Source organism: Orbicella franksi, chromosome 11 (assembly GCF_964199315.1).
Source record: "Orbicella franksi chromosome 11, jaOrbFran1.1, whole genome shotgun sequence".
Lineage (NCBI taxonomy): Eukaryota > Metazoa > Cnidaria > Anthozoa > Scleractinia > Merulinidae > Orbicella > Orbicella franksi.
In genome coordinates, this window is record NC_138155.1 from 6697835 (window position 1) to 6842013 (window position 144179).

The following is a 144179-nucleotide window of genomic DNA, read 5'->3' on the forward strand; positions in this document are numbered from 1 at the left end:
GAGAGCAGTTAGATCAATTTGATGCTAAAGTTGGCGCCTTTGTCTCTACGATGCCGAACGATTTGAGCTCACGAACTCTCAGTCTGATCATTGTAGAAGTCAGCTCCCTCATAACCTTGAATCTTTCTTGTTGACTGTATGCTTCGATACTTACGTTAATCTGAGTAGAACAAACGCTTTCAGAACGAAACATCGCCATTTGCTATCTCTGGTGGTGTTACGTTAATCTCATATCATTCTGCTTTCGCGACCTTTCCCGAAACTCGCGCTTGGAAATATTAGCCTGCGTCGCAGACGGAAATTTACCCGTAAATAAGTAACCCGCGGTAGGTTGCGTCTGCGACGCAGGCTAGGAAACACTTGTGTCCAATGTCTGCTTTCGATACTCATGATAGTCTGCATAGAACAAACGCTTTTAGAACGAAACATTGCAGTTTGTTGACTCTTGTGGTGTTACGTTAATCTCATATCACTCTGCTGTCGTGTCCTTTCCCGAAACTCGCTTGTAGGGAAGATTAGGAGAGTTTTAGAACAAGGTTAATAAGTCACGTGTTTGTGGAATGGAATATTTTCCTCCCGTTTTATCTTCCCAAAGACACGTAAGCTTAAACATCGCTGTGTGCATTTTAGATCGTTTTGAATACGAAGCACCCTTTTAGAACGTAGACCAGATACTCAGTCAACAAGAAACGCTTATCTCATGTTATATTTGTTATGTTGTACCGGTGTTGTGTTAATTTCATATCATTCTGCTCACTTCCCCATAGCCTGCTTTACAATACTCGGTCAACAACAAGCGCTTTAAGAACGAGAGAAAAATACAACTAGTTATCTTTTTTTGTGTTACATGTGTGCGGTAATAGCATATTTTCATCCCGTTTTATCGTCCCAGAGAGAACAGGAAGATGCTTGTCATCTTTAGCGGTCTTTTTGTCTTATGTTAATAGCGAAATATCGCAAATTTTGTAAAATCTGCAAGCTGGCTGAGGTGTGGTTAGCATTACAAAGATGTGTAAAAAATCGCAAATTTCGCAATGACTTAACGAAAAATCCTGAAGTTAGCGAAAAATCGCAAATTTTGTAAAATTCTCAACTCGGCGCTTGCTGGTCGCTGTATATTTGTACTGTCATTTGGACGGTATTCGCTACAGTTTCGAAGAAATGTTGAGCTCCTCTGCATGTTTCTTGTTTACCGTCTCGAACACAATTAACCCGTTCATATACGCAGGAGTGAATCCTGTATTCAAGAGGTAATTTCGTAAAATTCCGTTTTGCATAAGAAAACGAAAAGTTTGTGTCGTGTCTGGAATTGAAACGCCCCTTGTCTTTACACAAAGTGAAGACGTCGAAATTCATAGCGCAGATTTACAACTAAGCCGAGAGTGGAAAGAAAACGCATTAGTTTTGATGAACAGTCCTCTTTCTGAAGGGAGCGAAATTTATCTGCAGGGACAACTGGGAGTGTTCACACGAAGCAAGCTTCCGATTACTGCTCATGAAGACAAATGTGATCCCACTGGAATACAATCAAAGGCGTTTGTTCACATTAAATAGTTTCTCAAACAATTGATAAATAAGGAATATGATATACTAGCTCTTTCTTATATAAGAGCTTCCTTTTCCCGGGCTGAGGCGGAGGGCACGTTTTGCTGGAAGATTGAAGATGGAGAGTCTACCGTTTTGCACGCGAAATTCTACATCTCTAAAACGCTGAAAGGTACGCGGAAATGAAAATGAAGCCTGGAGGATGCTGTATGGAGTCCAAATCTGTCTATTTGGGAAACTTAGCGAATCTAGAACATTCGCTGGTCGATGAAACAGGAATCAAAACTACTTAGCGGGTGTAGACTCGAGTAATCTCTCAAATTCTCAAAAAAAATTACTCTCGCGAGACACAGCCGAAGTTTCGAAAGTACAGACTGTAAGAAATGTCGTCAACAATATGCTAACGAATATGTAAATTTGGAAATTGGATGGACAATTGACATCTCCACTGGTGAAAGCGAAATACTGGGATTAAAATGTGACGCCGGTAGCTGAAAGCTAGCTAAAACCAAAATGACAAACCTTTGCTGAGGCTTTGTAGCAAACCCTTGAGCAGTTAGATCAATTTGATGCGCCTATGTCGCTATGATGCCGGACGATTTGAGCTCACGAAGTCTCAGTTTGATCGTTATAGAAGTCAGCTTCCTCATAACCTTGAACGTTTTGGCTCTAATTGGAAACACCTTGGTTTGTATTTCGGTTTGCAAGAATACTCGTCTCCGAACGACGACAAACTTGTACATTATCGCTTTGGCTGTAAGCGATTTGCTCTCTGCTGTGTTTGTGATGCCCATAAGTGCGAGCGTATTGATAGCAGGCAACTGGATTGTCGGCGGAACGCTCTGCCAACTTCACGCCTTCTTCAGCCTGTTTGTTATCTACGTTTCTCCTGTGACCATGGGCTTAACAGCTGTAAATCGTTATGTGAGGATATGCAAGTCGGATCAGCAGTACAAGAGACTGTTTTCCGCGAGAAAGTCGCGCGCTTTGCTTGCCTCTGTGTGGAGTTTCGTTGCATGTTACGCGGTGGTTCCTCGATTGCTCGGTCTTCAAGCGTACGAATTTGTCCCAGGCTACGCCCAGTGCTCTATCGCACACCTCAGCGAAACAGGCAAATCTATTAACTACGGCATCGTCCTTACGTTTTTCTTTTTAACACCGTTGATATCAACTACATTCAGCTATACAAAAGTCGCGCAGATGATCCGACAGCACAATGCGTCTGCAGCTACGACGATTCAAAGACGAGAAAGCGCTCGGGAAAGAAGCCGTAAATGGCGAAAAAGCAAGGGTATCACCAATCATGAAATCAAACTCAGCAAGTCTCTATTCGCAGTCGTCTTCGCCTTCATGATCTGCTGGGTACCGTTCTGGATCATCGTTATTCTCCGTCGCTTTCGTCTTGTCGCGATAATGCCTCGAAACGTTGAGCTCTTTTGCATGTTTCTCTTTTATTTGTCGAATACAATTAACCCTTTCATATATGCTGGGATGAATCCCGCATTTCGAAGAGAATTCCGTAAGATTGTCCTCTGTAAACACTGGCATGAAGTTGAGGTAACTGATGACAGAAGAGCAAAGAATGAGGATACAGCTGAGACTCCAAACATGGAATTGTTTCGGCGCGTGCGCCGACCGAATTTGCATGATGATACTTCTTTGGTCAGTCTTTCTGTCGAAATGGGTGAAATTTGTCGAATAAGGTCGGTAGATCTTGGACTTGCATCGCCCAAATCAGAAAATACTTGTTTATAGAGGCGAATGATCAACTGGTTTATTTCAAAAGTTATGCTAGTATTGATCCTGCTGTTCTTGGTCTTCATCGATAGAATGAAACATGTTTGCACGCATGAATAAAATCAAGAATCAAAATAGGTGAACGGCAGGTAAAGAGAAACATTTAAGAGCAATTTAGGCTCAATCAGTAGTGGTCAGAAGAAAGTTTTAGGGAAAACGATGTTCAGAAAATTACAAGACTTAATATGGATCCGCCATGTTGGTGTCCCTCCAAAGGACACCAACATGGCCGCCATGGAAGTAGGTTAAGCAATAAACTAAACAAGCAATCAGTGTTCCTAATGTTGTTTCAGGATTGTTGACTTCAGCACTGGTTATGACTCTCACTAACTTGAAAAAATGTACGTTTCTCAAAATTGAGAAATAAATAACGAACTAATCAATACTTAAACAAAATTAAAAATCGCCACGATTAAAAAACCTTTTCCGGCATAGTATACCGCGTGGCATAACATTTTCCAAGGAGTTTAGCTTCACGAATTGCTCAGGTTTTGTCAGTTTTGCGGAAACAAATTGAAGCGAACTGGAATTCATATTTTCTCTCCTGTATTTGAATTTTACTTCATTACAAAACTGGTATGCTAGAGCAGCCAGGCATGTAGTTTTGTCTAGTACAGTTTATTGGCTCAGCACGCCACCTTATGAAATGGGTCAATTTGGCGCGGCGAATTAACAAGGCTTAGTATCAAGGCAAATAGGTGAACACGCCTTACAAATGTCAATACAAAGGGAAGTACACGGGGATTAAACTAATATAACATGTAACCGATGTGGAAGTGCATATTAGGGGATATCAACCCATGCTCAAGTGACCAATTGTTAAACAAGTTACTTTGATTGCCAGACCCCTTTATAGAACACTGAAATAAATTCAGTTTAACTTAACTTAACTTGGGCTGGCTGGAATTTACGAGGCTTTTGTAACTTTGTCCAATAAACTGAATTGGGGCTCAAATATTGTCTTTCAGCAATTGTTCCTAAGCCCTTGTCGCTCCTCGTAGGGGTATAAACCCAGCAGTCTTATACCTGTGGGTCTTCTGTGACCAGTAAGGCTTTTGAAAGTGGTTAGCGCATTACCCGACGATCCTGGCGACCACAACTTTTTTTTCAGGATTTCCCTGAAAACCACTCCGGTGATCGGAGCCTCCTGGCCAAATATCATCATCATCATCATCATTATTATTATTATTATTACAGTGTATTTTTAAAGTAGAGTTTTTTGCCATTTAAATGTGTAGAGTATTGTTTACTATTCTTATTTAAATTTTTTCGACAAATGACAATAGACAAATTTATAAGGGCTGTAAAGAATGAGTGTAATTTTGTAATTCGTGTGTAAGTTAGTATTTGCCTGACATATATACTGTCCTAAGAATTTTTACAGTTGTAATTTTTTATAAGCCACTAATAAACATTATTATTATTATTAAAAAAAAAAAATTAAAAAATTATTATTATTATTATTATTGTTAGTATTATTATTTTTGTTGTTGTTGTTGTTATTTTTATTATTATTATTCTCCGTGAGTTTTTTTTTTTTGTTTGTTTTTCTATGTAAGCTTCAAGTTTTACTTGTGGATGTGATGGAACAGGGCCAACGGCTTCGTTACTGTCCAACGGCGCGATCAACGCACTGAAAAATTCTACATAGGTCTCTATAGTTAATAATCTTGGAAAGCCAACGTACAAAATCTTAAAAACAAATTTGATTTAACCAGCTGCCATTACGAGAAATATTTCAGTTATGCACAAAACTTGCACTCTGCACAACCCGGGGCTTGCTTTTCAACATTTTGTTGTGATTGAGATCGATAACTAACTTGAGATTATTCACTCTCTGGGCTGTCAGACGCAACTAATGATCCAAGGTGATCAGAACTGTAGAAAGGGCAGCCTTTCAAGTTGAATTAATTTCTTGAGCATTCTGCATATATCACATTCCACATAATTTTGCCATTACGCAAGTCATGCCAAATGCCATTTCACAAACTCCTTCCGCCTTATACCCTCACTAGTTGGGACGGTACTTTTATAGAATTTTTATTTATTGGCAAAACTTGCGAGCCCTTCCCATGTTAAACAATAAATAAATGTAGCCTGGCGTGCATTTTAACGGAAGAGGAGTAAATGAGTTTCACTTTTTTGGTGGTTTCGGGAAACGGAGGCTTTCGAAAGCACTGACGTCAGTCACATCCCGTGCAAATCAGTGAATCATAGTTATTTTTTTTTCCTCATAACGTGTCAGCGTTTTTGAGCGTTCTGAGTGTGGACAGTGATAACCCTGCGAAGGCGGTAGTGCGGATGTAAAGTGCGAGTTTAAATCAGTGCTTCTCATAATAAACACAGCACGATCTAGAAACCTTCTTTTACTTCATATACTTGGTTATATCTTACAGCTCTATCTTACATGGCTAAGGCCATTTTGCAAAGTAAAAACTGCCATCAAACAAACCTATTATAAAACAAATAAAAGGAACAAGAATGGTTCAGGTCTGGAAAGATTGAAACGAATTACGAACAAAGGGCTTCAATCCTGAAACTCAAAATCCGACATAAATCTGGATGGAGGTGATTAAATCTCACTATCAGCTAAATTTTTGGAGATTTCTCAGCTATCGGTTAAAAGTTAAGCCCGTTTTATTTGTCAGCTGCCAGTAAATTTTGCGGATCCCAGATCTCAGCTGCCAGTTCAATAAAAACGTGTCATCTCTCAGCTGACCATTTTCATCTTTTCTCAGCTCACGACCCTCACGTCTAATTGTTATTCGTTCGCTCGCACTGCTAGGTGTCTAGTTAATGATTAACAAGGATCTAAACAACAACAATGTTGGCTGGAGAACTAAAGCGCAAACATGTATTCTCTCTTTTCTAGCGCCGAGACATGGCGGATGGGGCCGATGGCAGCCAGTTAGCTGGCAGGAAACCCAGTGCTCAAATGGATATAAAACCAGATACCGCTATTGCAACGATCCTTCCCCAGCTCACGGTGGGCATGGCTGCAGCGGAAGTAGTAGCAAGCGGATAGACTGCAATGAATGTGACTACGGCAACGGAGGATGCGAACATATATGCGTAAACTATGTTGGTAGTCACAGCTGTAGATGCTATCCTGGTTACGAGCTTTACTCGGGAAAGAGATGCAGACGTACGTGATTTCGGCTTTTTTGGGGAAGTGTTGGTTAACAACATTTAGACAGTTAAACGCGCAGTAAATGCTCCTTGATCACATTAAAATGTATTCCATCATTTAGCTACAAACAGGTGCTACATTAAGGGTGGTTCTCACCAACGCAAAACATTATTATATTTAAGCACCGTTAACTTACAGTCATTTTTGTTGACCAAAGACGCATCTTATTACACATCTTATTACGTCGCACGTGTGCTGCCGCCAGCGGTAAATTCTCCGCTACCCATTTATACATAGTGCTGACCCGGATGTTCAATCTAGATCTTGGCGCCCTTACTATTTGGCCACCGCGCCTCCTTCTACGATGCGAAAAGAAACGATCTTTTCAAATTAGTTTGCACGTTTTGAAAACAAGGCGTTGATGGTTTTGCTTACGTTTTTTAGGAATCTCTTGTCACACAAGCGATTGGCCGCCGCCAAGTAATGGACAGATATCGTCACCTTGTAACAGTAATTCACAGGTGCACTCTGGCACTTATTGCACGGTCACTTGTAATAATGGATATAAATTAGACGGACCTTCAAGCTCTGTTTGTGGCAGCGACGGCGAGTGGGATCCAAGATCAACTCCAAACTGTCGAGGTAAAAGGAATGTTTTTGGGCAGTTTGGGCTCGGGTTCTTGACAAAAGAAAAGAAATAATTACGATGCATGGGACTAAGCAAAGACAAAGCCGCCAGAGACATTGCATTTTCAGTCACATGTGACCAAATGCTTTACTGCCTTGCGCTCTAGGTGAAATCAAATATCAGAACTAGAAAAATCATGTTTCCGGTTTGATTACACACATGCGTCAAATTTCGTTTATGGCTTTCAAAAATGCAACGCAAACCCGAACGCTGTGATTAAAATTGACTCATCTTCCGATCAGGTGTCGATTCTATGTGCTGAACAAAACGATCGAGGCTTTTGGCGGAAGGATTTAATTAAGATTTTCATGCACGACAATTGTGTTTGACAACAGAAGTTTACAATAAGATAACTTAGTCTTAAAGGGCTGCTGATCCGCTTTGGCGAATATTCTATAAAAATTACTTACGGATGGTCCTTTTTTCAGTGTTCGAGTGTCAAGCCCTAAGTGCCCCGGACCATGGTCAGATCACTCCTGATATTTGTAAAACAAAACCTCTCCATGGTCAAGTATGTTCTTACGAATGTAGCGCAGGCTACGCACGCACTGGGCCTAGTTCGAACACGTGTAACAATGGCTTCTGGACACAAGGAGGATTTCACTGTCAGGGTAAATCTTTACATCATACGTAGAGCTTTGTTAATTGCAAAGTACTGGTTGATGCTGCATAGTTACGCATAAACAGCACCAGACGAAAGAAAATGCAGTTAGAGGGTCTGAGTGACTGAGTTATTGAGTGACAGAGCTTCTGGGCGACTAAGCGACTAAGCGACTGAGGGACTGAGTGACTGAGCGGCTGAGCGGCTGAGCGGCTGAGCGGCTGAGCGGCTGAGCGGCTGAGCGGCTGAGCGGCTGAGCGGCTGAGCGGCTGAGCGGCTGAGCGGCTGAGTGGCTGAGTGGCTGAGCGGCTGAGCGGCTGAGCGGCTGAGTGGCTGAGTGGCTGAGTGGCTGAGTGGCTGAGTGGCTGAGTGGCTGAATGGCTGAATGGCTGAGTGGCTGAATGGCTGAGTGGCTGAGTGACTGATCATGAGTGACTGATCATGAGTGACTGATCATGAGTGACTGATCATGAGTGACTGATCATGAGAGACTGATCATGAGAGACTGAGTGACTGAGTGACTGAATGCCTTGCTATATCTATATGCGTCAATAGCTGCAAGTCAGGTAACATGCAATTAAATCCAATATTGTTTTTTTCTGTTTAAAGACAATGAATCACCTTCATTTGGCGAAACCTGTCCATCTGCACAAAGTGTTTTCGCGGATGAAGGAAAATCTTCAGCCACAGTGAGCTGGGGACCAGTTACAGCTACAGATAACGATCAAGCTAGCGTTACTGTGTCCCCTCAAGTGACGTCACCACACGTTTTTTCTGAGGGAAGCCATACCGTGGTCTACACTGCTACAGATCCGTCGGGAAACACGAAACTCTGCTACTTTCGAATTACTGTTCAAGGTAAGAATGTTTTGGCGTATATGAAAACAACAACAACAACAACAACAATTAATCAACCAATCAAGGCATGCATGCTAATAATCTAATTGTGGGAAAATGGCTCTCGTTCCTTTGAATTTATTTAAATAAATGAACGGTTTTTTCATGTGAAACATATAGTTGAAAAAAAAAAAAACGTTAAAAAGAAGAGTTAGCATTATATAATTGAGAACAGAAAAAATAATACTGCCTATCAAAAGGTATATCTTAAAATGAAGGCCATTTTAAACAGCGTGGCTCCTTCAGGTTTATCAATAATGGGACCTGGATCTAAAAAAAATAAGGAATTAAACTTCAAAAGCAAAGTATAATGCTAAAGAAATGATTGTTGTGAAGAGATCAAGTGAACGCGCGGAGAAACAATTCAGTTTTTCGTTGAATGAAATAGTCTTCTCAGAGGTGTTAGCATTCTTTGTAGAAACTACCTTTGTTACATTCTATCCGTCAGTATCAACAAATTTGATTAGGAATAAGTCGTTGTTATTTAATAACTTCTCAAACCCAATGCCCCAGGACGGTTATTTCACCTAATCATATTTCATTTTAGCTCTTCGATGTTCTGTACTGTTCGCACCTGCAAACGGCAGACTGGAGAATGCGGCCTGTGGAAATATCTATGGAAGCTTATGCCGACTGGCATGCTACAAGGGGTATGAATTGAAAGGATCTGTTGAGAGAAAGTGCGACAAGATAGCAGGGACAAATGTGGCCCAATGGACAGGAAATACAACTTCCTGTGAAAGTAAGTATGGGCATGTTTTGTCCATTCCTTCATAATGTGTGGTAAACTAAGAAACATTCTTGACAAGATGGCTTGCATGGAACCATACTTTCTTTGATCATGCCAAAGAAGCTCTAGTTGAAATTCTTTTTTTTTTTCCTATTGTTTTGCAAAAAAAACAAAACAAAACAAAACAAAACAAAAAAAACAGATTTGAAGGAGTCTTGCTCCCCCCTGGATGAGATGCTAGTCTATCGCAGCTTTCTCCTCGGCATTCAGACAGGAATTTGCCCTGTCGTGGTTTCTCTCCATCAGTACCTCTAGTGCTTTCGAACTAATCGTTTGCTATTTATGTCTTAGCTATCCACTGTCCATCTCTAAACACTCCTGATCACGCCATTCAGTCCGGGTACGGCTGCGGTGGTCCAAGCTCTAGCTACAGCACATCCTGCTATTTCAGTTGTATGTTGGGATACGAGGCTGTAGGAGGATCACAGAAAAGAACTTGTCTGGAAACTGGACAGTGGAGTGGAACCGAACTTCAGTGCCAAGGTAAGGAAATGATATCCACGTTTATGGGAAACGGGATTGCTGTTTGTCGTCGATGTAGATTAAGAAAAAAAAATCTAAACGCAGGTAAATACAGTTTCGAAAAGAGAAAAACAAAGTGTTTTTTAACCTGTGTGAAGTAAATGACCTCCTCCCTATCTTTAATCTTCTGCGCCGGTTTTTTTAAAGACCCAGTTAACACAAACTCAGAGTTAAAAATTAACTTAAGTATTATTTTTTTCTTGTATGTTTTCTACTTCCTTTGTTTTGTTTAGTTTGAGATTACCCCATCTCAAAACTAAAGGCCAAACGATATAAGAAGAAAACTTCACCGAAATGTTGCAAAACCATTGACATCAAAATTTAGGTCAATCCTGGATTAGCTTAATCGGGCTTTGAACATCTCCGAACACAAGGTTAAGGCCCTAGTGTTGTCTCGGCAGGCAACTCTACTGGGCAGAATTACCTATCAAGACCTATTCACAAATTTTAGTTTTTTTTTTTGTTGTTTTTTGTTTTTAATAAAAATGACTTTAGATTTCTTGTCTCGTTATAAATTGTCACCAGGCTTAAAGCTTAGGTTGCGCTAAATGACGTAAGAAATGATCCATCAATAATGTTGTGTTGCCTTGCAGCGATCACCTGTCCTTCAATTACTATTACGTCGAAAGGACTGGACATCACCCCCTCATTCTGCACCAATGCAAGCGCTGTCATTCATTACGCAACAGATTGCCGGTTCACCTGCAGGAGCGGATATCAACACCATGGGCCTGGGCTTAAGACTTGTAACCAGCAGAAGACCTGGTCTCCATTAGGGAATCCATGGTGCAAGGGTGAGTTGGTAACTTTACGAAACTCAGCTTACGACATGGTAACACCTATTGTGAATCGTCATGTTTCAAATATAGATTTTTACCAAGCTAACTATGAAACCTTTAATATTAGAGAAGTGCAATAGGACAAGTAGCGCTTAAATGAAATGTGGTTTAAATTGAAAACAGAGCAGATTAAAGAAAAATAACATTGTAGATGTTGTCGTTGTTGTTCTTAACGATGGTAACGATGATGGTAAGGGGGAATATGAGGAAGATGATGAGGAAAAGTAGTAGTAGCAGGAGCAGCAGGAGGAGCAGGAGAAATATCAAAGAGAGGGAGGTGGGGAGAATGTGATGATAAGTCTTTTGCTGCTGTCTATGATGCTGTTTGGCTTTGTTAGTCTCTTCGTATAACAGTCGAGGTTCAACAATGACTTGTGTATAGTTTCGTCTTCTTGTTGTAAAGGATATATTCTTTTCGTTTATAGATGTCTCGGCACCAGTATTTTCAAACTGCCCATCAAATATTGTAGCCACCGCTGACAGAGGTACAACGTCGACACAGGTCACTTGGTCTCATCCTTCAGCTACAGACAACTCCGGCCTCATTCCCAACATAACACGCTATGGGAAACTACCTGGGGACTTATTTCCTGCTGGAGAACACAACATCCGGTACTTGGCTTTAGACAAAACAGGGAACGTTGCCGAATGCAAATTTAAAGTCTTCGTTTCAGGTAATTTGCATATGTCCCGCGCGGGAATATTTGTTTGCAGCATTTGCCTCATCAGAATAAGCGCTTGTGATCGAGCTATGAAAAATATCAGCTCTGATTGAAAGAACATGCATGGATAAAAGATTTTTCCTCTTCTACTATGCATGGAGCATGACATTATGCGTGCGTAGAGTTAAAAAAGTCAAAATTTTACAACGATTATTTAGGCACACTAAGGGCTTTTTGCACTAACATATCTCGAAGGTTTTTTTCTTTTTTTTTCTCTCTTTTTTTTAATCATTTTAGTATATACCTCATAAGTGAATAGTACCTATCACATGTTCGATCTGATTGGTTAACTCGGGGTTGACTAAAATTTTCCGACCATTTGTCGGTTTGTTGTTAGAACTAAGACACTTTTTTGGTCCATTAGTTACGTCATAGCCTGTCTGTTTCCGTAAGGGCGGCTGTGATCATGACACAGGCTAGTTACCTCAGTGTCCGTGAAAGTGGTTGCGCACTATTCACCTCCGCTTCAGTGAATAAGTGTTATTTAGTATGAGCGCACTCAGTGATCTTGGTGTTTCAAGCAATCTGATTGGTTCGCTATCTCGGGCTAATGAGTATTATTCACTTCCTAAAGAATACCTGTTAAATATGCCATGCAAAGCACGAAATCGATTCAATGTTCATCGTTCGTCATCCTCGTTTGCTAACATCCTTTAATAGATTGACAAATAGTACGTCCATGCACTCGGAAGAAATCACAATTTTGTACTACTGTTACCTTTTTAAGTGGTCCGCTGCCTGCCAAAGTTGTATTCTCCAGCTGGAGGTTCCTTACAGTGTACCAAAGACAATCAGTACGGATCTGAATGCTCCTTCTTTTGTCAGGATGGCCACACCATGAGAGGCTCTGACCGCAGAGTCTGCGAGAAAGATTCAGTTACGTCCGTGGGTGTCTAGACGGGAAATGAGACGAAATGTGAACGTATGTAAAAAAACAATATTTAAGTTCATGTCAGAGCCCCCACCCCCCCCCCCGCCACACCTAGAAAAAGAAACAACAACAACGACAACGAAACTAACAAACAAACAAACATACATAAGGTTTTCAATTTTCAGATTTACCTTATTTGCTCTTCTTACAGCCTCCGCCTAAAATCAATAGACCTTCAAAGCAATAATGAAACATTTCCACGCAAGTTAATCTTTGCCTATTTATATTTCTTTTGCCAGGTAACTTTCATTCCCAGTAAGCTGGAAGTAAAAATCGCCTTTAATTTGATGGCAGGGAAAAGGAAAGCACCATGAAAATGGTTAATAGCCTTTTGCAATCGTACTGGAAACTTCTGCACAAGTGGTTCATATTTTCTGAAAACCTTTATAGACAGAATTCTGACTGTATAAAAAAAAAAAGTGCTTCGTCGATGTTTAAAAGTCGATCTTTCTAGCTCGTAAGTCCACCAAGTGCACAAAGTAATAAGTCACGTTAATTTATCTTTCCTTAGTGGTGAAGTGTGCTCGACTCTTCCCCCCTCCTCACAGCATACAGTCTGGCTGCGGAGGCGGTTCCTTGTTCAACGTTTTTGGTGACAAATGCCTTTTATACTGCGCCCGTGGCTACCACCGGGTTAACGGCTCGACTGAGAGGGTCTGTCTAGCAAATGGCACATGGTCTGGTGAAGAACCGTACTGTCAAGGTAAGGGAAGCAGCAAAAAAGAGGAATAGTTGCGACAAGCTTTTACAAAACACATTTACGCCGATACGCAGAAGGCGAAACTTTATTGATCCTATAAAATCGGTATTCCAAGTCTGAAAATGTGGTTAGGATTAGCACGCAACCCTTTCTTTTTTGTTCAATCTTAGCAGCTAGGTATAGAGGAGAAAAGAGAGATGAGAAGAGAGATATATGTGTGAACTATTTTAGGGTCGATTTGTTAAAAGTTTATAGTTTCAGAGAAGTAAACAAATAACTTTTTGTCCGCAAGCGTTTGATGAGGAATTCTCATGTCAGCACAAAATTCCTAAAACATTTACTGAATAAGATTTTACTTGTTTTATTTTTTTGGTACAGTTGTCCGCTGTAAGGTCCTTCTACCTCCAACGGATGGTCAGGTGACACCACACTCCTGCACGACTTCTCCTGAATACGATACTACATGCCACTTTTCTTGTCCCAAAGGCTACAGGCTGCATGGAGAACCAATAGCGACATGCCTTAGCGACGGTCAGTGGTCGAAAAACACCACTTCTGTTTGCAAAGGTTGGTTTATCTTCCAAGAAGTTAATTTTTTCTGTGTCTTCGTATTACGGCCTGGTGTGGGGCAGAAAAAAAGACCTTGAAATTGTTTTATTCCGTGAGCTTTTGGGAGGCAGCATGGCCGATTAGTCTAGGGCGTCGGATTTGAAATCTGAAGGTCCCTGGTTCAAACCTCACCTTACCGTTATCTGGATTTGCTGTTCGTAGTCTCGAGTTCAAGCGCTTGACTGACTTTCGTAAATAGCTAACTGGTCAGCCTCCCACCAAGTGAGATTATTAATTATTTATGTTCTATTTGCAAGCTGTGTTTGTTTATTTGCGGAGTCCTCAATTAGCACAACAGTGTTAAATATATTTTAGAATTAAATAAAATTAATCATTGGTTGATTGATTGATTGATTGATTTTTATTTATTTATTTTAAAACCGACCGAGTGTTCTTCATCTGTGATATTGCTCGTTCAAGCTGTTGACTTCATTAATTATTCTACTGTTAATTGATATATTTAAATACTTGCAGACGTGGAAAGACCCTCCTTTGGCGTTACTTGCCCCAGTGATATCAAACGTTACGCAGACAGGGCTAACAACTATACCACAGTAAACTGGACACCAGTGGTTGCCACTGATAACTCTGACGTGGTAACGGGTGTGACCGAATATGGTGTGCCAACCGTAAATAGATTCTACCAAGGACGACACCGGATCACTTACAACGCCAGCGACGCAGCAGGGAATTACAAACTCTGCACGTTTTTCGTGACAGTCGAGGGTAAGCCATTTGCGAACGGCACTGAAAGTGCAGATTAGGTATCCTGTAAAGCAATGGCAATTGCGTATTGTTAACAAACCTCAGCATCAAATACGAAAGGCCTTTTTAAGACAGTCTCTATAGACATAGCTGACAACTCAACAGTTGTTTAAATTGAGCGCTAATTTGCAGGTCCTGCCTCTTGTAACTTAAAAAAAAAAAGATAACTGTTTTTGGCAACGTTCATTTGCAACAAATTGGTCACATAATGGTTTGAATGCATTTTTCTGTAAAAAAAAAAAAAAAAAAAAAAAAAAAAAAAAACGTGTGGTTACAATTTAATATTACGTGTCAAAATTGTGCGACATATAGACATTTAATGAATATTGATTATTTTTATTACTGTGATTATTGTATGCGCTTTCTAAGTTAGCCAGTGAATACAAAATTGATGACCGTTGCTGAATAATCGTTCTAACATGTCATATTTTCCGTTCGTCTATAGTTTTACGATGCCAAACGTTGTTTCCTCCACTGAACGGCTTTGTAGAGGGAGAATGTGATAACACCTACGGCTCCACATGTAAAATGACGTGCAACGATGGGTACAACTTGCTCGGGTCTGACATTCTTACCTGCCTTAAGAAACCGGGCCATATTACAGGATACTGGGACGAACCAGTACCAGTCTGTAAAAGTAAGTGGCAAATATGTTTGTTAACCATCATGTCACGCTGCTAGTATGCACACCCATTTGGCTTTGTATTCATTTTGAGAAAGAAAAGTTATTCAAGTTTATCAGCTATATAGGCCCTGGTCAATAACGGTGCACGATAGTTGACGATATTTGATAGCATCCTAACTATTATCGACTATCATAACGTGGTGAAACGGGGAAAAAAAAAACTATCATTGACTATCAAGAAGAGTCTGAACAAGCTCAACGTAAATGATAGTTGATGATAGTCGGAGGTAGGGTGCGGGAGTAAGTAGTCAAACGAAAGCGCGCGGTACAGCTATCATCAACTATCATCGTCTTCATTACCAGTGCTTGAAAATTCAGAGTATTCCTAGTTTCTTACTATCTGAGGACGTTTCTATATATTGCAAATACTGATTTTATTCTTGGGGAAAAAGCCTCCTTAATGTGTCTATATAGAGTCTAAATATAAGGCTGCAAAAGATCTTTAAAGGGTCAAATAGTAGCGTATACTAGGCGTTTTAGGCTTAACACTTCTCCGGTATGTGAAAAGACTTGGTTCCATCTATATCATAACGTGTATATCATTAAGCTCTATAAGTCTATAACATTAACCTATTCATATAGTTTTCGTGTACATTGTTGTAATTAGAATAGAACCACTAACATGGCTATTGTTAAAAACTAAAGACACGACACGGCTATTTACATTTAGCTATTTTCTCTATTGATTTTTTTTTTTTTCAGTACGGTCATGTTCTTCCCTAAATGCACCTCGGTATGGTTTTATTTATCCGCACATGTGTACGTCTTTCCCAGTCAGCGGAACCATCTGCTATTTCGAATGCAGACATGGTTTCCTTGGAAACGGTGGAACTACTGAGATTCTTTGTGGGAATGATGGAAAGTGGAGCAAAAATGAATCGTCAATTTTGCAATGCCTTGGTAAGGGCTTTGGAAAACACATGCCCCAAGATATGTTGTATATGTCATATAACTTAAAGTATTAATCGGGATACGATGTATAATTATCATTCTTAAATATCGTTTGTAACTGCAACTAGGTGGAGATTCATCGTATCATCTCGCCCAGGTGTAAATACATTTAGATTTTGTAACGTGTCTCTTCGGCCTCAGTAAGCTTCGTTAGAATGGTAACAACCGCCAACATGGCCAGATACACAAACAGCTTCAAGTTGTTTACAACGACAGTCTTCTCTAAAAACTAGATCATCTCAACCATTGAAATTCGGTCCAGCTCTAGACATCCTGTAGACACATATAAGTATAGTATCTATAGAAAAGAACTAGCAATGACTGTAACAGTCTTCCATCTGATTACTTATCGGACGACTCCTCCACAAAATTTGAGGCCTCTATCTCTGAACACGTTTATTTGTTGTAATTGTTTGAGCTTTCCCTATTTATTTTTGTGTTTATATTTTGTCTTGTTTAATCTTGCACTCACGTCACTATAATTGACTTTGCAAGAATCAAATGTAAATATAATTGTTTGGTTCGCTAGTACCTATTCGATTCTTGTGCAGTGTGATTATACGTATTTTGTTGTAAATGTGAAGTAGTATTATTTTAGTTATACCTGTATGGCTGTGTGGGAAGTCTATAAGAATACGTTTATCATCAGCAATACTTTATGACACTTTCCATTGGTGAAATGACCATTTATATCTAATCAAATATCTTTTTTTTTCTTTGAAATTTTGTGCAATTTCGTATGTCCATAAGAACTAGTAAAAGTTCATTGTATTATCCAGAAGCACGAATGAATGAGTGGCTTGACGTAAAAAAAAAAAAAAAAAGTGTCGCTCTCCCAAATTTTCAGGAGTATTTCTAGAGAAAAACTCCACGGGTCGAAAATGTTCCCCCATTTATTTAAAGACAGAAATGCGGCGTTTAGCCCATCAGAGTGCTTGCATTTCAACACGCGAAGATAACGCGTTAAGTGTTTAGGAAGAGCTTACGGCTCTTTGGATTTCGTTTCCCATAATATGCCTTATGTTGGTATATTCGTATAGATGTTACTGCACCAGTGTTCATGAGGTGTCCTTCAGATATTCGTGCAAACATCAATGCAAATTCTACAGCATTGGTTAACTGGACCCTACCCGTCGCGCTGGACAACAGCAATCTAGCTCCACAATTGACGGTATTTCCACCAGGGATTAGCCCCCCACAGATCTTTAACGGAACTGCTTTAGTTGTGTACACTGCTAGGGATGCAAGTGGGAACAAGAAAGAGTGCTCGTTTAGAATTATATTAGAAGGTCAGTCTTAATTAGATGTTATTAAGTGTATCGTGGATTATGTCAAATTGAGTATCCAGCCCCTGTTCAATCTTGCGAAATTACGTGGTGTCATCGTGTCCTCCTCTCTGTCTTGATAACAGGGTCTGAAATTTTAGTGCTGCAATATACTGTGTCCTCTGCCACCCACCATGCCTCGGTCCACAAGAGAAGACTCACCACCCTTTCTCCTTCTCCACGGTCATTGAGTGATTTGACATTGACAAATTTTGGCAGGTAGGACGACCTCAATCCAATAGCATATATTGACACAAGTCCTTCATTTATTTTCGTCGCAGACAATTTAGGTCCCCAGGTGGTATATTGTCCCCCAGACCAAAACATCACCGCTACGAAGACGAGAACAAGAGTAACGTGGAATGACCCTCAGTTTAAAGACAACAGCAACAGTCCATTGGTGATAACATGCAGTCATCAAAGTGGAACTGAGTTCTACTGGGGGACCTGGAATATACATTGTACAGCCTATGATAATAATCCCAACAACAAGCCTGCTGTTTGCCAGTTTTCACTAACAGTTAAACGTAAGTAGCAAGTAGATTAACTAAAGATCTTAGACCTAAACTTCAATAGTAAAAAAAAGGACAGAAACTTAAAAAAAAACATCTTTGTAAGACTTTCCGTGAGTTGTGATACCCTCCGTGCACACATAGATACAACCCATTAGCTTAAACTAATCAAACAGGTTGGTATTAAAGTTAAACTCGACTCATACGGCTGGCAGTCTGTTTTTCTCTCGAAATTCAGCAGGGGATATGAGGTAAGACACCTTAGCCTTGTCTGTGCTTCTTCTTTTGTTCTCTACTCTTCCCTACTCGGTCACGCTTAACACTCGTCTAAGTGAACTGTAAGGAGAAAAAAGAAAAAAACAACCGCTGCCAGCAGGCTAAACTCAACTACCTTTTTATTTTTTTTGGTAGGGTGGTTTTGCCTCCTTCCTTTGCTCGTACATGAGAAATTACGGTGATTTCTTCAGAATTCCATCAGTTCAACGATAATTGCCCATCTAACAACTATATTCCATGTTGCTGTGCGTCTGTTTTGTAATAGATCACAGTGCGGTCAAAGTGCGGCAAGTTCTTACCACATTTTGACGTCTTCTAAGATCCATTACTAAACAGACGCACGGGAACACGGAATTTGTTTATATGATATAGAGACAAACTGCTACAGACACAGCTTTTTTTTATTCCAAAATCTTTCAACATAACTCAAAAGCCGGCCTTTGCCCACTTTGGCAAACACAGAAAAAGCCCTTCGACGTAATCTATTGTCTAAACAAAATCAAGCAATCTCATTGGTTGCTATGCGCAGCAAAGAATTTTGATTGGTCCAGGAAAATCACGCCACTGTCAAACTTGACTCGAAAGTCGCTTCTCGTCGGAATGAAACTTACAGCGAAAGCTGAAGTGAACTACGAGATCTATAAATCTTAAAGAAAATGCTGAAAAAGTCAAGTCAGTTTTTCAAATCAGAGTAGCGCTGTGAGCCGAAAAGCTTGGAAATTGCCTTGATAAATGCAGGAGTTGAAAAAATACGCTTGGAAAACTTGCGGTTGCGGTCAACACTGGACGCCATTGGATTCGAGTTTTGAACGAAAATAGTGTTAAGGGTGACAGTGGAAGTTTGTGTCCTCTGTGGTTGGGGATTCTCAAATCAGTTTGACATAGTGTAAGATAACCATATATCTGCGATACAGTTGGCCGTGAGCTGTAGAGCTATACTTTGTTCGCTGCTGTGCCCTGAAACGGACTGGAACATTCGCGTCGGAAAGCAAGGTTATGTGGTTATTTTAATTGACGTGTCAACAATGATTTTGAGACTGAGAATTTTTTTAATAAATTAATGTCATATTTTTTTCTTTTGTTTTTACATTGGGTCTTTTAAGCAATGGTTTCTTACCTTGACCAATTTTGTGTTTGGTTTAGTCTCGCTCGACTGCCGAGGGAGACTACCTGAGTATTTTTTCTGCGTCATTTTTGCTAAAAAAGAAGCATTTTATATCTTCTTCCTGCCTCTCGTACCTGTCCAATGCCTCGTCAAGACTTTCGTGCACCTACCTTATCTTTCACCCGGTCACGTAAAATGTTATCTAAATTCTCAAAAATTTCCGCCATTTTAAAACAAAGAGGGAAAAACGTTTTAATGATGATGTCAATCGCGCGTATGTCCTCTAATAGGTCACCCGCGAGAACCAATCAAAATGCGAGAATAATTTGCGTTATTATATAAATTTGCATAATGTATAAGACATTGAGTTGCTTGCGACAATGTGATAAATTAAATGATTATGAAGTTTTCTTTTTTAACAAGAACCGTCACTAAGAGTATAATGAAACAATACCAAGTTATTAAAATTCGTAACTTTCTTTACATATGCAGCCACGGAGTGCAGTTACCTGCCTCCTCCCAAAGGAGGTGCAAGTGGTTGTGACGAGTGGATGTTTGGAAGGTTCTGTTCGCCCTTTTGCAACAACAAATCGGACTTTGCTCAACCTTTGTTTTCGAGTATGTGGGTTTGCGGAGCATCAGGAACTTGGGTGCCAACCAATCGTTTTCCAGACTGTACAAGTGAGTAATCATTGCTTGTATTTTTAACGAGTGATAGCGTATACCTATAGAGAGAGGTAATTATAGGAGTATGGAGATTTATGCGAGTAAAAACACGTCATTTTTAACTCGTAAATTGCAATAGCACATTACTAGCTGTTGGCGGTAGGCAGATTATTTCAACTAACAGTCAAATATATATTTTGACCTATTCTCTGTTGTCAGTTATGCTCCATTCAGATTCTCTGATAATGCGCGAAAGAACCAACTTGTTTTGCTCACCATACCATTTGTAGGGGTATACCGCCCCAACGATGTCAGGATGGCAATGGATCTCCATTACTACTATGGTGGCTGTTCTACACCAGAAGCCCAGGCTCAAATTAAGCAGAACTTTATCCAACTGTTGAACGAGTCTTTCTTCAAAGAGGTCTGTCAGGACCCAGCACTTAAAGACAAGTGCAAGGCAGAGAACGTGGAGGTCAGGTGCTCTGCGGTAGTTTCGGTTACCAGTAGGCGAAAGCGTTCAGCAGGTATGGCAAATTTGCAGTAAGCTCAAAATTAAGAAACGAGAAACATTCACTGTGTTTCTATTATCGAGTTACAAAAAGACAAATGGAAGTGTGTGAGAACTAGAACCGAGCCACAGGCAAGTGTTTCCACAGCCGTTTGGAGTCCTCCCAACTTTAACAATTGTTTGTATAACTCGATCGAAAAAAATAAATAATGTTCTAATTCTTTTGGAATAAAAACTGCCAGGAAAAGAAAATTCTGTTTGCTCGGGCGTTTATTAGGTCAGCAGCTCGTGCTGAATATGATGTCTATCAAGTCAAAGAAGTGCAGCTCTGAACTCGCGCCTTTGTACAAAGTTTTTCCCAATATATTTTAGTGATTTGGAGTTATTCAAACCTCTGCTACCTTAAGAACCTTCGTTTATTTGGATACTCGAATCACAGACGGACGGAAGGAAGGACAGACAGACAGACAGCCAGACAGACAGACAGACAGACAGAGAGGAATTAGTACACCAAAGCTTCTTTTTGGTTGACCACTTCTTACAGTTTCGTACACGTTCTCTCGAAAATTCAAATAAAGGTCGTATTCAAAGCTCTCCTTCTCACCGTTGTACATTAGAATTTGCACTATAGACCACTTACATGTTAAGCATAATTAGCATAACAGTACTACAAAAGCCCTGTAATTTAAATGACCAGCAGACTGTTTTTACCTTTCTACTTTTGCTTTCCAGAAAATGCAGATGGCCATAGAAGAACTCGACGATCAATTCCAAGAACCACAATTACTCTAGATATCGTTGGTAGGTTGATAGCACCTGACTCAACCTTGTCATTAAGCTTTTAAAGATGTCAGTTTGAGGTTTCAGAGCAAATGTGAAAGTTTTTTTTTTTCTTTCTTTCTTTTCTTTTTGTTTTTGTTTTTTTTCTCTTTTTTTTCTGTTTAACTCTTATAGTGGACTTCGAAGGCATTGAATCAAATGACACCAAAGAAGGCCAGGTTATGATTGGCGAGGAAGGCATGAAAATTGCCAAAAATATCAGCAGCCGGATAGAAGCTGCGGTTGAAAACGGCAATTTCAGCCTCAACGTCAGTGGCACTGTGTTCGCTACTAATAGAAAGTCGATGAATATCTCAGACCCTCAACTATTTTGCATCAAAGGGCAAACGTTCAGAGACGGATATTGCCGTAAGTACTGTTTGGTTAGCATTTGTATATTGATTTTGTTTGCCGTTCCGGTTCAAAAGACTCATAAATGAGCAACTAAACTCAGCAATGCCATGATAAGGGCTAAATAGGACTCCTTAAAGCCTTTTTCCATGAAGTACCTAGTACGTTTTCTACTTGTTAATTAGGCTTACTGCAGCGCCATTAAAACCAGATGGTATTTGAGAGGTTCACAACAGTGAGCCGACTCATTTTCCTTCTCTCTGAGATAGAACAGTTAGAAAACACGTTAGGGCACAACCAAGTGCGCTTAGAATAACTAGCGGTTGCACGAGTTCCCATAAACGGAAAGGAACATTAAAACAGTAGCTCGATCTTTAAAGAGCGAGAAAATAATCGTTTCAGTTATGTGGTAGAGTCATGCAATGGCAAAGAGTGCCAAAAAAAACTTACCGAGTACAACTTTTATAGTGTTCCTGGACCTTCGTTATAGCTGGTACATTCTATAACTCCAAAGACGTCTGTCAATCGAAAGGAACTATAAATATAGAATTGCTTATTAGTTTACCTGCATTGAGGTAAGTTGAATTTGCATATCTTACGTTCATAGAAACTTCCTAACTGCATTTTTGTTTTTGTGATCTACAGTCAACTGCACACTGGGTACTTACTTGAACAGTTCCACTGGAAAGTGCGAGGACTGTCCTATCGGATCATACCAAGAGCTCAGTGCGCAGGAAGAGTGTTCGATGTGTCCATCGGGCACTTCAACAACTGACTCCAGAACAGAGAGCAGCACTAACTGCTTAGGTAAGTGACTTCTTTAGCTAGCCTATCGAGACAGAGGTTTCTCTCTGAACAGTAGACTTCAACAACCCACGAGACGTTCCAAAAACTCAGTGACGTAATTCGACATAACCTGTGTCTCGGATTGACTGTAACTCGTGACTTGGCATTCCAGGATTTATCAATTACCTATCAGATGCAGTACACATGAATGCTTACTTACATATCCAACCAAAACTGTTCATTTTTCTTTCAAGTTACGACAAATTGCGAAAACGAAATTAGGCAAACTTTGTAAGGATGGTCATTCTACTCAGTTTGAACTTCGTACCTAGTGTTCCTTCTCTCACATCTTTTTTTTTTTGTTTTGCTTTTTTGTTTCACTGAATACTCAAGCTAATTCTGTATGATATATAGAGGCGGGGTGCCCGAATCATTCTGAACAGTTTCCAATATGGCTACCAGTTTCCAAAATGGGTACTAGTTTTTAGCGGAGAGTTTGTAAGGAACAAATTGTGCAATAATGTCACCACAGGTTGTCACTATTATCACGTTTAAGGTCAAAGTGGTCCCAATAGACTGAAGCTTGTGGCCTTTAGAATTAAGCATTCACAGCAGCCTGTCTTTATCATTTCTCCTAAAGGTCTCTGCAAACCTGGCTCGTACTCCCCAACCGGCATGGAGCCTTGCTTTCTTTGTGACAAGGGTTATTATCAGGCCATAGAAGGTCGAGAGTCGTGCTTACAATGTAGTCCGAATAAGACAACTTCTGGTGAGGGATCCAACAGCTCTGTGCAATGTGGAGGTGCGTATTTAACAACTACTTTATGTGTCTGGTATTTGCTATATCAAGCGTTTCGAATTATATTTAACCCCAAAAGAGGTGTCGGTTAGCTGGGGGAATTTTGGATTAAGATGATCGGGTTCTTCCCATAACCTGCGACGTTCATTTCCTTCCGTTGTTTGCCAAGGAAGCAAGGGAGATATGCACACAATGTGTTTCTCTACAAACGAAAGTAAATACCTGTTGGCTACTAGCAAGTTGTTAGGGCAACTTGAGAAAATAATGCCAGGGAGTGGCTTTTGACCGGCTAGCAAGTATCCCCAAGCTGAGCTCCGGACTGGTTTAAGGCTTTTGTTGTGACTGGCATGGAAATTTGGGTTCTAGCACTTCCCTACAATATGGGTAGATATGGTGCCAGTGTCGGATACGATGTTACTATAATTTTTCATCAATTTAAAATACAATTCAGCGTGGTGTTGCTGTTTCCAAATTGTTTAGAACTCTCCATTCACATTCGCTTTCGATCAACTATTTTTCACAGTTCCATGCCCAGCTGGATCATTTTCGCCAACTGGACTGGCTCCATGTTCTTTATGCGATCGACGCTCTTTTCAGCCGCGCAATGAGAGTCGAGTGTGTTTTTCGTGCCCAGGAACAACTATAACACTGAAACCCGGATCAAAGAATTCACAGGATTGCATAGGTTAGTAGTCTCTCCCGAAACACTGTGAGCTACCCTTTTGCCTTGCCAAAATAGCTCTCTAGAATTACTTTCAAAGAAAATATCTAAGGTAGATAAAAATTCAAATCTACAGATACTTGATGATTTGACCTTTACGAAATAAAGTTAATTTTGTTTACTAATTACAGGTTATTGACTAAGCCACAAGGACAACAAATTGGTAAAACTACCGAAGAGGAGCAAGTGTGCTTTGGATGTTGGAAGAATAATACGAATTCAAACGTTGAACAGAAAAAACAAAACAAAACAAAACAAACAAAAGTAGAAAACACGCTCTGAGAGATGCAAAAAAGATTGAGAATTAATTTTATGGAGTTCTTGAAGTAACCCATGCTCATGTTAAACACGCTTCGCTAAGTATATTTCACCTACTTTATTAGCTGCGTTGCCGTTTTGTTTTTTTTTTTGTTTCTTTATTGTTTTGTTATTTTTGTAATTTGTGTTTGTATGTTCGCTTTCTTCACTTTTATGGATGCTTATTTGTTCCAGAGATAAACGAGTGTGATTCTAACCCTTGCTTCAACAACTCCACGTGTACCGACCTCATCGGCGATTTCCTGTGCTCCTGTCAACCTGGCTACACCGGGAAACAGTGTGACACTGATATCGACGAGTGTCAAGATCAACCATGTTTCAACAATGGCACATGTCAAGATCTGGTCAACAACTATACCTGTTCCTGTGCAAGCGGTTTCCAAGGCTTCAATTGCGAAGAGGATATTGACGAGTGTGCTTCATTGCCGTGTTCTAACAACGCCTCTTGCAAAAATCTCCCTGGTAGTTATCAGTGCCAGTGTGAGCCCGGGTACACGGGAAAGCTGTGTGATACGGACATTGATGAATGCCTGTTATCTCCATGTCTGAATGGAGCTACTTGCAGAGATAGAATAAACAGCTACGAGTGTGTCTGTCCAGGGGGTTTCCAAGGCAACGACTGCGAAGAAAATATCGATGACTGCGCGAGTGATCCTTGTCAAAACGGGGCCAACTGTCTTGATGGCATTGACAGTTACCAATGCATTTGTCCTGCAGGTTTTAATGGAACCAACTGTGAACACAATATCAACGAATGTGCCGGCGCAAACTGCAAAAACAATGCTACATGTTTGGATCAAGTCAATGGGTTTCATTGTATCTGCGCGGCCGGATTCTCCGGGTTAGCCTGTGAGTTCAACATCGATGAATGTAACTCAAACCCCTGTCAAAATCAAGCGAACTGCGTGGATATGGTAAATAGCTATCGATGTGACTGCCGGGATGGATTTGATGGACTGCACTGCGAAAACAACATAGATGACTGTGCAGCAAGTCCTTGTTCAAACAAGGGGTCGTGCCAAGACGGTGTGAACAACTTTACCTGTTTGTGTCAGCTAGGTTTCACTGGTAGAATCTGCAATGTAGACATCGACTACTGCGCCTCGACGCCTTGCTTGAACAATGGAACATGCTTTGATGGCACCACTTCCTTTACTTGCCAGTGTCCAGATGGTTTCGAAGGAGATCAGTGCCAGATCAATATTAACGACTGTGAAAATGCTACTTGCTTAAACAACGGCAATTGCATTGACGGTATAGATGAGTATAGATGCTCTTGTGTCGAAGGTTTTCTTGGTATCAGCTGCGAAATAAACGTGGACGACTGTGAGCAGAATCCTTGCGTGAACGATGGAACTTGCGTTGATCTGATAAATGACTACCGATGCACTTGCAAGAAGGGATACACAGGAAAGAACTGTAGCATTGACATCGATGAGTGTTCTAACACTCCATGTCGCAATAATGCTACTTGTATCGACAAAGTTGGTAATTACACTTGTTCCTGTGTTGATGGATTCAGCGGACCACATTGTGAGGTTGATATCGACGACTGCGTGGTAAATTCCTGTGGTAATGGATCCACGTGCAGAGACGGAATAAACAGCTACACTTGCGACTGTGCTCCTGGGTTTTTGGGCGACGATTGTACGCTGGAAATTGATGAGTGCGCATCTTCCCCTTGTTTCTATGGCGGGACATGTAATGATCAGGTAATGTAGCAGTGATGAACAGCATGTTACTCTCATTTCCACGTCACAACAACCTGCATATAAAGATTTCCGATGCTTGGCCTCCTTTTAGCTATGGCTGCCCTGGATATTGTACTACAGTGGATTCCCGATTTCTCGAACCCTCATGTTTTAGCTATGTTTTCGAACCTCCCGATAACTCAAACCAAAATTCGTTTCCCTCTCCTCAATCGAACACTGTAATTTTATCCTGATTTATCCAACTATCCGATTTTTCGAACCAATTTTCTTTTCCCTTGGAGGTTTGAAGAATCGGGATTTCATTGTATTTCTGCTTATTATTTTTTATTTTTATTTCCAATAAGCTCGTTTAACGTGGAGGCCTTATTTTTTATATATATTTTGCAGTATTGACGGTTCTTTTACAATGCATTTAGTGTAATTGAACCTATTCTGAAATGATAAACTGATCATTCTAGTTCGCAGTCAGCTAACTTAGTGAAAGTACACAGAGTGATTCCTGACCGCTCTCCGTGGCTTATATATAGTGGTTAGAGCGCCCGACCAGTATCTGAAAAAGCATGGGTTGGAATCCCGTCAGAGACGCTATTTCCTCATTGTCCCATGCTCGAGACAATACTCATTTTATCTTTCCCGTCATTATTTGTGTTCTTTATGTTAACGGCTTCGCTTGTGTTTCTCACCATACGGACCTCCCAGCCGACCAATAACGTATATTTCTTCATTATTTTAATAGTTTCACGTAGCTTTAAGGTGTTATGTTGAACACAGTTCAAACAGTTTCTTTAAAATGCATATAGAGTGATTAAACCTGTTCTGACGTAATAAAATTTATATTCCTATCTCCCAAGTTCAACCGTTAGAGTGCGTGGCTCGTATCCAGGTGTGCATAAGTTCGAATCCCATAAAGTCTCCCAAGTTTTCGCTGTCCAAGACATTTCATCTCAATTGTCATTATTGTTATTCCACAGATTAATGGCTTCGTTTGTGTCTGCCCCGATGGATTTACAGGTTTGCAGTGCCAACAAAACGTCGATGACTGCAAATCCAATCCGTGTGAAAATAATGGCACATGCTCAGATCTGGTGTCAAATTACACCTGTTATTGTCAGGTGGGTTTCAGTGGCTATAATTGTGAAAATGCTGTTGACTACTGCAGAACAGCCAACTGCAGCCAAAATGGCGTCTGTGTCAACACTCGCACAGAATTTCACTGCAACTGTAGAAGTGGATACTTTGGGAAATACTGCGAGCTTGAAATAGACGAATGTTTGGCAAGACCTTGCTTTAACAACGCAACTTGCCATGATGCCGTCAACAATTTTACTTGCTCTTGTGCTGATGGGTATACAGGCAGGTTATGTGAGAGCAATATCGACGACTGCGTCAACAATAGCTGCTTGAACAATGCTACTTGTGTCGATCGTACTCTAGGTTACTCTTGTCGTTGCTCAGAGGGCTATAACGGAACGTACTGTCAAACAGAGATCGACGAATGTGCATCAGGCCCCTGCACTAACAACGGAACTTGCGTCGATCTGACACCGGGATACAAATGCCTTTGCCCAGACCAATTTGTTGGCGAAAACTGCGAGAACCTTACAGACTTCTGCCTTTCAACACCGTGTCAAAATGGAGGTACGTGCAAGTCTGATAACTCGACAAGGAGCTTCACTTGTTCTTGCAAAACTGGCTTCACTGGAGCCACATGTGAAGAAAACATTGATGACTGTGTCACGGGTCCTTGCATGCCAAACTCTTATTGCCAAGATCTGGAGAATGGTTACAGTTGTGAGTGCTACCCTTCTTACACTGGAGACTCCTGTGACATCTGTAAGTAGCAAAAAATATTTAATTCAATTGTTCCTCTAACCTTGTGATGCAATTATGTCAAAAATATGATATATATTATACGTTTGTCGTGAAATGAACCTTAACTAGCACAAGCTACGGTTTGTCTGATTCCATTTGGCTCCGCAGCCTAGACAGTCAGAATATCAATGAACTATTTTTTGTATAGTATCCACGTAAATACCCAGAAAGAAATCGTTATTGAACATTATCCATTCTTGTATTGCAGTTCTTGGCAGTAATTACGATCTTGTATTTGATCGTAAGACCACAGACGACATGGTTTTATTATCAGACGGCAAAGGCATTCCAAGCATGCGATATTTCACCATCGCTATGTTTCTGCGAGCAGATTCCAGATACAAAGCAGGCACACTGTTCAGCTACAGTGTTGCTGGGCAACCAGGATCAGATGACGTCATTGTTATTTCATTTACCGAGTCTCAGATTCATCTGGAGATTAAAGATGAAGTGGTTAGAGCCGATTACAAATTAGCAGACGATCATTGGCATTACTTGGGGGTCGTGTGGAACGGAATCACCGGAAATGTTTCGCTGTACATCGACAGAGAGGAAATAAAAAAGGCGAGCAATGTCAAAATCGGAGATATTATCACAGGAGGTGGATGGATTGTACTTGGCCAGCGGTATCTCGCAGAAGAGCAGACAACATCCCTTTCGACAGCCTTTGGTGGCACGTTGCATCAAGTAAGCCTCTGGGATGTGCCAGCAACTGCTGATCACATGTGGAACGCGGCCCATAACTGCACGTGGCCCATTGCCGGAAGTGTACGAGCATGGAGCAGCTTTCTGCCAGGAATCAAAGGACAAGTAGGAAAAAGGTTCATGACGCAATGCAAAGGTATTTGCTATTGCGGTAAATTGATATTCATGTAGCTCACGCAAGTGAGCAGAAACAGATGTAGAAACAAACATGGCAGTGGCATTGATATAATCTTTGATTATTCATGAACTATTATGTACGTCAAGAAAAGTGATTTTTGAACTGAGTGTTGTGTTCAAATTAAAGAAACGTGACACCATTCAAAGGAAGCCATTGCGTTTAACTTTTTTGTGGTACTGTTTGTTTTGCTGTAGTAGATGTATCTTGGAACTTTGTTTACGATATGTAGTCTACGACAATTATGTTAAAACCTACTTAGCAGTGTTTAGCTCTGTAGCAGAACAATACTTATATAGAAGTGTTATTTTATTTTGTAAGTTTGTGCTTTGTAACACGTTTTCTCGCCGCCTTTTTTTTTTTTTTTTCTTTTTTGCAGCTCTGGACATGTGTACAACTAACTGTTCGCACTTCCTTCACTGCGAGTCTCGCCAGGGACTTTATCACTGCAAATGCCAAGCCGGATTCTCAGGTCCTCACTGTGACATCAACATCGACGATTGCAGATCAAATCCCTGTATTAATGGCAGGTGTGTAGATGGCGTCAACCGATATGACTGCGAGTGCAACAAAGGATACTGGGGAACCGACTGCAAGAAGGAGATCATCAACGAAAAAGGTTGAGGCTCATGTCACGTGCACGGATAGTTTTTGTTATATATTGAGGAAATAAATAATACATTTTGCACAATAGTAGGGACCGCGAGGAACTTTTGCAGTTATTGACGGTGATTTCCAGTTCAGACAAAAATATATGTTTCCGTATTTTTTATTTCTTATTTCTTTGTTGCATACTGCATGAATTTTGTCAACTGTTACTTTTGCACTCTCATCCTAATTTGGAGTGAATGCTGCCTACGTTTGATGCTACATACCTTAAAGAAACATAAAGTGTTGAATGAAAGAAAAATGATAGTGGTATTATCGTTCCAAGTCCAAAAAAGCGCATTTTAGACATTTTAGTTAATGCAAGCTATAACAATTGCTGTCTCTGGGTTTCAACGAGGGTTGATGTTAAAGTTTTGAAACTGGAAATAATTATGTTCTTTTTATTTATTTGAACCGTCTTAATTACTTTGCCCTCGTTGTATCATTTTTGTGTTTTGTATCATTTTGCACCTCAAGAAGAAACCTGAGAGCGTTTTTTTTTTTTTTTTTTTTTTTTTTTTTCCCTCATTTCTACAGAGTGTCCCGAATTGAAAAAGCCCAGTAATGGAAAGTTATCTTGTCGGAAAGTTTCTGGTAAGCTGCTCTGTATCATGTCCTGTGACGAGGGTTACTCGTTTAATTCCGAGGCGATGACTATGTATGGCTGTGGTCCTGATACAAACTGGAAATGGAATGACATGGAGGAGCTAGTACAACCAACATGCTTAAGTGAGTAAGATGGTCTGAAGTCTCTGTTAAAGGAGTGGTTGCCTTTCCCTCTCAAGAGATGTTTGAAACTCCATCCAAAATGCTCCTCGCCGATAACTTAGACTAACGCGCGATTATTCGAAACCCAACATTACTTGTCTGGCCAGTTTACCTTCCTCTCTATTTAAAACCATCCTTGTAGTGCTATAGGTTTTTGGACGGGGCAAAACAAACACAATCCTCAACAAAATTGGCGAGGAAGGAGAAAGTCAGTAAGAGTGGCCAGCCTGACACGGATTGCAAACGACGGATTTGAAATATTTAAGCTAAATTTTTCAAAATGTGCAAACCGTGACTTAGCTCCTTCAAAACAGGAATCAATTAGATTTAACAGCGAACTCTTCTCGGGAGCATTTATTTTTCGATTTTTTATCTTTGTATTTTTTTTTTTTATATTACTCGTCTATTCAAAGGCAAAGCTGCCCCCAAAGAGATAGAACATCGCTTCAGGATAAAGTTTCCTGGTATGCAATGCAACATCATCCAAAGTCACGAGGAGTTGCACTCAGCAGTCGAGAAGGAAATTCAAGACACGCTAACCACTGTACAAGGATGCCATGCATGCCAACTGAAAGATGTCGCAACTCCTGGATGCGAGTCGACAGCCAGTAAAAGGAAGAGAAAAGCAGTGGATTATGCGATGGAAGTGCTTTTCTCAGTACTCGTAAAGGGAGGCACGGATTCGTCTTCGCCCGGAGATGATGTCGAAGAGATGAGCGAAGCGGTCTTGTTTCAGATGCGGTATGCTGTCGCTACAGGACAGTTTCAGATAGCTTTGAATGGAATGAACAGTACGGCAGATAGATCTTCATTACGACATCTCTTCTCCAATATTACTTGTGCTGCTGGCTTCGTTACGAGTGAAGATCGAAAGGGATGTGGTAAGCATTGTTTCTTTTAATTTTTTGATCGCAAAAATAATCTGTCCATTGTACCATAAATTATTGTTATCGGTGGACGACAGAAACTTTTTATTGAAGAGATGAAATTGTAGCTCGGTTTACTTGATCTCCTTCTTCGCGGTCAACATGGAAAATATGGGCCGCATAAGGAACCAATTACAAATTTTCTTTTTATAATCTTCCAGTTTATCGGACTAAGCGTGCGCCGAAAATAAAGCGTCCCTTAATAACAAAAATAAGCCGAAATTGGGAGAAATAAGCCGAACATTAGGAAAGACCTGCAATGGACTTCATTTAGAGAAAAGAATAACTCTTGCACCTCGCTTATGCTCTAGCCTCTTACTATATGTCAGCGCTTACTTTGACTTCCATTAGTGGCTTGCTTGGTTGGAACATGGCACGATCAAAAGAGTTTCAAGTGCATCCTGTGTGATAAAGGTTCTTACCAAGACAAGGAAGGACAGACCAGCTGTGCAGAATGTGGTGAAGGAAAGTCGACCGATAGCTTGGGAGCCGCGTCCAGTGAGGACTGTGTCGATGGTTAGTACATTTATTCATTGTTTAAGATCATTCTTCAACCACAAGAGGTAAATCATAGTAAATGGTCACGGCAAATCCCACTGAGCATGGTTACGCAGACAAAGTTGAAAATGTTGGTCATTTTTCTCCAAGGCGTGATTTCCATGAGGTCAACATCATCAATAATTTTGTTTGCCTTTTGAAGAAGCGTTTGTTTCTTAGAGTAAGCTAGACAGGGCCAGTGACACTGAGTGGATATATAGTGGTCAAATATTGGATGCCACCTCCATTGTTAGTATGGTTTTAAGGTGGCTCGAAAAAGTTTCATGGCGCGCGCAAACTGGGTTCTAATAGCGCGCGCGAGTTATAAAAACCCACGAAAGCCCACAAAGCAATGTAAACAATATGGCGTTCAGTTTGTAGTGTATTTTCGATTCGTTTTTGAGCGCCGCTTTAAAGCTCATGAGCAAATGCTCTTTTTTTAATGATTTGCTTCCATCTATCAGGAATTTCTCCTTCTTGGCTACTTCCTCGCTTCAGCGTTGTGTTTGCGTTATTTCCACTCGCAGGGACTGAAAAAATTCTCATAACAACGATCGTAGCTTTCCCCGTAGAGTCCCACACGGATTACGCGGCCAGCAGGAGTTGTTTATTCATCTGTTTTGGGCAGTTTTCATACAGAATGTGTTGGAAAGGAAATGCCCAGTGAAAGTAAAAAAAAAGAGAAAAACACCTAAAAACACCTAAAACGCAATTCTCAAAGTTACGTTACTCAAATGTGATATGGCGAAAAGAAAACCTTCTTTCATGAGGACAAGGAGAGAAAGACAGCACTAGCGAAGAATTAAGCGAGGCGTTTCGGTGAGATAGCTTAAGACTATATTGTTTTGTTTGCTTTTAAATTTTCAACGAACTGGTAAATTAACCGGACGTGCGAGGTTTGAAATTGAATGAAAGTATTACAAGGGCTTGTTTATACAAATAAAATGAAGATGTAAACACCATAGCTGTAGTGATGATCTAAGCAACTGCAACTTAGGCGTGGAAAAAATATTTCTGGACTTAAGTGTCCACGAATAACAAACAACATTAGTCAAGAGAACATTTCTTGTATTAGAGAGATATTGATGCGCGTTTATGCAAACTTTACCCGCCTGATTTTGTCACTTTTCTTCCAATCCATAAAAAGATTGAACTTTCCTGTTCACAAAATACAAATACTTCGCACGCACAGCTGGAAGTTGACGTCGTGTCATTCCCTTAAGCGGGCTTCTCACGGTAAACTAAAGTTGGCAAACTAGTTTTGGCAGACTCAAGTTGGTGTGTGTGAACGGCACAAATACAGTCGGCAAACACGTTGGCAAACTGTTGGCGACAAATAGAACTTGCCTCCTCTATTCTCGCCGACTTTTTCACCAACTTTTTCGTGTTGGTAAACTCGTATCTGACGTGTGAACGATTGGCAAACATGTGTCGTTAACTGTCAACCAATTAAACTGCGCGCTCTATTCACGTGATTTATTTGCGTGACACTTCACAAATGGGGGACGCAATTCAAGATGAACATGAGGCCACTTTCAAATTTATCGAAGAGGTTCACAATTGTCCGGCTGTGTGGGTCGTTTCATCTGTAGTCTACAAACATATTGAAAACAAACAAAAGGAAATGGAGGAGCTAGCCGACAAACTGGGTTTCGTCCAAACCTTTCTATTTCTCCACTGCTTTCTGTTTCTTCTCGTCTCTCCTTCTGTTTCACTGTTCTAAGTGAGTGCCACTGCACTAAGTCGGTCATGTTGCATATTACCGTGTGTTGTGATTTGACGCAGTTTGACGTGTGAAGGTACGAGTTTGCCAACTTTTTGAAGTTTGTTAACACGAATTTGGCAATTTAAGTTTGCCGTGTGAAGACCGCTTTACTTTACGGATTGTTCCGCGTTCGTGGACTCGATTGAGCGCATGAAAAACTCCGCACATGCATAAACACGGATCTTGTCGGTTCAAATTTTTTTCTCATTTTCAAATTCGCGGGTCTATATCTCCGCTTCTTGTGGGTAATGCTTTTTTTTAAATTTTTGGCGACGACTAAGAGCAATTGGCTACGTATTTGTACCGATTTTGAAAAAAATCCTGTAGGAAGGAAAAAAAAGAAAAAAAAAGAAACCAATAGTCTAAAAGTAGTTTTTTCTTTCATTTGCTCGACAGATTTTTTTAAAATTAAATTTTGAAGATCATTCCTGAAAGGCATCTAATATTGGAGTGTGAGAAGATTTGGCCGACTCATTTTCTAAATAAGACAATGGACTCTAATTTTTAGTGCACAACTGAATGTGTCATATGGTTGCCATGGTAACAGGTTGGGGGAATATTATAATGAAATGGGTCTATGATGTCTCTTTCATTTCTGTGGTAAATTTCATGCTGATATGATGAACCAAACTCTATTTAGAAGATAATTGGTAAAACTTGTTTAGGGAAATGAAAACTGTGTCGAGCCACCTTAAGCTGGCACCTTTATAGTTATGGAGAATGACTGCGGCATAAAAAACTCTTTTTTTTTTTTTTTTTTTTTAGTTGAGCCAACAGTTCCGTCAGAAGAAAAGGATACCATTGGCTACATCGTAGGACCTTCGGTCGCAGGGGTTCTCGTTATAGGCATCGTCATTGTCGGCTGCTGGTATGTATACCAAAGCTTATGAAAGTTTTGAATGGTGGTTTATGATGCTTTCTTTTGGAAATGGTAATACTCTCAATTAGCCTTTAAAGAGCATTCTGCTTGTTATCGCTTACCATGTGGCTCACCTTCAAGAGAAGACGCGGCAAAGGAAGCAGCAAAGTGAATATGAGTATTTTTGATGGACGAACACAAGGGCTAGAACGCGGCGTGGGACCATTTTCTGTTCCAATAACTGGGTCGAGGTTATGTTTTAGTAGCAGGCGTGAAGGTGGGGAGCGGGGGGTGCGGTGGATTCTACTAGCCATTGTGGAATTTATTACAATCTTAAGCACAGCTCGATCATTCAGATCAGTTAAACCGCACTACATCAATTCACACGCCTCCAATGTGGTATACTTTAAAACATGCGAGAAAAGCCTTAATTAATATTGAACAAGTAATTGGAAAGACAGAAAAACCTATATCACACCTTTTACAATATTTTCTTTGTCGCCTTGAGTTTTAACGTGGACTTTTTTTTTTTTTTTCTTATAGGTTCCACCGCTCTCACGGTTGCTTTGATAAACCAGTCTCGCAAAAGGAGTCATGCGTTTTTAAGAGTGGTCATAAAAACCTAGGTCTCGATGAAGATGATCTCGATTTGAAAAATAGAGATTCTGATTCATTGGAGGAAGGTGTGCAAAGTAGCGGCGGTAAAGAACCAGTGTATAGCGAAATACCAGAACAGAAGGAGAATGTTTACATTAACTCTAATGTTGTTGCTGCTGACATTAAGAGTCATTACCAAGAGCTAAATATTGCAAATAGGACATCGAACACTATCTATGGGAAGATTAACAGTTCAAGTCGACCCTACGAAGTTAACCTCGCTCAGTCTGAGGTATAAGTCCCGCTGCCCAGTACCCGTAAGGCGTGTTCTCACCACTTGGTCAGGAGACCACAAACGCAGAGCGTATTTACAACTCGCGCTATTTTGAGAAACTCTCTTTATTTCTTTTTTGCCTCGGACATTAAGTGCTACATTTAATAGTCTCGCTCAGGTAAACTGAGAAACCCATTTTGGTCACAAATTTGCACATTCGTTTGGAAATAGTGAGTGTAAGATCAAAGAGAGTTGCAGTTCTCGAGGTTTGGGTAACCTTCGTGTCAGTCGGAAAGTCACTCAGATCAAGATTATTAGTGTAATTAAATCGTTTCGGAGAAGTAAATCTAATCAATTGTAGTAGATTTATTATTTTTTCAACGGCAATTGTCTATCACTTTAGAATGAAAATTAGCGATATGAAAAGTGAACTTAACGACGTTTCGATGACTCCATGCCATCATTATCAAGTTCAAAATACATGATAGAATTGCATATATATATATAAAGAGTAAAAATGGTGTCAAGATATTTAGGGAATTAAAAAGATGTTAAAGTATTTAATTGTTATGTAAAGAGTTTTTATCAGTAACGTCTATCAAAAGAGCATATATTATAAGGTGTGTAAGGCAGACATTTCTGGTATAAACCATGCATATTCGCCATGTACTGCCGTAACAATTTTGTCCAAGAAATGCCGTTGACAAGAGCGAGAGAAGTGTTGTTGTATTATATACTGAGATAAAGATAAATAACGTGTTATCTAAATGTCAGTTATAATTTAGTTACTCCTCACAACCGTAGAAGTTACACTTTGCATAATAGTAGACGATTAAAGAAACTGTTATGTTACTTGTTACTTTTATGTTCACACGTGTGTACCTCCGGAAATTCAGAAAAAAAAACAAAAAAAAACAAAAAACTATTATACGGTGTACTTAGACATTTATTGGTGAAAAGCGTCTTTAATAATGGAATCTGCTGGTTTGACAGTCTCTAGTCTCTCATTTCTCAACGTTTTCCCATGGTTTGATATATTTTAAACTCTTCCCGGGAAAACGTGGGTAATGGCCTTTTCCAAGCATTTCCATAAACGTTTCCTGGGGAGGGCATGGGGGCGGAAGGAGGCGGGGTGGTGCGGGGATGTGCCTCCAATCCTCGCTAGCAGTTCGTGCCTTCGTCCACGATCAACTTTCTCTTCGGTAAGTACTGTTTTGCAGTCGCCTAAGGGGGATTGCAAGCTGTAGGGTTATGACTGAAACCTTTACAATAAATCTCAGGCGAAATAACATTTAAACTCCGAGGTTTGATAATGTCCGCGATTCCTGTTGCGCCGAAGAGAGAAATGGGTGTCTAGAACTACAAGCAGGGAATCAAATACACAATAAACTAACAATGACGTTATCTGTCTGGCTTAGGAGACAATTCGTTTCCCTCTCCACAGTCGAACAGTGTCATTTTACCCTCGATTTCTCGAGTATCCGATTTTTCGAACCAAATTTACGTTTCCCCTAGAGGTTAGAAAAATCGGGATTCCACTGCAATTATGACTTGTCGGACATGGCAGGTTCCCAGTATGCTGCCGTAATGAGAAGAAAAGCATGGAGTGCTGCCATCCTTAGCTTTATAAGAAAGGGAGGTCAATAGGACTTCTCTTTAGGAGCATTTTCGGCTTGTCAATACTGCATACTTTATATCTGCGACTAGAAGCACCCTTAACCCCCTTCAGAACGGTATTTTTGGGGCCTGATGGCAGTGGTGGGACTGGTGACCAAAACTAGTACAGAAGAAAAGTCCTGGAAAAACCCGCCCGCTTTGAAACAGTGAGCAGCGAGGTTTGAGAACGCGAGCGAAAGTTTGGGAGTGAACACGAACTTAAGGCGAGTTTTCCAAAACTTTCAAAATTATTTCTAGAAGTCAGAGGTAGCACAGACAAAATGTTTTCGATTTCTTTTAGAAAACACTGGGAGAAAGTTCATTTCGTTTGATTGTACCATCATTAGGTGGGCATCTCCTGCTGGTTCGATTCTGTTTTTCTTATAAGAAACAAAAATGGGCATGCTGGATTAAAAAAATGAAAATAAGATCCAAAAAAAAACACTCACCATCTTTATTCACTTATCAAGGTCAGATTATTTAGGATCGACCACCAGTAAATTAAATGAGATCATCACTTTTTCACGGTCAATTCAACTCGATTAACGTCAGTCAAGGGTCAATTTCCATTCAACTAAAAATTCTCAAAATTTCGAAACGGAGACAAATGGCATAGAAACTTCCTGGACAAGTCTCCAGAAAACCGGAAATTGTCAAGCCTCCGTAAAGCAAACCATTAAACCAAAGCTTTTGTAATCGATTGAACAGAAATTTCCGGTGAGAAATCTTATTGAATGTCGGTAGACCTCGCAAGGTGGTGCAGATATTCTGGAAAATGTGGTGGCAACTGCCACAATATTCCATTTCACAACACTTTAATTCATACTCAGTTGAAAAAAGGTATGGGAATAATGATTAACCAGCGGACGAAACCAAGAAGGAGCAGCTTGGCTCAGAGGAGGTCGGTTAGCGGTACGACCCAGATGAGGGTGAGAGGGTGGGCTTTTCCCTTAACCGCGTTCCGCTGGAAAACCAGGTGGAAAAGCGAACGTGAATGGAGTGAATAAGTCGTCTCGGTATTTATTGCGGAGCTATTACGTAACTCGTGCGAAGAATGCTCACCTTGTAGAGGAAACTGCACTGTTGTTACGTATTTCAATTTTGCATATTTCTGTGAGTGTTGTGAATAGGAAATTTTCGGACATTCCAATCGGAATTTTTCATCGAATGGAAAGCGCCCAGGGTAGGACTGGTTCAGAAAACGTTAACTGACGTAAGACTTAAAACTTGGAAATAAAGAAAAACGACAACAACAGATGAACTTAAAACTATATAAGCTAGTTAAAAGTGGCGTCAAAAAAGGGAACCAACCAAGTAGCTCTCCAACATTAACCTACAATGTACATGCTAAGTACATGAGTAAAATCTTCCCTGTGTTTATGGCCTGTACGATAAATTGGTCTCATCGAATCAATGGTACATGTAGTTTTTCTGAAATAAATCACTCAGGTGGTTGACGTAAAAGTGCAGAAAACCACCCTTTCATGGTATCTACACCTCTCACTTATCAAAACGAAGTTTTCCGTAACTATTTTTAGGTGCACCTTGTGCATCATCTAGTGGAAGGTAATTCAAGCTGTCGAAACAAAGACCTCCCTTCTGAAACTTCACAGTCTTCTATAGGAAATGGATCATTGGTTTAATCAGTTTCAGTACCATCGTATGCTGGATTGCTATATCCAGTAACGTCATCCGCCGGGCAAGTACGTCTTCCACAACATCGCGTTAGTCTGCCACAACTACGAAAACAAAATAACGAACAAATATAGAGGACAATATGATTGATTTGCGTTTAGCCCGCGAAGATGAAAATGATATATAAAGATGAAAGCATATAAAGTTATCCGGCAAACGGAAGCAATGCTAAAAAGGCTACGCGGTCACGCTAGGTGTAACTATTTCGGATGACTTTTTGACACACTGCAATCATGGGAAAATCCTACCCCCCCTCCCCCCCCCCCCTTGCCCTGACCGTTCAGTGCTACCGTAGAAAATCGGTACATTTAATTAACCAGATTAATGAAATTCTCGACTCATTCTGTACAAAATTAACTTTTTCGTCTGCTGGTATAGCCACCATCTCGAATTTAATTTTATGGCTTTTTGAACACAGCAGAAAACCACCAAAAATGGCAAAGAAATAGGCAAAACCGATTGAGAAAGTTGAAAATAACTTAAAATAGTAACAGTTACGGCGTTAGCTTGAAAATAATGAAGATCCTTGACCAGTGACATGTCATATCAAATTGGTTCAGATAACTTTAAGGAAAAGTCGTCAAATTTTGAGTTTACTGCTTTAGGAATTTTAAAGTTACAAGCCTTCACAGTTAGTAAGGGTCAAAAAAGTCATCCTACCACCCCTTCCCCCATCCCCGTCCTTCCTTTACTCTTCCCGCCTCCCGGTCTAAATAGAGTTAATATAAAGCTGATAATCTTAATTAAGCTAACAACATTCGAGGAAATAAAATTGTCCGAAAATAAAATTGTCTAAAAATCCAAAACCGGCTTAATTCAAAAGTGAGAAAAGGCAAAAATATGTAAAGGGGCAGTACTATTTGGGCACTACATGTCAAGAACCTTAAATTTCCTATTTAACTTAACATTATGGTACATATATAGTAAAAGAACTTACACAGAGTGCTTCCATACACAAAACACGGTGACAACAATCATACGTGTAAGTATGATAGGTGCTGCAATGGCTGAATAAAGAACCACCTTGGGGAAACCTTGTTTTTCAATATCGGACATGCCGAGAATTTCTGGGAAGAAATACGAAATATCAGCAAAACGAGAAGATGGTGGCTGGTTGCAGGATCTGATTCTTGCTCGATAAACAAACTGACTTATACCAGAAGTTTATAACGCGAGCATTATCAACTTCTAATTGCAATTAAAGATGATTTCCAGTCCGAACTGCGTACTCTCGAGGGTTTGTTCACGTTTTTTTGTTTTGTTCCATGCATGACGTCACAAAATGAGAATATTTCGAAACTACTTACATGAAGTGAATTCAAAGTTTCATGTCAACCGCCATTATGGACGCCAAGCTGTATGTTTCGTTCTTTCTCATATCACTTGATGAAACAACTTTGCAGCTGCAAAAATCAATGAAGCAGTTGGAAAAATAATTTGAAAGGCCTCAGAAATAAAGTATGTGGCTGGTAACAAAAAACATCGATTCATTAGGGTGCTGAGACTGCACAATACGGACTGGAAATCATGTCTTAAAATTGTCTTTTTGCAGTGCTTGTCCTGCCTGTCTCTCAGGACGCAAAGAAAACAAAAATAAACGGTGACAGCTCTTCAAATTGACGCAACAACATGGAGACTATGAAACATTAAATCCATAGCTTGGACAATGTAGTTACACTGAATAAAAATCCTAATTTACTCTTAACTATGACAATTTTAAATACTAGAAAAAAAAACTAGAGTAGGAAATACTCAGTTTTAATTAAGAGTTTATTTTACACTGTAGTTGTTAATGTGCCTGGAGACTAAATGAACCGTTAAGTTTTCGAGTTAGCGTGCGGCCTTGTCATGTTTATGTGTAACATGGGAGCGAAAAATAAGGAAAAATTTTTAAACTCCTCGAGGAAAGAAAATTTGAATCTCAAAATTGTTGCGATCTCTGTTCTTGTCGAAATCTGTAATAACTGCAGTCGATCCACTCAACCACTTGTTTTGTTTTGTTCTGTTGTGTTGTGTTGTGTTTTGTTTTGTTTTGTGTTGTTTTGCTTTGTTTTGCTTTGTTTTGTTTTGTTTTGTTTTGTTTTGTTTTGTTTTGTTTTGTTTTGTTTTGTTTTGTTTTGTTTTGTTTTGTTTTGTTTTGTTTTGTTTTGTTTTGTTTTGTTTTGTTTTGTTTTGTTTTGTTTTGTTTTGTTTTGTTTTGTTTTGTTTTGTTTTGTTTTGTTTTGTTTTGTTTTGTTTTGTTTTGTTTTGTTTTGTTTTGTTTTGTTTTGTTTTGTTAATCGGGGAGTCCAACATTTTAATTTCAAAAATGCTTATAGGCCCTTTGCACGATCCGGTCACATGGTACAAAATCACACATGTTGTTGAGCAAGTTCCGCAGTGGGACTTCCAAAACAAAGGCAGGTCCAGGTGGACTGGTACGAGTGGCACTGTTGTGGAAGGCCCACTGCGCAACTTGCTCACCAGCATGTGTGATTTTGTACCATGTGACCGGATCGTGCAAAGGGCCTATTGTAGGAAATAAAATATGTAACTATTATATTTTACAAAATTTATCAATGAAAACAGAAATCGAATAAAAACACAGACCAACGACGCGCGCTATAGATATATCGATATACATGGATTAAGTTTCGTGACCTTTTCAGAAAAAGACAAACAAAAATGAGTTTTTGTATACAGTGTTCGTTAGTCGTTGATTAACTTGTCACTGGTTATTTTGGCAGTTGGAACGCGCTTTAGTGGTCGTTGACGTTGTAGAGGGGTTAAAATAGGATCGAGTCAATGTGTGGACCGTAAGCTGGGACAGAAAAATGGTGGCCGTTAGCAGAGATTCGATTACATATCAATAAGCGAAAAAGTCGTGAAACAAAACAAACACGCAACAATATCATTTTCAAGTAACCTTGACAATTTTTGCGCCACTTTGATGCCGTTTGTCCAAATGTAGTTGTACCGGATGGACAGGATAAACAAGACGTCTGGGCCTCTTGATCTTGGTATTCGTCCACCGCACATGCCTGGCAACCAGTGGTGTTAAAGAAATACCCAAGCGGACAGTTAACTAACGGAAAAATAATATAAGATAGAAGACGGAAAGTGATTTGTAATTTACTTACCGTAAGTGAAACAGAAGTAAATAAAAAATGAACTTGTAGGTTTTGTTTTTCTTCTTTTGTAATCAAGAACGGCAGTATGAAAGTTAACACAGGATTACCCCCCATTGTCAATTAAGAATGGTAGTCATGTCACTTAAATATGCTTCGAATATCAAAGCCAAAATCGAGTATCAAATACAAAGTGCAAACTTGTTACCACATTTCGTCTCTCTTTGAACTTGTCCTTCACTGCAAACAAGACTGGTAAGGCGAAACACTGCTGGCTTTGATGAATCATATACTATAACAACTCCGCTGATGTTCAGATTTAGGTCTGTTTTGTTCAGTGCCTGCAGCAGGTTATTTGATATTTGTCGACTGGTCTGACTGAGGTCAAGCAAGGAGGCGTTACTCGGTAATGGAACTTTTAAAGCAAAATACACGACAAGGGAAATTTTAAAAGTTTGCTGGCCATCCGCTGCCCCTCTTCTACGACGTGCTTCAGTTTGGTTTCCGCATTCAACCCTCACGTTGTCGATCGTGCATTTCCCGTTACAGCCTCCAGCCATACCAAATGGCGAATTTCTGAAAAGGTCTATAAAGTTGCCGGCGATGACTTCGTTCATGCTCTCTCCACCGCAATTGTCAACCAGATAATGGAGATCTCCATTCACCACCGCGCCTTTAGGCATGTGAGTTTCTGAAATAATGCAAAAGTAATAACTTGTTAAACGGATTTAAGTCACCAAAGACGAAATTGTACAGGTGAAAGGTTACTAAAAACAATAAGATGGAAGTGCTTAACTGGAAGGGAAAAATCGGCAAAATGCACATAGGTCCTATTGTTTATAACAGAACGTCTAGAGGGTACGATATTCTCTTACTCGAGCAATCTGGAAGACTGGGCGTTTTCTTCCCTTGCACTTTGGCATTAAGCCAAGTCCCGTCGGGGCTACAGACATATAACGGTCGTGGTTGATTAACGAATCCGAAGCCTGTATTGCAGTGCACAGTACAAAACATTCCCGTTAACCACGTCTCGCATGCCTTGGCTCCATTTGTTGGAGCTGGTAAATCGGGACACGTATAATCTTGTACAAGGAGAAAGACAGAGTAAAATTGTTAGTAAAATTTGCTTTTCATTGAGGCGTTGTTCTAGTCGTTTTCAGGTTGCCCCAGAAATTGTGAAAGAGAAGAGTGGGGGGGGGGGGGATGGGGAGGAGTACTCTACGGGGGCCCGGAAAGGAAAGTGTGGGTAGTGGGATTCCCAACGAGGTGGTAATCTGAAGAAACAGGAAGATAGTTTGCCATACTAAGAAATATTTAATGTTAGTGTAATTTCCAGAGGAGCATATATATATGTATGTTATTTGCCGGCTGGGAGGCCTGTAAGGCGAAAAGCTGTGACCGAGGTCTTGAAAATGCTGCCCGAGGCCGCAGGCCTCGGGCAGCATTTTCAAGATCGAGGTCACAGTTTTTCACTATACGGACCAACCCTAAGCCGGCAAATAACACGTTTATTTTTTTTCTCCTGCAGTAAATTGGTTTTACAGAATACAAATGGGTTTGTTTACGCAAATCATGTCACTCAATCGGCTTCCGCGCCGTCTACGAACGATTTGTAAAAAATCTCGGCAACGAGCGAGTAACTCAGACAGTAGACAAAGAAAGATGTATTAAAGAACAGATTTTTTTCGAACTACTGTATGTTAGTTGCATTTATTTCACCAGTTCAGTCCTCCAAAATTGTTTTGGCGGTGTGAAGTTTCGTGCGAAGTTTGAAGTTTTACTACAAAAACAATTTCTGTCAGTCGTTGCTTTTAAAATCACTTGAAATCAGACTTTTCTGCCATAAATTGAATAGCAGAAAGCGAGGAGATTTGTTAAGTGTATTCCTCAGAAATTCTCCTAAATACAGCAACGATCAGAGAGGTAAACTCGACTGAAATTGACTCAAATTTTATGGCGAGAGAAACACAGGATTACGCGCCATTACAGCGCCAAGTTACAAACAACCAAACAAACTCTCACAACTTCAAAACACTCAATTGAATTTACTTACAGTGACTTTCCTTGCCATTTTAAAGTGAACAGAGCTAAACTTGCGTTGACTAATCGTCGATGGACGTGTAAAAAAGGCTAAAGATTGACAACTTTTGGGTATGATTAGCCAATCCAAATCGAGGATTAAGGAATCCGGCCCGCGCAGATGCTTGAGAAAAAAATAAATGAATTTAACATTCTGATATGTCGAAAAGCTCGGCTTATCACGGTATATTCACGTCGTTAGGTGGTTCATACAACATTTCTGAGCTTGATTACTAAGCTCGCCTACCACCTTTGTCATCTCAGTAAGTAAACATGGCGGACAGTTGCTAAATGAAACTTTTATTTATTCGAAAGACATCACTCCAAGTCTAGGATATTTGAACTGATGGAAAATTTTCAAAATGGCTGCTGTCGCTCTTGAACAAAAAATCTTTTCAGGAACTCGCATTCAAGGCAGTTTACAATCGTAAACACAGTCGTTACACTGATCGCTAGCAGGTCAGATCGATTGACCGAAATGTATTTTCCTTCAAACTAAAGGTAACCATTTATAATAACTTTGAATTAAGTGAACAACGATAAAACAAAAGTATCGGATGAATTTATTTTTCGTTATGTTTCGCTTGTTTGTTTTACTACCGAACTCCATGAGTAAATTGGTTCACAGTCGACGTACATGTAAGCTTATTGTTAAAACTGCGGCTGCATACGTGTATGCAAACGAACAATTGCGTCTGTGTTTTTTTAATGTTTAAGTCCGTTATTTTGTAGTCCTTGATATTCACCTCTGAAAATTATGCTACAACAATTATTCGCCTCAGGCTCAGTGAAGCTGAGGCGAATAATTGTTAAATATAAAATGCACCGCGAGGCGGGGACCACTAAGATAGTGGCAGAAACCGGGAGTGAAGGGTACAGGGCGAGGGAAGTTCAGATGCCCCTATCCCCTACCACAACGAAGTCCGCTGGAACCCATTTATAACACAAGGGCAATACTTACTTTCTAACTCCGGATCCCTAGAACTCAAGTTCGAAAATTTAGTCACCACATTTCAAAAAGCCAAGAGTAACGTCAAGAAGGTTTATTTCCGATTATCTGTCAGTTATTCAGTGATCACTGGTTAGAGCACAACGTAAGTGAAACATTAAAGTGCAATAACCCCTTAACTCTATTTCCCTAGCTGGAAATGATTCTTCTTACAATTACTGCCTTAAGGTGCTGCCTACTGTGTAAAATGAAGCCTGAATGACCATTTTATGTTTTCTTAGTCTTGTTAAAAAAGGAAAAAAAAAAAAAGTGACGTTGAATACCCCTTAGTTACATACCAGTTATAATAACTTGAAAATGGCACTTAGCGATATTTCCTGCTTTATCCGACGCCGTGTAAGTTACGTTGTGTTCTCCCCACGTAAAGTCGCTTCCATTTTGTCTGCTTGTTGTAAACAAGTACACGCCGACATTATCTGTGACAGTGACTCCAGGTAACAAGACCTTATTCATTTTCTTTTTTGAAGTGATGTGAATGTTATCAGGACAAGAGGAGATCTTAGGCGGCTGAAGATCTGTTTGTGAACAGGAGGAAGAGTCGTCAAAATGACATTACCATGTGACGTATGAGGAGTCTTTTATCCAACTACCGCGAGAAATAAATTAGAGATCTAAACTGGAAGAGGTATAATAAAGGTCTTATTAGCTTCGTGTTCTAGTTCCGTATTGTACGTTGAGAATCCTAGATTTATGCCCTTCGGTTCATGGCCCGTGCGCTTCGCGCTTGGGCCGCATGAATCGAGGAGGAAATAATTCGGTCCGTAACTGACCGTACGGACCTAGGATTCAGTTAGAAAGAGGTTTAAATATTCCTCTTTTCTGAAATAACGTTATTGCTCATAAAGGATGGTGACATTAAAGTGCATAATTATTCTTGGACACTTTTCTAAGAACTTGGATCGTAACGTTACAAATCTGTTGGATTTCTGCAATAAGAGCTTAAATTTGTAACGCAACAGCTTTAAACGACAGGTCCTTTTTTAGATTTTACAATTTTTAAATCGTGTGTACCTTTGACAACAACAGAAAATGTACAGTTTGTGGTTAGCCCAGCTGAATCGGTGACACTGTATGTAATGTGCTTTGTACCAACTTTCAACGCTTGTGGTGGCAGCAATCCACTGAGCCTCAAGGGCTCGTCAGAGTTGTCGGTGGGATCTGGTATCTGCCAGGTCACTCTTGCATATGGTCTGCCAGTTTCAGTGGCAACCTCCACATCAAGCGGACATTGAATGCTGGGAGGTTGGAAATCTGTTAATGAGGTGGTTTCAAATAAAAGAGCTTAGTTCAGAGAGGATGATATTAGAAAAACATACCTCTTACTAACCGAATTCGAGGTTTGTCTTGTAAGTCACGGATCGGGCTTTTCACCTTCGATTTATGGCCCAAGCGCGAAGCGCGCGGGCCATAAATTGACGGGGGAAAAAAAAACGAGGATCCGTAACTTTTATTGCGAAACGAGAGACCAGGTTAGCAAGATATTTATAAAATCGCTGCTGTGTTTCTGACGGGTTCGGTAACGATTTCTATTCACGCAGAACGGCTTCAAATTTCTTAGGGACCTTGAAAGCAAAACGAGTCAATTTAAAATCGTTAAGTCGTTAGCACGTTTTAATACACAGTTTAAAGTAAAATAAAGTTTGAAACTTTTACTTACTATAAAAGTGGACAACATTTAGTGATTCACACGAAACATTTTGGCAATAAAAACAGCTTTAAATTTTAGCTGGCCGTAAAGTGGAGTACAGCCCGCTAAATTGACCAATCGCAGCGCGCATGGTAACTGAGAGATATAATGAATGGCCGTTTTTATGCTAGAGGACGCATTATCCGTCCAGAAGGATAATTCGTCTTCGCCGCTTTTATATTAAAGACGCATTATCCGTCTGAACGAACTTGGGCAAACATTTGTGGCTGGTCTGGTTATGCGTCTTTAGTATAAAGACGGGCACAAGACGCATCATGCGTCTAGACGAACTATCTCTCGTAGTGCGTCGTTCAAGACGCATTTCGAAGGATAATTCGTCTAGACGTATAATGCCTCTTGTGACCGTCTTTATACTAAATACGCATAACCAGACCAACTACAAATGTTTGCCCAAGTTCGTCCATACGGATAATGTGTCTGTAGTATAATAACGGCCAATATGGGTTAGCGACCAAGCGAGAGGTCAAGACGGTTAGATATTGGCCAAGTTGTTTTCTTTATAGACCTCGACTACGTCTCGGCCCATAAACACGCAGAAAATGAACGAGGCCCATATCCAGCATCTGAACCGAACAAGCTTGGTTGATAAAGGATTTATTATACGGAAAAGGAAAACTATCGTTTTGCGGGACACAGTGGGTTGTCTTGAGCAGGCAAGATAGCGCCATCTCGCCCGCTCGGGTAGCCAATCACAGCGCAGGATTTGGTTTATCTTGCCCACTTACGAAGCTGGCCGTATAACAAAATGAGTTTTCAGCTGATAAGGCGTGTCAATAAACCAGCCAACGATACATGTGATGAAACCTTTTTCTTTTGGCTAATGATTTCAAGTTCAGATAAAACGACGCAGCAGGCACAATGACGATAACCAATGACATGAATTCGAAATCAGGGATTGACAAGGACGACTGACAGAATCAGAGGAAATTGCAAGACATCAAAGGGGAAAGACGCATTTAATGTTTAAGGTTTCATGGGTAAATAAATCACGCGGGATAAAAAATTCCATGCTTGTGCCTAAGGTATCGTATCTACATCCCGTTACTGTCGGGTCCCCCTTCTTTTGGGTAAAAAAGGAAAAATCACAGAAGGAAGAGCAAGCAACCCCCCCCCCCCCCCCCGCCAAACCCCTTTAGCTCAAGATCTGGATGCGCCACTGGAATGTACCGTGCTTATTCGGAGCGGTGATTTAAACTAGCCGCATTTTCGAGTAAATACGGTATCGCTATTGCCCAACAGCGCTACCTGTAAAAGCCAAGCACAATATAAATTTCTTACCTTCACATATCGTCTTGGTAATATCTGCACTCCACGATCCATTTTCACGGCAGGATACGTTTCTTGGGCCTTCCAGTCGGTAACCGACCGAGACATTGCACAAAAAAGAGCAGTGAGTTCCATAATTTACACCAGAAGCAAACTTGCATTGAGTGGGAAATATCAGTCCATGAGTCGGCGTTGTAACGGCTGGACACTTAACAACTGAAAGGAAAGAAACATAAATTCTACATCCTAGTTTTAAAAAAAATTGTTGGATTGTCGCCTTTTCCATAGAAAAATATTAATATTAATATTAAATTATTCTAATATACAGCTCAAGAAGAACGAAGAAACTGACTCCCCTACGACTCCTGCTTTTACCTTGTCCTCATCACTTTATAACAGAACAAATCACAGTCAGGCCTAATATATTTCTTGAACAAAAACACAGCAATGGAGGTATTGTTAGCTTTTTTAACATAAGTCAGTAGAAGTTTTCAGAAGTTTTCAATCACGTTTAACGGACCAGACTTATAACATCATCGACTGACAAACACTATTCATTTGACTCTGAAGATAGCTTCCGCTCAGGTTGTCGAAACGTCAGTCACCAACATCAGTTCTTTTCAGAACTACCCTCACCCAGACGATCGCACTATACAAACTACTGATACTCCTGGGTTCAAATCATTTACTATACAACGTCTTCTCTTTGTTATTTATTTATTATTTATTTTGAACGGCGTGTAAATGAAGACGTGATAAGAAACAGCAAGGGTGATTCTTCGATGAAACCTTTCGTAATCTAAATATACTTCAATATTTCGACGTTACGGGAACCGAGTCGAGTCTATACGAGTTCCTATGTCCATATTGGAGGAAACATGCAAAGTTACGGAGTGATAAACATTCAATATACCGTACTGTTAATAAACCAACAGTGCTATAAGGAATTTCAGTTTTACGTTGGTATAAAATATGATGGAAAAAAATAACTGAGTAACAGAGATCCTCACTGTTGCATAAAGTCGTATTGCCGGACCATGTCCTATCTGATCTACATGATCTTTGACGGGATCCTGTCATTTGGTATCCTTTATTACAAGAGAAGGAAGCCTGGGAACCAAAAGATGATCCACATGAAAAGGATGTTATGGCTCCGTTTACTGGTGGTTGGAGAACAGTGCAGGATTTTCCTGTAAAATTAAAGAAGTTTAGTTTTCACTTCAGAAAAAAGTTTGAGCGGTTAAAATTGATATGACAGAGTTTAGTATTTGTTTCAACAACAGTTTCACACTAAGTTAACAAAAGGCCCTTTTATATGAAAGTGAACGGTGTCGGAAGAAAAGACAGGTTGCACGCTCATAATGTTTGGCCTCGTTTGAAACCAAAATTAATATGGGTTATTGACCAAGTGTGAGGTCAAGATGGCTGGATATTGGCCAAGTTCTTTTTTTGCGAGTTTATGGACCGAGACGGAGTCGAGGTCCATCAACTCGCAAAAAAAGACAAGGCCAATATCCAGCCATCTTGGCCGAACAAGCTTGGTCAATAAATGATTTATTATATTGCTTTCGAGGAAATTTTTCTCGCGGGACACGGCGAGTAGTCCCGAACGGGCAAGATAGCTTCATCTTGCCCGCTCGGGTAGCCAATCACAGCGCAGGATTTGATTCATCTTGCCCGCTCGCGGAGCTAGCTATATAATAATATACGTTATTTGCCGGCTGCGAGGGTCGTATAGTGAAAAACTGTGACCGAGGTTTTGAAAATGCATTTTCAAGCTCGTTCGAGTTTGTTTGGTTGTTTGTAGCTCGGCGCTGTAATGGTGCGTAATGCTATGTTTCTCTCGCCGCACAATTTTAAGCCAAAAAAAAAAAAGAAGTCAATTGCAATCGATTTTACCCCTCTGATCTTTGCTGTATTTAAGAGAACTTCTGTGGAATACACTGAACGGATTTCATCGCTTTCTGCTATTTAATTTACGGTAGAAGTTTGATTTCGAGTGATTCGCAAATGCTGATAGAAATTGTTTTTGAAGTACCACTTCAAACTTTGCACGGAACTTCACACTGGTAAAACAATTTTCGAGAACCTAACTGGTGAACTAGATGCAACTAACATAAAGTAGTTCGAAATAAATCTGTTCTTTAATACAAGTCACTTTGTCTAGTATCTGAGTTACTCGCTCGTTCGCTCGTTAGATTTTTTATGATGGTTTGTAGACAGCACTTGTAAGTCAATTTACCGCAGGAAAAAAAAAAATGTTTTTTACCGGCTTAGGGTCGGTCTGTATAGTGAAAAACTGTGACCTTGAGCTTGACAATTTTCAAGACCTCAGTCACAGTTTTTCACTATACGGACGTCCCAGCCGCCAAATAACATATATTTATCTTCATAATGCGGCCATATTGTTAGCAAGCCTGAAATACTGTTCTTAGTTTGAATTGCATGTATGATATTGCATCTTCGGAGGCCCAGGAGCAGTCAGTGAGGGCGAAAGTAGGTGGAAACGATTTCACTCATTGTGGTTGGCACTGGTGTTACTTGGCTGCGTACAGACATCTCTAGTAAAACGCATTTTCTTCTACTATGCCATTACCCGGGCTACAATTGCTAACCCAGTCAGGCCCACAATCAGATAAGCGCGTTATCTGATTGGATATACAAGGGCAGCCTAACGATCGAGAGACGTTACCAATAATCAATCTTTGGAAATGGCTCCAACTTTGCGTTTTTGTAGAGTTTCTGAAATATAACAGTTTTTATTTTGTCTGATAGGTCGGTCAGTGGTTTATGACAAAATAATTTCGCCCGGCCCCTCGCTACCTATCAGTCCATAGAATCCGAGAGCGAGGCGTCTAATAACTGATTCAGTGTGAATTTTTTTTCGTTAATTTTTTTTTTTTATATATCTATTTATCATAGTTCATTTAAGACAGGAAGAATGACATACTTGCTACTTGCACAATAAAAGAACAGTTAGCTCGGTTTCCACTGCTGTCTATCGCAGAATACAGTACATTATACAGACCGATACTAAGGTTGACAGGAGGACGAATAGCAGGGTAGCTGATAGACACGTGACCAGAGTTGTCAGTAGCTAACGGCTCATTCCACGAGAGTGAAGCGCTAGATGAACATTCAGGAGTATAGAAAACCATATTGTTGGGACAGGTGTTGCTGAACGAAGGAGGTGCATTGTCTGTAAAATCGAAAACATTTCAACTTGTTAAAAAAAGTCATGTAATAATCATATATTCCTCTAACAATAACATTCTTGTGGTACAGAGTCACTCTTAAGTCGAAATAAATTTTGCAACAGTTACTTTAGTTTGTTGTCGGGATGAGAAACACTGCACCTTGCATAGACCGACATGTCAAAGGATCTGCATTTTAGGATGGTTACCATGCTGAGATATCCCATGAGATACCGAGCACATGTGTCAAACAGTGCAACGCTTGTAGCCGAACTGTAAAGTCTTGATGACTGTTAATCTGTGAATATACCTCACGAAATACCTTCATTCGTTTTCTTCATCATAGATTCAAGTGACCGAAAAACGTGTTAGCTATTAACCCGACAAATCCGGGCGACGTGATAAGCGACTGGAATGCCGAGCAAAGCAAATGGAAAGACACCACATCTTCTGTAAGAACATGAGCGACGGGAACTTCCACAAAAATGCAAAAATCTCTTGTAAAGGGAGGTAATGCAGTAATATCAGTTGTAGATAACTTTATAACTGCTCCCTAAATGCCCCCAAAATACAAAGTTGTAAAAACACAAATATCAAAGCTCAAATATCTTCTGTCCGCTTAGAAATTAATTACAACGGATATTAAGATTCTTGACATAGTGCAGCACTGTGCCCTGGAGTTTATTGAGACCCCATCTCAGCAATATAATTTACTTCAATGTAAAGGAGTCTAATATTATTTACGATGAGGTTAAGACCCTGTTACAGAAAGTGGTTATTGAAGAAGCCCTGCCCTCTGAAAATCATTGAAGGAAAAAGGTTAAAGAAGAATAACCCATATAGGATGATTGTTAATCTTAAAAGATTAAACTTTTCCATACGGACACCTCTCTAATACGGACAGTTTCCTATGTACCGACAAATTGTGATACATTTCCTCTAAAAAACCTCTATAATACGGACCCTCTCTAAACGGACAACGGACTCTTAATCTCAGTCCTAGGGAGCAAATTCATACAAATTTAACCTCTTTATTACGGACACTCGAGGACCAGGTGTCGATAATTTGCGGTATGTAGCATTTCCTGTCAGCGGTTACACAAACACTGCCACTTTATCATTCAAATTCAGAAATTCACAAGACATTCACTTCTGGGCCTGATTTTATTTACTAAACACTCTAAACTGTTCAGTGGAGACTTAAAAGTGACGTCATCATTAATACAGATACTTCGCTCTGTCCCTTCAGTGTCCGTATTACTGAGGTTCGACTGTAAAAGATTCTTTCGAATATAAGCATTTGAAAATGGAGACCCTATCCTGTACTGCTGTACAATTAACAATAAAAAAATTGTTAAATGGCCTCAATCGACTCGGCAGATGCCTACCACACAGTGCCAGTGGCATCTGAGCACAAAAAAATATTTGTGGTTCGTGTGGAGAGGCATATTATTTCAGTACGCTTACTTGCCCAATAGCTTGGCTTTAGCACCCAGATATCTTACTAAGCTCATAAAGCCAGTGTATTGTACATTACCAAGATATAAGAAAATCACTACTGACGCTTGAAAACTAGGCTGCGGAGCAGTGTGCCTTGGAGAAACTACTCAAGGCTTGTGGTCCGAATCAGAAGAATTAAGACACATAAATGAACTTGAGATATTGGCAGTTCACTTTGCAGAGAGATGTTTCCAGTCAAATATTAACCGATAGCATGTCAAAGTTAACAGTGATAATTCTAAAACTGTTTGCTATATTGATGCCATGGGAGGTATCAAGACCCCTTCTGCAATGAACCTGTTCAAGATATTTGGACCTGTTAAATGCTCACTTACCAGGTGTCCTCAATGTGGAGGCTGATAGACCATTTTAGAAAAGATGTATTTCAACAAATTTCCAAGATTTAGACTACTCTAGACATTGATGTTTTTGCCTCCAGATTGAGCTATCAATTACTTAATTGTTTCTTTAAAAACCTGACCCTGGGGCTACGCGTGCTGACGATTTCTCCATTACATCTGCTTATCTATTTCCTCCCTTTTGCATAATTTTCAGCTGCCTGCAAAAATTGGAGAACGCCGGAGCACTGGGTCTCTTTGTAGTACCCCTGTGGCCGACACAAGACCAGTGGCCACAATTGTTAAAAACTTCTCATAGCGAATCCCGTTATTCTACCCCAGTACGAAGATTTATTGACACTTTCCCACAAAGGGAAACATCTACTAAGAAACAAACTAAAGACGGTGGCATATCTGTTATCAGGGAATTCTATCAAAAATGAGGAATCCCAGCATTGGCTGCCAAACTACTCCTACCCTCCTGGAGAGGAGGTACCAAAAAGCAGTATGATGGGTACATCTAAAAATGGACAAAGTTTTGAGCTGAAAGGCAAGCTAATCAATTTTCCCCACTTGCTGTAGATATACTTGACTTCTTAATGGAGCTCTATGAGAATGAACACACTTATGGTGCAATCAATGCTGCATGCTCTGTCTTCTTTTGTTGTGTTAGATGATTGATCTAGTGTGGGTCAGAATCCACTGATTTCAAGACTGTTAGAAGGGGTTTTCCAATCAAGGGCTCCAAAACCAAATTTACCGAAGTTTGGGATGTTCAGATTGAAGTGTCTTACCTTAAGACTTTGCACCCAGTGGGCTCCTTAAGTCTGAAAGACCTCTCTTTCAAACTTGTTGCGTTGTTCTTGCTGGTTTTAGGCCAGCGATATCACGCTATCTACATGCTCGATATCAATGATATGGGTCTTACAGCCAAAAGCTTTACTTGTGTTACTGTAAATCAAGTAAGGCAAAGTAAACCTGTGAATCATAATCCTCAGGTTTAGCTTGTATTTTAAGCCTTCGTGTTTTTACAACTTGTAGGGGTAACTTAAGAGAACTAATTCTCTAGGAGGAAACCATTCTAAGCTTTTAATCAGTTATGTTAAACCTTATAAAGAAGTGAGTAGAGATACTCTTACCCGTTGGGTACGACAAGTAATGGCACATGCCGATATCGATGTTGCTACGTTTTCACTGCATAGCACTAGAGCAGCATCCGTGCCAGCTGCACATAGAGCTACCGTTAATTCAGATGACATCCTGAAAACAGCCGGTTTGTCATCGGAATGTTGTTTCGATAAATACTACAACAAGCCTATAGTGAAGGCTTCCAGCTATGCAAACTATGTGTTATCAGTTAACTGGGTTATTATGATGATCTTCTTTGCCACTGTAATAATCACTGTTCTCTTCAATGAGGTGTGTGGCTTCTCTTCATGCACGTGTTAGCTTCGAAATCTCATGGGATCTCACAGCATGATAACGAGATGGAATAAGAAAATTAAACGAGACTGACCTGTAAGTTGAAGTATGATTGAGACTCTACCGAGTCAGATAATGCTGTGAGATTACATTCCCATGCTCCCACCCACCCGTCAGTTCAATTTTTGCAGGCACGAAGGGACAACACAAACATTCAGCCCTCTAAAATTGTTTAGAGCATTCGCTTGTTCTCATGTAATCATGCAATCTCTCAGCATTATTTAAATGGGTAGAATCTCAATCAAACGTCAACTTAAAGATAAGTTTCTTAATGTTCTAATTATAAAGAGCAAAAATTGGTTAACCCTCGGACGTAAAACGGGGAGGGTGGGGGGGGGGGAGAGCGGAGAAGAGAGGGGTGGATGCCACAAGAAAAAGGCAACAAGAAGAGTAAACGTAAGTAGTGATAGTGATCTTTGGTGACCTCTATCAAGCCGAAATAATTCCGTCATTCCTCTCAATGACTGGCCAAAACTATCAGTGTATCAAAGCTCTAAAAATAGCAAACTGGTATGTAAAAGAAAACCAAACAACTAACAGGCAAACAAGAAAAACGTAACTTAATTACGTTGAGTTGCGTCACTTTACCTCTGCAATGCGTACTGTTCGGCCCAGTCCACTGTCCATCCTTGCCACACACCAGGACAGAAGTTCCCTCAAGAACATATCCGGGCCTTCCCAAGTGAATCTACATGTCTGGCTATAATTACTGCCAAATAGGCACGAAGATGGAGAAATGACACCAAACAAGGGAGGGACGAGTGGACCACAGTTGATTACTAAACAGACGAACAAAACGATCAAAGAAACAAAACGTTGGCAGAAACTTCAGATTTAAAGTTATTTTTGTATTTAGGCCATTCCTGAGAGGAAGGGTTTCCGACTTGTTGGACTGTAAACTCACCTGCACTTCTCAACATCTAGATCTGATATAAAAGTTTGATTGTTCCTTTCTATTGAAAAGCAGCTGCTGTTTCTGACAGGATTTTGCGTTCCTGTTGCTTTACATTTTGAAGCAGGGCAGACGTAAAAAGAGACGGTATATTCGCATTCTTATTCTTGCAGTTTTTGGTGTGAGGGGTTGTATCTTTTTCTAACCTTGACACTCGGACGTCTCTCCGCTCCAAGTCCCGTTTTCCACGCAACGCCTTATTGATGAACCAATCAGATTGTACCCAACAATACAAGCAAAACTGCAATGTGTATCATAAAGCTCAGATACTATGCCGCTACAGCCAGTCTTAACACCATTTGTTGGAGTAGACAGAGACGGACAACTTATAGCTGCGGATAAAGAAAAGTTCAGTATATCAATCTGCACAAGATTCTGTTTAACTTATACGTAAACACCCAGTATATTTAAATCCTAAGACAGGGTCCGCGGCTCATCCAGCTGTTATTCGTGTTTGTACGGGTGAAAAGACCAACGCACCGCACAAGAAAATATAATCAGACCTTGTATAATGTAGGGTGCTGAGTCCAACATAAGAACCATTTGGTTTCTGTGCCTTTCAATAAAAATCAAACAACTAAATAAACGTTCCTTATTTTTGACAATGTAGGTGTTCAGAGCATGATGAACATCAATATATATTAAATCGATTGACCATGTTCCCGTGCGTTTGGGAGCGTAAAAAAACAAACAAACAAACAAACAAACAAAAAAAGGATTGCCTGATTCTATACAGGCTGTCCACTGCATCATTTACCTTGACATTTAGGCAAGGGGCTGTCCCAGAATCCTGGAGGTCTGCTACTAGGGGTAACGCACGTGATTGATGACGAGCCATTCAAACGATGACCAGCCGCACAAGAAAAATTGCATTGTGCTCCATAATGATTACCACAGCTGCTTATGCGTAGTGGACCTCCCGGATTTACCACCAGCGATATGCAATTGATAACTGATGTCGTTAAAACAATAAAGGACATACAAGTTGATTAGAATTTCACTAGAGGCGTAGACCTACAGTCAACTAGCACTCTAATTGGCAAACAAAGCGAGATATGTATGAAATTTTAAAAAAGCAGCTTGAAGGCGAAACGTTTGCACAATTTTTATTACTAATGTCTGTTAAGACACTACAGCTAAGCTAAAATCAAAATGGGTAACTACAAATGAATTTAACTACACATGTAGGCTTACCTGCTACTTTAACAGTGAAGTCGAGTCTGAGTCTGAGGCGGTTGGTAATTTGACGTCACGGCAGGAGGAACTCCTGAGTTGTCAGTAGCAACCGGCTCGGTCCAGTTTACTTGAGCTGAAAATCTGCCACGTTCTGAATACGCTAGTAATGAACTTGCTGGACATGTGACACCGAATGTTGGAGAGCGAACATCTGCAATTTACGCGCAATTGACTTGATTAATTGGTGCTATAATACACACATCAAAAAAATTACACCAGACTTGCACGGTTTCAATCTCATTACATCCTCTTTATTTGAAAACTACTTGTAAACACGTTTGTCAAGGAGTGAAGTTTTGCGCAATTAAACTTGAGGTTTTTTCAACTTTACACGTGAAATGTCGCACTGCCAAAATAGTCAACTATACCCATCTTCTTCTTAGTATGGCAACAGACTAAACGCACCAATGCGTTTGTACCTGTACAGTTGATAGGATTTCCACTCCATTCCCCATTCTGCAAACACGTCCTGGTTACAATTGGGTAAGTGCTTCCATATCCACTTTGACAGCCAAATACGCAGGTTGATGCATATGTACTGCCACAGGAGACGTTGAGTAGTTGGGCCATTGGCGGGGTGCTCAAAGGCGCACAGGTAACAGCTTTAATGATGACATGAAACTGTATTAATTTAAATAACATGATATATACTAAAATTTTTAAACAGGAGTCTTTTTGCATGTACAACAACCACATTTACTCAAGTGTTTAACTCAACGTCATCGGTTCTTTTAGGTATTATTTTCCGCCTCATCTGTTCCTGATCGGCTGAGGTGTCCAATAACAGAGAGTGAAATAGTACAATTGGCGTGCCGGGAAGGTGAGAGGAACGCATTTAATTGGGCTACTACTCGTGATTGAATAAGTCTCCTTCATCTTCACAAAGCATTTTTTCAAAGATGGCCCACTTGTTGCACATTTGGCCCGGCAAAAGTTTAACAGGCTACGGTTTGTCGAAATTCCTCACTCGTCTTTTGTTGCTGCTCTGACTAACTGGCGACAAAAACTTCGTCTCGTCCACTTAATTGGGAGCGTTATTATCCTAGCGATTTCCCAAAGTAGGGGAACTTATTATTTGAATGGAATTTTTGGTTCCAATTTCCGACAAATTGAACTAGACTTTCCTCATGGAGGGAACTAGAACAGGAATGAGCTTTGCCATTTGATATTTTCCGTCGAATGAAGGTGGCCTAAGTGAAAATAAACATGGCAATACTCGCGAATATTAATGGTAGAGAAAATTCCGCTCCTTCTAGTATAATCGAGTAAACGGTAATGCCTCGGAAGGTATAACCTTTTCTCTGGAAACTTTCGTTTGGGTTAACCGCACCATTTTTTTCCCTATTAGAACAACCGTTTTTTTTTTCCATGCAAATATTAAACGCCTCAGACGTCTGCTACGGGGATGCTCCAGTTAAGCACTTCCATGATTGCAGACAAATTGGACTCCACTCAACCCTGTTCATAACAGTAACTAAATTGGAATTCACTTCAAAAAGTATTCAGATAGTAAATTGTACGTTACGAGGTTTAATTATTTATTACGCATAACAACAACAAATTTCGACGTTACGAAGTCTTTGAGAATCTCTATTGATTGGTAATGTAATTGGTATATCTTATTACTTTTGCAACAGTTAGGAAATCGCAAAAAAACAACAACAACAACAACAACCAGTTTAAGTAAAACTAACTGACTCGCGTCCGGTCCTATTCCCCACAACAGCCAGCCAGCCCTTTTGTTATAGCTATGATTCACATTAATGATTGTAGTAATAAGTTCTTGTCACCTAAGCAAAGGAAATCTTGGCCACTCCAGGTTCCGTTTTCAAGACAATTTCTTGACCAAGAGCCAAATCCGTTGAATCCATGATAACATGAAAACAGACAGATCGTGTTGTAATACTCTATCGTTGTTCCTCTGCAGATCTGTCGGATGCCATTGGACGGGACTGGTAGAGCTGAGCAAGTAGAAACTAAAACCAAATTCAAAATTTCAGTCATACACTCTATTGCAACGAGCCAGTTGCTTAAAATTCAACACCGATTTTGTCTCAAGCGCAGAAGGGGTATAGGTATTTAAGTGTTTCCATAAAGTACCATGCTTTAATTCGGAGAACTAACACTTTTTAAAGGTGAAACAATATGATCTGTGCCTGTTTGGCGTTTTCTTTGTTTTTTAGGGCAAACAGTGTTTATCTCTTTGAAATAATGAAATAGTTCTTGAAACATCAGGCCTAACCAGGTGTCACGAATTTAGAGCGAAAAAGCACAAACAGGCATAACAAACGTTGAAAAAGTTCCTTTTTACTCATTTCGTTCTCGCGATAATGTCCCTTTCCACCCGCGGTCAGCGGTCTTATTTAATGATTTGATGATCCTCACCATTACACTGAGGCTGTTTTCCAGTCCATGTCCCATTGCTGTTACATGTCCGTGTTGTTGATCCAGTTAGGGCGTATGCTCTGTCACAGGAAAATTGGCAGGTTTGTCCTGGCAAATTCGAGCACGGCGCTAACCTTGCGTGGGAAGGCGCATACAGCTGGGGACAGCGGTTCACTATTCATTCATGAAAAGAGTTAATGGATACAGATTACTGTTAAGGTGATTTATTCGAGGTATTGGATACAAGTTAGGTGATATTCAGTTTGAATAATGCTAAATAAATAGAAATTAATCCACGTTTAAACTGAAAACGCCATGGAATAGTAAATGATAACAATTCAGTGGAATGTACATAATGGTGATTGATGACTTCAGTTAAAGAAGTGGTAGCTTTTTTGTAATAGAGGAAGCCTCTCCATCATGATTTGAAACTTCAGTATAAAACAAACTAAATGGAAGTGGGCCAAAAATACCGAGAGTCGAACTTGATAGGACTGGAATGTTATAAGGAAAGTATAAGATTTTTTTTTTTCTCGGGCCCTCAATAAATAAAGCTAGCTTATTTGTCTCAGTAACAATCGAGAAATCTCTACCGTTTCTTTTTTCGTTTCATTTGTGCGTCAAAATCAAAACAAAACAAATCGCCAAACAAGGCGTCAAATGAGCCGGTACGAAAGCCTTACCTCCTTGACAAGTCAAGGGGTCACCAGGCTTCAGCTGCACTCCCTCTGGACAAAAACATTGACGACCACGTGGATTTGGAAGACAAATGTGACTACAGCCTCCATTCAACTGAGAGCAAGCGTTGGAACCTACAAGGCAAGATAGACTTTTATTATCTTTCAGAAGTGATCTACAGTCAATATAGACAATTGACTGTCGGTATTCGAAACTACGTTTTCAAGTGGGAATCAGTGTGCATGTGGGACCATAAAAGGATCGGAAAGGGTAAGCCAAAAGGATCGATCAATCGATCAATTATGTGGCATGAAAAGCATCCAAACATATTTACTTTTGAAATTTTACAGAACTTTTTGTTAATCATGAGGTTATACATGTATACTTATCTCGCCTAAATGACGCCGTATTTCAAAATGTCCTCCATCTTAGATCCACCATCTTGTGTTTCAAACAAAATGTTTCAGAAATATCAGAAAAGCCCTTTGAAAACATGAATACCATAGAAGCATCGAGTCATGTGACCAAACAATTCACCATCAGTGTTCCCTAATACATTTTAGAGAAAACCACAAAGTTTGATCTGTATGGCTTGAATATTGATTAAGTTACAAAAGTTTGAAATCCGTTAGTTGAAAACCATTCGATCAAGCAAAAGTAGGTTTTTGCTATTGAACCATTACGAAGTTGGCTGTATTTACTTCAAATATAACATTTTGGGGACAGCAGGTTAGGATCAGTGTGCTCACTCCCTTCCTCCCTTTCGGTTATGTAGAATAGGTCTAATTACGGAATCTTTTCAGACATTTTTTTTGTGTATACACCAATGTAAACGCATACCAAAAAAGGTATTCGTGTGATCATAAATAAGCAATTCCATTGGTCTTCCCAATCCACCAACCACGACCTCACGGACAGAAGACGTCATGTTGTATTGGTAGACATTTCGGCTGTTCCAGTCAGACCAGTAAAAAACATCACCAGATAGGGCGAGTCCAAATGGGTGCAGATTATCCAATGATAAATCCAGTATAAGTACTCGATTATTTCCTTGGAAGTCCACTCTTTCGATCTTATCAAGCTTCGCATCGCACCAATACAATAGTTTGCTTTGGAAATCCAGAGAAAGGGAATTCACCCACACTAATCCAGAACTAACAAGAGTTTTCCTGTTTGAACTGTCCATGTTTGCTTGTTCAATCTTAGGTGACGAACCCCAGTCGCTCCAATACATCTTACTAAAATAACAACAGATTTGTGTTCATTTCTAAGCAACACATAACTATCCATAATACATGTCATTTTATATGCTTAACTTATCAAAAGAAATAGAAAAAGCTAAGGCTTACTCTTGACTACATAGCACCATTAAAACACAATAGAAAGTTTAGGAGCATTCTTAATAAACGGGCTATTTTCTATAAATTTTCCTAAACGCCTCATTGACAAAAACTTTACAAATCTGACAGGCCACTCTGCAGCTTTGGATTACCTCTCTATAATATCAAGAATTATAGCTCTTGGCTTTTCGATGCTCGATGTCACTAGGCTTCTTCTAAATGATCCATCTAACCGTGCCACCTCAATTTTACTAGTTCCCGCATCGGTCCAGTAAAGGTTTCGTCCAACATAATCTATTGCCAACCCATCAGGAATATCCACATTATTGAACGCAATGACTTCAACTGAAGATCACTGGAAAAGTTGAAAATTTACAGAGTATGTAAATAACATGTAATTAACATGTAAATAATCAAAAAGAGACTGTAAAGAATAATTTACATGATTTTTCCCCTTTTACATGTTTTGGAGGTTTCATGTAAAAAACATGTAAATATTTTAAGTGAAACATGTAAATGATGAAGAAAACACTGTAAATGTTTCAAAGCAAAGGGCTAGGATCATGTAAATAACATGTAAACTGTTCCTGCAAATACTGTAAATAGCCTGTAAATTTCTTGTGATTCAACCTGGAAACCCGTAAACAACATGTAAATTTAATACAGGGAGGCTGCCATAATACTGTAAATAACATGTAAATAAAAAAGGGGAGGCTGTAAACAACATGTAAATAAAAAAAGGGAGGCTGTAAATAACATGGAAAATGAAAACAGGAGCCTGTAAATAATGTGTAAATCAAAAAAGGGAGCCTGTAAATAACATGTAAATCGAAAAAGGGAGCCTGTAAATAACGTGTAAATCGAAAAAGGGAGTCTGTAAATAACATGGAAATCAAATCAAAGGCCCCTGTGAGGCAGCTCATGGATGAACGTTTCCTTGTGCTTTTGTTTCACAACGATTCTTCGTGCGAAACCTGAGTTTAATTGGCATGAAAAATGAACCTGTAGGTAGAAGTCATATGAATGGTTTCGCATTTAGACTCGTTTTGACACAGAGGCAAAAGGCAACTCGGAAATGACCTATTGGATGAATGTAGAAAAGGTCGTAGAATAAAAAGAGAAGAGTGAAAAACTGGAAAATAAACATCTGTTGGTCAAATGTGATGCATAGGTGCCAATGTCCAAATATGGTTGCTTATTGACACCCTTTAGGTGGCTGAATTCGTTCCCTGGTAAAATCATTTTTAATAAATAATTATTATTACACATTTGAAAAAGATTTCAAGAGAGTTCAACAACAAAAATCAAGATGTAGTAGAAGTATAGCAAGATAACCATTTTAAGAATTGAATGAGAATTCAACAGGTATAAGCTGAAAAAGTTAGGATAGCTTATACTTGAAATAAACATTGCAAGATTTGTATTTAATTAATAGAGACAGATTAACACATTCTATTTTTGCGTTTCTTTATGATGGGGTCTAGTAGTTTCATTAAATTACAGTCCTAATATGAAGGACTGATGTTACTCTACATGTACATGTACATGTACATGTTCATGTATATGAATATTATATGGCGCTGCTAATTTTAAGTTGAAGTTGTATTTCTCTATTCCACTGTAAAGCTATAGGTTCATTTCTGAGTTCAGTTTTGACGCATGTAGTGACTTCAGGTGGATTTCACTTGTTGACATTCTTGACTTTAATCAACGTACAAGGATGAAGTTCCAAAGTGTTTCCAACTGTGTAATTATAAGTGCAGTTTGGAGAGCCATTTTATATGCTTGTAACCATGTCTTTTGCAAAGAATGAGTTTCAACAGCTCAAGTGGCAGCTAACACAAGCGTTGAAAGCAACTCTCTTTGTAAGCGGGAGTATTTTACATCCATCTGTAATTCTCAGATTAATTCCATGAAGTCTTAAGGATGACAAGTTTGTGTTGTTAAAGCCAGTTTCTATGAAGTCTTTTGAAATTATTTTTTGCAGCTGGTAAACATGTATACCACCAGTAATGGTGTTGTTAATATTAACATCTGCTTACTGTCACTTGCATATTATACTGTAGTTGTTATTGCAGTGTTCATCTGGGTTATATGCATCTGCACAATAGTACAACTTGCTTCACCTGCAATACACAATAAAGATAATAGTCACATATTTTAAAAGGGTATGAAAATGAATGCAGAAAAATGATACATGTATATCTTTAATTTGCTGCCCTTTCCCCTCCCTCCCCCCCCCCCCCCCTCCTCAACCCCCAATAAAAATAAGCTACTTACCTAAATGTGGTGTCCAAGTGATATTTCTTGCGTTTCTGGAAAGGGTTTAAGAAAGGAAAAGCCAGTTATAAATGGTATGCTTTCCTCAAGATATATTGGAGCTAAATAATATCTTTGACCTGAAAAATTTATTCTTATGTACAGAATCTGCAAATTCTGGTAGAGTTACATGACAAAATTTTGAATCTCTATGAGGACTAGGAATTTGAGAACATGAAAAGCACAGGAAATCCAAACCATTCTTTGTTTCTGCCAATAAATGTTGTGACTGTTTTCTATATGTGATTCAAATAGTTGCTTGTTACATTTAGATATTTATTTGGTATGTAAAGTTTTATATTTAGCTAAATTAAATATAATTATAATGATCTCATATGATACACATGGTGAATTTTTTTTACCAAATATTCAGACATCTTTCATTGAAATATAAATAGGCTTATGATCACTGTAGTAAGCCTCCAGGGTACCTGCTGATTGTACACATTGTGGTACATTTGTATAAACACGATCTATCTGTGTACGGTAGTCAGTAGTATTCTGGTTAATCAACTGAGTGTATCCTTTGTCTGTTGTAAGATATTTTGTTAGAGCTTTTTGTTCTGTGTTTGCCTGCATTAGATCAATATTGAAATCCCCAAGCAGTACAGTTGGAATTGTAGGTTCTATTAATACCGAGTTGTGAAGATGTGTAAGAGCATCAATTAACTGTGAAATTGTAACTTTAGTTTTTGAGCGGTAGATACCAATGACATGAATATTTGGAATTGGTTGGCTTAAAACTGTAACAGTAATTTCCAATTTATTAAAGTTACATCTGTATGGAATTTTAGTACAATTCAAATCATTCTTAATGTACACAGCAGTTCCATAGCTGTGAGTTACAAGGACAGAATATAGCAGGCCAAAAATCCAAGTAATCACATGCGTAGAGCAGTGCGTAGTGTTAAAACGAACTCGACAAGAACTTCTGACTACGATGTAAACAGAGTTTAATTGACAGAGATCAATGTTCCATACAGACTCAAATGAAACGAATCACGTGCCAAGACGAAGGTAGAATTAAACCACGTGCTGTAAGCTTAGCCGTAAGTCGATGTAAACCGTATGCCGGTTCGAACTGAAATACAATAACGAAAATAGAAGCTAACGTAACTAACATACCGAAGTATAAAGATAAAATAACATAAATGAAGAAACTATTGCTAGCATTCTCAATAACGTCCGTAACATGGAAGTGTAACATAATCGGCACTTATACTGATCGTACGGAAGGCTGGAAAACGATTAATAGGCTACACGGTGTGTAACTTGGACGGTACTTTATGGCAAAATAACCCTATATTGGAGATATGGACCTAATCAAGCGCGATTCCGAGCATACAGAACTAACAAACCGATTTAGTAACGATAAAAGGAAACTCAACCGAAACAAATAACAATAGAAAACCTAAGAACTAACCCTAAAGAACAAGGAATAGATTACTCACTTTGGTTTGCACACGCACTGAACTTGACTTGATAGAATAGACGAGTAACAGTGTATAGAGAAACTATGGCCCAATGCCGAGTAGAAGTTGACGTAGTGAAATCTGCACTTGAACTGACCTAACCGAGGAAAACCTCGTGGATATATCTAACCGGAGAACACGTACGCAAAACCTAGCGGTTATGATTATTTCCCTAACGGACATAGCAGCTGAAGGCTGGTCAACCACAGTAGATTAAGTAAGTAAGTAAGGCCTTGTTTGAAAGTGACAATTACCTGATAACATCTACGGTAAAGTAAGTTCCTGCGACAAAAAAATGAATTAACATCACGTTTCAAAACCAACATTCCGGCCCCTTAAAGGCGGTACTGCAGATAGCCTTTACAAGGAGATAGAAAAAAGGGTTTGAAACATGAGGTTGACTAAATGATAATACTATTACTTATATTAATTGGTAGATTATATTGTATTGTTCAAGAGAGTTCTGCAATCCACTGAAACTAATGGATTGTCGGTGTTCATAAGTTCCTTAATTTCTTGAAACGGCGGCTGCTTCCAGTAGCACAATCTTGTCGATTGGTCGCACGAGTTCCGATGTACTGGTCTTTAACTTGACGGAACGAACCAGGCCATCCCTACGGTTGGTATACACCTCCAGGATCTGACCGAGTGGCCAGGAGTTACGGGGCTTGTTGTCATCAAAGACCAGGACGATGTCGTCTACTGCAAAATTCCTCCGCTGCTTGTGCCATTTCTGCCGTTGCTGCAGTGACGGGAGGTATTCTCTGACCCATCGCCGCCAAAATATGTCTGCTAGATACTGCACTTGACGCCATCTCCGATTGTAGTAGTTGTCATGGCTGGTAAAGTTTCCGGGTGGAACAGTAGGTCCTGAGCGCAGCAGCAGCAGGTGGTTGGGTGTCAGAGGTTCTAGGTCACGTGGATCGTCTGACAGCTTTGTGATAGGTCGTCCGTTGATTATTGCCTCCACTTCACACAACAGGGTGTTGAGACCCTCATCGTCTAGCACTTGCTCTTTCATCAGTGCCTTCATGACCTTGCGTACCGTCCGTATACACCTCTCCCATACTCCGCCATGGTGAGAGCCGGCTGGTGGGTTGAAGGTCCACTTGATATTCCGTTGGAGGAGAAAGTCATGGATCTGCGATTGATTCCATTCGTTGATTGCTTCCCGTAGCTCGCGCTCTCCCCTCACGAAGTTCCCGCCGTTGTCGGATCGCATCTCCTCAGGCTGACCTCTCCTTGCGATGAATCTGCGCAACGTGCTGATAAAGGACTCTGTGTCCAATGAGGAAGCCGCCTCTATGTGGACTGCACGTAGGGTGAGACATGTGAATATCACGCCATACCGTTTGACCCTTGTCCTTCCGCGTCGCACTTCGAATGGCCCGAAGCAGTCTACACCTGTGTAGGTGAACGGCGGTTTCGAAGGCGTTATTCGGTCTTCGGGAAGACTCGCCATCTTTTGTTGAGCTGTTGGCGCCTGGTGTTTACGGCAGCTGAAGCACTCGTTGAGAATGTTTCGCACGGCAGATCTTCCGTTTATTATCCAGTATCTCTGCCTAGTGAGCGACAAAGTGTACTCTAGGCCCGAATGACCAGCAACGTGGTGGTAATACTGGATAAGAAGCTTGACCACGTGGTGTTTCTTTGGCAGGATAACTGGATGCCTTGCATCGGTACTGATTGGCGCTCGTTGTAAACGACCACCAACTCGTATGAGACCATGAGTTAGGATTGGGTCAAGCTTGAAAATGTTGCTAGATTTCTTCAACACGTTCTGTCCGCTAGAAGTTGTCTGTTGGTCCACTTCCTTAAGACAACCGAGTTCCTCCTTGAAGCATTTGCTCTGGACGTGCTTGAGGATTTCGAATTCAGCGTTGTTCAGTTCCGCTATGGTGATGGGGGTGGTTGTGTCGGTTGACTGAATTGGACTCGTCACTCCTTTCCTTCGTTCCTTGCTAAGACGGGTGAGGTTTGACTTGTAACGGAGTATCCACGCTACTATCTTCTTGAGATAGGTCCAGGATGAAAACCGTTCAATGATTTCTAAAACGGGATCTCGAGTAGAAGCTTCGCTCATATGTACCACCGCGTCTTTCTTGACTTCTGGGTCATCATCAGGAATGGTAACGTTCATGTCAACAGGTCGTTGCGGCCATGTCTCAGTTGACTGAGTTAGGAATTCTGGGCCATGTATCCAGCGTTGGAGAGAGTCTGCTGACGCGCCTCTTGATGCGTCGTCCGCTGGATTGAATTGTGTATTTACGTATCGCCACTGAGAGGGAGAAGATGCGTCGTGTATCGTTGCGACCCGATTGGCAACGAAAGTCTGAAAGCGCCTGTCTTGGTTTTCTAGGTAACGCAGGACACAGGTGCTGTCTGTCCAGAAGAATGATTGACTGATCGGTAGACTCAACTCCCCTCGAGATATTTTCTCTAGTCTTGTTGCTTCAACGGCTGCTGATAACTCCAGTCGGGGAATGGTAACTGGTTTGATTGGTGCAAGTCTGGATTTTCCCATGACAAACGAACATTTCACGTTTCCATCATGACCTGTGATTCTGAGGTATGTGACGGCTCCGTAACCCTGTTGTGACGCATCGGAGAAGTGGTGAAGCTGGCACGACGTGATCTCGCCGAGGTCTGGCGACTTGAAGCAACGGTCGATTGTTAGTTGCTCTAGTTTGGGTAGCTCTTGCAGCCATACTTGCCAGCGGTGCAGGAACTCATCTGGAATCTTGTCATCCCAGCCATACTTGTTACGACAAAGGTCTTGCAGGATCAGTTTCGCATTGAGAATAAATGGAGCGGCGAACCCCAGGGGGTCGTATACTGAGCTGATTATGGATAGTATACCTCTTCTTGTCGCAGGCCTGTCCTTAATGACAATACTAAAACCAAACTGATCGGAGGCTACGTTCCATTGTACACCAAGAGCTCGCTCCACTGGTAACTTGTCGAAGTCGAGGTTTTTGACTTGAGCTGCTCGTTCTGACTCTGGCAAGGACTCGATGACCTTTCTTGAATTAGACAGCCATTTCGTGAGCTTGAATCCGCCTCGTGCTAGGAGCTCGCGCAGTTGTCTTGCGAGTCGAATGGCGTCATCGTCTGATCCAACTGACTTGAGGCAGTCATCGACGTAGAAATTGCGTTTCACGGTTGAAATGGTTTGGGGGTCAAAATCTGCTTTGTTGTCTTCCGCTGTTTTCTTCAGTGCGAAGTTTGCGCAGCTTGGGGAAGACGCGCCTCCAAACAGATGGACTCTCATCTGGTACTCTTCTGGCTGATTGTCGAGATTTCCGTCTGGCCACCACAGGAAACTCAGAGCCTCGCAGTCACTTGGCCGGACGCGTACCTGGTGGAACATTGCTTCCACATCAGACATTAGGGCTATTTGATCCTCTCTGAATCTGGAGAGTACACCAACAAGAGAGTTAGTCAGGTCCGGCCCCTGTAAGAGCTGGTCGTTCAGTGAGGTTCCGTAATGCTTGGCTGAACAATCGAAGACTACTCTGACTTTACCGAGTTTCTGTGGGTTGAATACGGGATGATGGGGAAGATACCAGCGGGTTCCTAGAGGGCCAGGGTTGACTGTTCACTTTCCTGGCGTAATCCTTAGATAGCAGATCGTCCATAAACCCTTTGTATTTCTGATGGACAAGTGGTTCTCTCAGCAGTCGCCTTTTCAGCTGGAGGAGTCGGCGCTCTGCTAGAGTTCTGTTGTTCTGTAGGCGTGGCGGGTAGGACTTCCAGGGTAAAGCCATTTCGTAATGACCGTTTTCTAGTTTAACTGTTTCTTCCATAATGTTCAGAGCCTTCCGGTCGTTGAGTGACATAGACGTTTTTGATTCATAGAAGGTGTCGCTAAATTCTAGGTTGCAAAACTGATGAAATTGTTCATCAAGAGTCTTGTTTCCTTGAACAAAGTTCACAGTGGACACTTTAGTCGTGGCTGCTCTGCCCAACGGGCCGTTAAGCACCCAACCTAACACTGTTCGAGTTGCAAAGGGACCTCCATCCTCACTTGGTCTCATTTCTTTGGGTTGTAGAGCCTCCGGTACGTCGCTGCCGATTAGAAGGCCAATCTCAGCGTCTATGTGAGATATGTTGACGCCTTTCAAATATGGCCAGCGGTCGACATCCTCTTGCCGGGCGATAGCTTCAGGGGGAATAGGCAAGCTTGGCCTAGAGTAGACCTTTGGCAGCTGTACTGTCTTGTTCTCGCTTAGATCGAAAGCTTCCAAACTGACTAGGGAGCATTCAATAGGCTCGCTTTCACCTTGCAGCGTTGTTAGTGACAGCGTCGTTTTAGTTCCCTTGAAGTTCAGCTTTTCCAAAAGGCTTTCGGTGCAAAACGACGTGTTTGAACCGGAGTCCAGGAATGCGTACGTTTCCACTATTTTACCATGACCCTTTGCCTTGACCCGGACTGGAAGAATCGCGAGCCCGGTTACTGAATTACTTGATGTGGAGTAACTGGACTTGATGTAACCATTGTTGGCAGAGTTAGAATTAACGGGCGGTGGCTCCACGCCTTTGCCTTGGCCCCCAGTTGGGCTTTCGGTTATGGTTGAAGCGGTTGACGCGGTTGTATTGCTTCTTGGATGTAGGAAGGTAGAATGTTTACCGACACACCCTTGTACCCTGCAGAAGCTTTCCTTTGGGCAGTCGCGCACGAAGTGACCGGCTGTCAGGCAGTTACTGCAGAGTTTATGGTCGTCTACGAACCTTTGCCTTTCCTGGAGAGACTGTTTGCGAAACTTGTCGCAGCGTGATAGCCAGTGGCTAGAAGAACATGATGGACACTTGGGTTTTTCCTTTGAAGTTTTATCGGGTGGAGGTTTGCCTTGAGTTGAGAAGCCCCCTCCTCTTGGCGGTTTTCTCGACGATTTGCCGTTAACTTGCTTTCCCCTGTTTTCGTTTACTACCTTGCCGAAAATGGGATGGGTTGCAGCTCTTGCCTTAGCTGCCACAAAGTCCATGATATCTTTGACGGTGACGTCTCGGTTTTCCTTTTCTATGATACGGTCAACAGTATCGCGCCACTTCAATCTAATTCCAAATGGAAGCCGGTCGATTATCTTCTTGAGGTTGTCGGGATTGTCCAGCTTATTGACGTAACCAATTTCCTTCAACGTATTGACGCAGCTTGAAAGCTGGATGGAAAACTGCTCAAGCGCTGATCCGTCCTCAGGTTTAATCGATGGCCCCTCAATTAGTCGTTTAACATGCGCGGCAGCGATCTTGTAGCTCCGACCGTATCTTTCCTTCAGCAGCCTTCTCGCTTCCACGTAGCCTTCTTCTTCTCGCATGGAAAGACAACTCCTCATTAGTTCCTGGGCGGGACCAGAAGTATACTGTACTAGGTAGTACAGGCGAGAGCTTGGACTTGTGGTCTTCTGTTCCACGAGGTGTTCAAACGCGTGTATGAAGTCGCAATAATCGATGGGATCACCGCTGAAAACTTGCATACTCGGCTGCGGAAGAGTCAGTGCTGCTGTACTTTGCTGCTGATGACGTACAAGCTGCATAAGGGCTTGGTTATGTCGATCTTGCGTCTCCATTAGACGAACGAATGATGCATCATGATGGCTACCGGGTTTGACGTCATATGGCAAACTTTCTTGGTTTGGTGTCATCCTATGGCGATATTCAGGTGCTTCGGGGTTCAGAGGATACTTAGATGGCTGTCGAGTTTCGTTTGGTTCATAGGGTTGCTTGCCTTGAGAACCAATTACTGTCTCGTCAATGATATTGCCTGGGGGGCCTCCCTCCATGGGCGTAGACGCAGACTTTACGGGTTTGAGTGCTGCTCTGACCGGCGTGACTTCATCCCGATGAAACAGCTCACGCTCGCGGTTTTCCTCGGCTTCTGCCTCCTCGAACACTTGTCTCTCGGCCTCAGCCTCTGCGATGTCGGCTTGCAGTTGAATTTCCGCTTTCCTTTGCTTGATTCTCAATTCTTCGATTTCGAGGTCGTGCAGTTTTTGAAGGGTAGCTGCCTTGGCCTCTAACGCTGCCTTTTTTGCAGCGGACCTTGCCTTTGCACTAGGGGTACTGCTTGTGCGAGAACCAATAACAGATCGCGTGTGGAACGAATCACGCGATCCGGCGTTACTTACAGAATCCTCGGGGCCGACGAAAGCACTTTGAGCTGTCAACAATCTTTGAGCGTCTGGTTGCATGATCCATGAAGAGATTTCTCTCTCTAGTTCCGACGCTAGTTCTACGAGCGAGTCGTAATATTTTTCCGAATCTTCACGTTCTCTTTCGGTCTTAATTTGGCTATGATAAGCTTCATGAGCGATTTTGAATTCCTCTAGAACTTCGTTTAGCTCAATCTGGACTCTTTGAATGGCGTCGGCGGATTCGCGTGCGGACAATAACTCGTTAAGTCTATTGACCTTTCTTGTCACGTTTGTCTTCGCAAAACTGCGGGCGGCCTTTAGATCATCCGGTGATTGCGGTTTTGCCGAAGCCATTGTGGAACGTTAATCCTTGATAAATCCGATTAATTGCGGTAGATAAGAAAACGACAATCCTGCGTTACACTGAATGACAAATTGCAGATAACACGGGGTTGAAGTGCGTTGGAGTGATTGACGTGCAAATTAGTCAGCGAATTCTTCGAATTCCTTCGCGGTGCAACAAATTCGAACTAAATGTGAGTTACAAGGACAGAATATAGCAGGCCAAAAATCCAAGTAATCACATGCGTAGAGCAGTGCGTAGTGTTAAAACGAACTCGACAAGAACTTCTGACTACGATGTAAACAGAGTTTAATTGACAGAGATCAATGTTCCATACAGACTCAAATGAAACGAATCACGTGCCAAGACGAAGGTAGAATTAAACCACGTGCTGTAAGCTTAGCCGTAAGTCGATGTAAACCGTATGCCGGTTCGAACTGAAATACAATAACGAAAATAGAAGCTAACGTAACTAACATACCGAAGTATAAAGATAAAATAACATAAATGAAGAAACTATTGCTAGCATTCTCAATAACGTCCGTAACATGGAAGTGTACCATAATCGGCACTTATACTGATCGTACGGAAGGCTGGAAAACGATTAATAGGCTACACGGTGTGTAACTTGGACGGTACTTTATGGCAAAATAACCCTATATTGGAGATATGGACCTAATCAAGCGCGATTCCGAGCATACAGAACTAACTAACCGATTTAGTAACGATAAAAGGAAACTCAACCGAAACAAATAACAATAGAAAACCTAAGAACTAACCCTAAAGAACAAGGAATAGATTACTCACTTTGGTTTGCACACGCACTGAACTTGACTTGATAGAATAGACGAGTAACAGTGTATAGAGAAACTATGGCCCAATGCCGAGTAGAAGTTGACGCAGTGAAATCTGCACTTGAACTGACCTAACCGAGGAAAACCTCGTGGATATATCTAACCGGAGAACACGTACGCAAAACCTAGCGGTTATGATTATTTCCCTAACGGACATAGCAGCTGAAGGCTGGTCAACCACAGTAGATTAAGTAAGTAAGTAAGGCCTTGTTTGAAAGTGACAATTACTTGATAACATCTACGGTAAAGTAAGTTCCTGCGACAAAAAAATGAATTAACATCACGTTTCAAAACCAACAATAGCAAGTTCTTATGTTAGACTGACTAAAGTGTTTTCTGTAAAGAGTAAATTCACGAAGCTGATATGTATCATCTCTATCTGACAAGCAAAGTTTTGATTCAACAAAAATGTTGACATCAGCTTTTTGAATGTTGTAATCACTTCGCACATCATCTATGTGGAGGTGGAGAGATCTAACATTCTGAAACAAGATTGTTTTTGTTTGGGGTGAATTGTCAGTCTTTGACACTGCTAAAGGCACAAGGCTTGCTTGTGTTCTTAGTCTGTTCATTTCACTTTTAACCTTCTCAGTAACCTTTATTTTGTTTTCATTCAAATTAAGAATATGCAGTGAAGAGCTGTTTCGTACATGGCTCAAGTCAACATAATGCATGTGCTCTCTTGTGGACGCTGGAAAATCAACAACTGCCACATTTAATGTGTTGCCTTGACAATGGTGAATAGTCTTGGCAGCAGCGGGTCTAAGCAGAAATTGGCGCCAGAGAATTTGACTCGAAATTGTCTTGTTACCTCCAATACTGGTGTCCAATTTCTATCTATAGTTGCATTGTACAAATGTGCATTTTCTCTGCACTGGTTTCTGCCTATGTCAGGATGTGGAAAAGGGACCCAGATAATACTTGGTCCAGTGGAATTTTCAACTCTGTAGTCTATGTTTTCTACGACACACTTTGCACCATTGGTGAGTCCATCAGTCACATCAATATTAGTTGTCAAGTCATATTTTGCTGCAGTTGCTACCGACACTAGCGAATATAAACCCATTGTCTTTGTTGGATCATCTGGGATTTTGTTTTTCATTTGTTTCTTGAGATCATCAGAAATGTCCCCAACTATAATGTCCACAGCCTTAATCTGAGCTTTATCAGCTTTAGAGAGGGTATACAGAGCATTGTTGTGAGCATCTACTGATGCGTTTGTAGTAAATAAATGTGCCATGTTCATAGGATAATTATCTTGTTCAGGCCATACATTCAGAAGTCGTTGTTTCAAAATGGATATATCATCTTCAGAGTGATTTCCCTCTCTCAAGCGATTGAGTAGCTGAGCAAATTCTTTGTCATCTTTTTGTCTCATTATTTCTGTCAATTCAAAGAGGGTGAAGTACTCTGTCCAAATGTCAGTTGCAAATTCATCATAGCCAGATTGGGAATTTTCAAAGATCCACTTATCAAAAACTGGCTTAAGCTGGAAAAGATCTCCAACAGTTACCAAGCTTATTCCACCAAACGGTTCATTAGTTCCCATAATTTATTGCAACCTTAAGTTCAAAAAGTTGAACATACCACTTCCAACCATAGAAATCTCATCGATAAATATCACCCTAAGTTTCTTTAGCTTTGTTCTAATGGTATTCAGTCTGTCACTGTCCAGTGCACAATACTCCAATCCTCTATTGGCAGGTATCTTAAAAGCAGCATGTAGTGTATTGCCTTTTATATTGAATGCTGCTTTACCAGTAGGGACAGTCTTGACAACTTTCACATCATCTGCATTTTCCCCAGCGATGCTATTTAGAAATCTGATAAGAGCTTCGTACAATGCATTTGTAACAGTACTTTTGCCAACTCCAGCACCTCCACTTAAGAATAATCTTAGAGGATCATCTTTTGTTTTAATTGAATGTAAGACGTGATAAAAAAAACTGTCTTTGTTTTTCATTCAAAGAGTGGACAAGTCTTCGATAATCGTAATCAGACATGCGCTTTACAACAAGTTCTTCCTGATCATTACTTCTGGGGAAAATTCCAATATCATCAAGCAAATCATACTGGCTATGCTGCTTGTTTTCGCCGGGGTCAAAGCACCCAAATAGTTCACTAGGCTTGTCTTTAACAGTACAGTCCTGCTGATTGATATGCTCTGCATTTGGAGCGACATTGTCAAAGTTGTCACATTCAGCATTATTCATATCCTCCATTGCTTTATCTAGTATTTCTGAATGGTATTCATACTGATGCCTATTACTGATAACTTCATCCTTAACCTGGTCAAATCTCTCTTGGTAAGTTTGACAGTCTTTGATCAAATCTATGCTTTCCTTCTGCCATGGTATATAAAGCATCAGTTGCTCTCTGTAATGTTTTTCTGGTTCCTTATCTTTATGGTACCTGGCATATCGGATAATTTTAGCCTTCTTTCATTTTACTAGTTTCATGCCCCCTTTCAGTTTGTATTCATTTAGTTTACATTGTGGGTCAGTAACATTAGTGTCAATTGGGTCATCATCAGTGTTTTCCTCAAAATTACTCTCTGGAAGAAAGTCACCAGAAGGTGTGAGTGATGACTCACTAGAATTTGTGTCTTCTTGTATGTCCTTAACACACTCAAACCAAGCAACAAAGTCAGCAAGGCAAAATTTTTCTAATTGTTTTGGTCTCCATTGATACCGCTTTATTATGTTATCAGATTCTATGTCATGTGAACTATCAGGTAACTCTTTCAGCTTTTCCAGTTTCTTTATTAAGAATGTTCTTTCATCTGGAGGTGAGGTACTTATGAACTGAACATCATGAGATGAACGTCTTAGAGGTACTTGTAATACAAGATAAACTGCTTCTTGAGCACTGATTTCAACTGCATTGAGAAATTTGTTTCTGGTATGTCTAACTCTATTTGCAATGTCTTTATTACCTGCCTTTGCTTCTTGGGTGCTTTTTCTAGAAGTCTGCTCATACCTCGCTGGCCTTTTGTAATGTAAGACAGTATGTATGTAGCACATACATAAGGATCTAACACATATTGTATGTCCATGTTTGCTTGCCAGGCTTGGAGTAAGTGAGTATTGTCATTGTTGATCCTTATTTCTGATAGTGATCTTTTAAGAAATAATGTGTCACGCTTTATTGTGTTCCTGATAGCTAAGAGATAACTTTCTTCAGTTAATCCTAACTTTTTCAGGAAATCTTCAAAGCTTATATTTTCACCATATTTCATGCTGTCAAGAACCTGTTTAATTTTATCGGAATTTTCTTTTATAAGTTTACTCTCCTTCTCATCATGATAGGACTCCTCAAGTGGTTTCAGTATAATTGTCCTGGGCATTGGTGGCAATGGAAAGTTAAATTGACATACGTTATTCCCTGATCTCTTGCAAGTTTTGGCATGTCTGTGCATTTGCAAATTGACAAGATTTTCCATTTCACTTGAACTGTTTGGCTTGTGGCAGATGATAAATTTATCAACAAATGCAACAACCTCTTCATTGGAATCTTTTTCATACTGTGGTGCATCCTTTATCCAAAACAGTCCATGAATATGTGGGCTTCCTCTTTGCCGAAATTCTACTCTGTAAAAATAATCAGCTATTTCTCCTATAGGTGCAAGACTGCTCTTTAAAACATCACAAATAAACAACTGTACCATGTGGTCAAAATTCCTAGCACAGGTCACAGGATCTTTTTGAATAAGATCTGATTTTTGCTCCCAAGTCATTTGTTGGATTTCATCATCAGTGTACTCTTTTTTCCTCAACAATTCTACCTAAGGTTTTGAGAAGATGAGTCCACCTTGTTTCAGCAGCTGAAAAAGAGCAAAACCATGTTGGGTTGCCAAGTTGACGAATCATTGCAAACAGGTCTTTTTTGCACTTTTCAAAATAAGGTGGTGACCCTCGAACACTTTTTAAAACTCTGAAACCTTCACCTAGGTGTACAAGCTTATTGAGAAAATCTTCAGATTTCAAGTCTCCAGCAGTGAAACATTTCGCTTTCGTCTTACACTTTCTGAGTGAAATACAAGCACTATCCTGAATTTGCTTGATTTGCAGCTTTTTCAGCTTATAAAAGATATTAGGGAGAGACAAGGCAGCTCTCCTATCCTGACTTCTTAATTCCCACTTTGCAATTGTACTGTATGACACAGGGACCTTTCTTTCATTGTTGTCAGGCCTTCGTTTTCCACAAAATATTGAAGGAAATGAAAGGTATTCTGAGTCCTTGTCCAAGAATATCCCTAATGGTTTGTTTCTTTCACCTGGTGCAAAACTAGTAATTTTGTCTGCACTTTCTACTAAGTTGGATTCTTGCAGTAATGTATCTGTAACTCCTGAAGGATGTTCCTCAACTTCACATGAGTCATCATTATTATCAACTATTTTGTCCTGACTATCAACTCCAGTGTTAGCAATGCTGTTATTACTTACATCTTCCATTTTTTCCTTTGAAAGGGCTTCATCAATAGGATTTAGGACACTAGGGTTTTCCACAAATTCTTGCCAATCCTCATTGTTAGTAGAATTAATGTCATTTAGCCATGTATTTTGAACTTCTATACCTTCTCCTTTGAACAAGTCACTTGTGTCTACAAGATATTTGGCTGTATCTAATACTCTCTTAGGTCTAACATTCTGAAAGTGATAATGATGCTTATAACTGAGATGCCTTTTAAGTTTTATAGGAATAGTTTGTGATTCACTCAGTGGCCTTGGGAGACAATGTACTGTGGAAATGACATCACTTGGGACATTTACAATGTTTCCATGAATGGACAACTGACCACCTCACGGATTTGCATAAAAGGTATACGTGGTGATATTAGTCGCTCTTCTACAGATGTCAAATTTAATATATCAGGCTTGTCAAGAAAACCCATTTTACTGGCTTTAGAACAGCTGGGCAACTTGCCTTTCTTCAGATTTGAATCACAAGTTATGCAAATCCATTCAGTGTCATTAACAATTTGAAAATCAGTAATACAGGACTTAACCACATCTTGTGAGCATGACTTGTATTTATTTGCATCACATTTCACTACAGAGGACTTGTACCACAACTGATCACAACAAGTGCATACATATTCTGGGCCATGTGCAATGTTTTTGTGAAACAAATTTATCAAGGAAATTGCATTAGTATCTTTGTTTTTTTGTGCTTGCAACCTGTCACTGCCAAATGTTACTTGTGATACATTTGGGAGATCATGAAAAAGTGTTTCACTAACTCCATTAGCTGTATGGAAACCTGACACTGTTTTGAGCTTTTCTTTGGAATTTCTATTGATTTGTTTAATGTATTCTGGGTTATTGGCTTTCTTTTTTTTGAAAGACTGTTTATTTGTTTTGCTTACAAGCTCTGGCTTATCTGCTTTTCGTTTTTGAACGGATTCCTTATTAATTTCTCTGACATGCTCTGGGTTGTTTAGTTTTCGTTTTCTAACCGACTGCTTGTTAATTTCCCTTATATGCTCCGGGTTAGCTGCTTTTCGTTTTCGAAAGGACTTTCGCTTAGTTTCCCTCACATGTTCCAGGTTCAATTTCCGTTTTTGGGTACCTTGGTTTTGTTTGTCTTTATTTGTTTCACTATTACTGTATCTCCTTTGCATCTCACTTGTAGAAACATAATGAATTTCATCTCCATGCCCCATGTAAATTCTTAGGCTGTCAGCTGTCACATTTATTGGTTCAACAACAGTAACAGGAGAAAAGACTGGATTTGACTCAGTAATATGAATTGATAAGTTAAGGCAGTTAGCAACTGCTTGAATTATGATTGCATCAGCCCATGTTCCCTGATTTGACATTCTTTGTAAATAATCTTGCCAAGAATGCTCAGTGTTACTCTCTATAAATTGTTCAGGGTTATGCACTAAATACTGAACACCAACACTGCGCACATAAAAATGATTATTAGGATTGCCATAAAGTTGATGCGATACAGCTCTAAAAAAGCAATCACCACCTCCTCCAACCTCAACTGCAGTTCTACCTACGTGAGACAATCTTGTTTCTAATTGAGATGCAGAATTTCTAAGTGATGAACTACACAAGGGGTTACAAGTCTGTTCTAGATCTGAAGGCCCTGGATTTAATTCAACATCTCCACTAAGTGATATGATTCTGCTAGATAAATGATAAGTTTTAACATGGAGCTGCCTTATTGTTTTGTAAATATTGTTTTCAGTATAAATACAAAACGAAGGTGACTTTTTATGCTTCACTGTCCTCAGTCGAAAAACAAAAAATGAAGCTTACATCTAATAAAACACTTCTTTAGGAAAACAGTAAATTTTGATCTTGTGCATTGGTCAAAGAAATGTCATTACGAGTATATCTGCACAGCATAACCTTAAACATAGATGATGGAAGCAAATACACCGGCACATGAGACTACCACTGCTCTTGAATTTCGTGGCTGAATTTTGTTATTGTCGAGTACATTTGAAAATTGACGATCACCACTGCATTGAAAATTAAACTTACTTGACGTCTGGAGTAGAATTCCATTTTGAAGTTTAGGTTTTGTAATACATGTGTCGATATACTGCTCGAGTACCGTAACAGATTCGCTCTGCTCCTTGGTATTTCATGTCTCAGCGATTTCTCGTCTGATAGGTCACAATTGTTCAGCATTTGGTATTTGGCATTTGTTATTTGGTATAGATTATTTGGCATTTGTACAGCATTTGCTTGATAAGTTTTGACAGTTCTCTCTTAATCTCGCTTTCTACAATTGTGGCATTTAAGTCCCAGCGAGAGGGGAACTCGACGTAAGCTCCTTCGAAGCTATACGTCTCCTGGCTTGCGACTTACCCCGGCCAGTCGAGGGTTTCGATTATGCTTTTGTCCCCGAATATACTAGAGACTTGTTATCAGCATTTTTAGTACAAGCTACATCCATAGCACCGATAATAAAAATCGCCAACAGACAGAAATCAACACGGTAAAAACAACACCCAACAATAACACGAAACGGCGGACCACAGCTCGTTAGAGTTTAGGAAACCATGTGCTTTGTCATGTGACTATTTTCGGAATCGAGCAGTTTCTGAACGAAAGAATCCGATATTTACTAGTACTCGAAAGTGCTCTCATAGGCATAGTCTTTAAAGAAAAAACAAGGAGGCTTACCTTAGCTTCCAGATGACACGGCATTCCCGTCATTTCATTCCTCCTCCGGGTGGCAAAATATTTTTAAGCTTAAACGATTCCGTCAATTCGTCCGCGGACCACGGTCGATAGACATCGTAGCTTTTAAGATTTCGATGCAAGTATCGTCGCTTTTAGGATTTCGATGTATATATCTCGCAGCTAGTGTTCCTTAGCGTAATAACTCCCCTTTTTTCAACCCACGGAGGAATCCCTGTTTACAGATCGAACGAAAACTCATCTTCGACCTCCGTGCGGCGTTACGCCATCTTCTTGGACAAAAATTTACGCCTCTCTAGTACCCCCATAAAAGAAGCCAAACATTTGCCAAGAAGTGTTTGGGGCAAAAACAATACTTACACGGGGAGGTAAAAGAAAAAAAGGTTTAATCCAACTTTAATGAATAAATTAATCAGAATCGAGTGAGTGAGTGAGTGCCATTCGACTAATTCGATTGCCTTCTAAGCTCATGGAATGACTTACGTCATCCATGAGCAAAAAGGAGCCCATAAAGAACATGTAAATCGAAAAAGGGAGCCTGTAAATAACATGTAAATCAAAAAAAGGGAGCCTGTAAATAACATGTAAATCGAAAAAGGGAGCCTGTAAATAACATGTAAATCGAAGAAGGGAGCCTGTAAATAACATGGAAATCAAAAAAGGGAGCATGTAAATAACATGTAAATGGAAAAAGAGAGCCTGTAAATAATATGGAAATCGAAAAAGGGAGCCTGTAAATAACATGTAAATCGAAAAAGGGAGCCTGTAAATAGCATGGAAATCGAAAAAGGGAGCCTGTAAATAGCATGTAAATGGAAAAAGAGAGCCTGTAAATAACATGGAAATCGAAAAAAGGAACCTGTAAATAACATGTACATTGAAAAGGGGAGCCTGTAAATAACCTGTAAATTGGAAAAGGGAGCATGCAAATAACCTGTAAATTGAAAAATGGAGCCTGTAAATAACCTGAAATGGAAAAAGGGAGCCTGTAAATAACATGGAAATCTAAAAAGGGAGGCAGAAACCCTGTACGATAAATGACTTGTAAATAATAACCTGTAGAAAAATGCATGGAATGTACTGTTTTATTGTAATCAAATCTGTTGACCTTAATTATAATAGTAGAAAATATGCAAATTTATACAGAATCAGAACAAACTCAGTAAAATTCAAATAGTTTTTATATGCCATGAATAAGGTTTACAATGTATACATTGCAACAAATAAAACATGTTTTCTTTTCTATCTATCCATACCAAGACGACTTAAATAAATGTAATTCTGTGCATGGCCAAAATACTGTACTTGAAAATACCATGACTGCTCCTTTAACCGAATTCAAGCACTTTTCAAGAAGACTACTAAAATTCAAGACCTTTTCAAGATTGTGCGAAACCATGTCATATTCAGCTCTATTTAATTCGTGAATAATAAAATGATTAAGAACTATACTGTTGTCAGCTACAACTAGTAAAAATTTTGCAATTTAGGTGTATTACTAAATTAAAATTGTTTGCAAATAAATACCTGTCTTAAATATATACTAAGTCCACAAAGTCAAATGTAACATAATGATAATACCTTTGTCATAAAATGAATGAATAAACTGTTTTTTCTTACTAAGTAATTAATGTAGGATTAAATTAGCCTTAATTATTATGAAAAATGGGGGAGGCACAATGACCTCGTAGTTACATGTAGTGCACTCAACTCCTGATCGAGCGATCCAGGTTCAAGCCCTAGGCGGGTATATTCTGTTGTGTTGTTGGGCAACGCACTTTACCCTCAGTGCCTCTCCACCCAGGTGTATAAGTGGGTACCAGCAAATTTAATGGTGGGGTAACCCTGCAATGGACTGGCATCTCATCCAGGGGGAGTACAAATAGTCCTAGATGCTTCCTGCTACAGAAAGCGGGATAAGCTCTAGCCTGTTGGGCCACGTGGCTCGTATGCGGGCTTTACCTTTACCTTATTATGAAAATTACTGCAATGTAAGTGTGAAGTATTGATCAACTTTTTTCATAAAGTGAATCGTTCTTTTGAAATAACAGAAAACAGGGAGAAAAAACATTTACCACAAGATAGAGATTGACATTTTAAATTCATCATAAAAACATTCATGCAAAAGGAATACTACATTGCATAACATAAAACAAGGCTTCTGACATCTTTTAGGCTATGTTTACAAAGTCACAGTTTCCTTCTTTTTCCAAAACTGTAGGGAATCCAAACAATACAAACATTTTGGACCCCTGACAAAACATTCACTGTAAACAATATTCAAAATTTTACTTCAAAAAGCTGTACTGTAAAAAAAATGCATAGGGGCCTGCTGAAATTGAAAGGCCTATCTAGTACCATAGTTCCCACAACACATCATAAGTTAATAAATTACATGTATTGTTCTGGTACTAAATGTATGTAAACATAGCCTTTTCTTTTTTGATGAAATCTTATAGCTGCTGTATTGAACAATAAGTATCAACCTAGCAATCTAAGATATTTAAATTTGATGCTAATTCACTAACACAGGTAGGTGATACTTCAAAGCATTAAAAAGTGTTTAGTGGTTGAATTTATGCCAGAAAGCTGCCAGACCATATCAAAGTGTTGAAGGTCACCATGTTAGACTGTAATCCACCAGGGGCCCATTTCTCAAAGGTCCCAAAAAGTTTTCGCACCCAGAAAGCCATACTGAAATCTGAAATCTTATGCTGACAGAGCTGTTTTAATTGCTTATTCTCAATATGAACAGAGGTTTCCTTCACACAAGAAGTTCCAGGCATATACAGCTCTCAGTTTTTAGACACAGCTTAATTAAAGATGGCTTTGTGGGCCCGAAAAGTGTCCAGGACCTTCAAGAAATGGGCCTTGGACCCCTTATAGAGTCATAAGTACTGTAGACTTCTCAGTGGCTGATTTTTTCCTGATCAAACATCAATGCTAAGGAGTATGCATATATTGACCACTCTCAATTTTAGTTCATCCTACAAGGAACATAAAACATTTCGTTAAATAAGATAAGTTATGTCTGAGTATGAATCAGCAAATTCTGTGTATGATATCAATCAGCGAATTTTACACGGGAGTTATTATTTTGTTTCTTATCATTCCAATTTATACTGTGACCTTTGAAATCGGACCGTAGCCGGTCATGTTGACTAGCCAAAGTAATTTTAGCTCGGTCACGTCTCATTTCTGACCGGTCAGGATATTTACGCAAAAATCAAGTACATGTAATGTGAGCCAAATTAAACCCACAAATATAGTTTGTTTGTTCCACTCACTGCTAGACCGTTTAAAAATTGGCTTAATATTTTTCCGAACGGATTTAACCCCAGTCACTCTAATGGCATTCCTATCGATCTTGAATGCATGACAAACAGCAAGCAAATGGTCTTTAGCCGTTCGAACAGATACATGTATGCACTGGTGTATGTTTTCATTAGAGGTCATAATAAAAAAGAGATTAAAAACTCTCAGATTTACAGTTGGGGATTTGATTGTTTATTCAAGAATTAACAACATGACCGTCTCAACATGACATGACTGGTCAACATGACCGGCGAGTGAAGCTTTTGGCCAGTCAAGTCACCATTCTGGCCAGACATTGCCCGTTGACCGGCCATTATTTTGAGCCCTGGATATTCATCAATCAAACAGATCTTACATCTACATCTGTAGCTACTGTGTGACAAAAACTTTGCATCTCTGATTGGAAGGCACTGGATGTCAGAGGATGTAGAAGAACTAAACTCAAAATGCGTGGCAGTAAATATTCAATGTTCACTATCTTCTACATTGTAATATTCATGCACAATAAATCAAACTCCTATCAAACAATGTTTAAATAATAAGTCAAGTTATTTGCAAGCACAATTTGATTGTTTCTTATGTACACTTATGCTCTATTGGTGGACAAAGGTACAGCTGATGTCATAAATGTTTGTTTTTGTTTCTTTGTTATGTATCACGAAGCAGATAGATTCTATGTTGTCGTGCATCTGTTCAGTAATAGATCACAGAAGACATCAAAATGTGGTAAGAACATCAGTGACACATGCCTGAAAAATTCACAGATTCTGTGACAAACTCTGGTAATGGCTTATGTGAATATTTTTTGTTTTTACCACATTTTGGTGTTATCTGTGATCTACTCTGGGCAGAAAAAAGCCAGATCTGATTTCCTCAGCCAAGTAAATTTTGCTCTTGGGAAGTGAAAATAGAAGTTCAGTGGCCTGGTGGGCAAGTGAAATTACAATGTAGCCTCAGTAGTCTTGTGAGTCTGACTAAAAATGCCAGCTTGATAAATGATAATTTCCAGTCATTCCATTTCAAAACTTAAGACCTGAAAGATTAGTTAATTATTAGGTTGAAAGCAAGAATTAGTTAGGAATCCGGGCGTACTTCATTCGCATTTGTCCTCTGATTTCCTTACTGGCCACCACACTGGGAACTAATATTTAAATGGGGGCAAGTGAAAACTGAAATTGACTGCCCCACTGGGCAAGTGACTTACAATTTTTTTTCCTGCCCTGCTACAGATGAATGAACAGATGCATGACACATGAAACCTACATGTATTTGGTAAGAGCCCAATTTCGTACAAGTAAAATGTACAGCTGTGACAGGGCTCTAAAGTGCTGTCTGGTCATCCCAGGGTAAGGCAATCAATTGAAATAGATCCGTAAATTGATATAACTCAATAAATTGAAATTAATGTAAGTGTTATCAGTGCTATCAATAAATTGAAAGAAATTCATACTCACATGCTAGAGAAGTTTCAAGTTATCGATTTGATTTTACCAAATTTATCAGTCATTAGAGAATCAATTGAAAGTTGGCCTCTCTTTGTTAGTTCACATAAACTGTAGAAAAATTGTGTCCCTCAACACAATGTTTGATTGTAACTTTTTTATGTAGATTTCAAAGGCACCACCAAAGACCCCCAACAACATAGTCCCTGATACATGTATGCCAGCAAAATATTCTGTTTACAAGATACAGTGTTATGTTTTTATGCAATTGTATTCATGATTTCATATTTCACTTTATATCTTTTGTTCATTTCTTTCTTATTAAATGTTGCTTAAAAGATAAGCTAGTATCAGCAAAATTGATAATGCTTATTGAAAATTTGATCACAATCAATTACTCGTGACGAATCCTTTTATTGATTTCTGATATCATTGACTACTTTCTATTGATTGTTATGAAATAATCGATTGACTATACTGTGTCGTCCAAGACAAGTAGATTTTCCTGCCTGGGCAAGTTACTCTTCCTTTTTTTTTTCAAGCCCTGTGTAGTTTTCATGACAGTTTGAGGTACATGTACACCTCTTTATAAATTATCGTAATGTTTTTTTTGTGAAAGAAAATTTCACAACATTTAACTTACTATCAGCACCACTGGGTGCAATGTCCATGTACAGTTGTGTAGCATATTGTAACTTGCATGTAGGTACAACTGTAGACACTTTAGTAATTTCAGAATACTTACACTAGCATAAGAGAAATTTCCCTGCTGAAGATGGCACATTACATTTTAGCTTACTAGCATTCACATCAGAGGGCAACATAACCTTACAAGAGAATGCATCAGAAGGAATCATAAGGTGCATATAAGCCAATAACAAATGTCGCATGCTCTTACTCGGTTATCGAGAACAGATAATAACAGATAATAAAGCTCTTTATGCACGGCAGGTAAACATCAACAAAGTCGATTCCACAAGTAACGTAACTTCTCCTTGATAATGACACATTCACAGCCAAAGGCAAAACGAAATGTAAACGTATCTTGACGTTACTTTACTCTACTCGTTCAGTTTATGCAAAACTTGCTTACCTGTTGTTGTTGTTGCCTGTAATCGCTATCTTCAGCTTGTGGGTAACGGAAAACTTTGCCTTGAAACCGTGCACGATGACGAAGCGAAGGTAGAGTGGATTTTGGCCCGCTAAAACAGCGTTTCAAAGCATTCGAGAGAAAACGGTCGTTGGGCCGGCCGTGTCCCTTATGGTTCCCTGCCTAACCTAACTCGCGTCAGTTCAAACTCGGTAACCAGGGCTCTTTCCGTCTTGAACTCACACAACACGTGACGCTTTCATGGTCCTTCATAAATAAATACAACCGTGTCCGAGAATTAATTTTTCTCTTTTCTACAGACGTAAGCTTGGGACGCCTGCATGTGCAGTAACAATTCTAGTTTTATTTTGACGTTGTGGATGCGCGGAAAGTTCACAAGAAGACAGCTTAGTGCGGTGTCGATCAATGCAGCGATTTAGTTTGGTGCATACCTTCTAACCCAACTTCAATTTAAAGCACACTATAGCACATACTTGGACTTTAGAGAAGTTCAAATGCTTCAACGTAAAAGGCACCTTAATGGAGGCTTCACGGTAGGTTTACGGAGCTTTAGCGCGGTGTTACATTTTAACTTTACGCGCCTTTAAAAGGTCCCATTTATATGTTCTCGGTTACCCGAGACAACCCTTCCTCCCTCTCCCCCCCGTCTCCCCAAGTTTAACCTGGCCGGGGTGACTTTTCATTCATTTCTTTGCAAAATCCAACCAACCGTTTACAAGAGGATAGCGAACCTGTCGGTAACTTGGAATTTACATCATTTGAACAGTCTCCGTTGGTTGAGCCGTTACACCAGAGTTATATTAAATAAGCCCACGTTTCCATTACATGGCTTTTGCAGGGTTTAGGCAGGCCCTCTCTTAAATTTAGATCTTTTTTTTCTAAGAGCCTCCATTTTACATTAACGTGGTCTTTACAGTTTTTCGAAAAGCCCCCATTATCTCATTTAAATTGTTTTCACAGCCTTTGCAAGGTCCCCCTTTTTAATTTACATGCTTTTAACAGGCTATTTACAGCCCCCCAACGCACCCGTGCAACTTCTAAGTTTTCCATTTACATGGTTTTTACATGTTTCTTACAGGCTCCCTTTCTTTCATTTACATTGCTTTTACATGTTTCTTACAGGCCCCCTTTTTTCATTGACATGGTTTTTACATGTTTCTTACAGGCCCCCTTTTTTCATTGATATGGTTTTTACATGTTTCTTACAGGCCCCCTTTTTTCATTGACATGGTTTTTACATGTTTCTTACAGGCCCCCTTTTTTCGTTTACATGGTTTTTACAGGGTTACAAACATAACATTTCCAGACTTTTTACAGCATTCACTTGAATTATTTACACGTTTCTTAAATGGTTTAGCAAAGCAATTTACATGTTTTTTACAAAGGCAGATACTGTAAAAGTGCGTAAAATATTTTACAGGTTTTTACATGTTCTTCAAATGATCATTGTCGACAAAGACAATGTAAATCACTATTTACAGAACATTTACATGCTGTACTAAAAGCTGTAAATTTCCTGTAAATTTATTTTACAAAACCCTGACATGTAAATTATAATTTACAAAGAATGTAAACCAAGATTTACATACTGTAAATTAAAATTGACATGTCCATGTAAATTTTCAACTTTTCCTGTGGATCCATTGAGGAATCCTCTTGCCACTAGTTTCAAGGTCACATCTGACCAGTAAATTTTGCCTTCAACTGGATCATAATCGACAGCTACAGGCCTTGAGATGTTGGCGTTGATTTTCAGAGGATTGCAAGGGGTTTCTGGTACTTTCAATGGAACCTGGTAAATTTCCCCCATAACAGCTTCCGCAAAGATCATAAATTTCTCTGAGCTTGTCTTGTAGAACATATCTTAAACAATAACGGAGACACAATTGATGCTCTAATGGAAATAAAAATGCATTTCTCTGCTAGTTTTACATATACAAAGCCTCACGTTTCTTAGAGCCACTGAATAATCGAGGGACATTTAAGAAAATTTAGTAATAACTATTGAGCAGTTCGCTGCGTTGGTTTAATATGTTTTTTTTCCAACGAAGGTCAATGTTCGGAAAATGCCTTACTCGGAGACTAGAGTCAACAAGAAACAAGCATGGTTCTCACCATGGTCACAAGTTTTTCCATCAGACTTTAGTGAAATGCCTGTCGGACAGGTGCACCGGTATCCTCCTGGCTTTAAAAGACACAAATCGCTGCACTGTACATTGCTTTGAGGACAAAGATGAGATCCTGGCGATAGATAAAGAAACATGTCTGATAATATTTCACTTACTTAAATGCAGAAAATAAAGCCGATTTACGTCATATATCAGCAAAAACAGAACTGAATCAACTTTGCAATGTAATTAGATAATGGCGTCATACTTTTTCCACACTGCACAAACGATTTTCAGAGCTTTCGGGTGGGATCATAGCTTAAACATTATTGTTTGTAATTAGACGTTTGCCGAACGTGCCGAACTGATACTTTGCTTTTTAAATCCCATTTTGTTAGGAGACCTTCTGTACGTAGACAGAGGTTGATAGCAAATCATCACACTAGCGTATGTGTTGATAGATATCAACTTGGTACCTGGAAACCTCAAGGAAGGATCAAAAAACTGAATGTCCATTGGTTTTTGAAGACCCGTGACTATCATTTGCTGATCTCCACTGCTTAAATTGAAACGTGAAATGCTCTTGGTATTCCAATCTGTCCAGTATAGTATGTCCAGATAAATTGCCAGTCCAAAAGGATGGATATTAGCCGCAGATGACACTATTAACTGTCTGTTCCCTCCATTGAGGTCTGATACCTCGATTTTGTCCAGTTTAGCGTCAACCCAAAAGAGACGGTTTGTTGCTTGATCGATAGTGAGCCCATTTGGCCAGGTTATGTTTCTTGTTACAATGGTTTGTCTCGCGGAACCGTCCATCGCAGCTTTTTCGATCTTTGGACTGGCGCCCCAGTCTGTCCAGTACATCATGCTGAAAACAACCACAAACAGGGAAAGAAACGTATCAGGAGGGAAAGTGCTGGTGAACTCTACGACGGAGTTTTGGAAAACGATATACCTAACCGGGGTTCATCCTTAGCGAAAAAAAAAAAAAAAAAAAGGAAAGAAAATCCTTTGTGCCAGGTCTGAAACCGGGTTACCAGGACGGTAAACCAATACTGTACGCCTACGTCCTGCCAACTGAGCTATCGCAGCGTAGCATGAAAACATGATGTAATTATTTAGAGTTTGACAATTATGCACAGAGACGCTTTAAAAGATTGATAATAACTCGGCTATAAAAAAAACAGTCTAAAAGCAAAATAAACAGTTTCAAGGCCAATGTTACAGACATAATGTCTGCTAAATTTCAGATCTGTAGCTCTGAAACTTAAGCTAGTAAAACGTATTTGTTAAAATTTTAGAGCATGTTTGGGAACGCTATTAGAGAGAATGTATGGACACGTACACAAAATTGCACAGTTTTCGGCTATAAAAAAATTGATCTAAAAACAATATGGGCAATTTTAAAGTCAATTATGAAGAGATCCTAGTTGATTTTGCGCAATCACGTTGGTCTCCTATTGCATGTATCCAATTTAAACTTTTTGTAATCAGATACCTGTAATTGGATACCCACGTGATTCGTACGACAATTACGAGCGCTTTAATGGTTTCCTTCGAAATGTTTCCTACAGTTCTCAAAACTGATGAAAAGCGCTACAGAGGTTTTCGCTCAAAAGAAGTTCTCGAAAGATATTTTTAATTTCGAAATTTGTTATAGCTACAATTCGTTATTAGTAATTGGACCTCATGTCGTACAATTCGTGCTTGTAGTTTCAAATCGGCCGGTTTTGAAAATACTCGCACGATTACTCCCATAATCAAAACCGTGACAAACTTCTCGAACGTGATTGGGTATCAGCAACCCGATTTGAGCATTAATTGGACAGTGTATACGCGTCATGCTTGTAATTGGACAGTACGCGTCATTTTGCGAGCGCTGTTGCGGTGCACCTTCTTGAGTAAACTGTTGTGTTTTTCAGGATTCATAACGACGTTTAATCGTTCAGCGCTCAATATTGGGTTTGTTCGTTTCTCGAATTTTGTCATAGTTTTGATTAATTGGTAACAGGACATCGTATCGTCCAATTCAGTCTGTAATCATACTCGTGATCAACAAATCGGACTCCCACTTCGCGGTCGTCCGATGTCGTTAATTACTCGTATGATTACACACCGAATTGGACTCCGCCAGTCCTATTACCATTATTAATTGTACTCCACTCGGTCCAATTACTACTACCAATAAAGAGCGAGTACTAATGAAGGGGTGAGAGATACTTAGAGATTTCAATATAGCGCATATTAACATTTATCTCCTCATTTCCGAGAATTTGCAAGAATGTTTTACTCAGTTCTCGTTTGAAATTAAGTCTTTTGAGGGATGTCTTTCTTAACACACGGAGTTCCCTGGGGATACCATTCCGTATTTTACACGATTCTAGAGGGAAAATGACTGATAATTTATCTTTCAATCGTTTCTGCTGAGAATCTCGTAAAGTGGGAGTAGATCTGTTTGGAACAACATTACATGTTGTGTTACGCACAAATATGTTAAGTAGTGGACACACATTGCACCAACAGTACCCATGTTCAAACAAATGAATGTTGCTGTCCCTGAAAATTTCCTTTGAAACATTTCAATTTGACATAAAAATTCAGATTAACTCACCCATTTCTTTCATCCAGTAAAATTGCCCGAGGCTCATCAAGTCCATCTTTGATCAGTAGTTTCCTACTCGTTCCATCAAGCCGAGCCACTTCAATCCTATTGGTCCGTGTATCAGTCCAATAAATGTTTCGTCCAACATGGTCAATGGCTAACCCGTCAGGGTTTTTTACATTACAGCGAAACAAAATCCTCAGGGAAGTGGCATTGGAATGAGCGCTTACAATTAGACCCTGTGCAACGTCTGACCAGTACACTCGGTCGTCGACAGGGTCAAAGTCCAAAGCAATAGGGCGCTGATTTCCAAGATGGATAATCAAAGTTTGTGCGAGCCAATAGCTGACATCCAATGAAATAATATTAGTGGATTTTGCGTCGGCGTCAGCAAAGAGGATGAACGTCTTCGCTTCTGTTATAGGGGATAACAAGAAGTGAGTCAAAGCATTTTTTGGTGCCACGGACAACACGATTTCTGCTGGAATGACCGATGCTTTGTCATTAATGTCGTGGGTATGATTTTTATTAGATTATAACGACTTCGAAATAAAGGGTTTGTTTCGAAGGGATAAGGATGGTTTACAACTTTAATGCTCTGTAAATAAATACATAACAAGTTGGTTATAAATTTTTCGCCATTAAGAGTATTTACCAATTCAAATAGAAGATGTTCAAAGTTTTGAGAAAATAATGCTCTAGAGGTTAAAAAAAAATGGTAGTGAACGCATAAGCGGAACGCGAACGCATTCATCAGTTTTTCTAGACCTCAAAGGTACATTATTTTCTTACAAAACATATAAGCACCACCTTCTATTTAGTTTAGGATATAGCACGAAAGCGAAAATATTTACATCTGAGAAAGGGCGGTAATTGCGCATGTGCGTGAATGAAATTAAGGTAGCTCATAACAGTTTCCAACACTTAGATTGTGATAGGTCGTTATAACAACCTTTATCACTTGATGCTACAATCATGGTTTCACAAAACTGCCCAATCGTTGATGAACACGTTGTTATCATTTTCGTAACGCAATAGGTTACTATAGTAACAATATTACCTAAAAACACCCTTAATCACAGCTTTAGAGGCTTATGATTCAAAAACGGCAGGGTGAATCCGCGGAATCCGCCGTACCAGAAAGCGCTTGACGAAAGCGGCTACAATCACAAGCTCACGTATAAACCACAGACAAAGCGCAACAGAAATCACCAAAGAAAAATCGTATGGTACAACCCCCCATGGAATGTTAACGTAAAAACTAACCTGGGAAGGAAGTTCCTAAACATCATTGACAGATGCTTTCCAAACGGACACCCCCAGCACAAGATCTTTACCAAGCACACACTGAAGCTCAGCTACTCCTGCACGCCTAACATGAAGAGTATCATCTCGTCACACAAGAAAGCACTACTATCAGATTACCACCAGTCGCAAACACAAACAAACGTCAAAGAATGCAACTGCAGAAAAAAGGATCAATGCCCGCTGGACGGAAAATGCCTCACACAAAATGTTGTTTACCAAGCCACAATCACAACACAAGCGTCATCAGAATCATACGTGGGCCTCGCCACAAATTTTAAAGAACGCTACAGGAATCACACAGCATCCTTTTGACACCAAAACAAGAGAAACGAAACTAAGCTATCTAAACACATTTGGACACTCAAAGACAAAAACAAACCTTTTACCATCAAGTGGAGAATCATTAAGCAGTGCAGACCTTATAGCAACATTAGTAACAAATGTAATTTATGTCTTTCTGAAAAATTCGTGATCATCTGTAAGAAGAGTTTGTGTACTCTAAACAAGCGAAACGAACTAGCAAGTGCGTGCCCCCACAGAAACAGATACCTACTCAAGAACTTTGTGACCAAGTAACGCAATCTTTAAGTAACACGAGATTTCAGATTTTAAATCCAATAGCAACTGCTTTTTATTGCCAGTTTTTCAATGCTATATAGCATCTGTTTTTCCATATCATAGCAACTGTTTTTATATCTCATAGCAACCTTAAGTTAGCTTTTAATTGCCAGTTCGTGAAATCTAATGGTCATTCGTTGATATTGCCTGATGAGTGTGGTCATTCTTTGACCATACGAAACAGCGTTGTCGCAATAAAACGATGAATTGAAGTCTTGCTACCATTGTTTATTATCTACACTGTTCCTCTCAGAGTTGAGCGCTCTATAAATTTATTCTGTTCAAGTCCAAGAAGTTTATAGATAGATAGATAGATAGATAGATAGATAGAATCAACTTTTGATAAGCACGATAAGACGCCACTTTTGGCAAGTTTTAAAAAAAAATTCTGTAAGTAGGGTTCAGAGCCACCTTAAATTTTCAAAAGCTGCGTCTTACCATACTTATCAAAGGTTGATAATATATAAAACAATTTCACCGTTCCGTTTTTTTTTTTTTTTTTTTTTTTCTAATTATAAGCCCCTAAAGCTGTAATTAAGGGTGTTTTTAACAGGTCACACTGTTCCTATGGTTAACGTACTGCGTCACGAAACTGATAAAAACGTGTTCACCAGTGATTGGGCAGTTTTTTGATACCATGATTGTAGCATCAAGTGATTAAGAGTAGCTATAATGACCCATCATGATCTAAGTGCTGGAAACTGTTTTGAGCCACCTTAAAGCGTCGCCAACATTCCGAAATTCCATGAAGTGCTCTTTACCAAAAAACGCGCTCTGATTAGCCATAACATTCTTGAACAGAGTTTGATAAGTGTTTGATTTTTCATAGTATATAAATTTAGCTTCTTTATTTGTCGAAAAGAGAAAACCGAAATCAGTAAGGTTCCGTGTCTTGCAAAAACCCACTAGGTTAAACTTAATCAATTTGTTAAACTCTGTGGTGTCATCTCAGCTCTGACTGGTAGAAAAAAAGAGCACGAATCATGTTTATGCTAGGCTGAATTATTGGCAGAGTTTTAATAAAGATACCCTTACTGTCTTCGCATGTCTTGCCATCCTGCTTTACAGTCAAGCCGGTTGGGCATATGCATTCGAAACCAACTGTTCCTGCAACACAAAAATGGCTGCATCCTCCATTGTTTACAGCGCAAGGACTTGAAGCTATTACGGAAAAAATAGAAAACGTGACAATTTCTTGAGGTAACGGTAAGAGAAAGGCATCTATAGCATTTTTTTTTTTTTTTTTTTTGAAAAATTCAGCGCTTGTATGGTCAACAATGCTGGAAGCACACAATACTTTTGATGTCAACTATCAGACACTGCTATAATTCTCCATGTTATATCTTGCTTACCCTCTCAGCGATGTCGTGGTTTACTTGCATAAATAGAGAAAACGGACAAACAAACATATCTTAAAATCAGCTAACGTAAAAATAGCCCATCTTAAATGACGTGTCCCATGAGATTGTGGTGGAAAGTTTGTGGTGATGCGAGAAACCCGAGGGCCTCCCAGACTCAGGATAAAGAAAGAGTTGTTGAATGTTATTCCCTTCCCCTAGAAAAAACGAGAAATGATTAAAACAAAACAAAATCATTGCTACTATCTTGTCATTGGAGTTGGCCCTGGATAAACAAGCTAATGAACAAATAAACAAACGAGCGAATGTATAGCTGGTTTTCACATGACCTCACCAAAATTCGAACTACAAAACCATTGATCTTCCTGAGATTTTACTTAAATGATGTTTAAGAGCAGCTGAAAACTAATATTCATACAAATTTTCGCTCCGAATGGGTTCTTGGTTTTGTAATACACTACGCTTGAATTTCTAAGCTTTTACGTGACGCGGCATTTACCTGACGGCCTAGAGAGCTGTCATGATGGTTAAAAAAGTGACTTATTTCAGAGAACTTGGCTGTCTGAACAGTTCATGTCTTAGAAAAAGTATTATTTTAATGTTTTAGAGTTCCTCGAGGGATAAATTCACGCTATTGTAGCAAAACTCAGTGACAGATGTTTCTGTTGGTTGCAATGTTGGTGCGCATACAGATGGGCACCAGCATGGCGTCTCCATGCAAATCTTTATAAATTTGGGTAAACAATTTCTCCGCATAACTCGCATAAGAAAAATTGCTGTGACCAGAATTTTGGCGAGAGTCTTTGCATATTTACCTTCTTTCATTTCCCAGATTCTGGACTTTATCTATGGACCGGTTTTGATTTTTATTTTGATCTATTTTGAATTGCGTGACACTGAAAACCAGCAATTAATAAACTAACAAAAAGATAGAAGATCATCTGAGCTAACATCTCCCATGAAACCAGACCCTGAATACAACGGATTCAACAAATCACATACGTGCGTTGGCGTTGCTGGATTTCGAGGCATTTGGAGTGAGAGCCATTTTAAGAGTAATTTTTGCTAACCTGAAACGATTCACGAAAATAACAAAATAAAATAAGATCATCAGGGTACATAAGATCTTTTAAGAGGAAACCAAAATATTTCAAGAAGAAGCACAAGACTGATTGTTGTGCGAAAGATCGTCTAGCATTCTTCGTAATTACGGCTAAGTTTAGGTAATAAAAACATGATGATAGTAAAAAAAAAAAAAATAAAGCACAAATGAAGTTTACAAGGAAGATCGAACAAATTGGTAAACTTTCCTTTGTGTATTACTTGATAAGCAGCGTAAACAGCGATTGACGAACCGCCGTGTACTGAAAACCGACACTGACCTACAGATTACTAGCCGAATCATCCTACAACCTAACTTGGCAAAAAGCTGCGACTACTAAGACGAAGAGCCCTGTTTTTCACAGGAGAAGCTTCGACGCCGACTACAGCGACTATACATTATAGTAAGGGCACTTTTAAGAGCATCGTGCTGATCCTGCAGCACTATACAGAATCCACCCAGCCCACAGACCTATCACTACGTCAAAAATGTATTGACGGGGGGGATGGATCTAACGAGAGGCAGGAATAGGCGTGTGTGGGATTCCAACAACTGCAAGACTGGGGAAGAAACCTTATCACGAAACTGACATGGAAGCTAAAAGGAATGGTGGTGTCAATGGTGACATCAGCTGAAAATCATCACTTACAAGCAGAACTGACTGAAACTCCGCTCGATGCTTTACGCGCAGTAGAAAAATAAAACAGCAAGCAAACAACAAAAGCCTTAACAAAGAAACCAAAAAAAAAAAAAAAAAAAAAAAAAAAAAAAGAAGAAGAAGAAAAAAAGAAATAACAACGAAAAACAGAGCGAAAGAAAATAATTCCACTAAGAACAGATTTCAACAACAACCGACACTTTACAAACCGACTTATCTTGAGTGACAAACACTCTTCACTTGACTTAAAAGATGATTTCCCCAGAGGTTGTCGAAACATCAGTCACCAATTGAGGCAACAATTTTTTTGATCACTTCCCTCGCACGGACATGACACTATACAAACTTCTGATACTCCTGGGCTCAACCCGTTTACTAGATAAAAAGAGAGCTATAGTCATCCCTTTAGAAGCCTCTAGTTTAGTGCTTCTTAGAATTCGTGACAGTCTTACACTCGTATATACCTCACATGCAGCGACCATTTACCTGTAGTTTGCTGGCCGTTGCCGTACACTACGATACCCATTGGACGTCCACCGTTGATGCTGTAGCTGCGAAGCAGATTTCCAGTGGTAGCATCGAGTTTGTGAACTTCTTTATGCGTATTCCAGTCCGTAAAAAACAAGAAAGGTGGAATCAAGGCCACCCCAAACGGATGTCAGCCACTTTGTTGAAAAAGTAGCGTCCTGTTGTTGCCATTGTAATCGACAGTTTCTATCCTGTCCATTCGTGCATCGACCCAGAAGATGCGTTTGTTTCCTCTGTCAAGTTCAATACCATTAGGCCAACGGAGGTTTGTTGTTACAATAGCGACTCTTTGATTACCACTCAGTGAAGCTCGCTCAATTTTTGGTTGACTTCCCCAGTCAGTCCAAATCAATAAACTGTGAGATAATAAATCATTGTAAGATTGTAGTTACAGCACGTGCACTCTGAATCCTAGGGCGTACAAGGCTTTAAGGGATCTGAATGTCCCCACCCCCTTCACCAAAATCTTTTTCCCAGTTTTAAAAGAAGAATTTTGCAATTTCCTGAAGCTGCTCATTTATTTTGATGTGCCTAGTATTTTCCCACGTCCTTTTACATCGCCCTACCAACCCCATTTTGATTAGCCAATCAAGTCAAACTTTGTAGAAAAAGTTGAGGGCTATCTACTAAACATGAAAAAAAAAAAAAAAAAAAAAAAAAAAAAAATGATATGTCTTATATAACGAAAATCCAGGAGAGATGAGGTTTCTGGCCTATCCCTTTCGCCCTTTTGTACCACGGTGGGATATGCTTGTACGTCCAAGAGGATTATGGAACAGGTTCTGTTTCTTCAATTAGATCGTATCTCTTTTTCGTTATGGTTCTCAGTTTGCCCATTCTTCTCCCAAAGATGATTCACAGTCGATGAATTTAATTACAGTGTACATTTATATAAACGAACACTTGGCTGTGTTTTTTCCATGTTTCAATTTGTTATTTTGTAGTTCTTAATGGTCACTTCAAAAATTATACTGAAACAAATAGCCCCAGGCTCTGTGAATTTAACAATAACGGTTTTATCAAATTCTTCTTAATTATTAATCGGCTGGGTGATGTGTATATTTCTGTTTCAAAGTGACGTTATGAAAAAGCGGCGTAACTTGCGGCGCGGTGTTCATTGTGAGACTTGAATGAGGGAAGACAAGATTTTCTTCTAAAATATTTTTCGCACATCCTCCGTTTAAGTCCGCTTTATCCTGGAAAATTAAGACAATCGATAATGCTTGACGGGAAGATCTGAAAAAAGATGCGTTGCTAGAAATTAGGGACTTTGAGACGCGACGGACCCGACGCCTATTGTTGTTGCTTTTAGAACGCGGTGACCATCAAAGACTGGAACTAGAGCGCCGTTGATAGCAAAGGAAAAATAACGTTAAGTTTTGCAACGCGATGCTCACAACGCCATCGCTGCGGTATTAGAAGCAAAGCTATTGTAAAAGTAAAAAATAAGGGCGATTTTCCGGGTGGAAAAGAGAGAATTTCCTTAACTTGAAGACCCTTTGACTTGAAATGTTTCTGTACGCTAAGTGGCCACAGACTTCCATTTATTCGCATTTAATAGCGCTTATTATTCTTTGTTCGATGTTTGATATTTCCTTGCGTTTTGTACTTTCCCTAGCGCAACTCTTCTTTGGTGTGTAAGCTCTCAACACAGGGTAAGTCTGGTCGCTTGTCCAGAAACATAACCGACAAAACTACGGTGTAAGAATAGGATCGTCTCACAATTTTGCAGCGCCTTTGCGAGACAAGTGTCCTTCGGCGAAACATCGAGAGGTTTTTTTCTAGGCTAATGCACGGGTCAAATTTCGGAAACGATGTGTGTAAAAGACAACGAAACTGTTCGCAACTAGTTTAAATTCAGAAGCGCAAGATTTGGTACATGTCATAAGCGATCATAAACTTTAATACGTTGGGTCGACGATGCTATATCTTTTGTGCTTTGTACACATGTAAACAATGCCAAAAAAAGTCAGAATCTTGACATTTTTGCATTCTAAATTGGCCACAAACTACCAATGTGATCGGAAGATATAAATCTTAAACGTTTAGGAGAATATAACAAAGTTTTCTTTGAAACCAGAATAATTAATACTCACGTTTTGTACACAACGACAACATTCAAAACCTCACCCTCTCGAAAGAGCGTTTTAGCGTTTATAATAATTACTTTAAAAATATTGTTATTATAAAAATTGCGCATTCCGCTTGACCCTTAGACTTACAAGGTGTGTGTACGCCACGCCCCATCATTTTAATAGCCGTTTATTTAACCCTTTTGGAAATTTTGATGCGTTCATCGTCTCTGAGCGTCATTCGACATTGCCATGGCAGCCATATTTTGACCTGCAGGTCAACTCAGATTTCGTCTTGACAGAATGGGCCGGGTTGTTTTTCCCTTTTTTCACTTTTGTCTAGCCGCGGCGTTGCAGAAGTAGTACTTTCAAATTGCATTGTCATTTAATATCAATTTTCTGTTGATTTACGTTAAACCTTTGGGCGTACAAGCTAATTCATACCCCCCACCGTGGTACAGGGTAGGGGGAGTATTGCTGGCTCTGTTAACTAAGGTACAGCGAAATAAATGTACATAGACTAGATAGCCCTGAGCTTGCTCTACAAGATATTAGTATAAGTCTACTAGCGTTCTATCACGAACGCCGTTCTCTGATTGGCTACGCTACCTCCTATTTATCTCTGATAGATAGTGAGTAGCGTAGCAGTGTGCCCTTATTAACAATATGACGGCCGCTTCTTGGCGTTTTCGAAGTGTCTGTAAAGAGAATTTAGATAAAGTTTTGAACGGCCGGTAGATTTATACTAAAACAATTAGATTATTCGCTCCCGATTTCTATGCGTGATAGTTGACGTCAACTATCACGCGGTAGAAATCTCGAGCTCATAATCTAATTGTTTAATAGCATTCTCGCTGGTTACGACGTCGTATAACGTCAAATTACGTTATTTGACCCACCATGTTAGATCCACCATCTTGGATTTACCTATTTTCTTAAAATGTCAAGAAATAACGGAGGCGGCTCAAAACAGTCTCCAGGACTTAGATCTTGATGAGTCATTATAACCACTCTTTATGACTTGATGCTACAATCACGGTATTAAAGAACATGGTCAACAAGTTGTTATCATTTTCGTGACATAATAGGTTACCATAGCAACAATATGACCTTGAGGGGCTTATAATTCAAGAACGGCAAGGTAATTGGTTTTTCTTGATGTTATCAATTTAAAAAAAAAAATAGAAATCTGTACATAGTGTTCAGAGCCACCTTAAAGTTTTACCGTCAAAGATGATAGACTTCATACATGGTTACTGCTCCCTTAATGGGTAAGTAATACTTACTTATGATCGGGATCCGGAGCAATTTCTCTTGGCTTGTCTAGCCCCGAAGAGATTAATGTACGTTGGTTATTGCCATTTAGATCTGATACTGATATTTGATTATATGTAATATCAGTCCAGTACAGCTGTGATGTCCTCCAATCCACCGCCAATCCATCGCAAACTCCAATGCCAGTGATAATTGTTGTCGTGCTTGCTACGTCAATGCGGAAGCGTTTGATGTTTTTCTCTGTTACGTCACTCCAGAATATGTAACCCAAGCTGAAATGAACGTCTATGGCAACAGCTCTTGTTAAACCCGAAATAATGGAGTGAACAGCTCAGTGCTATAGTCGATGGAAACAATATCCGAAGTATTTGACACCAGCAAACACGGAGGGCTGCACATAGTGGCTAGGGACGGAAAGCGACAAAAAGTTTCATGTAATGTTTTCAAGATATTGCTGGAATTATTAAATACTCTTGTTAGATTAGCGAAGTAATGCCTTTATAATTAGTCAACAGCGTAGTACCAGTGCATAGACGCCGAACGTTGTCCAGTATCTTTCCAACAACAACAATAGCACCGCCAACAACAACAACGACAACAACAACACCAACAACAAAAGAAGAAACAATAAAAATGCCCCGCGACGCCACAAGGTGTTTCCTTTCTCTGATCAGCTGTCGTTTGAAGCCAAATACCCCAATAATTTGTGAGTAAGGCTAGCTTTGAATGTTGCTGAAATGATACTTCCGATAGTTTGAGTCCTTCAGTTTTTAAGCTGAGAGAGATTTAGTGTATTTAGTAAACGAACCCCTTTAGGCGGCCGGTATGTCGGCTGATAATGTCCATGACTGAGAGATTGTCCGAAAAATGAATATTTGGCCGAGAAGCGAAGCTACGAGGGCAAATGTGAAATTTTGAGGACAATCTCTCAGCCAAAGACATATCAGCCGACATACCAGCAAGCCAGAAAGCGGTTTATTTATGTTATAACCCTCCCATTAATTTTCTTATCACAAGAGGCCCTTTGCAGCTAAGCCATCACGTGACTTATTTTTCATAAAATTATGGGCTATAACTTAACGAATGCCAGAAATGGAAAAAGCATGTCGAAAATATCAAAATGGCCAAGTTTGAGGGCCCCATCATTAAAGAAGGAAATTTTAAGACGGTCCGAATTTTTAAAAGAATAAGAAGATTTGTACGGAAAAAGTTGCTGGAGAGCAAGACCTAGCTCTCTAGCAACATTTTACATACAAATCCTCTAAATTTTCCGAAAATTCAAACTGTCGTATAAACTTACTCTTTAATTCCAGGGGCCTCAAACTTGGCCATTTTGGTATTTACGATGCGGTCTTTCCATTTCTGGCATTCTTTAAGTTATAGCCCAAAATATAAGAATTTTCCAGGAAAAATTTAGTCACGTGACCCCAGCAGCAAAGGTCCTATTAAACCGCTCGTAAACATGGTGAAAAAGCCAATGGTGATCTGATGGCGAACGCGCGTGATTGACGTAAGCAAGTAAGCAAGCACGAACATTTGATTGGTTTAACTAACTTTATTTTCACTGTGATTGGACCAAAACTTGACAAGCTGTCATGCGAAATTAACTCTCGTAACGCCCCTTAGATCAAAAATCAAAAACTTGATGTTTTTCCCGAACAGCATTTGCGACCAGCTATTTATTGTCACTATCGCTACACTCAACAAAACGAGTTTGGTTTTCTTTCCATGTAAAATAAGAGAAAGGCAAATTTGAAACTCTAGTGCTGACTGTGTTTCTCTTCGATGGAAGCAATCGGAGGACAAATATCGACGCAGGCGGGGGTTATTGCGTGATAGCTGTTCACCACGTGACGTAAAGTAACCAATAAAATCGCACCAAAATTAATGGGTGAGTTATAATACTCAATATCCACAAATGCCGGTTTGATCGGCCACATCGACAAAACTACAAGACCATTCAACATTCGTTTGCAGTAAAATCTGTCACATCTTTGCTCAAATGAAACTGCCGGTGTCTTTACGGTCATTCGATTTGACTCCGTGAGCGAAGGTTATTTGTTAAAAACAAATATTGAAAACATCAAAATTTTTCGCTTATCCTGAGCTTAATCGGGTTTTGAACAACGCGGCCCAGGAGCTCCGCCTTTAGACTTAAATTTATTTAATAAATATTGTCCAGTTTTAGAAAATGGGCAGATTTCCCAATTGAAGTTCTCTGGGTAATGTAAAATCCAAAGTTACTTGGATAATTAAATATCTAATTATCTTACTTCAGAAAACTATTTATTCACATAAGGAAAATTATGGAAGACTTAAAGACCAAAGCTAATCAGGGTAACTCTAATAAGATGATTAGTTAATGAATAAAAGTCCCTGTTTATTGAAATTTCAACAGTTAGCAGCGAAAATGGCTAGCCATATATGGCTTTAACAAAACACATAGGGAACCCATATTTTGTTTTTTTGCGTCTTGTGGATTCTTTACAATCCAGAGGTAAACCGTGACAAATCCTGTGTGGAAAACTGGGCAATTTTTCTCGTGAAACTGAAGAAGGTTAACATATTTAAGATTTTTATACCTTGGTAATGTTGATAATTGGAACTGAAGTAATACTTTAATTACACGTTTTAAAGGTACAGTGATAATACTTTCGGTCACGCGTGGCGCGATTTTGTAATTTTTATAAACGCTTTGGATTATTATTATTATTATTATTATTATTATTATTATTATTATTATTATTTTTGAGTCCTAGCTAAACTTTACACATATTGAAAGACTTAACCTTATGTAATTACAATCTAGATTCTTTTGGAATTACGATGCATGGCACATGGTCAAAATGGCATTTCTTTTCACCTCACCGACTGCTGTAACTCATAACGCCAGAGAGCACTCTTCTTTCGCTTACCACGAAATAATGACATTAGATTAAACGGATATTCCTTGAAATTCTGCTTTATAGAAAAGGAAAAAAAGTTCTGCAATTAGTTGGATGTATAACAACTTTTCTGCGCTCAATAGGTCCGACGTGCAAATCGAATGAAAATGGTCGATTTTCCGACTGGCCAAGTTGGGACTCGCTAAATTTTGTCTGGAGGTCAAATCGAAAATGTTCATTTTCTCGGAAAGACAAAGCTATTTCAAGGAAAAATATACTGTCTGTTTCCATTCTTACTACGGTCTAGCAATATGTAAACGAGGAGCGAAGTTGATTTTTTTTTTAGCCTTGCTGAAATTTTGTTCGACTTTTGTGAAGACATTTGCTTTTAAAAAGCACTGCTCGTAATAAAACTTGCGGTGTCCGTTATCGTTTTGGAAAGGAATCAAAATCCGGTTTTTTAATCAACACATGAAATGTCAATCAAATTGAGTGTTCCTGAGCCATAATTTAGCAACGTGCGTGTAATATCCATTGCGTAAACAGTGTCTCGTTCCAAGAAACATTCTTGGAATGATTGCAATTTACCGTGCATTGGAAATTATCTTCCTTTTAATATGTACGCTCAAGCTGGATGAATAGATTTATAAGTTTGAGTGCTATTGAAATAAATGCACAATATTATTTATATATATATAGCCGCGACAAGAGAAAAAAATAATATATTGTTAAGTATACTGTCGCTTTCTTGGTTCTCGTCTGGCATATAGTTGCTGCGTTTTATTTTCCAAATTCGCTTCTTGGCACTATGTTCCAACAGGACCAACTACCGTAAAAGTTTGACAGTAACAACTTTCTTTTAGGTTCGGATTTAGCAGCCCTTCGCTACTTTCGGGTCAGAGAAATCTGGAGATCGGGGATGCGTTCCGAATAAAGTAAAAGTGTTTCGATATACAGAGAGCAGAAAAGGATAAATAAATATGTTGAAAGTACCTTTATATTACTAACATTAGAGCAGAGTTATATAGTGCTTTTGTAAGTTAGGGTGATCATTTTAGTGCAGCTTCTTGTAAGTGTTTATATTTCCATTGTTTCTCCTAAGAAGTAAAGCTGTGATTGAATTCGCTACTTTACGAGCGTCGTTACTTTCAGGGAGTAGCTACCTGCAAGATTTCCTAACGAAAGTGAAGTTTTATCGCTCCTTTCGGAGGGTGAGAAAAAGAATACGATACAAAACGAAAAGCATAAATCTCCGGGTAGGGGAGAGGGGGGGGGGGGGGACTCCCACATCATGATAGAAAGGACAGGGGTGCTCGACGTAGCTTTAAGGGGTTAAAAAGCTGTTTTGGTACTGTTAGGATGTTCAGCCTCAACAAGTACGCAGCACTCGGTACTTTTTAGGGTATTGAGCTGAAAAAAATATTACAGCAAATTAATTGTTGTTTTAGAATTGGTACCTCTATGGGTGATAAAATTTCAAGCCACACCCAAAAATCAGGTCTTAGGAGCCCTTATCAAAATTTCCAACGAGTATCCCCATTCTATTTATATGGTAGTAGCCCGCCGCCCTCCCCGTCAGCGTGAATTGAGACTGGATAATAATCTAGGCTTTGCTCTGTCCGAGAGCGGGGCAACTCGGACAATAAACAATGGCCCTCAGTTAATTCGAGTCTCATTGCTGAAACGGGGTCAGCTGCGCATGGATAGGTCAAATACTCTTCATGTCTCATACCGTGTTATTTATATACACAATTATAAGTTTGCACGAGATATCAAAGGCATAATGGCTTGTTTTCAGTAGCGCATAAGGGTAAGCATAAGCAACATTCGGTGTGTTTGTTTGAAATAAATGCGTTATATTTGTGAAAAATAGGCGTTAATTCAATTATAAATGGTACATCCCGTTTCTGTACACAAACAAAAAAAACAGCATTGATACTTATAGCATGGCAACATTAAAGAGTTTAAAGTACGCTGTCACTGATGTTCAAACAACCTTTTGGCACTCGTCTAGCGTATTGTTTCTGTCTTTTGTATCTTCCAAGTTCGCATTTTGGCACTATTTACTCGGATTGGACCAACTACCGTAAAATTTCGAAAGTAACGTCTCTCTTTTAGTTTGGAATTTAGCAGCCCTAAAATCCTATCACAAATTTCCGAGCATCGCTACTTTCGCTTAGCAAACGATGTTATTTAGGTATTGCATCCCAAATAAAATAAAAGTATATCGATATAAAGAGAGCAGAAAAGGATGAATAAATATTTCGAAAATGATTTTTGGATGATCTTTTTAGTGCAGCTTTTTTTATCTGTTTATATTTAATCCATTGTTTCTTCTACGAAGAAAAGGTGTGTTTGAGTTCGCTATTTTAGGAGCCCGTCGTTACTTTCAGTGAGTCGTTACTTGCGCGAGTTCTTAACGAACGCGAGGTTTTATCACTCCTTTCGGAGGGCGAAGAACGAAAAGAATACGATCCAGAACGAAAAGCATGAATCGCAAATCGTCAAGTTTAAAACAGACTCGACCAGTCGATGAGAAATTGTTGTTGTGAAATTTTTGAGAGAAGGAGTCATCAGCAAGAACCATGTACGGATATTATTCTGTATAAGAGCATTGTTGGTTTAGTTGAAGGACAATGGCATGGATATTGCTGGAATGACCTTTAATTAAGAAATCTCACTTTGCTATACCCATGAATTTGTAAGGTGGTTCAATAATAATTGTCCTATTTTTCAATATTTTATCTTGCAAATGTTATTTTCTTTTTGAAGGATCATGGAGAATTTTAAATCCAAAGTAATCTTTTATAACGCAAATTTCTTAAGGGGTTAGTAAATAATGCCCAGTTTTGGAGAATGTGATTTCTTAGTTGAAGTCCTTTAAGTAATGTCAAATCCAAAGTTACTCGGATAATTAAATACCTAATTATGTTACTTTGGAAAACTATTTATTCATATAAGAAAAATTGTTCCAGACTTGAAGACCAAAGTTAGTCAGGATAATTCTAATACCATAAATGAAAGTTCCAGTTTGGAGAATATCGCTTCCAATTTGTCACCATATGAAAAACTTAACAACCAAAATAAACTTGAGGATTTCTCAAACCATATGTGGACAATACAACACAATCCATGATTGGAAATTTGAAATTCACACGTGGTTATTGAAATTTCAACAGTTATCTGGCTAACCATATATGGTTTTTACAAAACCCATAGGGAATCAATGTTTTGTTTTTTAGGTCCTGTGGATTTTTTTACTAATTCTTTGACGGATGCTTAGTCACAACTGTACATTTATTGAAAAAAACTAACCTTTTACAATTAGCATCTACAATCTTTTGGAATTCGGAGGTATGGCACATGGTCAAAATGACATTTCTTTTTACCCCATCGACTAACTCGTAACGTCCGAGAACACTCTGGTTTTGCTAACCACGAAATAATTAGATTAATCCAATATTCCTGAAATTGTTCCTCTTTGGATAAAGAAACGTTCTGCAGTAACTTCGATGTATTACAACTTTTCTGCGCTCGAAAGTTCCGAAATGCGAATAGAATGAAAGTGGTCGATTTTCAACCTAGCTGGGACACGATTTTCTCGGAAAGACAAAACTATTTCAACGAAAACACACTGCTTGTTTGCGTTCTTGCTATGGCTTGCTATATCTAAAAAAGAGCGAAGTTGACTTTTTTAGCCTTTGCCAAAGTTTGGTTCGATTTTTATGTAGATATTTGCTTTTAACAGCGCTGCTCGGAATGGAACGTGCGGTGTCCGCGATCGTTTTGGAAAATTAATGAAAATCCGGTTTTTAAGCCAACACAGGAAAGTCAATCAAATTGAGTACTCTTCAGCCATAATTCAGCAACCTGCGTGTAATATCATTTGCGTAAACAGATTCTCGTTCTCATTCTTGGAATAATTGCAGTTTAGCGTGCATTGCAAATTATCTTCCTTTTAATATGTTCGCCCAAGCTGGATGAATAGACTGGATGAATAGACTAAGTTTGAGCGTTTTTGAAATAAATGCATAATATTTGTTATATATATAGCCTGACAACAAAAAGATCTGTTAATTGTGAGGTTTGCTTTCACTGATGTTTCACATTCTCTTTGCACTCGTCTGGCATATAGTTGCTGCGTTTTATTTTCCAAATTCGCTTCTTGGGACTATGTACCGACAAGACCAACTACCTTAAAATGACTCTCTTTTAGGTTCGGATTTAACAAGCCCTTCCGTACTTTCGGGTAAGAGAGCAAAAGCACGTTATTTCGGGGGATGCGTTCCAAATAAAGTAAAATCGATACAGAGAGCAGAAAAAGGTAACTGAATACGTTGAAAATGCTTTTATATTACTAACATCAAAAGCGCTCTAATATACTGCCTTTCAGTGTAATTTAGTATTTATTTATACTTCCATTGTTTCTCCTAAGAAGTAAAGCTGTGTTTGATGTCCTTACATTACGAGCGTGGCTACTTTCGGGGAGTCACTACTTGCGGGTTTTCCAAGCGATGGTGAATTTGTTACCTCTCTTTTCGGAGACTGGAGAAAAAGAATACGATACAAAACGAAAATCACGAATTGCGAATCTTTGAGTTAAAACAGCCTCGACCAGTCAATAGGAAATTGTAGATAATAATCCAGGTTTTCTGTGTCTGAGAACGGGGCAACTCCGTCAATCATCTGTTTCTGATCTGTTCGATATGAACAAAGGCTCTTAGTTAATTCGACATCTCATTGCTGAAACGGCGTCAGCTCTTCATGGATAGGTCAAATACTCTTCGCGTCGCATAATGTGATATTTATATACCCAATTAATACGTTTGCGAGACAACTAAAGCATAAAGACTTGTTTTAAGTAGCGCATAAGCGTAAGCATAAGCAACATTCGCTGTGTCTGTTCGAGATAAATGCATAATATTTGTAAAAGCAGACGTTAATAAATAATACTTCTGGCGTTACTGCAGACAATGGAAAACACCATTAATACTTTCAGCTAGCATTTCAACACAAAAATGTTTAAAGTACGCTGTCGGTGATGTTTAAACATCCTCTTGGCACTCATTTGGTATATTGTTGCTGTCTTCTATATTTTCCAAATTCGTTTCTTGTCACTATTTACCCGGACAGGACCAACTACCGTAAAATTTCGAAAGTGACGTTTCTCTTAGTGTCGAATTTAGCAGCCCTCTCCTATCGCATTGTTTCGGAGATCGCCACTCTCGGGTAGCAAAAGCAGGTTATTTAAGGGATACCTCCCAAATAAAGTAAAAGTGTATCGATAAGCAGAGAGCAGAAAAGCATAACTGAATATGTTGAAAATGATTTTAAGATGATCCTTTTAGTGCACCTTCTTATATTTGTTATTTCCTCTTATTTCCTCACTACATGTTCCTCCTAAGAAGTAAAGCTTTGTTTGAGTTCGCTACTTTGTGCGCGTCGTTACTTTCAGGCAGTAGCTACTTGCGCGATTTTCTAACGAACGTGAAGTTTTATCCGCCGCTCCTTTCGCCGGAGGATGAAGAAAAAGAATTCGATACAAAACGAAAAGCATGAATCGTAAATCGTCTTGTTTAAAACAGACTCGACCAGTCGGTGGGAAATTGTTGATAATAATCCAGGTTTTGTTTATTCGTACCTCCATTGACTTGTGTACTTTTCTTCTGAGTCAATGTTAAAATGGACAGCATACAAATGCACCAGATGACCTTCATGGTCTTGAAAAATTGTCCCTGTGAAAGAGCATTAATAAAGCATCAACAAACAAGTAGAACATTTTACATAAATGATCCGTTTGGAAATAAAATATAAATTGCACCAAAACAAGCAGCACAAAGTAGCTCTTTGTTGGAAAAACTTTTAGAAAAAATAATATCTTGGGTATAATACGATCACGAATGGCAACCTTCGTGTTCATGCAAACAATCGTGCGGCCTACCAAATCTGTCACGTGACATTGGAATCAGATGACACAGCCTAGTGGAGACATTTGGGGAAAAGGTAAAATTGCTGTCGAAAGCAGTTGAGAAAATTAAACTCAGAAACGCCCATTAATGGATATAGCAGCAAAAGATCGATCACGTTCGGTCGTGCGAATAACATTGTGACTAAATTTTCAGCTTAACATTCGCGTTTCGATTTAATCTAACGCTTTTATCATTGAAAAGGTGGCCTGCTTTAGTGGATGCCATCCTAACCTTTCAAAAAATTCAAAGGGCAAAGCGGAAATAAAGAACGTAAAACACAGTTTCAAAACAGTAGTAAAGGAGCAAAACCCGGACTATACCCTGGTAAAAAACACTCACTGTAAATTGCTATTTTACTTTAGTCGCACTTACGTTCTCCTAATATTATGTCTCAGAACGGGACAAGTGAACAAAAGATTTGTTTTACGACGCCAGTTTCTGATCGCTCGGCTTTTAGCTAATTCAGCTTATTGTGCTGAAACGGGGTCAGCTCTGCATAGACATGTCATGTCTCATGCGATGTTTACACAATTATAACTTCGCGGGCATATCTAAGGCGAAAAGGCTGGCTTTCAGTAGCCCACAAGCAAGAAGGATAATTATAAGCAACATTCGCTGTGTCTGCTCGAAATAAATGCATAATATTTGTACAATTTCCCTACCTTCTTTCAAACTTCAATTCACCGTGTTGTCCTTATCTGAGACACGATACCAAAAGAGAGTGAAACTTGAGCAAAATAGCCCTTAACAATGTTTATCTTAAATCACATTGACATTTGGTTTCATTTTTCCTTTTTTTTTTTTTTTTTTTTACAGATCTTCCTGTTTTCATTTGGTATTCAAGTGAAAGTTATTCTGTCTACACACGCAGAGAGTTCTTTTGTCGGAGCTGCTTTGATCAGTCTGCTTTCATTCAAGGTAAGAGTTAGAGTAACGTTATTTTAAAGACCCTCCTTATAAACGCATGATCTCAACACTGATATACATCTGAATCGTTAAAGATCTAGAAAGAGAAGAGAATACATTCCATGGAACTAGCTGTATAAACTCTGTCAGCCGGAGAATTGCAAATCCGCATTTGCGTGAATGAGGTTGTCAGATTTTAAACACAGGTTGAGCCTAGAAACGAAAACGACAGTCTTGGCCTAAGGCGTTCAGAAATGAAAGGGGAAAAATGTAAAGGATATGATGCACTGAACTTATTTTGGACAAAGGTGGAAGATGCGGGATGTAAAAAGGAGCTGAATAATAGTGAACGGCAGTGAACTGAAATTCCGTCAAACTCAAAATGATTTTTATATTATAGAACAGTAAAGTGAATCCCAAGATTAGTATTTGATTCGTATTTTTATAGGCTGCTAAGAACGGGAGAACTCGGTTAAAGTGTTGTTTTACAATGTCAGTTTCTGCTCGCTATGAACAATGGCTTGCAGTTAATCCATCTCATTGTACTGCATGGACAGATCAGAAAATCTTTATGTCTGTTGCGATGTGTACACAATCAAGTTCTCACGACATATCTAAGGCGCAAAGGCTGGTTTTCAGTAGCGCAGAAGCGGTAGAGTAAGCAACATTCGCTGTGTCTGTTCGAAACAAATGCATAATATTTGTACAATTTCTCTACCTATTTTCAAACTTGAACTCGTGAAATCTCCATCCTGACGGTACCTCCAGCCTGAGAAAGGTACTCTTTGGGGTGGACCCTTCCCACGTAGTCCGTCATTGAAAGAAGGTGGATGAAACTTGACAAATATAGCACTAACAATGGTTTTTAAAGTCACATTGATATTTGGTTTCGCTTTGGTTTGTTTGATAAATAGCTTGCGAGCACGTTCATCCAAATTCCTGCAGCCTTAATTGCTGTTCTTAGAACAGGTTTGTTTGCTGCTAAAATACAAAAGTAAAGAGCTGTATTGAAAAACATGAAGTCAATCGAACTGGACAAAAAGAAGATTATTTCAGCAAATCTATACATCAACATAGCCCCAGACAAATTATAAATCCTTCTTGCGAGAGAATAAGCCAGTTCACTGGGCATGGATAGGTCAAACACTCTTCATGTCTCATACCGTGTTACTTATATATACAATTAGTAGGTTTGTACGACATATGTAAGGCGTAAAGGCTAGCGCGTAAGGGTAAGCGTAAGCAACATTGGTTGTGTCTGTTCTAAATAAATGCGTAATAATTGTAAAAAAAAAAGGCATTAATAGATGGTACTCCGCGTCACTGTAAACAACGGAAACACCATTAATGCTTACAGCTAGCATGTCAACACAAAAATGTTTAAAGTACGCTGTCACTGATGTTTAAACATCCTCTTTGCACTCGTCTGGCATGTTGCTGCTGTCTTTTATAGTTTCCAAAATTGTCACTGTTTACCCGGATGGGACCAACTACCGTAAAATTTCGAAACTTGAGTAACATCACTCTTTCAGTTTTGGAACTTGTAGGCCTTTAATCCTATCGCATATTTCCGGGGATCGCTTCTTTTGCTTAGCAAAAAGATATTATTTTGGGGATACTTCCCAAATACAATAAAAATATATGGCTATACAGAGAGCAGAAGAGAATATCTGTTTATATTTAATCCATTGTTTCTTCTAAGACGCAAAGGTGTGTTTGAGTTCGCTACTTTAAGAGCCCGTCGTTACTTTCAGGGAGGCGTTACTTGCGCGATTTCTTAACGAACGCGAGGTTTTGTCGCTTCTTTCGAAGGGTGAAGAACGAAAAGAACACCATACAAAACGAGAAGCACGAATATTATTTTGTGTAATAGTATTGTTGGTTTAATTGGAGGACAATGGCATAAATCTTGTTGGAAGGACAGTTAATTTGGAAATCGCACTTTGCTATACCCATGAATTTGTAAGCAAGATTTATTCTGATATCTAAGGTGGTTTAATGATAACCGTCCTATTTTTGAATATTTTATCTGCAAAGTCAATTGTCTGAGTTTCGAAATGTTATGATCTTTTTAAAGGATCACGGGGAATTTTAAATTCAAAGTAATCTGTGATCATGCAAATACCTTAAAGAGGTTAATAAATAATGTCCAGTTTTTGAAAATGTGATTTCTGAAGTGAAGTCCTCTGGGCAGTGTCAAATCCAAAGTTACTCGAATAATTAAATATCTAATTATGTTACTTTCGAAAACAATTTATTGATATAGGGGGAAATTGTGAAAGACTTAAAGACCAGTTTGGAGAAAATCACTTTCAATTTGTCACCGTGTGGAAAACGTAACAACCAAAATAAACGTGGGGATTTCTCAAACCATATGTGGACAATACAACACAATCCATGATTGGAAATTTGAAATTCACACAGGGTTATTGAAATTTCAACAGTTAACTGGCTATGCATATATGGTTTTTACAAAACCCATAGGGAATCCATGTTTTGTTTTGTAGGTCTTGTGGATTTTTAACAATCCAAAGGTAAACCACAACACATCTTGTGTAGAAAAGTTAGCAGTTTTTCCCGTGAAACTGAAGAAGGTAAACACATTTATATCTTTATACTTTAGAAATACTTTAATTACATGTTTGTAGGTGCAGGGAAAATACTTTTTGTCACGCACACGGCTACTTGCGTGATTTTGTGACTTTTATAAAGGCTTTAAACTCATTCTTTGACGGATTCTTAGTCACAACTTTTCATATATTGAAAGACCTAACCTTATATAATTAGCATCTACAATCTTTTGAGTTTCGGAGGTATGACACATGGTCAAAATAACATTTCTTTCTACCCCATCAACTAACTCGTAACTCCCGAGAACACCCTGGTTTTGCTGACCACGAAATAATTAGAATAATCCAATATTCTTGAAATTGTACCTCTTTGGATAAAGAAACGTTCTGCAGTGAGTTGGATGTATTACAACTTTTCTACGCTCGATAGTTCCGACATGCGAATAGAATGAACCTAGCTGGGACTCGATTTTCTCGGAAAGACAAAACTATTTCAACGAAAACACCCTGCTTGTTTGCATTCTTGCTATGGTCTAGCTATATCTAAAAAGGAGCGAGGTTGACTTTTTTTAAGTTTTGCTCGATTTTTGTGCCGATATTTCCTTTTAACAATGCTGCTCGCAATGGAACGTGCGGTGTCCGCGATTGTTTTGGAAAATTAATGAAAATCCGGTTTTTTAGTCAACACAGGATGGCAGTCAAATTGAGTACTCCTCAACCATAATTCAGCAACGTGGGTGTAATACCATTTGCGTAAACAGATTCTCGTTCTCATTCTTGGAATGATTGCAGTTTAGCGTGCATTGCAAATTATCTTCCTTTTAATCTGTTCGCCCAAGCTGGATGAATAGACTTATAAGTTTGCGCGCTTTTGAAATAAATGCATAATATTTACACTATATATAGCCTGACAACAACAAAAAAAAGAAGTTAATTGTGAAGTTTGCTTTCACTGGTGTTTAACAACCTCTTGGCACTCGCCTGGCTTATAGTTGCTGCGTTTTATTTTCCAAATTCGCTTCTTGTGATTATGTTGTGACAGGACCAACTACCGTAAAATGACTCCCTTTTAGGTTCGGATTTAGCAAGCCCTTCGGTCCTTTCGGGTAAGAGAGCAAAAGCATGTTATTTTGGGGATGTGTTCCGAATAAAGTAAAATCGATGCAGAGAGCAGAAAAGGGTAAATGAATACGTTGAAAATGATTTTATATTACTAACATCAAAAGCAATGTAATTTAGTATTTGTTTATATTTTAATTATTTCTTCTAAGGAGTAAAGCTGTGTTTGATGTCCTTACATTACGAGCGTCGCTACCTTCAGGGAGTCGCTACTTGCGGGTTTCCCAAACGAAAGTGAATTTTTACCTTTCTTTTCGGAGGGTGGAGAGAAAAAGTACGATACAAAAAGAAAATCATGAATTGCAAATCTTTGAGTTAAAACAGACTCGACCAGTCGATGGGAAATTGTTGATAATAATTCAGGTTTTCTTTTCTGAGAAGACAATTATCTGTTTCCGATCTGTTCGTTGTAAACATTGGCTCTTAGTTAATTCGACATCTCATTGCTGAAACGGGGTCACCTCTGCATGGACAGCTCAAATACTCTTCGCGTCTCATGTTGTCATATTTATAAACACAATTAATACGTTTGCAAGACATATCTAAGGCATAAAGGCTTGCTTCAAGTAGCGCATAAGCGTAAGCATAAGCATAATTCGTTGTGTCTCTTCGAAATAACTGCGTAATATTTGTTAAAGCAGACGTTAATAGATGATACTTCCGGCGTTACTGCAGACAATGGAAAACACCATTAATACTTTCAGCTAACATTTCAACACAAAAATGTTTAAAGTACGCTGTCAGTGATGTTTAAATATCCTCTTCGCACTCGTTTGGTTTATTGTTGCTGTCTTTTATATTTACCAAATTCGTTTCTTAGCCCTATTTACCCGGAAGGGACCAACTGCCGTAAAATTTCGAGAGTAACGTTTCTCTTAGTGTCGAATTTAGCAGCCCTCTCCTATCGCATTGATTTGAAGATCGCTACTCTCGGGTAGCAAAAGCAGGTTATTTAAGGGATATCTCCCAAATAAAGTAAAAGTGTATCGACAAGCAGAGAGCAGAAAAGGATAATTGAATACGTTGAAAATGATTTTAGGATGATCCTTTTAGTGCAGCTTCCTACATTTGTTATTTCTTTACTAAATGTTCCTCCTAAGAAGTAAAGCTTTGTTTGAGTTCGCTACTTTGTGCGCGTCGTTACTTTCAGGGAGTAGCTACTTGCGCGATTTTCTAACGAACGTGAAGTTTTATCCGCCGCTCCTTTCGCCGAAGGATGAAGAAAAAGAATACGATACAAAACGAAAAGCATGAATCGTAAATCGTCGAGTTTAAAACAGACTCGACCAGTCGGTGGGAAATTGTTGATAATAATCCAGGTTTTGTTTATTCGTACCTCCATTGACTTGTACACTTTTCTTCTGAGCCAACGTTATAATGGACAGCATACAAATGCACTAGATGACCTTCATGGTCTTCAAAAATTGTCCCTGTGAAAGAGCATTATTAAACATCAACAAACAAGTATAAAAATAACCGAAATGGAGAACATTTTACATAAATGATCTGTTCGGAAATGAAATATAAATTGCACCAAAACAAGCCGCACAAGGTAGCTCTTTGTTGGAGAAAAACCTTTAGAAAAAATAATAACTTGGGTATAATACGATCACGAATGGCAACCTTCGTGTTCACACAAAGAATCGTACAGCCTAGCAAATCTGTCACGTGACATCACAATCAGATGAAACAGACTAGTGGAGACATTTGGGAAAAAAGTAAAACGGCTGTCGAAAGCAGTTGAGAAAATTAAATTCAGAAATGCCCGTTAATGGATATAGTAGTGAAAGATAGATCACGTTCGGTCTTGCGAATAACGTTGTGACTAAATTTTTAGCTTAATATTCGCGTTTCGATTTAATCTAACGCTTCTATCATTGGCAAGGTGGCCTGCTTTAGTGGATGCCATCCTAACCTTTCAAAAAATTCAAAGGGAAAAGCGGAAATAAAGAACGTAAAACACAGTTTCAAAACAGCAATAAAGGAGCAAACCCCGGACTATAACCTGGTAAAAAACACTCACTGTAATTTACTATTTTACTTTACTCGCACTTACGTTCCCCTAATAGTATGTCTCAGAACGGGACAAGTCAACAAAAGATTTCTTTTACGACGCCAGTTTCTGATCGCTCGGTTTTTAGCTAATTTAGCTTATTGTGCTGAAACGGGGTCAGCTCTGCATAGGCATGTCATGTCTCATGCGATGTTTACACAATTATAACTTCGCAGACATATCTAAGGCGTAAAGGCTGGCTTTCAGTAGCGCACAAGCAAGAGGGATAATTATAAGCAACATTCGCTGTGTCTGCTCGAAATAAATGCATAATATTTGTACAATTTCCCTACCTTCTTTCAAACTTCAATTCACCGTGTTGTCCTGATCTGAGACACGATACCAAAAGAGAGTGAAACTTGAGCAAAATAGCCCTTAACAATATTTATCTTAAATCACATTGACATTTGGTTTCATTTTTCCTTTTTTTTTTTTTTTTTACAGATCTTCCTGTTTTCATTTGGTATTCAAGTGAAAGTTATTCTGTCTACACACGCAGAGAGTTCTTTTGTCGGAGCTGCTTTGATCAGTCTGCTTTCATTCAAGGTAAGAGTTAGAGTAACGTTATTTTAAAGACCCTCCTTATAAACGCATGATCTCAACACTGATATACATCTGAATCGTTAAAGATCTAGAAAGAGAAGAGAATACATTCCATGGAACTAGCTGTATAAACTCTGTCAGCCGGAGGATTGCAAATCCGCATTTGCGTAAATGAGGTTGTCAGATTTTAAACACAGGTTGAACCTAGATACGAAAACGACAGTCTTGGCCTAAGGCGTTCAGAAATGAAAAGGGAAAAATGTAAAGGATGTGATGCACTGAATTTATTTTGGACAAAGGTGGAAGATGCGGGATGTAAAAAGGAGCTGAATAATAGTGAACGGCAGTGAACTGAAATTCCGTCAAACTCAAAATGATTTTTATATCATAGAACAGAAAAGTGAATCCCAAGATTAGTATTTGATTCGCATCTTTATAGGCTGCTAAGAACGGGAGAACTCGGTTAAACTGTTGTTTTACGATGTCAGTTTCTGCTCGCTATGAACAATGGCTTGCAGTTAATCCATCTCATTGTACTGCATGGACAGATCAGAAAATCTTTATGTCTGTTGCGATGTGTACACAATCAAGTTCTCACGACATATCTAAGGCGCAAAGGCTGGTTTTCAGTAGCGCAGAAGCGGTAGAGTAAGCAACATTCGCTGTGTCTGTTCGAAACAAATGCATAATATTTGTACAATTTCTCTACCTATTTTCAAACTTGAACTCGTGAAATCTCCATCCTGACGGTACCTCCAGCCTGAGAAAGGTACCCTTTGGGGTGGACCCTTCCCATGTAGTCCGTCATTGAAAGAAGGTGGATGAATCTTGACCAATATAGCACTAACAATGGTTTTTAAAGTCACATTGATATTTGGTTTCGCTTTGGTTTGTTTGATAAATAGCTTGCGAGCACGTTCATCCAAATTCCTGCAGCCTTAATTGCTGTTCTTAGAACAGGCTTGTTTGCTGCTATAATACAAAAGTAAGGAGCTGTATTGAAAAGCATGAAGTCAATCGAACTGGACAAAAAGAAGATTATTTGAGCAAATCTATACATCAACATAGCCCCAGACAAATTATAAATCCTTCTTGCGAGAGAATAAGCCAGTTCACAGGGCATGGATAGGTCAAATACTCTTCATGTCTCATACCGTGTTACTTATATATACAATTAGTAGGTTTGTACGACATATGTAAGGCGTAAAGGCTAGCGCATAAGGGTGAGCGTAAGCAACATTGGTTGTGTCTGTTCTAAATAAATGCGTAATAATTGTAAAAAAAAAAGGCATTAATAGATGGTACTCCGCGTTACTGTAAACAACGGAAACACCATTAATACTTACAGCTAGCATGTCAGCACAAAAATGTCTAAAGTACGCTGTCACTGATGTTTAAACATCCTCTTGGCACTCGTCTGGCATGTTGCTGCTGTCTTTTATAGTTTCCAAAATCGTTTCTTGTCACTATTTACCCGGATAGGACCAACTACCGTAGAATTTCGAAACTTTAGTAACGTCTCTCTTTTAGTTTTGGAATTTGTAGGCCTTTAATCCTATCGCATATTTCCGGGGATCGCTACTTTTGCTTAGCAAAAAGATATTATTTTGGGGATACTTCCCAAATAAAATAAAAAATATATCGCTATGCAGAAAGCAGAAAAGAATATCTGTTTATATTTAATCCATTGTTTCTTCTAAGACGCAAAGGTGTGTTTGAGTTCGGTACTTTGAGAGCCCGTCGTTACTTTCAGCGTTACTTGCTTTCTTAACGAACGCGAGGTTTTGTCGCTTCTTTCGAAGGGTGAAGAACGAAAAGAACACCATACAAAACGAGAAGCACGAATATTGTTTTGTGTAAAAGTATTGTTGGTTTAGTTGGAGGACAATGGCATAAATCTTGTTGGAAGGACAGTTAATTTGGAAATCGCACTTTGCTATACCCATGAATTTGTAAGCAAGATTTATTCTGATATCTAAGGTGGTTTAATGATAACCGTCCTAATTTTGAATATTATATCTGCAAAGTCAATTGTCTGAGTTTCGAAATGTTATGATCTTTTTAAAGGATCACGGGGAATTTTAAATTCAAAGTAATCTGTGATCATGCAAATACCTTAAAGAGGTTAATAAATAATGTCCAGTTTTTGAAAATGTGATTTCTGAAGTGAAGTCCTCTGGGCAGTGTCAAATCCAATTACTCGGATAATTAAATATCTAATTATGTTACTTTCGAAAACTATTTATTGATATAGGGAAAATTGTGAAAGACTGAAAGACCAGTTTGGAGAAAATCACTTCCAATTTATCACCGTGTGGAAAACGTAACAACCAAAATAAACGTGGGGATTTCTCAAACCATATGTGGACAATACAACACAATCCATGATTGGAAATTTGAAATTCACACAGGGTTATTGAAATTTCAACAGCTAACTGGCTATGCATATATGGTTTTTACAAAACCCATAGGGAATCCATGTTTTGTTTTGTAGGCCTTGTGGATTTTTAACAATCCAAAGGTAAACCACAACACATCCTGTGTGGAAAAGTTAGCAGTTTTTCCCGTGAAACTGAAGAAGGTAAACACATTTATATCTTTATACTTTAATAATGTTGACAAAATTGGAACTCAAGAAATACTTTAATTACATGTTTGTAGGTACAGTGAAAACACTTTTTGTCACGCATACGGCTACTTGCGTGATTTTGTGACTTTTATAAAGGCTTTAAACTAGTTCTTTGACGCATGCTTAGTCACAACTTTTCATATATTGAAAGACCTAACCTTATATAATTAACATCTACAATCTTTTGAGTTTCGGAGGTATGACACATGGTCAAAATGACATTTATTTTTACCCCAATCGTTTAACTCGTAACGCCCGAGAACACTCTGGTTCTGCTGACCACGAAATAATTAGATTAATCCAATATTCTTGAAATTGTACCTCTTTGGATAAAGAAACGTTCTGCAGTGAGTTCGATGTATTACAACTTTTCTGCGCTCGATAGTTCCGACATGCGAATAGAATGAACCTAGCTGGGACTCGATTTTTCTCGGAAAGACAAAACTATTTCAACGAAAACACACTGCTTGTTTGCGTTCTTGCTATGGTCTAGCTATATCTAAAAAGGAGCGAGGTTGACCTTTTTTAGCCTTTGCCAAAGTTTTGCTCGATTTTTGTGCCGATATTTCCTTTTAACAATGCTGCTCGCAATGGAACGTGCGGTGTCCGCGATTGTTTTGGAAAATTAATGAAAATCCGGTTTTTTGGTCAACACAGGATGGCAATCAAATTGAGTACTCCTCAACCATAATTCAGCAACGTGCGTGTAATACCATTTGCGTAAACAGATTGTCGTTCTCATTCTTGGAATGATCGCAGTTTAGCGTGTATTGCAAATTATCTTCCTTTTAATCTGTTCGCCCAAGCTGGATGAATAGACTTATAAGGTTGAGTGTTTTTGAAATAAATGCATAATATTTGTAATATATATACCCTGACAACAGAAAAAAATTGTTAATTGTGAAGTTTGCTTTCACTGATGTTTTACATCCTCTTGGCACTCGTCTGGCATATAGTTGCTGCGTTTTATTTTCCAAATTCGCTTCTTGTGATTATGTTGTGACAGGACCAACTACCGTAAAATGACTCCCTTTTAGGTTCGGATTTAGCAAGCCCTTCGGTCCTTTCGGGTAAGAGAGCAAAAACATGTCATTTTGGGGATGCGTTCCGAATAAAGTAAAATCGATACAGAGAGCAGAAAAGGGTAAATGAATACGTTGAAAATGCTTTTATATTACTAACATCAAAAGCAATGTAATTTAGTATTTGTTTATATTTTAATTATTTCTTCTAAGGAGCAAAGCTGTGTTTGATGTCCTTACATTACGAGCGTCGCTACCTTCAGGGAGTCGCTACTTGCGGGTTTTCCAAACGAAAGTGAATTTTTACCTTTCTTTTCGGAGGGTGGAGAGAAAAAGTACGATACAAAAAGAAAATCATGAATTGCAAATCTTTGAGTTAAAACAGACTCGACCAGTCGATGGGAAATTGTTGATAATAATCCAGGTTTTCTGTGTCTGAGAAGGGGCAACTCGGTCAATTATCTGTTTCTGATCTGTTCGTTGTGAACAATGGCTCTTAGTTAATTCGACATCTCATTGCTGAAACGGGGTCACCTCTGCATGGATAGCTCAAATACTCTTCCCGTCTCATATTGTAATATTTATAAACACAATTAATAAGTTTGCAAGACATATCTAAGGCATAAAGGCTTGCTTCAAGTAGCGCATAAGCGTAAGCATAAGCAACATTCGTTGTGTCTCTTCGAAATAACTGCGTAATATTTGTCAAAGCAGACGTTAATAGATGATACTTCCGGCGTTACTGCAGACAATGGAAAACATCATTAATACTTTCAGCTAGCATTTCAACACAAAAATGTTTAAAGTACCCTGTCAGTGATGTTTAAACATTCTCTTCGCACAAGTTTGGTTTATTGCTGCTGTCTTTTATATTTACCAAATTCGTTTCTTGGCCCTATTTACCCGGAAGGGACCAACTACCGTAAAATTTCGAGAGTAACGTTTCTCTTAGTGTCGAATTTAGCAGCGCTCTCCTATTGCATTGATTTGAAGATCGCTACTCTCCGGTAGCAAAAGCAGGTTATTTAAGGGATGCATCCCAAATAAAGTAAAAGTGTATCGACAAGCAGAGAGCAGAAAAGGATAATTGAATACGTTGAAAATGATTTTAGGATGATCCTTTTAGTGCAGCTTCTTATATTTGTTATTTCCTTACTACATGTTCCTCCTAAGAAGTAAAGCTTTGTCTGAGTTCGCTACTTTGTGCGCGTCGTTACTTTCAGGGAGTAGCTACTTGCGCGATTTTCTAACGAAAGTGAAGTTTTATCCGCCGCTCCTTTCGCCGAAGGATGAAGAAAAAGAATACGATACAAAACGAAAAGCATGAATCGTAAATCGTCGAGTTTAAAACAGACTCGACCAGTCGATGGGAAATTGTTGATAATAATCCAGGTTTTGTTTATTCGTACCTCCATTGACTTGTGCACTTTTCTCCTGAGCCAACTTTAAAATGGACAGCATACAAATGCACTAGATGACCTTCATGGTCTTCAAAAATTGTCCCTGTGAAAGAGCATTATTAAAACATCAACAAACAAGTATAAAAATAGCCGAAATGGAGAACATTTTACATAAATGATCTGTTCGGAAATGAAATATAAATTGCACCAAAACAAGCAGCACAAAGTAGCTCTTTGTTGGAAAAACTTTTAGAAAAAGTAATATCTTGGGTATAACACGATCACGAATGGCAACCTTCGTGTTCACGCAAACAATCGTGCGGCCTACCAAATCTGTCACGTGACTTCGCAATCAGATGACACAGCCTAGTGGAGACATTTGGGAAAAAAGTAAAACGGCTGTCGAAAGCAGCTGAGAAAATTAAATTCAGAAATGCCCGTTAATGGATATAGTAGTGAAAGATAGATCACGTTCGGTCGTGCGAATAACGTTGTGACTAAATTTTTAGCTTAAAATTCGCGTTTCGATTTAATCTAACGCTTCTATCATTGACAAGGTGGCCTGCTTTAGTGGATGCCATCCTAACCTTCCAAAAAATTCAAAGGGAAAAGCGGAAATAAAGAACGTAAAACACAGTTTCAAAACAGCAATAAAGGAGCAAACCCCGGACTATAACCTGGTAAAAAACACTCACTGTAAATTGTTATTTCACTTTAGTCGCACTTACGTTCTCCTAATATTATGTCTCAGAACAGGACAAGTCAACAAAAGATTTGTTTTACGACGCCAGTTTCTGATCGCTCGGCTTTTAGCTAATTCAGCTTATTGTGCTGAAACGGGGTCAGCTCTGCATAGACATGTCATGTCTCATGCGATGTTTACACAATTATAAGTTCGCGGGCATATCTAAGGCGTAAAGGCTAGCTTTCAGTAGCGCACAAGCAAGAAGGATAATTATAAGCAACATTGGCTGTGTCTGTTCGAAATAAATGCATAATATTTGTACAATTTCCCTACCTTCTTTCAAACTTCAATTCACCGTGTTGTCCTTATCTGAGACACGATACCAAAAGAAGGTGGGTGAAACTTGAGCGAAATAGTGCTTAACAATGTTTATCTTAAATCACATTGTCATTTGGTTTCATTTTTTTTTTTTTTTTTTTTTATTTACAGATCTTCGTGTTTTCATTTGATATTCAAGTGAAAGTTATTTTTTGTGCACACGCAGGAAGTTCTTCAGCTGGAACTACTCTGGTTCTACTTTTATGCAAGGTAAGAGTTTGAGTAACGTTATTTTAAAGGCCCTCCTTGTAAACGGAGGATCTGAACACTGATACAATATACATCCGAATCTATAAAGATCGAGAAAGAGAAGGGAATATATTTCATTGAACTAGCTGTGTTAGCCGGGAAATTGCGCATTTGCATGGAGTAGGTCTTCAAGTTGTCAGACTTAAAACACAGGTTGAGCCTAGAAACTAAAACGACACTTTTGGCTTAAGACTGGTGTCCCGACTGGTGTCCCGCACGGAAATGGCAGGGAAAATTGTAAAGGATATGATATACTAAGCTTATTCTGGATAAAAGTGGTAGATAAGGGATCTAAACAGGAGTTGATTAGTTTGAACGGCAGTAAACTTAAATCCCGTTGTGATGAATTTGCATTTATATCTTAAAAAAATAAAATTGAATCCTAAGATTAATGTTTCATTCGTATCTTTATGCATATGGGGAGCTAAGAACGGAAGCGAGTGCTCTTAAAGGATGTTAAGAGTTATGTAAAAGAGGAATAGCTTGCGAGTACGTTTATCTAAATTGCTGCAACCTTAATTTCTGTTCTTAGAACAGGCTCTGTTGCTGCGAAAATACAATAGTAAAGAGCAAAAGGAAGTCAATCGACAAAAAGAGAATTAATTCAGCGAATTTACACATCAGTATAACCATAGACCTATTTGAAATCGTTCTTGAGAGAGAACAAACCAGTCATGGGTCACTTCTTGCACGTGATCCTCTCGCATGGAATGATCTGGCTTAGCCAATCATGTGCAAGCTGTCACATACACAGTTTATTCTCAAACATAGAACGTAAATCCTCGAAATTATAATAATAATAATAATAATAATAATAATAATAATAATAATAATGACATTTAGGGCAGTATATCCACAGGGTGGCTCTTCGCCTGCCCGATGCTAACTAAATTTACAATTGTAAAAAGGTTAAAAGATATCTAAAAATTTATATCTATATGTAAACTAGATAAAATTGTTCGTGGTAATTGCGAGAGATGAAATTTGCACATCACCAGTTTTTCTCACAACGAAACATAAATATGTGGACTATAAAACAATTCTTTTGGACTGAGCGTCCCTCAAGCAGTCGCACTTGTAATCGTCGTGCCTTTTGAGACTCTTTAAAGGATAGCCTGGAACTTGGGTAGTCTGGAATGTCAGTCATCTTCCAGCCTAATCCCCGGGCGACAGACGCGTCCCTTGCCCGGGCATCAGGCTGAGTAGAGCTTGCGGTGCATGAAAAATTCCTTGTCATTTGATTATAGCGTAATTTGACGTCATTAATTTTAGTCATCTCGGAAATGGAAGAAGCAAACGCATTCCTTCTTGTTCTATGTACAAGTAATATCAATGTCAGTTAGTTGGCTTTGTTTGGAAGGAAGGACATTGAAGCAGTACACTGCGCATTACACGGCTAACTGAAAATAATGTTGATTGGTTTATGTCCCTTCTTCTAGCTTAGTGTGCCTACCCAGCAGCATGGTCTCTGTCGCTAAGTCAGGTCTCTTGCTATTGGTGTTAGCATTTGTTGTCATTGAAACTTATGTAGAAGCATGTTTTGGAGGATCGGGTAGATCGAGTGAACCAAGTTACAGACGCAGATCACAAACCTCAAGTCAAACTCCACCACCAGACAGCCGTAAGCGTACTCCTACGTCCCGTAGAAGATCGACCCGTAGAAGACGTTCGTACGATCACTGTGGACCTTGTGAGTATGCCTGATATATTTTTAACTCGTGACTTTCGATAACAAGTAACTAGTTGTTGGTGGTGTGCAGATTATGCAAATGCTATGCAAATGAAGGTCGGTCTCTCATCTGTTAAGTTTTTGTGCTATTTCTGCTGACCAGTAAATAAAACGTAAGAAATGAATGCATGAGTAAATACTGCGGGCGCATATATCGTTTCAAATATTACGTAACTACGTGCTTGGAAACTTTTATTGACGGTTTGCTTTTCGGTCGGAGTTCAATTTCATTGATTTCGAAATAGGTGAAAAAAGTTGGTATTCCAATCATCGTCTGATTTGTGGCATTGCAGTTATAATCTATTTTAACTATTTGGTGTTCATTGTCATGTACTGATACTTGGAAGCTGTAAAATTTTTTGCTGTCGAATAAATATATTCTATTAGATGTTTTGGTGTGTAGTATCGCTGTATATTTTTATGAGTTGTGCTGTATTTTGAGGAGCCCGTAGGGCGAGTGAAAATACAAACAACGAGTAATAATATACAGCGATACTACATACCAAATCATCTAATAAGAGATTTATTATCCAACTGCTGTAGTCAATAAATTTATCAACAAAAGAGGGAGATTGTGACAGTTTTGCGTGCGCGCGCCGACCTGTGCGGTCAACAGGTTTTGTACTGTACAAATACGGCAAACAAGTTTTCTACTGTACAATATCGCTGTATATTTTTACTGTTATTCGGACGGTATTCGCTGCAGTTGGACAATAATGAACATTGCTGATACAGAGGACTTTTTATCATCTTCTTATCCTCGAGAAGTTTTCGTAGGCAATGGTTCGTTGCTTCGAGGTCCCTCGGGTGGCCTTGAAATCAGAAAAGGCCAAGCCAAAGATCAAAATCTTGGGGCACTTCAAGCTAAATTCGACAACATTTTCCGCGAGACAGAGGTGAAATTGGGGCGAAGTTAACGATCAACAGAAGCCAATCTTGTGTCTGATAATATTGACGGTAGTATCGTAATTGACGAAAGTATCAAGTGTAAGAGTTGAGCCTGAATTATGAAATTTTGGAATCCAAAGCAAATTTCACTTTGAGCTAGCAAGATTTTCATGAGCGCAAATCAAAAAAAAAAACATTACAAATGTGGTGGGTTGTATACGATTTATACAAGCGTGTATTGTTAACAGAGTATAATAACAGATTTGAAAAGTTATTAAACGAAAGATAAGTTCTTTTGAGGATAGTGCAACCCAATTTTAAAAAAGTTCAACTCGAGAGTTATAAGTGTTCGTTACTTGCGCAGGAAGGTTTCATCTAAATTCAAGCAAATTAATACTGCCAAACGCATTATGACTAGTACAAAGCAGTTCCTTGATGCTCGGTGGTACCAACAACTTATTTCGTAGCTAATTAAATATTCATACAGAAACTAGATGTGTCAGCAGATGTATTCCTACTTAAAACGGGATAGGTCAGCAACCAACAGGTTGTCAGTTAATCCTATTGAACTGAACAACGAACGTGAGTTCGGCAACTAGCCCATTTTTGAAATAATAAATGCCTATCCAAGATGCCGTCAAAAAATACGCAAGAGTGATAAATCAAAGGCTCCTGTGAGCCAGTCAATGGATGAATTCGATAAATGTAGAAAAGTTAGTTGAATAACATGAGAAGAGGAATTGATCGTTGTGGAGTTCTTCTTGGTACTGTAGTGAAAAACAAGAAAATAAACACCCTTTGATGCATGGGCTCTGATGTCCAGTGGTTGCTTATGGACATCTTTAGGTAAAGGTCAAGTCACTTAATGGATAGATTTTTTACATAGATTTTTTTTTTGTTCATTGTTATGTGAATCTGCCATTAAATTGTAATAAATAAAGTCTGCATACAGGCCAAGTGGCCCACCAGGCTGGAGCTTATCCCAGTTTCTGTAGCGTTAAGCAACTAGGAGTATTTCTACTCCCCCCTGGATGGGATTGTAGTCCATTGCAGGGGTACCCCTAGCATTAAGTTCGCTGGTACCCATTTACACACGGGGGTAGAGAGAAGCACTGTGAGAATAAAGTGTCTAACCTAAGAAGACAACGCAATGTCCACGGCCAGGGCCTGAACCTGGACCACTTGATCCAGAGACGAGTGCACTAACCTTGAGGCCACCACGCCTCCCACCCTTTAGGTGGCTGAATTTGCTCTCTGCTAAAATCATTTTATAAATTATAAATAATTATTTATTACATAATTGAAAATAGATTTCAACAGAGTGCAACAACAAAAATCAAGATGAACAACGCTTTTATTAGGAGCATTTTATTTCTTATTAAGTCCACTGAAATACTGACTACCGTGATGTAGCACATAAAAGGTAAGAGGAGACATTCTAGCCAGCAGTTTCCTATAGACACAGATTATACAATTTTTGCTGAGTTATAAATAACAATCTTTACAGCAGCAGGACATACACGTAGTAGAAGTACAGCATGATAGCCACCATTTTAAGAACTGAATGGAAATTCAACAGATATAAGCTGGAACAGTTAGGACAGCTTATACTTTGAATAAACATTGTAAGATTTGTATCTTATGGATAGAGACAGATTAGCACATTCAACTTTTGTGTTCCTTGATGATCGGTTCTAGGAGTTTCATTTAATTGTAGTCCTAATATTAAGACTGATTGAGATACTCTACACGTATATGTTCATGTATATGAACATGATATAGAACTGTTAATTTTAAGCTTCTGTTATATAATTTCTGTATTCCAGTGTAAAGCTATAAGTTCATTTCTTGAGTTAAGGTTTGACACACATAGCAAGTTCAGATGGATTCCAATTGTCAACATTCTTGACTTTAATAAACATACATGGATAAAGTTCTAAAGTGTTTCCAACTCTGTAATTATACATGCAGCTTGGAGAGCCATTTTATATGCTTGCAACCAATGTCTTTTGCAAAGAATGAGTTTCAACAGTTCAAGTGTCAGCTGACTTAAGTCTTGAAAACATCTTATTCTCTATGTAAGCAGGAGAATTCCACATCCATCTGTAATTATCAGATTAATTCCATGAAATTTAAAGCGTGATTTGTGTTGTTAAAGCCAGTTTCTACTAAGTCTTTTGATTTTACTTTTGGCAGCTGATAAACACGTCTAGCATCAGTGATGTTGTTGTTGATATTAACATCTGCTTACTGTCACTTGCATATTATACTGTAGTTGTTATTGCAATGTTCATCTGGGTTATATGCACATGTACAATAGTACAACTTGCTTAACCTGCAATACACAATAACTATAATAGTGATTTTAAAAGGGTATAAATGATTATATGCATAAAAATTAACAATTATTCCATGAGCGCGCGTTGGATATGAGATGGTAAATAGCCAACGAGGCCCGTAGGGCCGAGTTGGCTATAACCAATCTCATATCCAACAAGCGCGAATGGAATAACTGTTTTATTAAATTCGGTGCGTTTGTATTCTTGGAAATATAGCTTCATTTTATTGGGTTTTAATTTTGCAAAACGACCGGAAGTCGATGTGGCAAAAACAACAACAAGTGGGAAATCACATGACATGCGCGCCGTTTGTAAAATTAGTTGAATGAAAAATTTGAGAGCGAAGCAAACGAATTTGCTGAATGAAATTGCAATCAAATAGAATTCAAGAAACGTCTATCAAATGAAGGAGATATAACCTTGGCCAGAAAGTTTGAAAAGCGTTCGAGTTCGAGTCATGGAGAAGAGCTAAATAATTGTGCACTTGCACATTGCCATCGTAATAATGCTGCGGAAAACTTTGATCGCCATGTGACACAGACGTTGTGCCAAAATTATTCTCGACAAGATCTCTCTCACGATTCCCTTGCTTTGAAAGCCTTGGCATTTCGAGCTGTATGTGTGGAGCTCATTGTTGGTCAGTTCTAGAGCCAAGGACAGAAACTATCTTAGCGTCAGATTCATCTTCAGAATCTCCGAGGCCATCCCGGTGGTTTTTCGTAGCTGGTAAAGAACCGGGCTTACTTCGGTTCAGCTTAAAACACTCAACTCCTTGAGGTGTATTTCGCAAGGACAGAATTGTTGGCGCTAGCTGTCGTTGATTCTCTTCGTCGTCGTCGGCCAAAAAAAGAGACTGAGATAAAACTAGGTCATCCTCTGTAGCTGTGCGGGATTCTTGCTCTCGGCCGATCCGAGCTTGCTTAGTCGAACAGTTTCCTCATCTGCTCATTGGAAACTGGTTTCTTATGGATTACGCCGGCAATTATGCCTGTTTTCCTGCGGCCTTTTACAAATGCATATGCTCTAATAATTTATTTGCCTGGTCAGAGATAATGGAAAACGGTTTGTTGTGCGGCGGCGTGCGAAGGAAATGATCAACTGGCGGCTTTAATGGATTTAATCAATGAACTTTTGCAATACGTGTCATCTTTCTTCCTCGCAGACGAGTAAAAACACTTCAACTGAACATTCAGTTCTTCTTTTGACATTTCTTATATCGGTTTCGAAAATTTGGTGCCACCAGGACTAGCAAGCCATTCTGTTCAGGTAAAATTTGTTTTTGTTACATAATCTTCATGAATGCGTAAAATCTCGCCGGTCATATTTTAATTTTGCAACTTTAAGGGAAACTTAACGTATACGTACCGTTAAATAATCTTATCTCGAGCTTTGTGGCTTTTTTGTTGTTACTGGGTCGGCATTGTCCATAATTTCCTGTATTTGCTGTGTAGATAGCTCACCGAATGTGCTTTTTTTCATCCATTTTTTTTGTCGACGAACCTTTGCTTCACGCGAAAAAGCTCATGCCGAGCGACATTTGCCGCTTTCATTTCCATATAAGGTCAAACGCAGGTATAATGGCTGGTAACCGAGATCCAGTGAACCAATCAGAAAGCTAGAATTGCATTATCCGAGGCTGAGAATTTAATAATATTGTATATCTTTAATTTGCTTCCCTTCCCCTCCCCCCCCCCCTGCCCCAATAAAGTAAGCTACATGCCTAAGTAAGGTGTCCAAGTGATATTTCTTGTTTTTCTGGAAAGGGTTAAGAAAGAAAATGCTAGTTATGTCATGTTCTCCCTAAAGAAACACTGGAGTTAAAATAATTCTTTTAACCTGGAACAAAGGTATTGTCATGTACATCATCCGTAAATTTTGGTAGAGTTACATGTAATTTTGAATCTCTATGAAGACTAGGAATTTAGGGACATGAATAGCACAGTAAATTCAAACCATTCTTTGTTTCTGCCAATAGAGTTTCTGACTGTTTTGCTGTGTGATTTAAATAGGTGCTTGATACATTTAGATACATGTATTTATTTGGTATGTAAAGTTTCCATATTCAGCTAAATTATATATTAATAATGATCTCATATGATACATACAGGGAAATATTCAAACAGCTTTCATGAAAATGTAAATAGGCTTATGATCACTGTCGTCTGCAGTAAGACTCCAGGGTACCTACTGATTGTACACATTGTAATACATTGGTATATACATGATCTATCTGTGTACAGTAGTCAGTAGTAAACTGGTTAATCAACTGAGTGTATCCTTTGTTTGTTATAAGATATTTTTTTCAGAGCCTTTTGTTCTGAATTTGCCTGCTTTAGATCAGTATTGAAATCCCCAAGCAGTACAGTTGGAATTGTAGATTCTGTTAATACTGAGTCATGTAGATGAGTAAGAGGATCAATCAGCTGTGAAATTGTAACTTTAGTTTTCGATCGATAGATACCAATGACATGAATATTTGGAATTGGTTGGCTCAACACCATTACAGTGATTTACAAATTATTAATTAAAGTTATATCTGTATGGAATTTTAGTACAATTCAAATCATTCTTAATGTACAAAGGAGTTCCATAGCAAGTTCTTATGTTAGACTGATTGAAGTCATTTCTGTAAAGAGTTAATTCACTAAGCTGATATATATCATCTCTATCTAACAAGCAAAGTTTTGATTCAACAAAAATGTTGTCATCAGCTTCTTGAATGTTGTAATCACTTTGTACATCATCTATGTGGAGGTGGAGAGATCTAACATTCTGAAACAAGACTGTTTAATGGTGTCAGGTAAAGAGTTCCATGCAATTGCAGCTCTGTGTTTAAAATGAACAACAACCCTGTTCGGTTCTTGGCTTAGACACAACAACATTTAACGATTTCCTAAGATTATAAGAAGAAGCATTCTTAACAACTATATCATCCAAAGCCATATTATAAAAAGCTATATGCTTTATAATTAAAATACGAGAAAAATAATATAAACCTAGATATCAAAAGAAAGCTTAGGAATCAGATTCTGAATATAACATTCATTAATTTGTAACTTGACACTCGATTAATAAGTTAACCATATGCTGTGAACAACCTATTGTAGGTGTATTTGAGAAAAGATATCATAGATTGCATGGAATCAAGTGTTGTTAGTGTCAAAACAAAGTACTAGGTTCACTCTTCTGGTTAAGCAGAGGAACTTTGGGAGCCACGAAAATTATGGACACAGTGCTGCTTCAAAGTTCAACAAGATTTCGTACGAGAGAAATTTGTCAATTACTTGCCTAAAATTCAACTTATTGAGAAACTGTCTGCTTATCCTACTCAACTCAATGAGAGGATATAGCCCTGAAAATTTCACATCAATTGAACCGATACATCCTGAGATATCCTTTCTCAAAGGTATAAAATGCGTGTTTTGGGGAATTCACACATAAAGTTCCAAGAGAGTTTCTTTAATCAGTCGCACAGAAACAAGAGGATAACAGCCCATAATTTGACCAAATATGACATTACATCTTCAGCAGGTAGCTTAGAAGGCTACAGATAGATAGATAGATAGATAGATAGATAGATAGATAAATAGATAACCTTTATTTTAAAACGATGAGTATTAAAGCTACATGAGCTTGTGGGGTCGTTTGCAATTAACTAATCGCTAAGGAACTAAAAACTAGGGGTATTTACAGAGAAAAACGTCTGAACTTAAGTCAGCGATATATACAATAAGAGATTGTTAGCATAAGTTTTTAAGTGTATACAAAGTCATCTTTTCTAAAATTATAAGTGGATGCAGACGTTATCTTAAAGCTGAATTCATAGGTGATGCTCTCCGTATGCCGCAGAGCTTTCTGTCTAGGAGTTCGCCTCAGCTGTTCTGCTTGACGGCATTTCTTGTCTTTCTCATTTGCATAAAGCTTGAGAGCATCCAGCGTTGTCTCCACATGCTGGTAGTACACTTGCTTACATACATGTAGCAGTACATGTTCATTATGCTACAGAAGGATACCAGACCTTCATAGCCATCACCTATTTCTATGGAGTGGTAAATTACACGTCTGTTGATATCCACGGGTTTCCCTCTTGGTTATAAAGGAGGTCTGTAAAAGTGACTCCTCCAGGCAAGAGCTACACTGAATACTGAGACAGTTTAGTCATAAAGCCTCTTCTTCTGTACTCACTCTCTTGAAGGTTAATCCCCTAAATAAATGCAAAAACAAATGTAAGGAATTTTCTTCATCTATTTCAGGCCAAAAAAAAAAAAAAAACCCAAGTGTATAAAAACAGCACTCATACTTCCAATATAGAATTAGTGATCGTCTAAAACATATCTGATGCATGCTTAAGGTGGCTCTATATAGTATTTCACAAAGCTTTGGATATTACATATGCATAAGTAATTTCTCCCTCGGCAAATGTTTACAACATAGCACTAGGTAGAAGGTCAATAATAGAAAACCTACAGCCTTAGACTACGTACGGAAGACACTTTCAGAACCTAGATGTTGTTGCTATGGCAACTACTGATAGAAATGCTTGGCTTTTTTTTTTTTTGACCTACCTGACTTCTAGACTGTGTTTCTAGGTTTCTACACAGTGAATTTTCTTTATTTTGGGGAAAACAGAGTTAACACACAAGGAGGTTCAACTGACAAAGCTACAAGAAAATCTGTCCATAATTTTCGGAGGAATTCGCAATTTTCGTTTTTGACGCATATTACATTAATGTACGTATAAAATTTGATGATTTTCGCTTAACAGCGAGAAAAAGAAAAATCCTATCCATGTGCCAATTTTCAAAAAAATACACCATCTGGAACGCGCTCAATATGCGTTTTAGATCACCCAAAGACGCCTGTTTTTTCGTGACGTCATCAAAATAGAAATTCTTCAAGTTACGGCACTGCGCATGCTCCCGTTTCGCTTTCTTCGCACGTGTTAGTTGAAAATTAGTTGAGATGTAGAAGCTTATTTTTCCCCACTACGGCGAAAAGTATACCTAAGTGTTGTAATACTTATGGAAATGCGTTTTAACTTGTGGTTTCCTCCACTGCTTTAAAGTGCTCAACGATCTTGGCTAGAGTACGGGTTGTTTTTTGTCACTCGCGGGGCCTTGCTAGTTGCTAGCTTCCATAGTTGCCGACGATCAAGGTATTTCATGTCGTTTTCTGCGTACTGTGTTGTTGACATGTTCTCTGTCAACATGTCCTCTGAAATGTTCAAACGGGAGTCAAAGACTATTCTTCTTAAAGCTCTAACATCCTCCATTGCATCGTGTGCGGGGAAAGGTTCATGGAAAAGTGTCTGATGACTGGATTGTTGATTTAATTTAACTGTGGAACCATCCGGTAAGACCAGAGAAGGATGTTTACGTTTGACCAAGTTCTTCATCACAGGGAGAGTATCAGAAAAGAAAACGTTAAGACAGGAAAGCTTTTCACAAAGTTGATGTCCACCTTGACGAAGAAGAGTTGGATTATCGAAAACCTGAGAGTTGTGCCCGATTAAAACAGTATAAATATTATTATCGCTTTTCACACGCCTGACAGTTTTCACCAAGTAGGTTGGAAAATTTTCGAGTGACTTTCCAAGTGACACAGTTTCGACTGGTTGATTGTCTTTGAACAGGGTCCTGACGCCTCTGACTTTTCGGACACTTAAACCATTTACCCTTGTAGCATGAATATCTACATCCCCCAAAGGTAATATATAGTCGTTGAAACAGTGCAAACCTGATTGATCAACTGCTGAAAGTTGGCATATTTCTGCGGTTTTTCCAGATGTGTTTGTTTCAATATCGTAAATGATGAAATTGTAAACAGTGTTTCTGTCATAGGGAAATTTCTCCGCCACTGGTCTGATCGTTAATTCAGGAATGCACGTTTCAAAGTTTTTCAGCTCCTCACTTGAAATTTTCAAATTGATGATGTCGAATTCTTGGATCAGTTTGGTAGAATTGTTTGGATCCAGGTTAAGTCCTATTCCACTTTGGTATGTATTTCCTTCCTTAGCTTGTTTTTTACCATCAAGATTTAACTTCTGCTTATGTAGTTGAGCTCTTCGGCGTTTGAAATTAATGCTGTTTTTTCTTAGGTTGTCTTGGGTAGCCTTGTGATCCATCCTTTCAATGTAGCTGATACAGTGTATACCAGGTTCAATGTTGAGGCTCTCAAGTGTTTGGCTAATGTACTGCTATCCAAGGTTGTTTTTTTTTGGAAACCTGTTAATTTTATAGCCTTAACTTAGAGCTGGGTGTTGACTTTTCTTTAGTGTTGATTTTCTTTGGGCAGAAAAATGGTTCTTCTCACCTGCTTTACAGTGCTGACAACATTTCAATGAACTTCTCAAAACATCCAAGTCCATAATTCTACTTCCATGTGGAATGCAATTTTCCTCCTTTGTTTGTTTCCGATAAAAATTCAAAACTTAAACGTTCTAATGGTAATTATTAGGTTGTAACTGTAACAAAAAATATGTTGGAATTTTAAAATGAAATGTCAAAGTGCTCAGGTATAATCATGTTGACGAGATAATTTGCTGTGAACTACCTGTGGTATAATACAAAAGTTCAAATTGAGAACTATTTCAGAGCAAACAAAGTCTTGATGAAGCACTTGTCTTAAAACTTTTAGGGAATCGCTTGGTGCCACGTATAGCGAAAACAAGATTTAAACCACACCTGACTTAAACGGGTTTCTCTTTTCTTCGGTGGGGACCAGTCTTCGACCATTCCTTGAAACTCTAATTTCCTCTTTGCCCTCCACTCCTTTATCCCACGAGTCCTGTCGTCCGTGTTTTCACTTTGAGTGGGTTTCTTTCGTGAGAACGGACCCTTCTCGTCATGCAATGGTGGTTTTGTTTCCGGTGTCAGTTGCGCTTTTGCAGACACTCCAGCTGTTTTCCGTGTTTCATCGCCCAGGGAACTCAAAGCGAAGCCTCCAACCATAAAAAAGTACACCGTGACCACTGTGTGACTTCCTTCGCATACGACCACGACCGTCTTCTCTCTGCGATGTCGGCGCGATAAGTGCTGCGAATTGGCTTCTCAGGTTAACCACGTCAGGAGAAGACGAAAGAAGTGTAATGTTAAACACATTTCTTGGCGTTTTGTGATGAACACTTGTTCGGGACAAAAAGGATAGCGGTAAGTGGAACGCGACTCGCGATAAAAGTCTCGCCGCCATGTTTATTCTTGTTTTTTCTTTTCTTTTGAATACTCGCGCCATTAGTACTCATGCTTCGCGCGCCAAAAAAACTATATAGAGCCACCTTAAGGGCCCATTAACCGATTTATGCGCGCACTCGCGCGCGTTGCTAAGGAGATGAAATTTCACTTCCGGTTACTTACGTCAGCCTGAGCGCGGAAAATAAAAAGAACTCAATAACTTCCAAATTCGCTTGCATTTTAGATGTTTTTCTTTGTGTTTCCCAAAATGCAAAGTAAAAAAAAAGTACAGGCAAAGACAAAATCAGCGAAAGATAGAAAAACAAGAGCAATAGAAAGAGAAAAACTAACTCCGTGTGGCTTTGTTTGATCTTACCGAAGTGCACTGGTAGTGTAAATTGCGCACGCGCTGATAGGGTAACTTCCAATATATATCGAGCTCACTTCCGGTTTCTTCAAATGCTAAAGAAAACGCGGTGTTTCATTAAATCCAGCCTTTTTTGACGGATTTCGATTAAAACCAACGTTGGAAACATAGCTATGCATTCCTTTTTCGAGATCATGCTTTTTTCCAGAAAATTACGAATTTTTTAATATTTTGAAATTCTCTCAAAATCTGACCTTTTAGAAATGAAAAAAAATCTATGCATAGCGTAATGAGGATCTAAATTAAAGTATTAAATCAATATGAAAAAAATCCCGATGAAGTAATTTGCCTGGAAATCTTTGCGTTTTTTCAGTATTAGTCACATGACCGTGGGCGTGGCTTGATGACGTTAAAAGTTAAAACACATGAAATAACTCTAAAGTAACTAAAAATGATGAGGTCATATGAGAATAAATTTTCCTTAGCAACGGCTCAAAAAGATCGGTTAATGGGCCCTTAATCTCCCAAGTCAAAATAAGTTACTTTGAACTAATTAAATGAAAAAATACTGAAAAAACAGAATACATGTAACTTACAGTACACGAAACTAAAGTGTAAGACAAATTATGATAAAAAAATAGGTCCGCAACGCGTAGTTGCGTGGGATTTCAGTCAAATAATAGCTGATGCGCTACGGATAAATCAAAGAAATTGTAACTTTACAGTGAATATCTATACATTTTGACATGTTATAGTGATGAATGTTGAGTAAAGACACGGTAAAATCCTGGTTATAAGACCCCAAGCTGTAGACGAAAAAACGGTTACAGGAAAACATGTTTCGACATCTAGTGAGGAAATTCGCTCTCTTAGGGTTCAGTGACACAGCGGGCCCGGCTCTTTTTACCATCGCAAATGACCCTTCTACCATGGGAAATTGCATTAAGTGAGCATGACCAATATTACCGAAGGCAAATTTCCCATGGTTAATACCCATGGATATGTCAAAAAGATCACATGAAGCACCCTTGACTTTTAATGTGCCAAGTGGCTATGGTGTTTTGAGGTCCAAGGTATAAAGGTAAACACTAACTGACACCTGGAATAAGTCACGATTCTCCGTTTGACATTGTCCGTGTGACATTATTTTTTACCTTGGCAAAATCAGAAATTCAGTGTAACTGTTGGTTCACACCGTATACTAAAACCCAGCAAAAAAACAGTCAGTAGACATATACTTGTAGGCCCAAGTTATTGGGGTTGGGTCGAGGGGGGAGGGGGGAGGGGGGCATGCACGGGGGAGTTGACTGACAGATTAAAGAGTCATTGAAGTAAAACACATTTTGCAGGTTAGGCTTGTCTCTTGCAACAGGAGTGAAAACAAATGGCATCACATGGGACTGTTTGGTTTCTTGATCACTCTCTTGTTTACAGTTGTGATTCTGGACCATGCAATCAACAATGACATGGTCGGTTTTGTCGTAGCCCGCAATGCAGGCGTATTTTGGTGACCGAACACATTTTTATAAGGTGCACTCCATCTTGGGAGGCTTGGGCAAAGAAAAGGCGTCCTGGGGAGTAGGAGTGAGGCTAAATGAGGAGTAAGGGGGAGGGGGAGAGGAAGAGAAAAATGTTCCCTAATTCTGCCCCCGCCTCCACCCCGCCCACTTTTCCTACGACAACATGGCTGCAAATCTACCCAATCAGGAGCTAATACCAATAACTCGTGAAAACACGGAAAACGCCTGCACTGCAGGCTAATTTCAACAGGATGTGAGATGACATACTATTGCGCTTTTGTTACATAACTGGGACAATTGTTAATGCTGTTCACGAACACGACTTTTGAATCGCATTGGCTTGGGGATGTTTACTGTGAGGACAGCTTTATTTCACAGGCTGTATTTTGACTACATTTGTCCCAGGCTTTATTGATTAGCTCCAGTGGAAACAAATAGTTCGATCTGTATTCAGTCAAAATTGTTTAGAAAAGTACTCTCGAGCAAAGATCTATAAGAGTAAGCCTAAACCAAAAACGGTAATATAAATGTTCTCTATTTTTATTCATCAGCAGAAATATTGGAATCAGTCGCTAGGTTTGTTTACGATAAACCAACACGCGATTGCAAATGCTAGCTAATATTCGTGCTTCCAGTTTAGGGCACTGAATGTAAATTATACTTCCAGAAATACATGACCAGTAAATGTGAACATGTTAAGCATGAAGTTGGAAGGCAAATGTAAATATTTTAATCCTATTAAGGTGGCTCCCTACAGTGAGCTTAGGACAAAAGTTCAAATAATCTGCGCACGCTCAAAGGAAAACGTCAGTGTTTTTCGATATTTCATGACGTCAACATTAGCACAAAAAGCAAAACTGACAGTGAATTTTCACGCGTTTCCTACGGTGAAATTCCGTAAAATTTGGTAGACTGGTAATAAATATTTTACTTTAGTTGGAGCTCGTTTTTTCAGCGAAATCTTTATGACCAGTTTTTCTACAGCGGTAAGAGACATAAATTTGCAAAAATCTAAAAAATTGCCAGTACAAACCCTACTTTTTTCGTGTTTAAAATTCGTATCCCGCCGTATTCAATGTGCTGTAAAAATTTTGGAAAAGTTCACCGAAGGAAATTCAAGAAAATCACAAATAAAGCCATGAAAACGGGTTAACAACATATTTGTTTAGGTAATTATAATTCAACATTAAAAGCCAAGATTTTAAGAGAGATGATAGAAAATCAACATGTCATCATTGCTTATTACATTTGCGGTGATAAATGATTACCCTATGGAGCCATCTTAAACTTGTGAGTCTACGGAAACTGGCGTTGTCAAGCAACCTATTACGAAAATTAATCCCGTTTTATAAAGGGAACCTCAGCTCAACTTGCTAACCATAAACGCAGAGGAAAATACTGGACTGTAAAACTTCAGTTGTTGATATAAAAATGCTGATTTTAGCAATGGACGAGAGTTAAAAGTGATGAAATCGTTCAAGTATAAATTTTCTTCTGACAGTTGTAGACTGCGTGGCACGAAGTTGTTTACTAGAAATTGTCGGGATTTCAGCTGATCGAAGCAATTTGTGACATAATTGCATTCTTTCGTTCCATGAGAACGCATCCTAGTTTGTTTCAGCATGTCTGCAGCCGCGAAAAATTGAGATTTTTTGTGAAGACTGCAAATTGGCCGCCCCTCTAGGTTTTTTCAGGGGCTCTGGGCCTCGTTTTCGTGTCCATCTGCTAGGTCATTCTATTGTCATCTTGTGGATCCTTTCTTTATTTTGGACATTTTGGGGTTTTCTTTGAACTGGCAGAACTGGTTTTTCACTCTGATTGCCGATTCGACAGAAAAGGGAATGCAGTACCAATGCAGACTGGAGTGAGACTTTTTGGCTGGGCAAAAGCAAATTACATTATCGCAAAGCACGTGTATACGAGACGATTTGTTTTTTCGATCGTCCGCGATCGCTCGTCTCTAGTAGTTTTGATTCTGGATTGTGCATGGCCTGATTGGTCAGGATGCGCGATGAGGTGTTATTCTGTTCACCCACACGACTTTGAATCAGCTTGGCTTTGGGAGAAATAACCGCGGGAACTGCCACATCTCATTGCCTATATTTTTATTACATTTGTTGACTTATATAGTTCCAGTGGCCACAAAAAGTTCAGAGGGTATCCAGCAAAGGTCAAAATTGAATCGATGGAAGAGTATTCTGAAGCCAAGATCTATAAGAGTAAGCCAGAACTACGGAACGGCGATGAATGCTGACTATTTTTATTCATCAGCAGAATTTTCATGGAGTTTCTTTACGATAAACCACGGATAAGCCGGCACGCTAGTGGAAATGTTAGCTGATATTTGTGCTTCCAGCTTAGATGTACTTGATCGATGAAACACAAGTACACTTTTAAAAACTAGCCTGCATGCTTAAACATTACCAGTAAAAGTGAAAATGAGATCTTTAGCGCTAAGTTCTACTGTATTAAACTTGTGAGTTTACTATTGAAGTCGTCATGCAACGTGTCAAAGGTCATCGAATCGCGGTTTAAACTGTATATTGGATCCGACCTTGATCAACTCGCTAACCATAAAGTAAGGAAATCAAATAATCCACAGAAAAATAGTGAACTTTTTCGTTATGTCATATCTGTTGGTAAACCTTCAGCTGTCCACATAAAGATAATGATTTCAGCAGCTACAGACAGCTCAAAGTTATATCACCGGGGTAGAACGCACTTCTAATCTTTGATTACTATCAGTTTAAATATGTAATTGCGCGCAGTTCTCATCCACGAATATTGTGCTAACCTTATACAAACAGAAAGCGAATGTTTACCCACATAATAATAAATGGCGTGCGAAAAATAAATACAGCAGTGGGTGTTTCAAACACTAAGTCTGTTTCAAACACTGCCTCTGAATCCCAAAAGCAAGTCGAAATTCGCCAAAAAAAAAAAAAAAAAAAAAACAGCCGATAAGAGTAATCTCAGTAATGGCCGCCGCACAAAAACACTCAACCTCGTGATCGTTCTTAGGGTCCTCTGGCTTCCCAGTGGACCTGGCTACATGCCAAGTAGAAACCACGTGACAAACGCTGCGCTCTCGTGCGCAAGGGCACGTTCCATTCGGCCAAAAATTCCGGTTTTCGTATGTTGAATGGAACGGCATTTTCCACCAGGGTGGACCGTTCTCATTCCATTTCCGCTTGGGCACATTTCCCGCCAAGATTTACTCCACAAAATATTCAAGGATAATGGTGAAGTGGCTGTCTTAAGTGCAGTAAGCTGCTTGATGCGAAAAAATTTAACACGCATTCACGATTATTTTAAGTAAACTCTTCCGAGATATTTACCTCACCGACTCAAGAATTATTTTCGTGAGATAAGAAACTCATGCACTTTTCTTGCGGGAGATTATGCAAACCGGGCAAATGCCCAAAGGGAATTGGGAGCCACCAGTCCACAAGTTTCCAGAAAAGCAGATTCTAACGTTTTTGATAGGCAATCAATAAAAGGCTAGAACTGTGGTAGATCGTTTTGCATCCAGTGTAGTGTGGACTCTTTGCCATCTTGTAGGCTAGCTTTTCACCACTTTTTATTACAATTTAATGGCAGATTTACAAAGCAAAACAAAACGAAACAAAACAAAAGAAGCCATCAGAATAATTTGTAAAAGAGTTGCGTGACCCCATACAAAAACAAATCACCTCATAAAATTATAAAAATTACAATAATCTCGCTGAAACTGTAATGAAACTAGGGGAACTGGGGCCGATTCATACTCATTTTTACCTCATGGTATGTACTTCATACCATGAGGTATAGTGATGGTTGGATTGGTCACTCCATTCCCGTTAGACAATTAATTTATGCATTAAATCCGCATTAAACATGAATTAAACTCGTTTCCCCCTGTCCCCCATACTAGGTTTGGTTTTGTCACAAAGTCGTGTCATTGTTTTATGTTTGTATATGTGGGGGGAGGGGTGGGACAAAGGTGGCAGTACATGTTTACAAAATGGCGTCTGTTGTGTCAAGCACGACGCAAAAATTGTCAAGGCGAGTTTTCCTTCCTTTCGCTCCATCTTTGATCAAAGTAAACTTTTGAAGACCTCACAAACGAACAGGAAATGTGCTCAAGAAAGCTCGAGTGGAAAGAAATGGGTTTTAACGTCTTAAAAGTTACGATGTCTCCAAGATATATTTGGACGACGAGGAATAGAATGCACAAAACGAACTATTCGGAGTGAATGCTTTATGGTCTGGGGAAAAAGGTGAGCTGCCCTCCTTCTACTGTGTTGCATTTTGAATTTTCTAAAAATACTCACAGGACGTATGCGTATTCTATTACTTCAGCTTTTGTGAGCGAAGTTTGCACTCGGAATTCAAAGCTAGTAGGAGTTTCCAGTGCTAGTGCTCTCATGTCAATAATTTTGTGGATATTGAGCCGTGACAAATTTTGATGTTCATCAGTTTCCCTGTCAATGAAGATCTTGGAGAAAGTAAATATAGAATTGATTAAGAATATAGTATCAAAGGAATGTACAGTGATAGTGAAATGTGATTTTATGTAATGTATGATGTACTATTGAACACTGTTATCAATACTGACTCAACTCAATCACTGGATGATTGGGCATTACAGGAAGCTAGAAAATAAATTTCAAGAAATTTGGCTGCTGAGATTGATTACTGTATGTATAAACCATTGAGCACCAGTAGTAAAACATGCTTAAAAGGCCCTGCGCCTAAGAAATAACCGATGATTTCCGGCTAAAAAATAAAATCGGCCGATTTTTATCTCCCAGGTAGAGGTTACCGAATACTATTTAAAAATGAATTTCTTTTGTTTCAGTTTCGCTTTAAACCAAACATATCGAGCAGCAAACTTTTTCCGTCTGATAGCAGCAAAATCAGGCCGAAAATAAGCCCTGCAAAAAACTGCTCGGAAACTACTTTTGCAACGCAAAATAATGAGAAAACTACACAGTGTTGAAGAAAAAGGCCTTTTAATGCAATATCATTCGATAAACATCAAAAAACTGTCGAATCGATTAAAAAATAAAGTTTCAAATATTGCATACTAAATTAGATGGAGCGTTGGAGCTGATTTTAAAATAATTATTTCTCAAAAGTTCAACGCTTTTGAAAGCAATCACAGTGATGAATCAGACATTGGACGGATACACATCACCCTTCTGGAAAAACATTTTTCGACCAAAGTATATTCACCTTGTACAAAGCATTCAAAGCTACCGTGTTTACCGTTATCCTGCTACTTCGGCGAAACACTTCTCTTTTGCCAATACGACCGTGGATAGCGTGGTAAACGCCACTTTAAACCTTGCTAGGCATTCGAAGACCATCCTAAGTAGAAGGACGTAGAATTAAAAGAGAAAGGAAGATGAAAAATATGCAGAAAAAGAAAATAACTCGAAATTACCATGTGCTAACGAAAGTTGAATCTGGAAAATGTCGTCGCGTGACAGCGGCCATTGACGTCATTTGTCATGTCAAGTCGCAAGAGCATGGGAAAACGAGTCTGCAATGTCCTCCGGGCGGTCAGCGGCTAGTGATCCTGTCGTGACCCCATAACTCAGATTACGCTGTGGCCAAAACGGTGTGGCGGTTGGGGAAGTTTTTCTTTCTGAGTGACCATCATTAGGGAAAAATAACATAACATTGTTCCACTAAACGTTTTCTGGCCGGGAAAAATTGTTTTCCTATTTGTGCATTCGTTTGGATTCCTCCGCTGTTTAGACAAATGACGTCAATGGCCGCTGTCACGCGACGACATTTTCCAGATTCAACTTTCGTTAGCACATGGTAATTTCGAGTTATTTTCTTTTTCTGCATATTTTTCATCTTCCTTTCTCTTTTAATTCTACGTCCTTCTACTTAGGATGGTCTTCAAATGCCTAGCAAGGTTTAAAGTGGCGTTTACCACGCTATCCACGGCCGTATTGGCAAAAGAGAAGTGTTTCGCCGAAGTAGCAGGATAACGGTAAACACGGTAACTTTGAACGCTTTGTACAAGGTCAATATACTTTGGCCGAAAAATGTTTTTTCAGAAACGTGATGTATATCCCTCCAATGTCTGATTCATCACTGTGATTGCTTTCAAAAGCGTTGAACTTTTGAGAAATAATTATTTTAAAGTCAGCTCCAACGCTCCATCTAATTTAGTATGCAATATTTGAAACTTTATTTTTTAATCGATTCGGCAGTTTTTTGATGTTTATCGAATGATATTGCAATTAAAAGGCCTTTTTCTTCAACACTGAGTAGTTTTCTCATTATTTTGCGTTGCAATAGTAATTTCTGAACAGTTTTTTTGCTGCTATCAGACGGAAAAAGTTTGCGGCTCGATATGTTTGGTTTAAAGCGAAACTGAAACAAAAGAAATTCAGTTTTAAATAGTATTCGGTAACCTCTACTTGGGAGATAAAAATCGGCCGGTTTTATTTTTTAGCCGGAAATCATCGGTCGTTTCTTTAGGCGCAGGGCCTCTTAAATTGTTCAAAGAGGCAGTGCTCAAGCATAGCATTTGAGTCATATATTTAAATCAGTAAGTTATTGGACGTTGTAGTGTACAATATCCCCTGGACATTTTGTACTTTGTTGAGCAAAAAATGTATAATAAGATTTTTATCATCAAACAACCCTTTTTTACCCTTTTTACGAACATAATTTTCAAGGGAGAGTCAATGAAACTGCTGATACAAGTTTATAGAAGAACAGTATTGTAGGGATTTGAAGTACTGTCAGTCTTGTCCGTGATGAAGAGCAATGCTTCATTTCCCCAGAATTTCCATTTGCAACTTCTTTGTTTTGTAAAAGAAGTTTGTCTAACCACCACAGTTTTGATTTGCCCGTACCTATATCACTGTAATGCACTTGCCTAGTACATTCTGGCCATTGCACCAAGGAATATTCCAGGATTATGCTAATTCTTCAGAGTTTTTATCTCTAAATATAATCAACAGTCTATTAGTGATACTATGTTGACATCAATTGATTTTTTTGCAAGAAAAATCAAGTGCCAGAATATAGATGTACATTGGCTAGCTGCACTGTAAACACCTGCAGGCATTTCACCTTCATGCTTACTTTATTTATTTTTATGACCTAGTATTTTTTTATGACCCAACATTTTTCTTATCTGCATTAATTGTTGCTCATAATTGATTATCCCATACTACATAGTTAACATTTTCATGTTGTGAATTTCTTTGTTGCATCAAATAATGTATTATTCTGGATTAAAGCCAATCCCATCATTTTTATAGAAATTACTATAACCAACCAATCAGCAGCCGACACTACCTTCTAAGGGTTGATATTTATCAACAATAGAAAACTCTTATACTGCAACTATCTTTATAAAAAATTGACTTTGATTGCACTAGGCTTACATGGTAGCCATGGCAACATACTGGGAGTATTAGAATAGAATACCAGCAAGAATACTAACAATATATTACACTGTACCTGTATCTTAAACTGTCTTGCATAAGCTTTTGAAATGCAATTCTTGGTACTAGCAATCAGCATTCATACATGTACTCATTTGAATCAAAGAGAGCTGCTATAGTGGAAAATTGCCATGCCATTAACAACAGCACATGGAGTGTATACTTTACTACATGTCTATGGCATGTTCTACAAATCCATTCATTAACATCGACACTTATTTTATATTACTCATGTTAACCTATTGACGACGCGCTGGTTAGCCTGTTTACGGTTAACTATCAGCGATGTAAACGGCAACACAATTCAGTTAAAAAGTCTACATTTTGCAGTCTGCAGTCTGCATTTTACCCTCACTCTGCATGTTACCCTAGTCTGCAGTCTGCAGTCGACTGTCTGTGTTTTACACCGTCCGATTTAACACTGAATTAGAATCAGTGCTGTATGTTCCTCTTAAGAAGAGGCAATATTACTAACCTGTTGCAGGACTGGGATTTGACACTGAAACCTGTTTCTCTGATGAATTACGTATGTTTTAATTATGTATTTCACAAAACAATTGCGGTATAAACTGTCTTTAGTAAATCTGCTGGTTTCAGTGGATCCCAAAGTCTTCTTAGTGACACATTGGATGGTTCTGTATCTCTTACTATCACAGTAAGTGCTATATTATTGTCACATTCCACAATTAGCAACAGACGCAGCTTTGTTAGCTTTCAAGCACGTGTCAGTGTCCAGCAGGCTATCTTGCTTTGCATGTACAGCATCATGACAACCATGGATGTTGTACTATTGCTCTGTGTTTCACTAGTACCAGTGATCTATCTAGTCACCTGAGGGGATTTTCGTTTCCCAAAGGAAATACTTTGTGTCTCTAAAGACACATTTTGTTCTTCGAAAGGGAATTCACATTTCCCAAAGGCTAGTTTTCTTTTTTTTTTTCTGGTTTGTGTCTCGCAGGACAATGTTTTGGTCTATATGTACGAAGAGAATTAATACTCTCCCAATGGAAAATTTCGTAACTAGGAAAAGGTTTATAAATTGCCAGATTTGGTACGATCCTGTACATTGAGCATTTTGCAATTCTGAGCTGGACAAATCGATCGGCTATCATGGCCGTCTTACACAAGACCTTTCGTGTATCAACGACTCCGGAACGTTTTCCTGAAGAGAATTCTATCTGCAACTTCAGAAGTCTAAAATCTTTTTACGGAGAAACACTGTGCACATTGCTTGAATGCTGTGTCTGATTACTGATTCAAAATAAGATAAACAGATAAATGCAGGGGGGGGGGTGAATAGGGGTATGCAAATCCGCCAATCCGTGCCTTTTTTTCACCAAATCTGTTGATCCGCCAATATTTTTGTTCAAATTCGAAACCACAACCACATCCAGAAACAGAAGTGTGAAAGTTCAAAGGTAAACTGGTAAATGTGAATGCCATTGTTAATTTCACACAAATAGTAAAGACAACATTCTTGCTGACTACATGACTTCTACAACACAGTACAATTCCAATAAAATTCTCACACCTGAGTTTAAAGGAGATTCGTTCGAAAAAAGAAAAAATTTGGATGAACTCATTAACATACCGACCAAGGCTGAAGAGAGATTTCATTTAGGACTCAAGATTTGAACGTAAAAGACGGGCACAATCCAGAATCCGTGCCAAAATTCACAGCTGTTCCACG

General features: G+C 39.1%; 3 protein-coding genes and 2 pseudogenes across 5 annotated transcripts; 2 read left to right on the forward strand and 3 right to left on the reverse strand.

Annotated features, from left to right (window-relative positions):
* The first annotated feature begins 2130 nt into the window (after positions 1-2130).
* LOC145502402 (melatonin receptor type 1B-B-like) lies at positions 2131-4045 on the forward strand. Its single transcript, XM_081481720.1, has one exon. The coding sequence runs from the start codon at positions 2131-2133 to the stop codon at positions 3298-3300; it is 1170 nt and encodes a 389-aa protein (XP_081337846.1). The 3' UTR covers positions 3301-4045.
* A 1447-nt stretch (positions 4046-5492) lies between these two features.
* LOC145502328 (uncharacterized) lies at positions 5493-36094 on the forward strand. Its single transcript, XM_081481593.1, is given in 32 exon segments — positions 5493-6487; positions 6917-7114; positions 7589-7771; positions 8371-8619; positions 9206-9400; positions 9740-9931; positions 10564-10764; positions 11235-11483; positions 12259-12453; positions 12974-13165; positions 13541-13729; positions 14246-14497; positions 14982-15173; positions 15924-16121; positions 17213-17461; positions 17779-18024; positions 19883-20071; positions 20347-20583; positions 21300-21368; positions 21522-21755; positions 22383-22544; positions 23164-23325; positions 23846-24007; positions 24536-26073; positions 27045-27906; positions 28154-28786; positions 29205-29444; positions 30011-30202; positions 30655-31122; positions 31519-31683; positions 34235-34337; positions 34872-36094. Coding segments are annotated over 32 exon segments (9297 nt in total). The 5' UTR covers positions 5493-6138; the 3' UTR covers positions 35224-36094.
* Positions 36095-36134: 40 nt separating this feature from the next.
* Positions 36135-107688, reverse strand: LOC145460123 (uncharacterized; annotated as a pseudogene). The gene is made up of 29 exons (XR_014039804.1): positions 107647-107688; positions 107136-107229; positions 98621-99013; positions 95221-95618; positions 92652-92777; positions 89700-90105; positions 87562-87956; positions 87093-87218; positions 86605-86840; positions 60977-61179; positions 60325-60722; positions 59490-59618; positions 58807-58980; positions 58212-58397; positions 56841-57023; positions 56393-56572; positions 55943-56215; positions 55332-55517; positions 54822-55012; positions 50670-50918; positions 48730-48909; positions 47732-47935; positions 45757-45996; positions 45024-45260; positions 42533-42739; positions 41866-42348; positions 41456-41614; positions 39488-39617; positions 36135-38594 (listed from the first exon to the last, which is right to left on the reverse strand). The product of XR_014039804.1 is annotated as an uncharacterized LOC145460123 (transcript).
* On the reverse strand, positions 72252-81534 carry LOC145502487 (uncharacterized; annotated as a pseudogene). Its single transcript, XR_014051340.1, has 3 exons — positions 79092-81534; positions 74356-75766; positions 72252-74159 (listed from the first exon to the last, which is right to left on the reverse strand). The product of XR_014051340.1 is annotated as an uncharacterized LOC145502487 (transcript).
* A 23353-nt stretch (positions 107689-131041) lies between the features above and the next one.
* On the reverse strand, positions 131042-132097 carry LOC145460125 (uncharacterized). The gene has a single exon (XM_081444855.1). It carries the CDS (start codon positions 132095-132097, stop codon positions 131042-131044), a length of 1056 nt encoding a protein of 351 aa, XP_081300981.1.
* Positions 132098-144179: the final 12082 nt, after the last annotated feature.

Coding starts and splice junctions, on each gene's coding strand:
- LOC145502402 (XM_081481720.1), top strand. CDS start 2,131: ATGATGCCGGACGATTTGAGCTCACGAAGTCTCAGTTTGATCGTTATA.
- LOC145460125 (XM_081444855.1), bottom strand. CDS start 132,097: ATGGATCACAAGGCTACCCAAGACAACCTAAGAAAAAACAGCATTAAT.